General features: G+C 34.2%; 12 protein-coding genes and 1 long non-coding RNA gene across 28 annotated transcripts; 8 read left to right on the forward strand and 5 right to left on the reverse strand.

Annotated features, from left to right (window-relative positions):
- Window positions 1-3,953: 3,953 nt before the first annotated feature.
- LOC657933 (transposable element P transposase) lies at window positions 3,954-15,545 on the forward strand. Of its 9 annotated transcripts, none has more exons than XM_064356918.1 (16): window positions 3,954-3,972; window positions 5,007-5,197; window positions 5,254-5,427; window positions 5,497-6,909; window positions 6,959-7,101; window positions 7,259-7,351; window positions 7,408-7,461; window positions 7,524-8,754; window positions 8,810-8,956; window positions 9,006-9,176; window positions 9,303-9,489; window positions 9,542-10,305; window positions 10,365-13,674; window positions 14,604-14,794; window positions 14,851-15,063; window positions 15,133-15,545. In XM_064356918.1, the coding sequence occupies exons 4-11, from the start codon at window positions 6,835-6,837 to the stop codon at window positions 9,486-9,488; spliced, it is 2,100 nt and encodes a 699-aa protein (XP_064212988.1). In that variant the 5' UTR covers window positions 3,954-3,972; window positions 5,007-5,197; window positions 5,254-5,427; window positions 5,497-6,834; the 3' UTR covers window position 9,489; window positions 9,542-10,305; window positions 10,365-13,674; window positions 14,604-14,794; window positions 14,851-15,063; window positions 15,133-15,545. The 9 variants fall into 9 exon arrangements, 8 of the variants coding, with proteins under 8 accessions (XP_064212988.1, XP_064212987.1, XP_064212985.1 ...); XM_064356917.1 differs by lacking the exon at window positions 3,954-3,972 and adding an exon at window positions 4,062-4,344; XM_064356915.1 differs by lacking the exon at window positions 3,954-3,972 and adding an exon at window positions 4,320-4,344 and having other exon boundaries at window positions 4,992-5,197.
- Window positions 15,546-21,747: 6,202 nt separating this feature from the next.
- Window positions 21,748-27,824, forward strand: LOC657851 (pickpocket protein 28). Of its 2 annotated transcripts, XM_064356919.1 has the most exons (13): window positions 21,748-22,295; window positions 24,412-24,557; window positions 24,603-24,752; window positions 24,800-25,006; window positions 25,056-25,316; window positions 25,367-25,574; window positions 25,617-25,801; window positions 26,858-26,943; window positions 26,986-27,045; window positions 27,092-27,119; window positions 27,165-27,287; window positions 27,338-27,429; window positions 27,478-27,824. In XM_064356919.1, the coding sequence occupies exons 2-13, from the start codon at window positions 24,442-24,444 to the stop codon at window positions 27,654-27,656; spliced, it is 1,695 nt and encodes a 564-aa protein (XP_064212989.1). In that variant the 5' UTR covers window positions 21,748-22,295; window positions 24,412-24,441; the 3' UTR covers window positions 27,657-27,824. The 2 variants fall into 2 exon arrangements, with proteins under 2 accessions (XP_064212989.1, XP_015840404.1); XM_015984918.2 differs by lacking the exon at window positions 21,748-22,295 and having other exon boundaries at window positions 23,768-24,557.
- LOC657770 (E3 ubiquitin-protein ligase Godzilla) lies at window positions 27,755-32,410 on the reverse strand. The gene is made up of 4 exons (XM_964212.5): window positions 32,270-32,410; window positions 32,152-32,221; window positions 30,730-31,332; window positions 27,755-28,485 (listed from the first exon to the last, which is right to left on the reverse strand). The coding sequence occupies exons 1-4, from the start codon at window positions 32,342-32,344 to the stop codon at window positions 28,073-28,075; spliced, it is 1,161 nt and encodes a 386-aa protein (XP_969305.1). The 5' UTR covers window positions 32,345-32,410; the 3' UTR covers window positions 27,755-28,072.
- A 351-nt stretch (window positions 32,411-32,761) lies between these two features.
- Uxs (UDP-xylose synthase) lies at window positions 32,762-34,620 on the forward strand. Its single transcript, XM_964139.5, has 5 exons — window positions 32,762-32,902; window positions 32,955-33,175; window positions 33,226-33,625; window positions 33,674-33,994; window positions 34,348-34,620. The coding sequence occupies exons 1-5, from the start codon at window positions 32,842-32,844 to the stop codon at window positions 34,581-34,583; spliced, it is 1,239 nt and encodes a 412-aa protein (XP_969232.1). The 5' UTR covers window positions 32,762-32,841; the 3' UTR covers window positions 34,584-34,620.
- A 29-nt stretch (window positions 34,621-34,649) lies between these two features.
- P58IPK lies at window positions 34,650-36,782 on the forward strand. Its single transcript, XM_964068.5, has 5 exons — window positions 34,650-34,847; window positions 34,895-35,005; window positions 35,062-35,261; window positions 35,314-36,252; window positions 36,442-36,782. The coding sequence occupies exons 1-5, from the start codon at window positions 34,748-34,750 to the stop codon at window positions 36,586-36,588; spliced, it is 1,497 nt and encodes a 498-aa protein (XP_969161.2). The 5' UTR covers window positions 34,650-34,747; the 3' UTR covers window positions 36,589-36,782.
- Window positions 36,770-37,755, forward strand: RpL35A (Ribosomal protein L35A). 2 transcript variants are annotated; one of them, XM_963996.5, is made up of 3 exons: window positions 36,770-36,907; window positions 37,094-37,503; window positions 37,683-37,755. In XM_963996.5, the coding sequence occupies exons 2-3, from the start codon at window positions 37,096-37,098 to the stop codon at window positions 37,704-37,706; spliced, it is 432 nt and encodes a 143-aa protein (XP_969089.1). In that variant the 5' UTR covers window positions 36,770-36,907; window positions 37,094-37,095; the 3' UTR covers window positions 37,707-37,755. The 2 variants fall into 2 exon arrangements, with proteins under 2 accessions (XP_969089.1, XP_008195720.1); XM_008197498.3 differs by lacking the exon at window positions 36,770-36,907 and adding an exon at window positions 36,985-37,007.
- Window positions 37,756-38,809: 1,054 nt separating this feature from the next.
- Window positions 38,810-70,406, reverse strand: LOC107398017 (uncharacterized protein). Of its 3 annotated transcripts, none has more exons than XM_064356921.1 (3): window positions 70,177-70,406; window positions 53,313-53,670; window positions 38,810-40,195 (listed from the first exon to the last, which is right to left on the reverse strand). In XM_064356921.1, exons 2-3 carry the CDS (start codon window positions 53,557-53,559, stop codon window positions 39,012-39,014), a joined length of 1,431 nt encoding a protein of 476 aa, XP_064212991.1. In that variant the 5' UTR covers window positions 53,560-53,670; window positions 70,177-70,406; the 3' UTR covers window positions 38,810-39,011. The 3 variants fall into 3 exon arrangements, with proteins under 3 accessions (XP_064212991.1, XP_064212990.1, XP_064212992.1); XM_064356920.1 differs by lacking the exon at window positions 70,177-70,406 and adding an exon at window positions 56,408-56,567; XM_064356922.1 differs by lacking the exon at window positions 70,177-70,406 and adding an exon at window positions 56,313-56,525.
- Window positions 70,407-71,041: 635 nt separating this feature from the next.
- Dlish (Dachs ligand with SH3s) lies at window positions 71,042-74,437 on the reverse strand. Its single transcript, XM_965820.5, has 4 exons — window positions 74,267-74,437; window positions 73,083-73,288; window positions 72,640-73,030; window positions 71,042-71,536 (listed from the first exon to the last, which is right to left on the reverse strand). Exons 1-4 carry the CDS (start codon window positions 74,313-74,315, stop codon window positions 71,130-71,132), a joined length of 1,053 nt encoding a protein of 350 aa, XP_970913.2. The 5' UTR covers window positions 74,316-74,437; the 3' UTR covers window positions 71,042-71,129.
- WASp lies at window positions 73,732-76,957 on the forward strand. 3 transcript variants are annotated; one of them, XM_015980571.2, is made up of 11 exons: window positions 73,732-73,850; window positions 73,902-73,945; window positions 73,993-74,134; window positions 74,746-74,859; window positions 74,913-75,140; window positions 75,185-75,281; window positions 75,680-75,784; window positions 75,839-76,200; window positions 76,301-76,355; window positions 76,412-76,680; window positions 76,733-76,957. In XM_015980571.2, the coding sequence occupies exons 4-11, from the start codon at window positions 74,761-74,763 to the stop codon at window positions 76,886-76,888; spliced, it is 1,371 nt and encodes a 456-aa protein (XP_015836057.1). In that variant the 5' UTR covers window positions 73,732-73,850; window positions 73,902-73,945; window positions 73,993-74,134; window positions 74,746-74,760; the 3' UTR covers window positions 76,889-76,957. The 3 variants fall into 3 exon arrangements, with proteins under 3 accessions (XP_015836057.1, XP_008193942.1, XP_064212993.1); XM_008195720.3 differs by lacking the exon at window positions 73,993-74,134; XM_064356923.1 differs by lacking the exon at window positions 73,993-74,134 and having other exon boundaries at window positions 73,847-73,945.
- Window positions 76,958-78,581: 1,624 nt separating this feature from the next.
- On the forward strand, window positions 78,582-83,804 carry spz5 (spatzle 5). 2 transcript variants are annotated; one of them, XM_015980623.2, is made up of 5 exons: window positions 78,582-78,932; window positions 82,664-82,821; window positions 82,868-83,131; window positions 83,180-83,533; window positions 83,584-83,804. In XM_015980623.2, exons 1-5 carry the CDS (start codon window positions 78,900-78,902, stop codon window positions 83,750-83,752), a joined length of 978 nt encoding a protein of 325 aa, XP_015836109.1. In that variant the 5' UTR covers window positions 78,582-78,899; the 3' UTR covers window positions 83,753-83,804. The 2 variants fall into 2 exon arrangements, with proteins under 2 accessions (XP_015836109.1, XP_008193940.1); XM_008195718.3 differs by having other exon boundaries at window positions 78,583-78,932; window positions 82,868-83,533.
- A 2,081-nt stretch (window positions 83,805-85,885) lies between these two features.
- Window positions 85,886-93,070, reverse strand: LOC100141833 (uncharacterized protein). The gene is made up of 2 exons (XM_008195717.3): window positions 92,914-93,070; window positions 85,886-86,984 (listed from the first exon to the last, which is right to left on the reverse strand). The coding sequence occupies exons 1-2, from the start codon at window positions 92,938-92,940 to the stop codon at window positions 86,181-86,183; spliced, it is 831 nt and encodes a 276-aa protein (XP_008193939.1). The 5' UTR covers window positions 92,941-93,070; the 3' UTR covers window positions 85,886-86,180.
- A 141-nt stretch (window positions 93,071-93,211) lies between these two features.
- LOC135266318 (uncharacterized) lies at window positions 93,212-95,450 on the forward strand. The gene is made up of 2 exons (XR_010334273.1): window positions 93,212-94,875; window positions 94,930-95,450. It is a non-coding gene; the product is annotated as an uncharacterized LOC135266318 (long non-coding RNA).
- A 4,028-nt stretch (window positions 95,451-99,478) lies between these two features.
- Window positions 99,479-102,711, reverse strand: l(3)mbn (lethal (3) malignant blood neoplasm). Its single transcript, XM_965570.4, has 5 exons — window positions 102,588-102,711; window positions 102,208-102,532; window positions 100,615-100,735; window positions 100,437-100,568; window positions 99,479-100,388 (listed from the first exon to the last, which is right to left on the reverse strand). The coding sequence occupies exons 2-5, from the start codon at window positions 102,223-102,225 to the stop codon at window positions 99,526-99,528; spliced, it is 1,134 nt and encodes a 377-aa protein (XP_970663.1). The 5' UTR covers window positions 102,226-102,532; window positions 102,588-102,711; the 3' UTR covers window positions 99,479-99,525.
- Between the last annotated feature and the right edge of the window lie 274 nt (window positions 102,712-102,985).

Below are 102,985 nucleotides of genomic sequence, written 5' to 3' on the forward strand. Positions count from 1 at the left end.
TAAATGATAATGAAAATGCTGTATTAGGAATCGACAAGAAAACAAAATTCAACTTAACATTTAATCATCTATCAGATGATAACGAATCAATGCCGCATGTTGAAACTTTTAATGATAATAACGAAGCCTTTGCTTATGTTTGTGGTTATTTGGCAAAACAATATAAAAAAATCGAATGTGACGAATGTAAGCAATTCATTATTGGAAAAGGGGTCGAAAATTTTAATTCAATTATAAAAGAAAAAAGCAGAGGCTATTTAACATTTCCGGCAGAGTATTTATATTATTTTCTTCAAGAACTCGAAATTTTACTTAGTGACATCTTTAAAAACGAATTACGACAAAATACTCTTTACAAAATTACCGAAATTCTAAAAAATTATCAGTTCAGAAATAAACTTGGATGTTCGGTACATGCAGAAACTCTAATGAACGAGATTGTTCATAAGTTCATTGTTCTGAGACTAAATTTAACGTGTAAAAAAGAAGCCAAAAAACGATCCAGCGAAAGCAAATCTAAACACTTTGCAAAAATGGCCAAATTGTGTTAATTTCACTAATTACCCATATTTGTCATCACAAAAGAAGTTCACTTGAAAGTCTGGTTAGTTTTAAATTTCTACAATATTTCTTTATTTTACTGAATGTATTGTCTCATTTCAGTTAAAATTGAAACAAGGCTGATTCCTGTATGCAAATGAGCTTGCTTGCAAAGACGGTTACACTCGATGGATTGAAGCTTTTTCTACACACCTACAAGTAGTACATAGTTCAAAACCATTTTGACTATGGTGATAAGCGTTGCTGTATTCTAACACTTTCGAAAATCAAGTGCAACTACCGTTTGTACAGACTATTCAAGAGATTATTGTATTGAAACCATTTTACTGCTAAATAAATCAATTCCACTTTAAAGATCATACTTGTGATTCATTAACTAATATAATTCCTGGCACAGGTTCTTAGATAGTCGTAAACACCGTAAACAGCCTTAGACCACAGAATTTAATATGTTGTGTCAATATGACGTAAGTTTGAAAATTAGTCAAAAATTTGTAGAACAGCTCCATCTGCTGAACAATGTTGAAAAAAGTTCCCGACCTTGCCAGTTGCTAGCATTGCGTTCAGTTGACATTTTTATATGGGGAATTAAAGGGAGTTGTGACACCATATATCATACATCATCATACTGTGTACTAATTTTTTTGTCTCCCTTGTGTGCACTTCATTTTTGTGCTCAAGTGGCCCAATAGAAAAACAGGGCAAAAAGCGAATTTTAACTTTTAACAAAGGTACCTTGAAAAACGGGGTAGATCTGATAAAAAATGGTGTGTGCCGAACAAGCCCATATAGTTTTGCTTTTCTTAAACATACCTTTGAAAACAAGGTCAAAATGCTTAAAAGGTGTTGTGTGCTGAAGGGGCCTTTATAGTAGTATTTATACTTTGACAATTTGAAACGGACTTTATGTATAGCCAAACACTTCCTTGTTTTCTTATGTCTTACTTATAAACAAAAAATAAAGAGCTAAAAAATCTAACAAAGGAAAATAACTTGAAGACGACACGCCAATCGAATAAGGATTTAGTGAGAATAGATAAACAAGTAAAAATAAGAAAAAACTAAAAAAATATTAGTTACCATAGAAACAAAAAAAACAATGATACGACCAAAAACAAATTAAAGAGAAATTTTGAGAGCAAAGTAAAAGCTAGTCAAGAAAACAAGCTTTTCTACAAAGTAATAAAAAACAAAAAGAAAAAACAACAGTAACAAAAAACAAACAGATTTAGTAGGAAACTAGTCGATTAAACCAATTTTGTTTCTGTAACTAGACCCAAAAAAGTAACTTCGTCAAAAAAACACAGCAACACAAGTACATGTTTTACGAAAAAATGTAATAATGGCAATATTTTTTCTAAAACAAAAACTTCTTAAATACCTGCAGTAATTTTTAAAAGATATCTTAGAAAAGAAAAGAGAAATTTAAAAATCTAGTGCATGTTTGGTGACTTTACAAAGAACTTTTCAGGTATTTTGATTTAATTTTTGAAACTCCCTTGAATTTTTAGAGAACTTGAGCTAGAACTGGGTTGTACTTCATACAAATAAACTAAATAAAAACAAAGAATAGTTTAAAATTTCAGAGAAAATTGATAAAAAGAGTGAAATTAAAAGCAGACACATTTACTGATTTGTTTTTATCAGATTCCAAGGCTCGAAAATTAATAGAATTTTTCAGTTTACAATACAAAACTAAAGTATTTTTTAATAAAACATCTTTAGAAACTTTTATTGATCGTTTCTAATACTAGGTTTCTACTTCTTTATAAAAATGTATTACACAAAAACTGAGAATACTAGAAAAATAAGGTTTTAACCATTTTAAGAAGCAAAGTTCAAGTTGTAGGTAATAGTTATTTAGCCTTTTGCAATTTGAGTATCAAATCATGAATCACTAATCAGTAAGAAATACTCAACTGTTAATGTTTTTATTTTTTATAGAATGAAAAAATATACAAGTTTTATTAAGAGAATAATTCATATTTTAACTTTTCGAATGCAACTGCAACCGTTCTTCTTTCAAGCTGACCCTATTTGATTTTTCAATTATTTTTGAATTTAATGAAGAGAATTTTACAATAAATTTGCTTTTTCAAAAAAAAAAAACTGAGCAAGCTCTTCCAAAAAAAAAGCTGCAAAACGTCAGCATGTATATAGGTGATACACAAAATTTGTATCCATAAATTTTGTGCAAAATTATTTACATAAATATTTTAATGGTTCATCAAAAAACTTCAGAAAAACTTAGAGAAACTTGTAGTACTTATCTAATGCCCTAAAAACGTTAAAATTTTATGACATACAGTCCATCACGTCAGATCAATTATTAATAAGTATTTATAAAAATTCGAGTAAAAACGTAAAATTTTTACAGTAGATAGATGCACTCCTTTTACCAAAAAGGCACAGTACTTTAAACAACAGAAATTAAACAAATCTTTCAATTTACATGGATTAGTTCACGACGGCGTTTAATAATAATAATAATAATAATAATAATAATAATAAAAATTATAAATAAGTGTTTATTTTTTGTGTAGTCGAACCACAGATGCTTGCCTTTGATGAACTGAAGGTTGAATTACGACCTCTGAGAATACTCAAAATACCAAAAAAAAATTATGTATCTACTTAAATAAAAAAAATCCTTTAAATATTTAAATCCTTTGTGAGAATACACAGTAGTATGACTAGACATTTCTCCTTTCCAGACATCCTTTTTCCAGTCAGTGATTTAATTATTGTCACTAAATAACATAGGTACAGCATGTACTACCAAATTAGTGGTAAATTTAATACAAAACCATAGATTCTTTAACTTTAAATATTCTCTAAAGATCGACTGTACAGTAAAATAGCGATACAGGACTGTACTTTTTTTGTCATTTTATTTTCTATTTACAGAGATTTAAAACTATGTAAAAAACTAAAGAACAGAGCTGATATTTTTAATTTTTCACTAATATGTGGAGGTAGAAACTATGACACAAATGTGTACAATTTTATACCTAGTGTCTTTATTTCATTCCAAAGTTACCAACTTAATTTCAAACTAACTAAAAACATAATAATTTTTTCAAAGAGATTAAAAACTGGAGAAAATATAAACACTTACAAATTTTACTTTTTCTTTTTTATTAGTTTTTTATTACTTTTTCAAAATTTGTTATCGATTTTTTTCAAAACAAGTAAAGTTATAATTAAGGAGGTAAAGTAATAAAGACTGATTTGCTGGATAAGAAAAAAGAATAAAATAATTACAGGGTCAGTCAACTATTGACCATTTCTGAAATTTTGTTATATGTTAACTGCAGCTATATTGTCAACTTTGACTTGAGTTTTTTTCAAAAAATCCGACAACTATTTACATTTAATTTTATTACTGTGACGGGTAGGAATGTATTGTAGGTAAGTACATGGTGTTTGTTAAATGAGAGCAGACTTTATTTTTTACACTGGGAGAGCTTGTATGCAGTGCCACCCTCAAACAAGTCCATTTGTTCTCCAGCCACCAATTCGCCAAATTGCAGTCTCGATAGTAATAATTGTGCGATTCGGCATCGCGGTGTGGTTGCATATGCTCGTGGCCGCCCTGTCGGCCTCCGCCATGTGTCCCATTCTGGGCCCGTGCCCCCGACATGGAATCCGTTTCTAGATCAGACCCCCTAGGTGGACCCCCCAAATGCACATTTTGAAAGTAAAAAAATATCAAGCAAAACACCCCGATTTTCAAGGGTAAATAAAAAGCAGTGACCCCTTAACCACACAGCACTTTTTAAGGTAAAACACCCCGAATTTCAAGGGTAAACAGAAAAGCAGAAAAAATCGTGAAAACACCCCCGTTGAAAATGTGAGCCAGACGTAACAAAACTGAATCTGTGGTTTTTGTTGAAAAAAATGTAAAATGTGAGCCAGATTTTTTATGCCAAAAATATAGGAAACAACCCAGTATTCTTTTATTGTTATACATATACCCTGGGACCGTATTCTTTTTTATTTTTTATGATTTCTAAAAAAATGTGATATATGTAGCTATTAAAATTATTGACTCGATTGGTATGCAACCAATATTACACGCAATTTTATTTTTCATGTTGGCATTGGCAATTCTACGTACAATCTGATCTGTCAGTCTGTCACCATCAGCTGTTTTCTTTACTCATTTATCTAATTGTCTACTTGAAATCTGTGACTTGATACTAGACTTTTAAAATCGCTGTAGCCCGACAATTAAATTAAACCTGATCTTTCTTCCCCTACCACTTTGTTAATCACCCCCCCCCCACAACTGATGATTGTCAGTACTGCCAAATGTTTTTGGTTATGTTTTGATGGTGTTTTCATTATCAAGTAAGAAATGAACTGTAATTACCGAAAATAATTAATAACGTAAAGAAATAATTCAAAAACAATAATTGTAGTGTCAGTTGTTGTGTTGTAAGGTAAATAAACGCGTCTCCACGATCAGCTGATCGGCTTCTCGGATTATTGCCTGTGAAGGTGGCGCAATTGTTGGAAAGCAGTGAAAGCACGTGTATTTCATTTGTCGAGTGTGTCGAGCTACACGTCATTTTCAAAGGGGAAGTTTTAAGAAGTCTCTTGATCTAGGTTCACGAAAGCGAGAAAAATCATGGTAAATTTTTCAATTGTTTATGAATTATACCTACAAATAATATAATGCATTTTCAGCCAACAAGATTTGAAGACATTCTAAAGGACTTGAAATTAGACTCTAAGGATAGACAAATACTTGAATTGTGCCATAAGCATGAGTTGGAGTTGGAGTTACTAAAAAAAGGCAATGAGTTGGAGTTACTAAAAAAAGACCATGAGCACCAACTTGATAAGCTGAAAACAGAACTTGTAAGTTAACGTCATTTGGATTGTTTGGTATTGATTTAATTAAAGTAAATTTTCATTGCTACCTTTTAGTCAGCTGCCAACTGGGAAAACTTAAAACATTTGAAACTCGTGCAAGTAAGAAGTTTCATTGACTCGTTCGATAATGTCAAAAAGTTGGATCAAAATATTTCAAGAAAAGTTAGATTTACAAAATTTGCTAAGGAGAATGAAGACCGATTGAAGTCATGGAACTTATCAACTGAATCTTTTTGTCAAATCTTTCAACACTTGTACGTCAAATTGTGCGACTCCGCTCACCCTGTATTCACCACTGAAGACACACTGGAAATAGGGGGGTCGCACCTGGAAGATAAAGAAATTCGAATAATCGGATTTTTATGGGAAATGTACCCACTGCCGCCAGAAAAATTATTAATTAGAATAATGGATAAATCAGAAAGTGTTGAAGTTATGAAAATAAAAACCGAATTATAGAGATATAAGGTTTTTCATGTGATTCAAAAAATTATTCATTACCTATTTAGTAAAAAAAAAGGATTATTAATTTATTATAGTTTCCAATTGATTTATTATTAATAATTGACAACGAAAAGGATTAATATCCAAACGGTATTGTGTCAAAGTTTTTTAGAATAACTCTCTTATCATAAACAACACCAAATTCTTTTGTTTCTATTTTATTTAAAAGTTCTTTAGTTTTAGTATCTCTGGTAATTCGATTATACTGTGGGTGGTGTTAGAAAGTATGGTGCTCCAACTCCCTTCATTTGTTTTAAACTGGAACGAACTGACGAGGTCGGGAACCATTTCATACATTGGCCATTAGATAGCGCTTTTTGAATTTGATGTAAAGGTATCCTTATTACCGATCACAATTTTGAATTTCAAAAATGCTTCAAATTTGATTTCAGTGACAGTAGCATTTTGGCAGATAAGATTCAATTTACTGAAAAAAGGAAGATAGTGATACTATTATCGGTCTTTAATTGAGTGACGGGCACATCAAACTGATATTTTGTGATGATTTGTGTTTTCAGTGTAATTTTAATACACTTGTGTATGTAAAATTTTCACAAGAAGTGGCTCCCAAAGACAAGTTCACACACTTACATACGTAAGAGACTTACACCCAATTGTAATTAATTTCTTCCTGTAGTTTTGAATAAAAATATTAATAACTTTATTAATTACTATGATTTCTTATTTTATACGAAATTACTACGAAGAAATATAAAAATAAAACAACCCTGGCCTTTTGAAGTAAGTTATTAAAACAGATTTCATATTTATAGTAATTGCTATTAAAATATAATTATGTATAGAGTTGTCTGCTATCATTTGTAAGTGAAGTTGTGTAGAAGTCATAGTCAAAAGTTGCAGCAGAGAAGTTTATTAAAGGTTTGCAAAATGCCTAAAACATGCTGCATATGTTTATCTTCAAAAGGAGAAAGTAAAAACTCAACATTCTTCCCTATCCCGAGAGTATAAATTAGAAGGTGTTTATTATTTTGAAATGTTATGTCCTTTGTAGAGCAATGAAGACTTAAAAAAGTGGGAATATATTTTAAAACGAGAAATCCCCACAGTAGGATATATTTGTCATCAACACTTTGATGAAAATTATTTAATACGACAAGCACGGAGGATTATGCTTAATAAACAAAAAATTTATTCGTAAGTCAAAAGTATTAGAATTCCAAATAAAATTATTGATCATTCTTAAAAAAATACTGTAATTAAGCTCATCATTTAATCAATACATTTACTTGGAAGCTTATATATTTTCAATAAATCTTTATTACATTTTAAAACCTTTTATATCTCCTTAAAGTGTTGAATTAGAGTTTCAAAGTTATACACCAGTCGTCCGTGATGGTGATGAACACCATGGTGAACATGTTAAAAACACAACAGAGTATAATCAGTAAGTGCCACATACAATCCATGCAATTTCAACAACATTTCTTTTGCGAATTTCAGATTTTCCAATCCTCCTGCATTGTCTAACATTCAAGTGATAACAGATAGTAATTCGTAAGTGCCATCTAAAAAGAAATTTAAATTATAAATCTTTCTTCAATTTCAATCAATTTCAGAAATATTTGTGGTACAAATTCCAAATTACTTAATAATTTAATCACCAAAAATATGAATATTTTATCCCTTTTTGAAGGCATTTTGACCAACAAAATAATTATGCTTTTGCCACCTGAATGGGCGGTTCACAAAAACGAAAAGTATATAATATATTCTAAATTACTTGTTAAATGCCACAACTCATTACATCCTGAAATTGAAAAGTCCATAACCATAGATAGAGCCCTACGTCCACGAGTTTATATAAATAACATTAAAATTTTTTATCCAAAACATAAAGTGATTACAAGTCCTGAGTTACTACAAGAGTTGATAAACAAAGTTGCTGTTAAAAAATATCATGCAAAGAAATTGAAGACAAGTGCATATAAAAATAAATTTTTCTATATTAAGAAACAAAAATCAAAATTGAGAGATTTGGTGGCCACAAAAAGAAAGCAAGAAGTAAATATTTATAAATTAGAACACTTTATTGGAAATCTACCAGAACAACAAAAAGAATTAGTTTCAACCTGTTTAGAAACTTCCCAAAAAAATAAGCATGGGGTACGATACACACAAAATTGGGTATATACTTGTCTTCTAATGAGAATAAAAAGCCCCAAATTATATGAGCATATGAGAAGAGAAAAACTTATGCCATTACCTTGCCATAACACATTATTAAATTATATAAAAAAAATTGACGGCAATTTTGGTTTTAAAACAAAATTATTTGATGTTTTAAAAGAAAAAACTAAATTTATGAAAGAGTGGGAAAAACACGGATGTCTTTTATTGGATGAATGTAAAATTTCTCCATCAAAGCATTTTGACAAGACAAAAATGGAGTTACTGGGCTTTGTGAATTTAGGGGAATACACTCCCGAAAAAGACAGAGACAGTTTGGGAGATCATGCCCTAGTACTGATGTTTCAACCTTTTGCCGGAAAATCTATTCAAGCACTAGGATGTTTTTTGTCAAAGGGAAATGTTACGGGTGCTGTTCAAGCGAAATTAGTGCTTGAATGTATTCTCCATTGCGAAAATGCCGGGCTCTACATTGACGCGGTAACAAGCGATGGGGCTGCTTGGAATCGGTCTATGTGGAAAGAATTTGGAATAGAGGACCCATTGCGTCCGTGGTGTGTTCACCCAGTTGACAAAGGACGATTGCTTAGATTTGCTTCAGACTGGCCGCATTTGATCAAATGTTTACGCAATTTATTAATATCAAAAAAGGAGTTTATAGTAAGAATATTACATGTTTATCTTTCCATAATGCATTGCATTGCTCTTTTTTAAGACGCCTGAAGGAATTGTGAAACATTCTCATTTTGATATCTTATATAAACATGAATTAAAATATGAATTTAAAATTGGATTTAAACTATCGTATAAACACATTTGGCCAAAAAATTATGAAAAAATGTCCGCAAAATTAGCTTTCCAAGTAAAATTCGTACCTCTTGTGATATATTTCCGTTTACCGTTTATTTTAGCTTTTTAGCAATAGCGTAGCTCTAGCTTTAAGATCTTACGCCAATGAAGTACCAGGTTTATTTGATTCGGAACCAACTTCAAAATTCTGTGAACGTGTAAATAAAATTATAGATATTATGAACTCTTCTTTACCCAGTAAAGCTCTGAAATATGATTCAGAAGATTACAAGGTAAGTACAAATAAATAAACACAGTTAAAGAATAATACATATCACAGTTTTTAATAGTTTGTATTTTTAATGAATATGTAGGTATACACACATGTTAACTAGGTTTAATGAGCTTATTATTTTTAGGATTTGGAAGGATTTTTGATTTATTTAGATCTATGGGAGCAGTGTTCACCCAAACAAAATTTTATATCTAAATCTACATTTGATGGCATGAGAGCTACAATTTCGGCGACCTTAAATTTATTAAAATATTTACATGCTTTGGGATTTAAATACTTAATGACAACGAGACTTAATCAAGACTCTTGAAGTAATAACGCTTTTATTCACTTGAACAGAGTATAAAAAAAACAAAATTTTAGCACTTCTTTGGAATGATGCGCGCAGCTGGAGGATGCAATAATCATGCAGAATCTTTACAAATCGGCCAAATTTTTCGTTTAATGTCCCTATATTCACTTGTAAAACCTCCTCGGGGCAGTAACATATCAGGAGGGGAAATGTTAAAAACTTTAATAAGTGTAAATGATAATGAAAATGCTGTATTAGGAATCGACAAGAAAACAAAATTCAACTTAACATTTAATCATCTATCAGATGATAACGAATCAATGCCGCATGTTGAAACTTTTAATGATAATAACGAAGCCTTTGCTTATGTTTGTGGTTATTTGGCAAAACAATATAAAAAAATCGAATGTGACGAATGTAAGCAATTCATTATTGGAAAAGGGGTCGAAAATTTTAATTCAATTATAAAAGAAAAAAGCAGAGGCTATTTAACATTTCCGGCAGAGTATTTATATTATTTTCTTCAAGAACTCGAAATTTTACTTAGTGACATCTTTAAAAACGAATTACGACAAAATACTCTTTACAAAATTACCGAAATTCTAAAAAATTATCAGTTCAGAAATAAACTTGGATGTTCGGTACATGCAGAAACTCTAATGAACGAGATTGTTCATAAGTTCATTGTTCTGAGACTAAATTTAACGTGTAAAAAAGAAGCCAAAAAACGATCCAGCGAAAGCAAATCTAAACACTTTGCAAAAATGGCCAAATTGTGTTAATTTCACTAATTACCCATATTTGTCATCACAAAAGAAGTTCACTTGAAAGTCTGGTTAGTTTTAAATTTCTACAATATTTCTTTATTTTACTGAATGTATTGTCTCATTTCAGTTAAAATTGAAACAAGGCTGATTCCTGTATGCAAATGAGCTTGCTTGCAAAGACGGTTACACTCGATGGATTGAAGCTTTTTCTACACACCTACAAGTAGTACATAGTTCAAAACCATTTTGACTATGGTGATAAGCGTTGCTGTATTCTAACACTTTCGAAAATCAAGTGCAACTACCGTTTGTACAGACTATTCAAGAGATTATTGTATTGAAACCATTTTACTGCTAAATAAATCAATTCCACTTTAAAGATCATACTTGTGATTCATTAACTAATATAATTCCTGGCACAGGTTCGTAGATAGTCGTAAACACCGTAAACAGCCTTAGACCACAGAATTTAATATGTTGTGTCAATATGACGTAAGTTTGAAAATTAGTCAAAAATTTGTAGAACAGCTCCATCTGCTGAACAATGTTGAAAAAAGTTCCCGACCTTGCCAGTTGCTAGCATTGCGTTCAGTTGACATTTTTATATGGGGAATTAAAGGGAGTTGTGACACCATATATCATACATCATCATACTGTGTACTAATTTTTTTGTCTCCCTTGTGTGCACTTCATTTTTGTGCTCAAGTGGCCCAATAGAAAAACAGGGCAAAAAGCGAATTTTAACTTTTAACAAAGGTACCTTGAAAAACGGGGTAGATCTGATAAAAAATGGTGTGTGCCGAACAAGCCCATATAGTTTTGCTTTTCTTAAACATACCTTTGAAAACAAGGTCAAAATGCTTAAAAGGTGTTGTGTGCTGAAGGGGCCTTTATAGTAGTATTTATACTTTGACAATTTGAAACGGACTTTATGTATAGCCAAACACTTCCTTGTTTTCTTATGTCTTACTTATAAACAAAAAATAAAGAGCTAAAAAATCTAACAAAGGAAAATAACTTGAAGACGACACGCCAATCGAATAAGGATTTAGTGAGAATAGATAAACAAGTAAAAATAAGAAAAAACTAAAAAAATATTAGTTACCATAGAAACAAAAAAAACAATGATACGACCAAAAACAAATTAAAGAGAAATTTTGAGAGCAAAGTAAAAGCTAGTCAAGAAAACAAGCTTTTCTACAAAGTAATAAAAAACAAAAAGAAAAAACAACAGTAACAAAAAACAAACAGATTTAGTAGGAAACTAGTCGATTAAACCAATTTTGTTTCTGTAACTAGACCCAAAAAAGTAACTTCGTCAAAAAAACACAGCAACACAAGTACATGTTTTACGAAAAAATGTAATAATGGCAATATTTTTTCTAAAACAAAAACTTCTTAAATACCTGCAGTAATTTTTAAAAGATATCTTAGAAAAGAAAAGAGAAATTTAAAAATCTAGTGCATGTTTGGTGACTTTACAAAGAACTTTTCAGGTATTTTGATTTAATTTTTGAAACTCCCTTGAATTTTTAGAGAACTTGAGCTAGAACTGGGTTGTACTTCATACAAATAAACTAAATAAAAACAAAGAATAGTTTAAAATTTCAGAGAAAATTGATAAAAAGAGTGAAATTAAAAGCAGACACATTTACTGATTTGTTTTTATCAGATTCCAAGGCTCGAAAATTAATAGAATTTTTCAGTTTACAATACAAAACTAAAGTATTTTTTAATAAAACATCTTTAGAAACTTTTATTGATCGTTTCTAATACTAGGTTTCTACTTCTTTATAAAAATGTATTACACAAAAACTGAGAATACTAGAAAAATAAGGTTTTAACCATTTTAAGAAGCAAAGTTCAAGTTGTAGGTAATAGTTATTTAGCCTTTTGCAATTTGAGTATCAAATCATGAATCACTAATCAGTAAGAAATACTCAACTGTTAATGTTTTTATTTTTTATAGAATGAAAAAATATACAAGTTTTATTAAGAGAATAATTCATATTTTAACTTTTCGAATGCAACTGCAACCGTTCTTCTTTCAAGCTGACCCTATTTGATTTTTCAATTATTTTTGAATTTAATGAAGAGAATTTTACAATAAATTTGCTTTTTCAAAAAAAAAAAAACTGAGCAAGCTCTTCCAAAAAAAAAGCTGCAAAACGTCAGCATGTATATAGGTGATACACAAAATTTGTATCCATAAATTTTGTGCAAAATTATTTACATAAATATTTTAATGGTTCATCAAAAAACTTCAGAAAAACTTAGAGAAACTTGTAGTACTTATCTAATGCCCTAAAAACGTTAAAATTTTATGACATACAGTCCATCACGTCAGATCAATTATTAATAAGTATTTATAAAAATTCGAGTAAAAACGTAAAATTTTTACAGTAGATAGATGCACTCCTTTTACCAAAAAGGCACAGTACTTTAAACAACAGAAATTAAACAAATCTTTCAATTTACATGGATTAGTTCACGACGGCGTTTAATAATAATAATAATAATAATAATAATAATAATAAAAATTATAAATAAGTGTTTATTTTTTGTGTAGTCGAACCACAGATGCTTGCCTTTGATGAACTGAAGGTTGAATTACGACCTCTGAGAATACTCAAAATACCAAAAAAAAATTATGTATCTACTTAAATAAAAAAAATCCTTTAAATATTTAAATCCTTTGTGAGAATACACAGTAGTATGACTAGACATTTCTCCTTTCCAGACATCCTTTTTCCAGTCAGTGATTTAATTATTGTCACTAAATAACATAGGTACAGCATGTACTACCAAATTAGTGGTAAATTTAATACAAAACCATAGATTCTTTAACTTTAAATATTCTCTAAAGATCGACTGTACAGTAAAATAGCGATACAGGACTGTACTTTTTTTGTCATTTTATTTTCTATTTACAGAGATTTAAAACTATGTAAAAAACTAAAGAACAGAGCTGATATTTTTAATTTTTCACTAATATGTGGAGGTAGAAACTATGACACAAATGTGTACAATTTTATACCTAGTGTCTTTATTTCATTCCAAAGTTACCAACTTAATTTCAAACTAACTAAAAACATAATAATTTTTTCAAAGAGATTAAAAACTGGAGAAAATATAAACACTTACAAATTTTACTTTTTCTTTTTTATTAGTTTTTTATTACTTTTTCAAAATTTGTTATCGATTTTTTTCAAAACAAGTAAAGTTATAATTAAGGAGGTAAAGTAATAAAGACTGATTTGCTGGATAAGAAAAAAGAATAAAATAATTACAGGGTCAGTCAACTATTGACCATTTCTGAAATTTTGTTATATGTTAACTGCAGCTATATTGTCAACTTTGACTTGAGTTTTTTTCAAAAAATCCGACAACTATTTACATTTAATTTTATTACTGTGACGGGTAGGAATGTATTGTAGGTAAGTACATGGTGTTTGTTAAATGAGAGCAGACTTTATTTTTTACACTGGGAGAGCTTGTATGCAGTGCCACCCTCAAACAAGTCCATTTGTTCTCCAGCCACCAATTCGCCAAATTGCAGTCTCGATAGTAATAATTGTGCGATTCGGCATCGCGGTGTGGTTGCATATGCTCGTGGCCGCCCTGTCGGCCTCCGCCATGTGTCCCATTCTGGGCCCGTGCCCCCGACATGGAATCCGTTTCTAGATCAGACCCCCTAGGTGGACCCCCCAAATGCACATTTTGAAAGTAAAAAAATATCAAGCAAAACACCCCGATTTTCAAGGGTAAATAAAAAGCAGTGACCCCTTAACCACACAGCACTTTTTAAGGTAAAACACCCCGAATTTCAAGGGTAAACAGAAAAGCAGAAAAAATCGTGAAAACACCCCCGTTGAAAATGTGAGCCAGACGTAACAAAACTGAATCTGTGGTTTTTGTTGAAAAAAATGTAAAATGTGAGCCAGATTTTTTATGCCAAAAATATAGGAAACAACCCAGTATTCTTTTATTGTTATACATATACCCTGGGACCGTATTCTTTTTTATTTTTTATGATTTCTAAAAAAATGTGATATATGTAGCTATTAAAATTATTGACTCGATTGGTATGCAACCAATATTACACGCAATTTTATTTTTCATGTTGGCATTGGCAATTCTACGTACAATCTGATCTGTCAGTCTGTCACCATCAGCTGTTTTCTTTACTCATTTATCTAATTGTCTACACAACTGATGATTGTCAGTACTGCCAAATGTTTTTGGTTATGTTTTGATGGTGTTTTCATTATCAAGTAAGAAATGAACTGTAATTACCGAAAATAATTAATAACGTAAAGAAATAATTCAAAAACAATAATTGTAGTGTCAGTTGTTGTGTTGTAAGGTAAATAAACGCGTCTCCACGATCAGCTGATCGGCTTCTCGGATTATTGCCTGTGAAGGTGGCGCAATTGTTGGAAAGCAGTGAAAGCACGTGTATTTCATTTGTCGAGTGTGTCGAGCTACACGTCATTTTCAAAGGGGAAGTTTTAAGAAGTCTCTTGATCTAGGTTCACAAAAGCGAGAAAAATCATGGTAAATTTTTCAATTGTTTATGAATTATACCTACAAATAATATAATGCATTTTCAGCCAACAAGATTTGAAGACATTCTAAAGGACTTGAAATTAGACTCTAAGGATAGACAAATACTTGAATTGTGCCATAAGCATGAGTTGGAGTTGGAGTTACTAAAAAAAGGCAATGAGTTGGAGTTAGAGTTACTAAAAAAAGGCAATGAGTTGGAGTTAGAGTTACTAAAAAAAGACCATGAGCACCAACTTGATAAGCTGAAAACAGAACTTGTAAGTTAACGTCATTTGGATTGTTTGGTATTGATTTAATTAAAGTAAATTTTCATTGCTACCTTTTAGTCAGCTGCCAACTGGGAAAACTTAAAACATTTGAAACTCGTGCAAGTAAGAAGTTTCATTGACTCGTTCGATAATGTCAAAAAGTTGGATCAAAATATTTCAAGAAAAGTTAGATTTACAAAATTTGCTAAGGAGAATGAAGACCGATTGAAGTCATGGAACTTATCAACTGAATCTTTTTGTCAAATCTTTCAACACTTGTACGTCAAATTGTGCGACTCCGCTCACCCTGTATTCACCACTGAAGACACACTGGAAATAGGGGGGTCGCACCTGGAAGATAAAGAAATTCGAATAATCGGATTTTTATGGGAAATGTACCCACTGCCCCCAGAAAAATTATTAATTAGAATAATGGATAAATCAGAAAGTGTTGAAGTTATGAAAATAAAAACCGAATTATAGAGATATAAGGTTTTTCATGTGATTCAAAAAATTATTCATTACCTATTTAGTAAAAAAAAAGGATTATTAATTTATTATAGTTTCCAATTGATTTATTATTAATAATTGACAACGAAAAGGATTAATATCCAAACGGTATTGTGTCAAAGTTTTCTAGAATAACTCTCTTATCATAAACAACACCAAATTCTTTTGTTTCTATTTTATTTAAAAGTTCTTTAGTTTTAGTATCTCTGGCAATTCGATTATACTGTGTACTAATTTTTTTGTCTCCCTTGTGTGCACTTCATTTTTGTGCTCAAGTGGCCCAATAGAAAAACAGGGCAAAAAGCGAATTTTAACTTTTAACAAAGGTACCTTGAAAAACGGGGTAGATCTGATAAAAAATGGTGTGTGCCGAACAAGCCCATATAGTTTTGCTTTTCTTAAACATACCTTTGAAAACAAGGTCAAAATGCTTAAAAGGTGTTGTGTGCTGAAGGGGCCTTTATAGTAGTATTTATACTTTGACAATTTGAAACGGACTTTATGTATAGCCAAACACTTCCTTGTTTTCTTATGTCTTACTTATAAACAAAAAATAAAGAGCTAAAAAATCTAACAAAGGAAAATAACTTGAAGACGACACGCCAATCGAATAAGGATTTAGTGAGAATAGATAAACAAGTAAAAATAAGAAAAAACTAAAAAAATATTAGTTACCATAGAAACAAAAAAAACAATGATACGACCAAAAACAAATTAAAGAGAAATTTTGAGAGCAAAGTAAAAGCTAGTCAAGAAAACAAGCTTTTCTACAAAGTAATAAAAAACAAAAAGAAAAAACAACAGTAACAAAAAACAAACAGATTTAGTAGGAAACTAGTCGATTAAACCAATTTTGTTTCTGTAACTAGACCCAAAAAAGTAACTTCGTCAAAAAAACACAGCAACACAAGTACATGTTTTACGAAAAAATGTAATAATGGCAATATTTTTTCTAAAACAAAAACTTCTTAAATACCTGCAGTAATTTTTAAAAGATATCTTAGAAAAGAAAAGAGAAATTTAAAAATCTAGTGCATGTTTGGTGACTTTACAAAGAACTTTTCAGGTATTTTGATTTAATTTTTGAAACTCCCTTGAATTTTTAGAGAACTTGAGCTAGAACTGGGTTGTACTTCATACAAATAAACTAAATAAAAACAAAGAATAGTTTAAAATTTCAGAGAAAATTGATAAAAAGAGTGAAATTAAAAGCAGACACATTTACTGATTTGTTTTTATCAGATTCCAAGGCTCGAAAATTAATAGAATTTTTCAGTTTACAATACAAAACTAAAGTATTTTTTAATAAAACATCTTTAGAAACTTTTATTGATCGTTTCTAATACTAGGTTTCTACTTCTTTATAAAAATGTATTACACAAAAACTGAGAATACTAGAAAAATAAGGTTTTAACCATTTTAAGAAGCAAAGTTCAAGTTGTAGGTAATAGTTATTTAGCCTTTTGCAATTTGAGTATCAAATCATGAATCACTAATCAGTAAGAAATACTCAACTGTTAATGTTTTTATTTTTTATAGAATGAAAAAATATACAAGTTTTATTAAGAGAATAATTCATATTTTAACTTTTCGAATGCAACTGCAACCGTTCTTCTTTCAAGCTGACCCTATTTGATTTTTCAATTATTTTTGAATTTAATGAAGAGAATTTTACAATAAATTTGCTTTTTCAAAAAAAAAAACTGAGCAAGCTCTTCCAAAAAAAAAGCTGCAAAACGTCAGCATGTATATAGGTGATACACAAAATTTGTATCCATAAATTTTGTGCAAAATTATTTACATAAATATTTTAATGGTTCATCAAAAAACTTCAGAAAAACTTAGAGAAACTTGTAGTACTTATCTAATGCCCTAAAAACGTTAAAATTTTATGACATACAGTCCATCACGTCAGATCAATTATTAATAAGTATTTATAAAAATTCGAGTAAAAACGTAAAATTTTTACAGTAGATAGATGCACTCCTTTTACCAAAAAGGCACAGTACTTTAAACAACAGAAATTAAACAAATCTTTCAATTTACATGGATTAGTTCACGACGGCGTTTAATAATAATAATAATAATAATAATAATAATAATAAAAATTATAAATAAGTGTTTATTTTTTGTGTAGTCGAACCACAGATGCTTGCCTTTGATGAACTGAAGGTTGAATTACGACCTCTGAGAATACTCAAAATACCAAAAAAAAATTATGTATCTACTTAAATAAAAAAAATCCTTTAAATATTTAAATCCTTTGTGAGAATACACAGTAGTATGACTAGACATTTCTCCTTTCCAGACATCCTTTTTCCAGTCAGTGATTTAATTATTGTCACTAAATAACATAGGTACAGCATGTACTACCAAATTAGTGGTAAATTTAATACAAAACCATAGATTCTTTAACTTTAAATATTCTCTAAAGATCGACTGTACAGTAAAATAGCGATACAGGACTGTACTTTTTTTGTCATTTTATTTTCTATTTACAGAGATTTAAAACTATGTAAAAAACTAAAGAACAGAGCTGATATTTTTAATTTTTCACTAATATGTGGAGGTAGAAACTATGACACAAATGTGTACAATTTTATACCTAGTGTCTTTATTTCATTCCAAAGTTACCAACTTAATTTCAAACTAACTAAAAACATAATAATTTTTTCAAAGAGATTAAAAACTGGAGAAAATATAAACACTTACAAATTTTACTTTTTCTTTTTTATTAGTTTTTTATTACTTTTTCAAAATTTGTTATCGATTTTTTTCAAAACAAGTAAAGTTATAATTAAGGAGGTAAAGTAATAAAGACTGATTTGCTGGATAAGAAAAAAGAATAAAATAATTACAGGGTCAGTCAACTATTGACCATTTCTGAAATTTTGTTATATGTTAACTGCAGCTATATTGTCAACTTTGACTTGAGTTTTTTTCAAAAAATCCGACAACTATTTACATTTAATTTTATTACTGTGACGGGTAGGAATGTATTGTAGGTAAGTACATGGTGTTTGTTAAATGAGAGCAGACTTTATTTTTTACACTGGGAGAGCTTGTATGCAGTGCCACCCTCAAACAAGTCCATTTGTTCTCCAGCCACCAATTCGCCAAATTGCAGTCTCGATAGTAATAATTGTGCGATTCGGCATCGCGGTGTGGTTGCATATGCTCGTGGCCGCCCTGTCGGCCTCCGCCATGTGTCCCATTCTGGGCCCGTGCCCCCGACATGGAATCCGTTTCTAGATCAGACCCCCTAGGTGGACCCCCCAAATGCACATTTTGAAAGTTTCCTACAACTGCCCCTAATGTTTTGTTTAAGTGAAAAAGTTGCACGACCCCCCTTCACGACGACAAACGGACCCCCTACCACCCATCGTAGTTTTATTTCGCTCGTTGTTGTATTTGTGTGAAATATGTGCTCCGCAAAGTTATTTGCCGTGAAATTGTGTGTGCGAGATTTTAGAGAGATTTGTTAGAGCGATGGAGACGTCAAAAAGGATAATTATGGTCGACGAATGATTTGCACGACCAGTTTCTAAGAGCCAGTGCCCGGTCTGAGGGCCAAACCGACACTGTATGTGCTTTATTGCAATTTGCAACAGGGTTTGAACACAGGAAATTAAACGACGAACAAGAAAAATCACACTAAAGTTTATGGAAAATACATACAACGAAGTTATTTCGCATGAACCCCTAATTGGCCGTTAATGACCATGTAGAAGCTCTAAAAAAGATTTATGATTTATACCTTGACAATTTGAAACGGACTTTATGTACAGCCAAACACTTCCTTGTTTTCTTGTGTCTTACTTATAAACAAAAAATAAAAAGCTAAAAAATCTAACAAAGGAAAATAACTTGAAGACGACACGCCAATCGAATAAGGATTTAGTGAGAATAGATAAACAAGTAAAAATAAGAAAAAACTAAAAAAATATTAGTTATCATAGAAACAAACAAAAAACCATGATACGACCAAAAACAAATTAAAGAGAAATTTTTAGAGCAAAGTAAAAGCTAGTCAAGAAAACAAACTTTTCTACAAGGAAATAAAAAACAAAAACAGTTTTAGAAGAAAACTAGTCGACCAAACCAATTTTGTTTTTAATTCCTGTCTCTGTAACTAGACCCAAAAAAGTAACTTTGTCAAAAAAACACAGCAACACAAGTACATGTTTTACGAAAAAATGTAATAATGGCAATATTTTTTCTAAAACAAAAACTTCTTTAATTTGCAGTAATTTTTAAAAGATATCTTAGAAAAATTTAATTTTTGAAACTCCCTCGAATTTTTAGAGAACTTGAGCTAGAACTGGGTTGTATTTCATACAAATAAACTAAATAAAAACAAAGAATCGTTTAAAATTTTAGAGAAAATTAATAAAATGAATGAAATTAAAAGCAGACATATATTTACTGGTTTGTTTATATCAGATTCCAAGGCTCGAAAATTAATAGAATTTTTCAGTTTACAATACAAAACTAAAGTATTTTTTAATTAAACATGTTTAGAAACTTTTATTGGTCGTTTCTAATACTAGGTTTCTACTTCTTTATAAAAATGTATTACACAAAAACTGAGAATACTAGAAAAATAAGGTTTTAACCATTTTAAGAAGCAAAGTTCAAGTTGTAGGTAATAGTTATTTAGCCTTTTGCAATTTGAGTATCAAATCATTAATCACTAATCAGTAAGAAATACTTTACTGTTAATGTTTTTATTTTTTATAGAATGAAAAAATATACAAGTTTTATTAAGAGAATAATTCATATTTTAACTTTTCGAATGCAACTGCAACCGTTCTTCTTTCAAGCTGACCCTATTTGATTTTTCAATTATTTTTAAATTTAATGAAGAGAATTTTAAAATAAATTTGCTTTTTCAAAAAAAAAAAACTGAGCAAGCTCTACCAAAAAAAAAAGCTGCAAAACGTCAGCAAGTATATAGGTGATACACAGAGTTTGTATCCATAAATTTTGTGCAAAATTATTTACATTAATATTTTAATGGTTTAATACCTAATGGCCTAAAAACGTTAAAATGTTATGACTTACAGTCCATCACATCAGATCAATTATTAATAAGTATTTATAAAAATTCGAGTAAAGACGTGAAATTTTTACAATAGATAGATGCACTCCTTTTACCAAAAAAGCTCAGTATTTTAAATAACAAAAAATAAAATTAAACATCGAATAAAGATTTAGTAAAAATGAATAAAGAAATAGAAATAAGAAAAAACTGGAAAAATATTAGTTATCACAAAAACAAAAAAAAAAACAATGATACAAACAAGCTTAACAAGCTTAACAAGCTTATCTACAAAGTAATAAAAAACAAAAAGAAAAAAACAACAGTAATAAAAAACAAAAACAGATTTAGTAGGAAACTAGTCGACTAAATCAATTTTGGTTTTAATTCCTATCTCTGTAACTAGACCCAAAAAAGTACCTTCGTCAAAAAAACACAGCAACACAAGCACATGTTTTTTCTAAAACAAAAACTTCTTAAATACCTGCAGTAATTTTTAACAGGTATCTTAAAAAAGAAAAGAGAAATTTAAAAATCTAGTGCATTTTTGGTGACTTTACAAAGAACTTTTCTGGTATTTTGATTTAATTTTTGAAACTCTCTTGAATTTTTAGAGAACTTGAGCTAGAACTGGGTTGTATTTCATACAAATAAACTAAATAAAAACAAAGAATAGTTTAAAATTTTACAGAAAATTGATAAAATGATTGAAATTAAAAGCAGATACATATTTACTGACTTGTTTTTATCGGATTCCAAGACTCAAAAATTAATAGAATTAGTTTGAGGTCAAGTGCTACAAATTTCCAAAGTACGACAAAAAAATTCCTCCTGTAATAAAAATTGTCCTTTTTCGTTATTTTCTGAAGCAATAATAATAAGTAAATAATAAATTATACTTACATTTATTTATTTATTTATTTATACCTGATTTACTCGTAAAACTAGAAGCAAAAGCATTTAGGTACCTACTCAATATTCATATGGTCCAATGTTTAGGTATGAATTTTTTGGCTTAATTAGTTCTTGGTGCGGAAACGACTGCCGGCTTAGATTTGGCGATAAAAACGCTTATTAAATTCCTGTTGGAGCGTTGGTCCTCTGACAAAGTCGAGGCGGGAGCCGGCGTCCCGTGGGGCGTCGTGTTGAGCCTCCACCCCGCGGCGTATTGTCTTGTGTCACACGTGCTGGGCCCCCTTCTGCTTTCTGGAGTGTACTCCAGCGCCCGTGCGCTACCGGTTCCGCGATCGCTCTTCACCTGAGGGCCTTTATTGCCCAAATAATCGGGTCACGGAAAAATACCCGGACTGATTAAAATATTGATTGTTTTTTCCGGCGCGTGAATAATTGACATGTCGTCCATAATGGGAAAAAACAAACGACGAGGGATAATTAAGCGAATTAGTGGATCTAATGATTTACTCAGGATTTATTATTCAATTAGATCGACGCTGATGGAGGGACAATCAAATCACAAAGGGCGAGCTGGATAGACAACCAGCATTTATCCACGTTGAAAAATTATATGTTATTTACTAAAGAGTTGTAAGTGCCGGGTATAAACATGCAAATTAAACGGAACAACATGCAACTGAAGGACTGGATAAGCGGTGGAATATTTTTAATGCGGGTTTGGACGTGGCTTGTAAAGCCTGGAAATCATTATTATTATTAAACTAACATACTGGGGGTAAGTCCAGCACATTTGCAAAATTCTGTGATTTAGTTTTGATTTGCTGGCTTTTTGCGTGAGAAATGGGAATTAGAGTTAGACTCTGAATAGACACATTTCACCTTTCATTACTTTTATGAAAAAGTGGACGATTGTGATCGCTGAACATGCAAGGAAGTATTTAGGCTTTTTATTTTTCTCGGTAGAATTATTTATGAATATATTAAAGTTTACTGCTTGTTGATTAAATGACTGCACGTTTATAGTTTTTATGTGTTTGTGTGAAAGTTTGATCAAAATTTTGATCAAAATATTCGGTCAGTGTTTTACAATTAAATACAATTTGTTAAATACAGGTACAGGCTGTTCTGCCTAAACCCCACAATAGCAGTACTGAGAGTTCTAATAGTAATATTTATGTTCAAAATGCCCTTATTTCCGTTATACCGAAAGTTGGTATGTATCAACTTCCTTATTTTAAATGAAAAAAATCCATTTTTTGCTGCGTTTTTAAATTACACAAGTTATTTTAAGAAAGCTTTTATTATTTACATTATTATTTGCTAATAAAAATTCAGAAATCTTTTTTTAGTTCTGTCTGTACGTATTATTATAAGACAATCTTATAATAATTATGATACTTACCATTACCATTATCAAAATTAATCAAAAAAAAATAAGCAAACAAAAAAGTTTGATGAGATATACAGTGTGTATTTTTTTTTTATGCCTGAAGTTTTTTTCAGTTTTTTTCTACAAATGCTTATTTATAATAAAAATCAATTAATTAATAAATTAATAAGGTATAAGTAGCTGCAAAAACATTGTCATAGGTAGTACCTTATGTTATCTGAGGACAAGCAAATTTCGCAAAAAAATGTCGTTAGTCCCTAACAATAATAATAAAGTTATTTAACAAGCGGAGCAAAATCTTTTTAGAGCTTTGAACGCCAAAATGAGTTGATACACAGTGGCGTATAAAAATTACCAAAGGGTAACCTTGTAATTTTTAAAGATTCTTTTGGGCATTGGGCAGAGAAAGCTTAGATCTCTCTTTGGGTAGTTTAGAATTTCCAAAATAAGTTTTCAGACCCCAGTTAAGTTAAGGGTAAGTTTGCAAAAATTTAAAAACTCAGAACTCAAATTTTTCAAATAAAATGCCCCAGTTTTTTGTCACTAAAATGATAGAGAAAAGACTTCAATCCTGCACATATTTCTAATAGCATTATTTAAGTTTAAAAGTTTTCAAGTTATACAAACTTTTTATTTTTTTTTTAATTTTATCTTTTTTTTTCTAACGACAATACAAAAAAGGACTCCCCAACTATGTAACATGTTAAAGAGAAAAACCCTGTGATGTCATCTGAGCCATCTAATTGAATCAACCGTATTATTTAAATTTTTTAAAAAAATTTAAGTACCGAGAGACAATAAAAAAAACGCACCCCTTCAAATATTTATTATATTACAAAAAAAAAACTATTAAAGCTTGCTCTATTATAAAAATAAAGCTAATTTGTACCATTCAACAGAGTCAACAGCAACTTTTTTACATTATGCTTCATGTAAATTTTTCAAAAATTGTTAAATATTTCTCAAAGGGCATCAGTGCGGTATTTGATTTTAAGAATTGCGTATGAGAGCAATTTAGGGCGAATTGTATAAATTAAATGTGGTGTTCCCAAACTAGTGATATAGGCAACCAATTATACAACAGCCAAGCCTTGACCGTTTTGCCGATTAAAAATAGAAATAGTTCTTGATTAGGTACTGACAAAAACCTTTAAACTAAGTCACCAACACAATAAAGCCTTTATCTAGCCCACATAGGCCCATTAAAAACCAATTACGTCCCCATTCCTGGTAAAAATAAAGATTAATTGATGCAAAAACACGCGGCCTCATCTATTTACATTAAATTAAGCCCGTCCCGGCCGAAGAAAAATCAACCTAATAAGCACTCAATGTTAAAGCGATGGACGAGCCGATTAAAAGCACGCAACCACAATTAAAAGCCTCATATATCACCGTAATCTTGTCTGAAAATGTCACTCCACGTTATCATTTCATGCCGACCATGCCCATCATTGAAGATGTCACATATGGAAAGGTTCAAAGGAATTTTATCGTCCAGGTTTACCGGAAGAAAAAAAGCGGGCGCAGGATGTACTCAGAGGGGAATATAATCAGGCCAAGGAAAATCCAAGGCTGGACGCAACCGAACTTCTCATCGCCCGTTTTCCGGATCGAAGATGAGTTCGCGTTAGCGTTGCCGTTACGGTAAGTGAGTTAGCGCAAATTTCCAACTCCGGACGGGAATTTAAGGAGCGGCTCAAACCCGACAAGACGCAATCACACGGAAGTTGTGAAAAAGTTTCTCAAAGTTGTTTTACGCAACGTTGAGAATTATTGCGATAAAAGTACGCTGCATGGGTTGAAATATATTGGAGATACTTCACTTTCATTGGTTGAAAGGTACCCACGAGCTCACATTTTATTTAAATTTAACTGTAGTTTTTTAGAATTTTTTGGTTGCTCGCTTTTGTCTCAGCGTTCGTTTTTGCCTGCTATTACATCAGTAATATTTTCGATAAATGGAACAGTAACCCGGTCTTAGTGGCCTTTAACCCCACTGATGCCACTTTTAATCAAATTCCGTTCCCGTCAATTACCATTTGTAGCATGAATCAAATAAAGCGGGTCGAAGCCGAACGGATTTTAAGCGAACAGTAGCAGAAAAAAAAATGTATGTAACACTTGAGTAAAGCTACGTTTTAGAAACCCGGTCGAGCGCCAGTTATTGAACGACTATTGCAATTTTAATAATAACAGTCTGGAAACAGCAGTTCAGTCCCCGAATTGGGAAACAGTCCAGAATTTTTTAATCAGAGTTGGACAAACATGTTCCGACTCAATCAAGTCATGTATTTGGCAAAACGACAATATCAGTTGTGAGGAATATTTCAACAATGACTTAACAGACGAAGGACTTTGCTGCTCCTTTAACCGCCTCCCTGCTGAAAATATTTTCAAAAACCCGTAAGTCATTTTTTGGAAATTAAATTTTGGGTAACTAGTGATAAATCCAGTGATGATTACACTTACCTTAACCACACGTTCCCGAAACGAATTTACGACTGGAGCCCTGAAAAGGGCTTCAAAGATGACAATGACGGGGACATGGGGACCATCCCCATCAGGCCCAGCGGGTCAGGGACCCATCTGGGTCTGTCCATCGTGGTGGATGCCCAAACTGATAATTATTTCTGTTCCTCGACCAACAGTATCGGATTTAAGGTAAAAAATCTAGGTTTGTATTTTTTCTGTGAAAAATTGTAGATTGTGTTGTCTAATCCGATCGAGACGCCCAAAATCCAGGATTATGGTTTTTTGGTGAGTCCTGGAGTTGAGGCGCGGTATGTTATCCAGCCGGAAATCCGGGAAGCAACAAGGTCGTTAAGGTCCGTCGATGTGGGGAAAAGACAGTGTTTTTTTCAGGATGAACGTCCGTTGAGATATTTCAGGTATTGTGCAGTCAAATAGGCTTTCAAATCAAAATTTTGGAAGATGTACAAAAAGTTGTTATAATTTTCTAAAAATTGTCTAAGAAAAATTTAAAGAACCAAGAATAAAACAAATAACCTAAAAAAAATCTTGTAAAAGATTTAGAAAACACTTTACATGAAAACCTTAAAAAAGAGTCAGGAAAATATCCCAAAAAATAATTGGAAGAAGGTTTGCAAAGAAGTATATAGTGAAGGGTCTAAAAAAAATTTTTTAAAAACTAATAAAAGAAAAGTCTAAATACATTCCAGAAAAGATTCTGAACTAATAAAGAAAATCATTTAAAAAAAATTTAAAGAAGGGTATAAAAAATAATTGTAGAAAAAAATTAAAAAAGTGAAGATGAATCCAAAAAAAAACATTATAAAAAAACCTAAAAAATTCTAGAAAGGAAACAAGATAAGAATTAGAAATTATTTAAGGAAAGATTTAAAAAAGGAAAAGAATGATTTAAACAAAAATCTAAAAGAAAATTTTAGATAAAAGTGTAGAAAAAAATCTGTAGGACAATCCTAAAGAGCATTTTGAAGAAGATTCAAAAGAATTAACTTAATGATAAGAAAGACTTAAAAAAGAATCAGAAGAATATGTAAAAATTTTGGAAAAGAATAGACAGAAGAATACGAGTATATAAAAAAATTAAAGTTTAATCTATAAAAAAGTAATCAATTAAAAAAAATCTGGAGAAAAATCTAAAGGTTAGAAAAAAATCTGAAGAAAGATTTAAAAAAAAATCACAAACAGTGTAGAGAATAAATTAATGTCGAATCTACAGAAAAGTTTATAAAACAATTAAGAAAATCCAGAGAAAAATCTACGGAAAGGGTTTACAGAATATTTTTAACAATACGTAATCCAAATAAGAGTTTTAGAGAAGTGTCTGAAAAATATAAAGAATTATTTAGTGTAGGGTCTGGAAGAGTTAATTAAAAAAAAATCCAAAAATATTTTCAAACATCTCCCAAAATTATGATTTGAGAAGTGGATTTTTCCAACCTATTTCAATTTTTTTATAGGAGTTACACAAAACGTAACTGTCGCCTCGAATGCCAATCAAACCACACATTGAGGAAGTGTGGTTGCATCCCTTATTACTTACCAAGTGAGTTTCACAATTCGAATTTTTTTCTACTTGTGTTTTTAGAAAATAAAAAAGTTCTAGATTGTGGCAAACGGGACGAAAAGTGCGCAAGTCAGGCCAAAGGTAACTCTTAAAATACTAAAATACGTCGTTTGATTGCCTTTTGTAGAGGACATGGAACTCATCTACGGGAACGGGTATAAGAAACAAAGGCTAAGTCACATTTTTTTATTTATTTCCAGATCGAGTTGTAACTGTTTGGCAAGTTGTTACGAAATGAATTTCGAGACAAGCGCAACTTACAGTAAATTGTATCAAATGTCCAAAAATCAGCGTTTGGAGAACGTCACTAACGAATACTTCGTGTAATCGCAAACCAACATTTTCCACAATTTTCAGTGTAATTATTTTTCAGGAAAAACATGGCCGTGCTCCATTTCTTTTTCAAAGAGAACCGGTATCGGCGTCAGATTAAAAGCGAAATTTACGGCTTCACTGAAGTTTTATGTAATAATTTCCAAACACGTAACAATTTTTTCTGAAAGGGTTTTTCAGCGAACGTTGGCGGCCTCTTAGGCCTCTGCCTCGGTTTCAGCATTTTAAGCCTAATCGAGATTTGCTATTATCTGAGTCTGAAAATATTGTGCGGGTTCGTACAAACCCGGAAAAAGGGCCACAAGAGTAGGGGAAAAAACGAAAATCTCAACAACAGTGTTATCCCATTCATGAGCTAGCAAGGCCAAGCTAGTTGCAAAATATACAGGTGAGATTAAGAATTCCAGGGTGCACCCTGTACATCAGGGACGAGTTATTGTCAAGATTGAGAGACTCGTTACACTTACTTAGATTATTATTTGGCATAAGAATAAAACAATAAATATACAAATAAAATTTAAAACTTACGAGTGTTAGTAATTCAAATCACAACCGTAACAAAAAGTAATTTCGACCATCAAAAATATATTTCGTATAAGCTTACACAAGGCCGTGCCTCGCCTCAAATCAAAAAACAATAACCTAAAAATAAAAATACAAGTCAGAGAATAAATTTAATTCAACTGATAATAGCACCAGCTCTTAACCTTCTCGTCCGAGACTAGAAGTTAAAGCAACTAAACCTAAACAAATCGACAAGAGCCAAAGAAACAACTCATACGTGTACATCACCACTACTGTGACTGCCCTCGAGCTGTGTGTGAACGTGAACTTCATCTAAATTATCACAAACTCGTCCGCTTTCCTCAGATTCTGTCGTCGAAGAGTTACAACTTTGATAATCACCGTTGATGCTGTGATGATCAGAGGCTGTGACGAAATTAACAGCGCCTGATTGCTGAGAAATTGAGCGAACGGCCCGACGGAACGGATTCTCGCTCTGTTGCTGGAAGGTGCCCCCTTCGGTGCCCCGGTTATTCGAGTTGATAAGGGGGGTCGTGTCGTCGGCGTCCGAGTCGCTGTCAGAGTCGTGCTGGGGCTCGTCGTGGGCGAACACCTTGCGCTTGCAAATGGGGCACACGCGCCGGTTCTTCGTCAGCCACGGGTCGATGCATTTCGTGTGGTAAACTGACAAAAAACCACAAATACGCACGGTCAAGTCACTAATCTTAGGGTTTAAAAGAAAAAGTGTGTTTCAAAACCGACAGATGGCGCGGATCGTATTTTTCTGTTAACTTCTTAAATGGAAAAAAGCCTTATACATGGAATTTTAATAAAATTTGCGCCAACGTAGCACTTTTTTTGACTTATTTAAACAAAAAATCGTCATTAAAAATGATTTAAAAAATAACAGGAAAAAATAATAAAAAAATTGGGGTTGTAATTTGTACAGAGAATGATATTTGAAGTTCATCCTTTAAAAAAAAAGATGTCAGAGTGTTGTCATGTTGGTAAAAAAAAAACGGCACAATGTTCAGTTGCGTTTTTCCGTATCATAATATTCTCAATCATCTTTAGCTACCTCTTAATTTTTTGTTTTCGTATAAAATATGCATAAGCCTGTTGATAATTTCTCGCATTATTTTAAAAATTACTGACAAGCTCAAACGATTTTTTTTGGGTTTAAAAGTAATTTTTTTACGAAAGTAAATGTGTCAGGAAATTTTAACAAAGACAGACTTTATTAAAATAACAGCTTTTCCAAAAAGGACTTAAAACTTAGATTAAATTTTATAGATCAATAAAAATTAGGGATTCAAAAGACTGATTAACTAGGGTATCTAGGAGTCAATAATGGCTATGATAATGGTTTTATCTGTTTTTTATACATTTTTAAAGCTATATTTTTCTTTATACCTTCAGATTATACAGAGGTGTGGTTAATTTTTTTTCATTTTTTTCTGTGATGTAACACTTGCATAGCTTCTAATTTTGTTAGCTTTGGAAATTTTGTCTTTATCTAACGTTAGCTTTTCGCGCCTGCACTGTTACCAAAAAATAAGCAAAAGTTAACAGAAATGGTTAAAATAACACTTTTAACTAAAAAAAAACACATTTTCATAAAAAAATAATAGTTGTATTCATACTTATTAGTGACCCTGTTAAAAGTATTTTTTGCTAAACTGCTTTAATATTATCTGTATGCATGTGAATTTTTTCAGAGAACAATTCCACCGCTATAATATATTTCTTAATTCCTTATAATAAATATTAATAATCTAATAATGAATTAAAAATAATACTTATTAATAAAACTGATAATATGAGAATAAGTAACCGATATTAATCTTGATGTCATTTGCTCAATTGAGTTAGCTAACTGATGTTGATTTTTTTATATTTATTTTTTTCTTTTTTTTTCAAGGAATTCATTCTTATTTATTTTAGTTTTTAGTTCTTACGTAATATTTTATTTTTACGTAATTTATTTTTATTTGTCATAAATTTTTCATTATTATTTTAATTTTATTACTAACATATTTTCTATTAATTTTCCATCTTCAAGCTTCAAGTTAGACTTTCCTTCTCATTTTTTTATTATTGTTAATTTTATTTAATAAAAGCCCTTTATTATTATTATTATTTTCAAACAAGTGATGCTTAAATAATATTTTGTACAACAAATACGTGACATTCGTAAAAAATTATAATTATTTTAAATTAGTTTTAATGAATTAATTATTATTTTACGTTTTGTTTGCAAAAAACAACATTTAAACACCGTTTGTTTTATCGACTAGATTTCTAACCAGTGAATTTGAAATTACGTCAGTCAGTGTTTTTATGATTGCGAACAAATTTTTTCATTCAAAATTCTCGAAAAAAAATGGATCAATCAAAAAATTTTTTTAGAGTGCAGCGAATTAGTATTAATTAATTAATACTCGTACATACTTCTAATTATAGTATTATAAAAAATTGTAGAAAAAATTCGGAAAGAAATTTACAAATGAGTAGTACACAACAAAAGTTATTTTTTAATAATAAAGTGCAGAATTCTGTGATTTTTCAGTTTTGCTTGAGCTTTTTCTTGGAAGAGGGAGTATGTATTTAGACAAATTTTAATTTTTTTTTGTTAGAAAAATTATTCCGCTGGCGCAAATTCTAAACGTCTAATCAATTCTATTTTTCGAATTAAACAGATTACAAAAACCGTTAAAAACAGAATAATAATTTTGGTAATACTTGTCTTTGTCGCACATTTCGTTACTGTTGAGAGTATGAAAAATTTTAAACGCCAAAAAACAATATCAGCCAATGATTACGATAAAAGTAACACTTTGACAGTAATTTATTTGGCTACTGTTAAGTCAAGTCAATGTAAAAGACGACAAACAACAGACACTTTAATACAAAGTCAGAAAAAATTACCGTGATTGCATGGAAGAACTCTGAGCTTCTCGCCCTCGATGTAGTCATCAAGACAAATGGCGCACGTCTCGTACGGATCCCCCTTTTGGTATTTACAAATCGGAATTTTATTAAGCGTGGACGTGGGCAAGCGATGTCTCCTCTGCCTCCTCCTGTCTTTAATACACTTCACCACCAGAAAGATAATCATTACGATAAAACAAATCCCCACGACAATCGCAAACGGGATCAGGAGATGCGTCTGAATATTAAACGGTGATTCCCCGGTGATCACGATGAAATATTGCGGATTGGCGTAGATCGATTTCAGCGTCGAGCCGGAAGATTCGCTCACAAATACTGAAGGAATGTTAATTCCGGTGTCGTTTTTCGCCGACATTGGAACCAGCTGGTTCGAGTGGACATTGTGGACCACGACGGCGTCGTAACCAGCCCCCTGACCCATGCGGACCTTTTGCTCGAAAGAACAATTCAAAACGTCGTTATAGCGCGGCATCAGCACGATCCATCGCCCCGTCTCGTTCTCCACGTCTTTGGGGGGCGGCTTCAGGGCGCTGGTGCAGCCGTCAGGAGGGTCGGCGTTCACCAAGACGCCGCGAACCACTGAACACAAACGAACAAAAGACTGGCGTGAAAAAGTCGAAATTGGTACTCGGGCAGCTATCAAGTGACCCCAAAGCTGCGATTACGTTATTTACTCGCTATCGGAGATGAACCGAATTCGGCCAAACTGAGTTTTTCGAACGAAACAAACCGAACTAAGCGAAAATTACTTTTCGCCTTAGTCATAAAATAACAACCCTAAAAAAATTTTCTGCCCTTGGGCATTTTGAACCTGGGCTGTTTTCAGGACTCAGGTTGTCCAACACTGCTCTATCTTTGTGAAGTAGTTACCGTTGTAACTTTTAAAATTAATGTAGATAATTATTATAAGTATTTTTTATTGAATACTGCTATGAATAATTGGGAGCGAATTTTCTGTGTGTCTGAAATTTTCTATCGTTATTTTAGACGGCAATTTTTTCAAATTTCGTGCAACGATTATGTTGCGTTGTTAGATAATAAACGTATGTAATAAACAAACCAAGTAATTTTGTATTATTTTGATACATTTATCTATTATTGAGCAAAAAATTAAATATAGACATGATGACACCGTGGATTTACACTCCCACAAGGCAAAAAATAATCAAAGCTGTGACTAATAGAATTTTTCAACCGCTGCAAAGCATTCATTACGTATTGTCCAAATGGTAATAAATAAAGTAATGGGCCATAGAAATGCATAACGTGTTGCATAACCGCTTGTTTTTTCCAAAAATTGAACGGTTGTGTAAACACGCATTAAAGTTTACAGCGTTTAATTTACGCTTGTGATAAGATACGCAATCTTATGACCTAGTGCTGATTGATAGTGTTTACCTCCATCTGACAATTTCTTCCCAAAACTGGCAGGGACATCCTCGAATTCGTCAAAGTAGAACTGCGAGTCCTTAAAAGCGAAATGATGAGTTACTATTGGCTTTTTTGGAAGACTTACGAATCGTATAGCGTAGATTTCGGCCGAGGTGTACTGGAGCACGCACAGCAGGCAGATTAACTCCGGTTTCTTCATGTTATTTGTATAAAAATCCAACTATCACATAATTTATCACTAAGTAAAGTTTGATTTGGTCAAAACAGCCACCCCTAAACGGGCTCTTGGCTCGATTTTATCATAATAATGAGGGAATTTACGGAGATAATGAGCAATCCGATATTGTTATTGTAGGATGCTTAATTAATATGTCAAACAGTCAACCTTCAAATTACGTCTTTGTAAATAAAATAATTAACGCACTTTACTCGAGCGACATGCGGGGGCTTTGGGGTGGGCGCCGGGGGGCATCGGCCTCGGGGCGATTCGATCACTGTTAACCGGATTAGCGCCCGTAATCGGGAAAAAACTTCAAAAAATAAACAGCAGCACTTTTGAGAAACGATTTTTTGACATTTCTGGTGGCACAGCTGACACACAGGCGTGCCAATCACACGATGTGTCGTCAGTGATTGTCAATTTTAAACCCAATTAGGCGTTTTTAATGGATAAAAAATGCGATATCGTTGCGTAACATGATTCAGGTTACTTGGAAAATCAAACACTTGCTTGTACTACTAGCGTCCTTATCGATTTGTAAGGGAAATAAATTGTCGCTTGTTTTATAGGTTATGTTGGGTTGTTGCAGTGTTGTTGGTTTTTATTAAATACAGCCGGCAAAGGTCGGCCGAAAATGTGCACAATTTGCACCTGTATCAGGACGAGCTTGAGTACAACAAGCACCTTCTGCAAGAAGCGTCCGAGCGAATTCAAGACTTGGAAAATAAAATCCTAGCTCTTGAGGCAAGGGTGCCCAAGACGTACCCCGAAGTTAAGTTCCTAAACTACCTCTCGCGAAAACGTATTTTGGTACAAAGTGCCCCCCGGGACTGTCAATGAAGAGTAAAAACGTTTTGTAGATAACTGGCGGTGCCGGTTTCGTGGGGTCACACCTAGTTGATAGATTAATGCTGCAAGGTCATGAAGTCATCGTCGCTGATAATTTTTTCACGGGGCGGAAGCGCAACGTCGAGCACTGGATAGGTCACGAGAATTTCGAATTAATTCACCACGACATAGTCAATCCTTTATTTATTGAAGTCGACGAGATCTACCATCTCGCAAGCCCCGCTAGTCCCCCCCATTACATGTACAACCCGGTCAAAACCATCAAAACTAACACTTTAGGTACAATTAACATGCTAGGCCTTGCCAGAAGACTGAACGCCAAAATTCTAATCGCCAGCACTTCGGAAGTGTACGGAGACCCCGACATCCACCCCCAGCCCGAGACGTACTGGGGACATGTCAATCCCATAGGTTGGCGACGGTGTCGTTTTTCCCCTTTGTTACTTTTGCAGTTTGTAGGCCCTCGCGCGTGTTACGACGAAGGCAAACGAGTCTCAGAGACTTTAACTTATGCTTATGCCAAGCAGGAAAACATGCAGGTGCGGGTGGCCCGCATTTTCAACACTTACGGCCCCCGTATGCACATGAATGACGGCAGAGTCGTCTCTAATTTTATCCTCCAGGCGCTGCAAAACGACGTAATCACGATTTACGGCTCAGGGCAGCAAACACGCTCGTTCCAGTACATTTCCGACCTGGTCGATGGGCTGGTAGCGCTGATGAACAGCAACTATACGCTCCCGGTGAACTTGGGGAATCCCGTGGAGCATTCAATTAACGGTATTTTTTACCTAACATTTTACTTGTATCTTTAACCGTATTCGCAGCGTTTTAAAAAATACGAGACGAAGCGCAAATTTTGAATTAATAATTTGTTTGCTCATGTTTTTGTATGAAAATTTTATTCGGCAGTTTTTGTCAGTCTGTTAAAGGAGCAAAGCTCAACATTTCTGCTTTTTTTCCACGTAATCAGTGAATTGGTTGGAATTAAAACCATTTGACGCCGAGACAGTATAACGCCTGAAGCGCTCTCTACCGTATTATTTTTTGGGTTCAGAAAATCCTGCTATTTTGTATCTCGCTTCCCCTCCTAAGTTGTAGTCCTCCGTAGTGTCAGGGATGATTATTTCCAGAATTTGCCTCAATAATTAAAGACCTGGTGGGCGGCCGCAGCAAAATCAATCATTTGGCGGAAGTGGAGGACGATCCGCAGCGCCGCAGGCCGGACATCACCCGCGCGAAAAAATACCTAAACTGGGAGCCGAAGGTGGACCTCAACACCGGCCTCCAAAAGACTGTCGACTACTTCCGCCAGGAGCTGCACCGGTTTAAGCACTCACAGAGAAACAAGTTTTTACCGAAATTGTGATAATTGTGGTTTTGTTGTAAATAAATTTTAAAATTTTCGTGTTTTTCTCAATTGGTAAGCCTGCGATGTGCTGGACCAATCAGCGCAAACCACGAAACGTAAATTTGTTGTGTTCGTGTATGTCACAAAATGGAATAAAATCGTTCGTTAAGTGGGTGTAAATAATGTTAAAGACAGTACAAATGGTACAATTAATGGAAACGACACATAAAAACCTCTGGTTGAAGTTAACACCGTATTTAGCGCTATTTATCTTTATTGACCGTAAGTGGACATAACCTCAAAATGTTGCGATTAATTCGGTTTTCCAGTTTCGGAATGTATCAATCAGGCCGAAGTTGACCGGCATTTAGAGTTAGGGAAACAATACTTAGCTAGGGGCCAATTAGGGGACGCCTTGAGCCATTATCATTCGGCTGTTGGTAAATATTTACCCCGACTTCAATAACACCGTTCACAATCAATCTATTTTTTCCAGAGGGCGACCCTCACAATTATTTAACTTATTTCAAACGCGGCACGGTTTATCTCGCTTTAGGCAAGGCCAAGAATGCAATCAGCGACTTTGACTTGGTCCTGGAGATGAAACCAGACTTCACCGCTGCTAGGATTAGTCGAGGAAATATTCACTTAAAACAGGCCAATTATGACCTGGCCCAGTTAGATTTTTATAATGTGGTAAGTAACGACTCACATAATACAGTACTTAAGTACTACAACAAAAACTCAGTTAAAAACAGACCCTTACAACCAAGAGGCCAATGATTTGATTGCACGGATAGACCCAGCCAAGGAGCGAGTGCGTTTGGCTGAATATTATTACGCCCATGATGATTACGTAAACGCAATTCACTTAGTCACGGAGGCCCTAGAGACAAGCCCCTGGGCCCCCCAGTTGTACGAGCTGCGGTCCCAGATGCATATGCACAACGGTGACGAAATGGCAGCTGTCAGTGATATCAGATCGGCCACAAAGCTACAAAGCGATAACACCGAAGGTTACTTCAAGTTATCGCAATTATTATACAAACTGGGGCATGCTTCCGAGTCCCTTAAATTCATAAGGGAATGTCTCAAACTTGATCCCGAACACAAAGATTGCTTCCCATTTTATAAAAAAATCAAAAAAGTTGAGAAATTCCTAACTGAGGCTGAGGCAGCTCTTGAGAACAAGAATTATCAGGAGTGCATTGATGCTGCTCTCAAGGCTGAAAAAAACGAAAAGGAGGTTCAGAATGTTGTGTACAATGCCAAGCGGTTGTTGTGCGCTTGTTATTCGAATGATGAGCAGTCGGAGGAGGCGGTGACGGCCTGTACTCAAGCGCTTGAAATAAACGACGACCCAAATGTTTACTGTGATAGGGCAGAGGCGTATTTACAGTCAGAACTGTACGATGACGCTATTAGGGACTACAAGGCGGCGTTGGAAATGAATTCGCAGTTTGAAAGGGCGAGGGAAGGGCTCAGCAAGGCCGAAAATCGCCAAAAACAGTCAGAACGTCGCGACTATTATAAAATCCTAGGTGTTAAAAGGACAGCTTCCAAGCGGGAGATCACGAAAGCGTACCGAAAAATGGCACAAAAGTGGCACCCCGACAATTACCAGAACGACGAGAAGATGAAGAAAATTGCCGAGAAGAAGTTTATTGACATTGCTGCCGCTAAAGAGGTTTGTTTGATAAAAAATATTATAATCTGTTCATGACTGTTTTAAACACGCTGCAGATGTTTTAGATATTTTTTTAAATTAAATTAGTTTAAAACGGTTTTTGGGTTCAGAAAAGTCTGCGATTTTGTATCTCGTTTTGCCTCCTGAGTTATAGTCCTCCGTAGTTTTGTGCTAACACTCGTTTTTTAGGTTTTGACGGACGATGAGAAGCGAAGACAGTTTGATAACGGGGAAGACCCGCTTGACCCTGAGTCAGGTCGGGGAGGAATGCCCAACTTCCATCAGTTCCACACTTTCCACGGAAGTCCGTTCCAGTTCAAATTTCATTTCAATTAAATATTTTGTGTTGTGTGGCCAACTCAGGATAAGTGTGTGATAAAAATCCATCACGGAATTTGCCAGAACAAGCTTATCTAGTTATTTTGTGTAAAAAGGGACTGATATCATGTACATAAATTAAATGAGTAGTTTTTACCATTTGTCCTTACATTGTACATATTTATATGATAATAAAATATTTATATTACGAACTTGTCTTGTTATTTGAAAGTCGGGCCCCCAAACTTAGTGACTTTACCGTTACCGCGTTGGCAATAACATCGATCTCATTGGCCGACGTTACGACTGTCATTCTTTTTGACAGATTTTGCTTTCGGTAAGTTTGGGTTTGCAACTTTCCTTAAATTAATTAAATCTTGTAAAAATCGGCAAAAATAACCCAAAAGTTGGCCCTAAAACGGTTTAATGTGCCCCAAGTGCGTGTTTTCCCGGGCGGATTGTGTCACTTCGCCCCGATAAAGTCGGATTAACCTAACTTGTTTACATGTGTGTCATTTTGTAGCGATGGCAGACGCAGCAGCGAAGAAACCCAAGGCGGCCAAAAAGGCGAAAGAAGGCGCGGAGAATGTCGCCCCAAAAAAGCGGCCTCATAAGAGACATGGGAGGTTATACGCGAAAGCGATTTTCACGGGTTACAAGCGCGGCCTTCGCAACCAGCACGAAAACACGGCCCTTTTGAAAATCGAAGGCACGAATGCCAAGCCCGATAGCTGGTTCTATGTTGGAAAGAAGTGTGTTTACGTGTACAAAGCCAAGAACAAGACTTGTGTGCCTGGAAAACCCAAGTCGGTGAAGAGCAAGGTTAGGGCCATCTGGGGCAAAGTGACGAGACCGCATGGCACCAGTGGGGCCGTCAGGGCCAAGTTTAAGAGGAATTTGCCGGCGAAGGCTATGGGACATCGCATTCGCATTGTAAGTACTTATTTTTGAGTTGTAATTGGTTTGGGGTTATGTTAGCTATGATGTTTAAGACATTTGAAACCTGAATTCAGAATGAAAGACAAATTTAACTGAGCAAGTATTACGCAAATAAGTGATTTGCTGCTTTTTTCTGTCATGACACGTGGTGATTTTGTTTTATTTTGTTGCAGATGTTGTATCCCTCCAGGATCTAATCTTTTACATTGTAACATAAGTTATAAAAAATAAATCAATTTCTATTGATTTCCTACGTGTTTTCGTTAATGAATATTCATGCCCTGTTTTGATCTCATACTAACAATGACTGCAAAATACCAGTCTTACATTCACTTCGTTTGTGCCATTTCGTGTCTTCAAATGGTTTATTGAATAAAAACTACCTTGATTCCAGTTAATATTATGACTACAGAACAAGAACACACCTCAGTAGTTAATTAGTTCTTTTTACTCTATGTTTCCTTTACGAGTAAAATGCAACCACCAATACATATCACATTTTTAGTTTAATTATTAACTAATTTGCTCACAAGAATCACGTGGAGGTTTAAAGTATTCTTGTCAGGAAGTAAAGATAAAGTAAACAGTAATTATTAAAAAATGAAGGAAATAAAGAAATTATTGGTTTGTGAAATAACATACAGCAAAAAATCAAATTTTCTCACTTGACGATAAATAAGAAAAAATAAAATAAAATACACTTACCTTTATGGCATTTTCTACAGTTTCTAACAAGACATAAATAAATAAAATAAAGAAGAAATAAATTAAAATGAAAAGTCCCATCCCATCATTTTCCTAAACGGACTTACTGAAATAAAAAACCTTGAATTGGAGCATTGTGCCATTAAATTTGTTGAAAATATTACAGATTGAATGTAATTTTTTTAAAAGACAGTACATACTGCCTTTAATCCGCATTGTTTCTTCTTTTTTCCTTTTGGAAATCCATTCCTTTAGCACACACTAGCCAATGAATTTGAAACTTTTGAACCGCAAAATTCTCATTTCATTTATTAAGGCGTCTTTTTGTAACAACAGTATGTAACAAATGAAAAAACTTAAACGACAACAATAATTGTGTAAGAATATATGGACAAATTGTCACCAACAAAAATATAATCTGTAAGATTACGACTTTGATATTTTTTTGGGGTAATTACCTACCTGAAAAATATACAGGGAGGTGCTTTAAAGGACCAGTTGCTGAACTCATTTCTTGAGCAAATAATTTCAGACCAAATATTTCTTCAAATTATTCGTAACTTCGTTATTCTAAAAGATTAAGAATTAAACAAAATTTTCCTCAAATATTTATTTAATACACAATATCATTGTCAAATAACAATATAAATACTTTGTCTGAAGTGAGGTACAATAAGAAATGTGCACCCGATCTACACCACAAATGGTAACACATTACAACAAAACATCACATTCTATTCTGTGAAACTATATACAATATATACACTACAATAGTCACAACTCCCCCAACCCCACCCCTAAACTAGCACAATATTAGCGACCGAACTATTCACCTCCTCCTCCTCGTACCCGCTCTCGTCACTACACGCACTCTCATTCTCGCCCTCCTCCTCACACAACTCCCTCGTGTCCAAACTCCTCCGCTTGAACACCTTCAAGGAACTGAAATCGGCCTGGCTCTCCCCCACCGGCACCAGCGACACCTCCTCATTCCCCAGAATCTTCAAACCGCAATACGCGTTAACCCTCTCAAAGCTGCGAACGCGGGCCAGCACGCAGCCCCCAACTTTGAAGTCCAAATCAGTCTTTTTCGGCTCGTCCTCCTCGGAGATGGCCGGGAAAACGGGCTGGTCCAGGTCAGAGGTGACCGTGGACGCCGACTCACACCCGCTTGACAACGACCCCTCGTCACTATCAGGGGGCACCAGGTCGGGCTTCTCCCCCAAAGCGTTAAACCAGGCCCTTTCACACGACTCCAAAAGGTCGTTCCGGAGCGAATTCTGCACCAGCTCCTCCAAAATCATGTCGCTTTTCTCGTCAAGAGTCAGCTCTTTGTCGTCCTCACGGACGTCAGGTACTTGCAGCCTCCGGACGAAAGTTTTTCGCTTGTCGAGCAAAGCACTCGTGCTGTCATAATGCCGCAGAATCTTCTTGTACACGTTTTTGCTCGGTTCAGGAGTCTCTTCCTCCTCCTCGATAATTTCCTCGATGCTGGTTAACTTCGGGGCGGATTTCGACCGCTCCAAGGGCGGCTTGTAGTTGTGGGAGCCCGTACTTAGCAGGATTTTCCTCCTGGGGATGGTGGGGTTGTCGTAGACCGAGTTAACAAGGGAGAGTCGTGCGTTTTGCCGCGAGATTTTGTCGCGTTTGAACTCGGCCAAGGCCAGGGCGAGGGCTTGCTTGAGCTGGGTTTCGATGAGGCGGGCGATGGCGGCCGAGGGGCAGAGCACCGCGTGGCAGCGGAGTTCGTGCCGGAGGCGGCGGCCCTCGTGGCGGTACACCCAGCAGAAGAGGCGCGGGAATTGGGCGGGGGCGGAGCAGGTGGTGAGACGGTGGGCCCAGTATTCGGTGAGGCCGTGGTCTTTGGTGGTGGCTTTGAGGCCGCCGCTGCTCACAGTGAGCTGCATGCGGACGTCGGGACGGGACGATTGCGTGTAGTTACGCCATAAGGTCGCTAACGGCTTTTCCACACAGCCGTCACCTGGAAAACGGAACGAGTGAGAACGTGCCGAGGTAATTAGCGGAGAATGAGAGGAGGAATAAAAGCAACAAGTGGATTCTGTGAACGGGGGATTAGTCTCTATTTGTTACTTTTTCGCTGACGTTTCAACGGGAAAAAAGCGGGAGTGTAAGTTTAAATTAAGTTTTTGTCAAGAATTCGAAAACGCAACAATGAAATAAATTGTGGCGTAGATTTTCCAGCGACAGAATGGACTTCTCTAATATCCTCAAATCAGTATTAAAAACTTAGAATCACCTATTATGTGTCGTTTAGTGCATAAAACTCTTATCTACTTTCTATTACACAATATTTTAAGAAACATTCACAATTTCCTTCCGGTAACTGCACATATTCTGTTAGTTGATTATTATTAACGGTTTAAACTTAAGCACTTGAACATTTGAAAATTTAAAAATTTAAAGGAAACACTGAAATTTTGTGCTGTATTTTTTTTAATAAAGGTTTGCAACTGAAGCAACAAGTGGATTCTATGCACGGAGAGATAATTTTTTTTTACCAATTTTACAATTTTTTTTTGTAACTATCTCTAATGTAAAGCACCCAGTTTTCGTCATGAATTTGTAAACGCAACAATAATTGTTTTTTTAAATACCGTTCCATCCTCTACTTTGCCAAAAAGAACCAAATTTTCATTTCCTTAATCCACTAAAACCTTCAATTATTTTCGTTTAAAGCCGTTTTCAACGTGCTTATGGTCGTTTTTGTTTGTGTATTCGTAAATATTTTTTGTATTAGTGAATTTCTTTATGATTAATTTAAGGAATATTCACAATTTTCCTCCAATAACAACACATTTAAACAGGTTTATTCTACATTTTGACAATTGAAACCTTGTGAAAAAAAATATTTAAAGGAAAATCCGAGGGAATAAGTGAAATTTGATGCGGTACTAGTTTTATTGCGGAGTGCCATTGCCATTGACAGGTCCTGCCAGCGTATGTTTTTGACAGTGACAACAGATTTTGAAAATTTTTCTGTCAAATTTAATACATACAACTTATTCTAAAATGCCTAAAATACACACTTTTCGACAATACTGGTGGAATGACAAGGAATATTTTCAAGGTAAAAAGCTGCCGTCAGTGTCAATAACGTAACCGTTTTGCCAAAAATAATAAATTATACTTCAAAAGTGTCTTTTTTAATAATTATAATAAATAACAGTTCCTCATTAAACTTCGACTAATATAAAAATTATTGCTCAAAGAGCAAAAATTAAAACAGATTTAGAATCCTTGAATAATTTTGCATATTGATATGAATTCGTAGAATTGTAAGGGATGCTTGGGAGGTCCGAATGGTTAGTGTGTGTGAGGGCTTTTAGGGCGAGTGTGAAAGATGGGAAACATGTGTTAAAGATGAATGCCGAATGTCTGGATTTTTAGAAAATAAGTTAGTCTGTAACTGGCTTTTGTAGAGTAAAGTAAAATTAAAAGGTCCTGTTGAGAAGATCGTAGTTTATTTACCCTATAATCCTGACGTAATAAATTATAAACTATAACAATTTATCAGAAGTGGGATCGTGAAAAAAAAAAATTATTCGTGGAGACTTAGTTTGGTTTTATTAGTGTTAGTTTGTTAGTGGTCAAAGAAATAAAGGAAAATGACGGACGATAAGAATAAAGAAAGCCCGAAGGAAATCATCCCTCAATCAGGACAGGAATTTTTGAACTTAGAGACAATTTTACAATTAGTGAAGGCAGCGGTGAGCGAAGCGTTACAGGCTCAGACAGGGACAGTGGCGGCGGCGGCGGCGGCGGCGGCGGCGGTTGACCAGGAGGTAGCAGGGTCGCCAGACATACAGGAGTTGTCCAGAGATAAGGAGGCGTCGGGGACGCTGGGGTCGTCTGGAAACGGGGTGGTGTCGGAGACAAGTGGCCTGCAGAACAGTCTTCCGTTGGGCCGGGTGGAGGCGCCTGGGGCGTCGAGAAACATGGGGTATTGCGTAATGCCCGATTTAACGCAAAGTTTACGCGTATTCAATGGAAAAGGAGGTGCATCAGACGCATTACAGTGGTTACAGGACATCAAAACCATGGCGGGACGTCAATTTTGGGGTGATGCAATTTTGTTGGAGGTGGCGCGTCAACACCTCGTAGATAGCGCGTTGTTGTGGTATCGATATCACCAGGATACCTTAACAACGTGGGCAGCGTTTGAGATGCGATTCCGCGAAAATTATACGGATCGAAGAACGCTCGCCGAAAGGTTTAGAGAGATGTCGGAGAGAAAACAAAGAACCAGTGAAAGCGCGGAAGATTATTTTTACGCAAAAATGGCGATGTGTCGCGATTTAAAATTGTCGTTCGCGGAAACGAAAGAAATGCTGCTCACGGGGTTGAAGTCCAGGGAAGTTGCGAGATCTCTGCTGACTGTTCGACACGACGATGAGTGGCAGCTTCTTCGTGATTTGAGGAACAATGAACGGTTGGATTTAATTTCGGTTCCAGAGAGGCGTATTTTGCCAGAGAAGAGAAAGTGTTTTCGCTGTGGAGCAGAGGGCCACATTTCTAAAAACTGTAACACTCCGAGAGTGGAAAATAACACCAAATGTTTTCCGTGTTTTAAGTGCGGGAAAATGGGACACTTCGCGCGCGAGTGCCAAGTACCGGGTCGCGATTCGCGAGAAAGACAAGTAGTAGGGCGAAACGAAAATTCGCAACGGGGTGCTACTGCAAACGAAGTGGCGGCGCAAGTAAAGACAATAAATGCTCAGTCGGACAATCTAAAGTATTTTAAGGACGTGAAAATTAACGGGGTGGAAGTTAGGGGTTACGTGGACATGGGAGCGGAAGTTTGTGTCATCCGGGATGATTATGTACCCAAATTAAAACTTATGTGTGACTGGGACAAGAAGAAGGACGTTACGGGCTACGGCGGTGCAGTTACAAGTGTTTTAGGAGCCGCACAGGTGGATGTAGAAATCGACGGCATCAACGCCCAGATCGAACTCCTGGTGGTGCCGAGGGAAACCCAGGAGATTCCAGTGATAATCGGGCATCCATACACCGAACAGCCGCACATCGAAATTGTAAAAACACCTCACGAACTTATAATAAGAAAATGTGAAGAGAACGGTGCGAATAATGCTCCAAGAACGGTTTTGTGGGCGAGTGAGGCGTCTGTAATTCGAAATAACTCCTGGGGCACATCACAGTCAGGACACAGACACCAGGAAGTACCCTTTGTGTCGAAGGTGGACTACGCGAGTCGGGAGAGTGGGTACCACGATGTGTAATAAGCACAGACAGGAACGGTGACACGGTGTTACCCATTTTAAATATAAGTGGAAAGGACATAAAAATTGTTGAAAATCAAAGTGTTGCGCGAGGGGACGTGTGTCGAGAATATACACATCGGCGAGATGTTAACACGGAACCTATTGACGCGTGTGAAATCAACACTGATTTGGCCGGGAAAGACGCGGAAAAAGTGTTGGAACTTATAAATGATTATCGAGATTTAGTGGCCCGAAATGTTAAGCAAATTGGATGTACGAATCTAGTAGAAATGGACATTGAATTAACAGACGATAAACCAGTTGTCTATCGACCGTATCGTATGTCGTTTTCCGAAAAAGAACAAGTGCGAAATATAGTGCGCGAATTGAAAGAGGCCGATATAATTGAAGAAACTGATTCTCCATTTGCAAGTCCGGTAATTCTCGTAAAGAAAAAGTCCGGGGAAGTGAGGATGTGTGTCGATTATCGAGCGCTCAATAAGAAAACAGTGAAACAGCACTACCCCTTGCCGTTAATCGACGATCAGCTGGATCGACTTCGGGGCCAAATCTACTTTACCTCAGTGGATTTGTCCATGGGATACCACCAGGTACCAATGTCGAGGGACGCGCGAGGTAAGACGGCTTTCATTACCCCTGATGGGGTCTACTGTTTTAAGAGAATGAGTTTTGGGTTAGCGAATGCGCCCTCGCAGTTTCAAAGATTAATAAACATAGTTCTTGGGAATTTGCGATATGACACTGCGATGGCGTATTTGGACGATATTATTATTCCGTCCAAAACTGTAGAGGAAGGATTAGCTAAGTTAAAATTGTTATTTAATAGATTTAGATACGCGAACTTGACGTTAAACTTGCGAAAATGTTTTTTCTTTATGACAAAAATTGATTATTTGGGTTTTACAATTTCAAAAGAGGGTATTGAACCGGGAAGGGATAAACTTAGGGCAGTGGCTGAGTTTCCGGTACCTACAGACGTACACAAGGTCAGATCGTTTTTGGGGTTGGCTAGTTATTTCAGGCGTTTTGTCCGGAATTTTGCAATTATTGCCCGTCCTCTCAGTGACTTATTAAAAAAAGGAGGTAGTTTTAAATGGGGGGTAATACAGCAAAACGCGTTCGAGTCGTTAAAGAAAGCGTTAATGAACAAACCAATCCTTTGCGTTTTCGACACGGGCGCCTATACAGAACTTCATACAGACGCGAGTTCAACGGGGTTAGGTGCCGTGCTTCTGCAGAAACAGAATGACGGAACATTGCGACCGGTGTCATTTTACAGCCGAAAAACGACACCCGAGGAAGCGAAATACCACAGCTATGAACTAGAATGCTTAGCAATTGTAGCGGCACTAGAGAAATTTCGCGTTTATTTGTTAGGGATTCATTTTGTAATTCGTACTGATTGTAACAGTTTAAAATTGTTGGCAAATAAAAAAGATATGCATCCAAGAATAGGGCGTTGGTTTATTAGGTTGTCAGAGTTTGATTATACCGTTGAGTACCACCGGGGCGAAAACAATAAAGTAGCAGACGCCCTTAGCCGAAATGCGGTAGAGGCTGGTCGGGCCGTGCCAGTGGGTGGACTTCCAGATGTCATGGGGATAAAGATAAATACGGATTGGGTAGCGGCATTACAGCGTACCTGCAATGAAACTAAAAGCGTTTTACAGAAATTAGAAGAGGGCGATCAGGCAACGCACTCTAAATTTACGTTATGCAATGGTCGTGTTTATCGGGTAAAAGATGGAAAGTGGCGATTGTATGTACCTGTCGATTTAAGATTTGATATAATTAGTAACGCTCATAGAGAACTTATGCATTTGGGAATAGATAAAACGTTGGACAAAATAAAAGAGAGCTACTATTTTCCAAAAATGCGGGAAGAGGTAGGAAAATATATCAATCGATGCATTAACTGTTTGTATAGTAAGACACCGCGGGGGAGGCAACCGGGAATGCTGCACCCGTTAGACAAAGGCAGTACTCCGTTTCAGGTGGTGCATATCGACCATTTGGGCCCTTTTCCGTCAAGTAAAACAGGAAACAAATACGTATGCGCTATTATAGACGGCTTTAGTAAGTACACAGTATTAAAAGCGCTGCCGGATGTAGGAGCCGAGGGAACTCTTAGTTTTTTGAAAGAATTCGTTTCTAATTATGGAAAGCCCAATAAAATAATTAGCGACAGAGGTACAGCGTTCATTTCGAAGTTGTTCGAAAAATTTTGCGGTGATTGTGAAATCCAACACGTAAAAATTGCAACAGCAAGTCCTAGATCGAATGGACAAGTGGAGAAAGTAAACGACGTGATAATAACATGCTTAAGTACAAGTACGGATGACATAGAAGGTAGTGATTGGGACGAAAAATTAAGCGAAGTACAATGGGCTATTAATAATGCAACCCATTCGGTCACTAAAAGAACGCCTTTTAGTTTGGTCCGGACATACACGCGAGACGGGTTCACTAATAATCCGTTAGCAGCCGAAATACGCGATTTAAATACACGCTTAAATACGGAAGAAGAGCAAAATTTAGTTGCGGATCGGCTGAAAAGAAATGCGGATCGTATGTGCGCGAATTTTAATAAATCGCGGCGTCAGGCTAGGGTTTTCAAGCAAGGGGATTTGGTGTTGGTACGGGCTGAGGTACCGTCGACCGGCCAAAGTCGTAAATTGAGCCCTAAGTATCGAGGACCCTATGAGATTGTTAAATTTATAGGGAATGATAGATATTTAGTGCAAGATATAGAAGGCGAACAACAAAGTAGTCGCTTCTATAAAGGAATTATTTCTGTAGACAGATTAAAATTAGTTAGTAATTTAGAGGAGTAATAATTAAGATAAAGTAGGTTGTACAAGTGTTAAGGGTAATGTTAAATTTTTATCGGAATTTTATTATTAGAAAAATTTGGGGACATAAGTAGAGTGTTTAGTTTCGTTATTTTAAGTTATGGTAAGTGTCATTAGGGGAATGAGTGATTAGATGGTTGGGATGTGTTCTCGAGGACGAGAACATTGTCAGGAAAGGCCGAGTTGATATGAATTCGTAGAATTGTAAGGGATGCTTGGGAGGTCCGAATGGTTAGTGTGTGTGAGGGCTTTTAGGGCGAGTGTGAAAGATGGGAAACATGTGTTAAAGATGAATGCCGAATGTCTGGATTTTTAGAAAATAAGTTAGTCTGTAACTGGCTTTTGTAGAGTAAAGTAAAATTAAAAGGTCCTGTTGAGAAGATCGTAGTTTATTTACCCTATAATCCTGACGTAATAAATTATAAACTATAACAATATGAAATTAGGTACTACTTCAACTAATATTTATCTTGAGGAACTAAAGTTTGACCGATATCACAAAAACGGTTATCTCCAGGTAAAAAATAAAGACAGTTTCAGAATCCTAGGAACTTTTCCATAGGGAAAACTTATATTTGAGTTGGTTTGAAGTTAAAGTTGCTTACAAAAAAAAAGTCAACATGAAAATGAGCCATTTTTATTATATTTTTTCATAATTCCTCACACTTTAAATAGGTAATGTTTTAAAATCTACCGCTCGTAGACAAAACATGGAAAATAATTCTGAATCCCTGAATAATTATGCATATGAAATTGCTTAAACTAGAGTTTAAACTATTAAACAAAAAGTTCATATTACGTGTTTATCTTCAATCACAGATTACGTTCTGTAACTAATATTGCACTTTGAGGAACTAAACTTTGACTGACATCTCAAAAACTGTTGGTTGTGGATGAGAATTAAAGACAGATTTGAAATTTTTGGACAATTTTCCATTAGAAGAGCTAAAATTTCAGTTTTGGTTGTTGGTGGAAATTTAATAAAAATCCAAATATCCATTACTGTCACTATCAAAAGCAAATGTTGGCAGTTCTGTAGATTGTTTTCTTAAGTTTTTAGTTTCAGTGTAATCGGCGTTTCAATAGATTTTTTTGCACAATATTGCTATGAAATTGTATATGTTATATTAAATATTATCGAATTTTAAATATACTTATAAATTCTATGTAACATGTAATTGAAATAAAAAAGAAAACTAATACGATAACATCCAATAGATTTGAAACGGTCTAATATTCATTAGCCTCAAAAGTGCCAAAGCTGATAGTGTTTTTAACCAAATGACGTAAAAATGCAAATTTCGCCAAAAAATTGTCCCGAGGCGCGATGACCGTCACTTTTCGACGGGTTTCTAAATTGGGAACAAAATTTGAACCCAGAATGCATCCAGTGGTACCGTTTTCGGAGCCCCCATATAGTCAGAGCCATTATATGTCATGTAGAGGTTCTTTGACCCTTATTCTCGTCCATTTATACTTTCCCAGTGATCGGCGATGTTCTTTGGAAAGCTTTCCCCGCGCAATTCTTTTAAACATCACTTGGAACGTGACTCAGCTCTCCGAAAAATGTCAGAAACGCATTACCAAATTGAATTTTGATTTCTCCGAAGCCATTTCTTTGTCATCACAATTGATTTTTTCACGTAAAATTGAAAAGTTTTAAATTCAATTAGAGGCTTCCTGGTAGCGTGGCGCCCAAAACTTTCAAGAATTCCACAAAAAAAAGAAATGAAAAGACACTTTTTATTAGGGTTTTTGTGCAGCTTAGTTAGCACCACTGCTCCAAAAATAGCCCGAGTGACTTAATCCCGGTAATTGCGCAAATAAATTCGCAAATACTAATTAACGTTATGGAAAGTTTATCAAATTTCGCTTTGTTATTAGAGCAAACAAATTTAGGTTTGTCGATGCACCAGACCGATTGTCAGCAGTGTGCAAATTTTCCAATTTAATTTTCTGGAGTAACAGGATTTTTGATCGCGATCGCCTCTTTTCTCACATTGTGTGTTATCAGGTTTCCTCTATTTTTCGACTTCCTGTGCAAACCGCGCTTTTATAGTCAATAACCTTAGCGTAAAAGTAGGTATTTCATTATGAACTTTGTTTAGAAAGTGCACTCAAACGGTTACGAGTATTTGTATAATGCAAGGTCAGGGGTTCTTGAAAAACTTTTCAAAAATACAAATTAATTTCTCTTTGTACAATGCGATATTAAAGTTTTTCTCACAACCGCAACCGGTTCAACTGTTAATTAATTATGGTAAATATTCGCCGGAGGCGTTCTCAGTTTCCCTAGAATATTTTGCAAATGGTTTAACCTTGAATTTGGAGTTGCAAAGAAGGTCGAAAATTCAATTAAACATCAGGTTTTTTATTCTAATGACACTTCCGAGAACGGGTGCCGTATTTTTGGGACCATTTCGACCCATAAACCAGCTGAAAAACAACGCAAATCGAGTCTAATCACGCACTAAACATTCCTGCCGACGTCCAAACAATAACAATTTAATTTCATTGATTGGCGATAATCGGCCGCAATTTGGCACTCGATAACAGGCCACAACTCTATAGAATTAAAATTGGTTCCGCCTGACATAATTAATTCAAAATATTCGAGGTAAACAATCACTCAATGGGCTCGAAATAATGCAACTTCTGACAAGCTAGAGCTTTAATTCAATTTTTAACTTAATTTAATTATTTAAATTTAATTTAATTGTCTATACGATCCAATTCGACCATTTTGAGTTCAACTAAATGATTTTCAAAATGGCTGAACTTCCGGAACGATGAGAAATTGACGTCAGTTTTGAAATTTTAAATAGTGACCACCTGTTTATTTTTAAATTCGCCTTTTGGAACTGAGTTGTTAGTACTTATCTGTCATAGTTTTTGATTTTTGTCAATTTTTATTTACAGGAGTTCGGTCAAAATATCACTCATTACAAAGCGTTCAAGGGCTGTGATCGTTTAAATAAATAAAAATTTCAATAAAAAAATTGACATATGTCAAAAACTATGACAGGTAACTACCAAATTTTACTCAGTTGGCGCCAATTTCTCGGCCATTTTGAAAATGATTTAGTTGAACTCAAAATGGCCGATTTGGATCGTGTAGAATATTTTGAACAAGTTAAAAGTTTCTAAAGGAATCACCCCGTATAGCTGAAGATCCGGGATTGGTTTGAACCTGAACTTTGCGCAATTTTCTTTCGTCGAGGTCAGGAAAATGAAAAACATGCATTTTTTTCATTTCTTAATGGTTTTGTTTTGTCGGTTTTATTTGGCATCTCGCAAACATAATGATTATGTATAGTAAAATTGTTTTTTTGAACATAATTACAGCTATCTATTTAATTTACGCAAACCTGTTTAAATAATTACAGCCAAGGAGGAATGAAAGAGTGTTTTATTGCGTTGCGATAGGAAAAAGCTTTTTCGATTACATTGTAAGAGTAGGCTGCGACAAAGAAACGGACACGTGGCATGTAATTACTGGCTGTTGATGCGACATTGTTTTTGGTGACTTTCGAGACAGTTGGTAACGGCGGCGCCCATGCATATTTCCTTCGAAAGCCCATCAAGAGTGAATCCTGTTATTACTGAAGAAGTTTTTGTGGTCAGTGTTGCCACACGTGGGTCGCGAAAATCCCACTCGTGCAAAAACTCGCTTTGAATTGTAAAATATGAATTGTTGTTGTTGTTGCACCGACGGACGTTTTCATCCGGATTCAAGGCCGCCAAATATCTTCGCTTAATGGCCGGGTTTACCCAAGAAGTGTGAATATTATCGCGCTTAATTGGATTATAATTGTATAAATATTAGGGCGCATTGGTAAACAATGATTAACAGCACAAGCTGACAAATTTTACCGGGACAAAGAAAAAAATTCCTGCAGTTATTAAACCGCCTCGTTAGTTTTTAATTGTCTGGAAATAATTGTGCAATAAAAAACTTAATGAAGATAATCGAAAATGTGTAATAGCTCGTGTCAATTGCGAACCGATTTTCATTTCGGCTCTTGCTCTTTCAGTCCTTGTTTCACGAACTGAGCTGACTTTTTCAGCGGTTGCGTGCAAGAATTTGGGTCAAAGTTGAAGTGTTAACAAGTAGATTTTATTAAGCCAGATTACGAGATTTGAGACAACTGTCGAGAATTAAGTTAACACGAAAACATAAAAGTTTGACGAAATGCATTTAATTACGGTCTAGAAGCCGCACTAAGGTTGAGGACAGCGTAATTTTCTGCCGTTTGACCTTTTTGGGCCCTGTTATTCAAGAGGATGAACGAGTGCCGACTACTGTTTTCAGTCGGATCGTAAAAGAGAAAGTATATTCAGTCATTAGCATATTGGAGTGAAAAAACGAAATACAATTCAAACCACAAAACGGTTATTAATTTCAGACAGATAATTACGCCGCATATTTCTCTCACACTTTAGAACGGTTTTTTTCGCATGTGCGTTACGTCACACTGGTAGGAAAGCGGTTTGACCAAATTTGTCACTACAGTGAGTTCGAAAAAAGTCGCGTCACAACGGTGACGTTTCAGCGGAGGCGTCCTGTGACTAATTCCGCGTAAAAACTCGCTTCAATAATTATCCATCGAGGCAGAATAACCGAAAATCGCTAAAGAAGGAAAATGCATTTTCAGTGCAACGACCGCTGGTATGATGATGTTTCATCACAGGAAAAATAACGAAATGATGATGCTTTCACTGAGGATTTCACCGCCGGAACGTATCTGTTGTGAAGCAAGACTGTGTTTTATTTCTAATATTTTTCAATTATTTAGTAATTATTTATGAAGCGATTTATTGGGTTTCGCTAAGAACAAAGTCCAGCAAATGGGCCTTGACGACAAAATGGTGGACCGACAATCACTACTAGTCAGCGCCTTAACAATTTTTTTGTTTTCTTAAAATATTTCCACAATAGAAATTTTATTTTTTTAAGTGCCATCTTATGTAGAGATTTTTTTTTTAATTTTTTGCAAAATACAAAGCCTACTAGACGGGCTTTAGCCTGTAAAAAATTAATTAACCGGCGATCACTAGTTAGAGCCTTTACGAATTTTTTTGTACTCTCAAAAAATCCTCAACAAATTTAATTTTTTTAAGTGCCATCCTGTGTAGAGATTTTTCTGATTTTTTGCAGAATACAACGCTTGTTAAACGGGCTTTAGACTGTGAAAAACTTATAAACCGGCGATCATTAATTAGAGCCTTAACGAATTTTTTTTTCACTCAAAATATCTTCACAATAAAAAATTTTTTTAGTGCCATTCTTTGTAGAAATTTTTCTGATTTTTTGTAGATTACAAAGCTTGTTAAACGGACTTTAGACTGTAAAAAATTAATAAACCGGTGATCACTAGTTAGAGTCTTAACGAATTTTTTTCTCTCAAAATATCTTCACAATAAAAATTTTTTTTAGTGCCATTCTTTGTAGAAATTTTTCTGATTTTTTGTAGATTACAAAGCTTGTTAAACGGGCTTTAAACTGTGAAAAACTTATAAACTGGCGATCATTAATTAGAGCCTTAACGAATTTTTTTTTCACTCAAAATATCTTCACAATAAAAATTTTCTTTAGTTCCATTTTTTGTAGAAATTTTCTGATTTTTTGTAGATTACAAAGTTTGTAAACGGACTTTAGACTGTAAAAAATTAATAAACCGGCGATCACTAGTTAGAGTCTTAACGAATTTTTTTTCCTCTCAAAATATCTTCACAATAAAAATTTTTTTTAGTCCCATTCTGTGCAGAAATTTTTCTGTTTTTTTTGTAGATTACAAAGCTTGTTAAACGGACTTTAGACTGTAAAAAATTAGTAAACCGCCGATTACTAGTCAGAACTTTACGATTTTTTTTGTTCTCTCAAAATATCTTCACAATACAAATTTTATTTTTTTAAGTGCCTTCCTGTGTAGAGATTTTTCAGATTTTTTGTGAAAAACAAAGCTTGTTAAACGGGCTTTAAACTGTAAAAACTTAATAAATCGGCGATTACTAGTTAGAGCTTGGCGATTTTTTTTGTTCTCTCAAAATATCATCACAATATAAATTTTATTTTTTTAAGTGCCATCCTGTTTAAAGATTTTTCTGATTTTTTGCCGAATACAAAGCTTGTTAAACGGACTTCAGACTGTAAAAAATTAGTAAACCGGCGATTATTAGTCAGAACTTAACGATTTTTTTTGTTGTCTCAAAATATCTTTACAATACAAATTTTATTTTTTTAAGCACCACCCTGTGTAGAGATTTCTCAGATTTTTTTGCAAAAAACAAAACTTGTCAAACGGGCTGTAAAACTGTAAAAACTTAATAAACTGGCGATTACTAGTTTGAGCTTGACGATTTTTTTTTGTTCTCTTAAAATATCTTCACAATACAACTTTTATTTTTTTAAGTACCATCCTGAGTAGAGTTTTTTCTTATTTTTTGAAAAAATTAAGCCTGTTAAAAGGGCATTCGACTGTAAAAAATTAATAAAGCGGCAGTCACTATAGCACCTAAACGAATTTTTTTTTTGTTTTCTCAAAATATTTTTATACAGTACTATTTAAAAATTTTATTTGATTTTATCAAGTGCCATTCTGTAAAGAGATTTTTGTTTTTTTGCAAAAACAGGCTTATGAAAAGGGCTTTCGACTGCGAAAAAATCATAAATCGGCAGTCATTATTATGTAGGGTCTTGACAAATTTTTGTTAGGATAACTTTTATTTTACTTATAAGTGTCATTTTGTGTAGCGATTTTTCTTGTTTTTGCAGAAAATAAAGCTTATAATTTGGGGCTTAGGGTTAATATTTTTTTATTTTTGTCTGAAATAAATTTAGAAAAACGAAGTTTCCTAGTAAATTTTCAGGATTCTAGCTAAAACTGTTTTTAAATCTAAAACTAGCTAAGCAAGAGAGGGACAATGGGACCGTTTCCGTTGCTTTTATTCGTGTTGCATGTTAATGAAAGGGGAAACCTACCTTTGGCCCATCCTGTGACGACGTTGCCCAGGTAGGCGACCCTGTAGGTGGGGTCCGGAAGCGAGATGGTCACACTGGCCGACTTCCTCAGCCGTAGCCGATTCAGCAGTGTTTTGAGCATCTTGCGCCCCCTCTCCTTCTGTAAATTTTTTCCGGGCATTTCGCTGTTGAGGGCCTCGATCGAGGGCACTTTTTTCACCGTTTTGGTCACAAACACCGAATCCACAATATCCTCTTCCTGTTCCATTTCTCCGCAATCACTGGTTATGTGAAAAAATGACTAGGTTTCAATCGAGAGGAAATGGTGAAAGATACGAACTTCCGTCCAGTGGCGGCGTTACGTCATTTTGAGGGCCCCCTGGAACAGGCAATTTTCGGTTTAAGAACTGGTTTTTCGGCAGACAAGTGTTATTTCGTGCCGTAAAATCATATCATTTCGTAAAGAAGAAGAAGAATTTCATCGCACACGCATAACCAAGGTCCACTACATTCACAACCGTTGCAAAACCGTTCCGATGATTCGTACCTGGAAGATAGCGCATTTCTTTTGTTTAAGAGCAGAGAACTAGTTTAGAGGTCGATCAGCTGTTTTTATTTTAATAATGATAATGCGGCTGTCTGGGTTTAAGGCAAAAATTCTGGTAATGGTTGAAGGTCGCCGGATTTGCATGGACCATCACTTTGCTCGGTTTTATCGCAACAAGTGCCCCAGGCACACACAGAGTGGGCGAGTTTTCGGCCCACCGATGAAGTGTTTGCCAACGTTTGAATTTTGAATAAATTATGATTTGACAAATAAACAAACCCAATTACACAACGGAGCGAAGGCTCGATTTTTGGGAACTAATTACGACCACGCTTTTTCCGAATTTCTTGTAATTTTTTCAGTAAAAAAAATAAACCAATAAAAAAATCTGCCACTTTTATGCAAATTTTCAGCGATTAAAGCTGTGGGATTGACTTTGAATTTTATTCACCTTCTGTTATTCAATTGAAATGTGTTGCTACCACAAGTAGGATAAATTATAGGGTCATCTTAGATTTTTTTAATATTAGCTACGTCATTATATTAGTACAGGGTCTGAGAATTTTTTTTATTTTTTGACGTTTTGTTAAACGCTATCGTTCATAAATTAAAAATGAATACAAAACAATTCAAGAAAAAAGAATGCTCTCAAACGTATGGTCTTAATAACTCAAATAAAAAATCCAAATAGAATAAATAAATAATTTTTGTAAGTAGTATCTACAATTATTTTAATTTATTGCCCAATGATGTCGAAGCCAAAACCGTTTTTTAATTGCATTTATACATAATTGTTTTCCTAAAAAATACCTTATAGTAACCTATACTAAAAAAGAAGTACAGAATGTCTTATATCTTACATATTAGTTTTTAAACTAAAAAGTTCTCCAAGTTTATCGATATTTGCTTATTTTTCAAGTATGTGTCTGAAAAATAGAGGGATATCTATTGAGAAATATTAAAATAAAAATTGACAATTTTGTTTTATTTCAAGAATATTAGTTTTTGACTAGGTTTTTGAATTTATTTTGAATAAACATCGCTCCTGAATCAGTCTGTATTGTATTATAATTGTTTCAAATATTGTGAAAAATGTACAGTCACGATAAAAAAGAATGAGGCCTATCAACCGAGCTATATGAAAATCATTTTAACACACCTTGTATTAAATACTTTACATTTTTCTGTAAACATGACATTTTTTTCTGAAGTTTTCTACAATTCTTTATAATAAATATTCGTTAATTAACCGAAATTTTATTATTTCAAAAATACGTAAATAATTATTGTCGCATTACCCATGCTTTTTAATTTTTTTATTTCTATTTCATTCAATTCTAGAGTCAATTTTGTATTTTTTTTACAAAACAACATTTACCAACACTCCAAATGACATAATAAATGAAATAATAATTTTTATTATTTAGAAAAAGAAACTTCATAAATTTTTGAAGTCGAATGCTTATTTTTGAGTACATTATTTTTTGATGTGCATAGAGATGAAACATACTTTTAATAAACTCACTCTGTATATTTAATCCATTCCTTTAAAAAACTGATTACACCGTTTTTTGTAAAAATTAAAAAAAATAACAAAAATACGTAAGTGACAAAAAATTAAGTTGGCAAAATTGAATAATATACATTATAAAATAAGCCAAAAACCTGAAATTTCAAGTAGGCAACATCACAATTGCCGACTTAATTTCAAAGTCACAGCTTACTTTGATCGTAAATTTCGTTTAACTTGTACAATTTTTTGAAACACGAAAAATGAAGACTAAAATGGTAAAGCAACTTTGGAGTTAGAAAACTTTCTCCATTTCTGTGCTGGAATTTGGTCAAAATTCAGTTCTAATGTTAATCAATCCCATCAATCATAACATTGGATGAAAACCAAATTAATTAATTAATTGCGAGCTAAATGTCGGCGCTACACTTAGCCTTTTTAGGCATTAACTCATTTATAAACTGCCTGTCGAAGGCATAATTGATGAGAAACGTTCACGCGACGATAAAATTTGACAGATTTTTGACGTTTTGTGTAACAATCGAAGACTTGCGAAACTTTCCCATTCTTTTAATTGTGGGAATTGCGAAACAATTGAAGATGCGACAAGTGACCCATTGAACAAACAGGTGGCCAGGATATGGGCGTCACGGTGTACTTGATTTCGAATTTTCCAAATTTTTGGTCAAATGTCAACCAAGTTATGTAATATACATACGAGATTTTTTCCAGTTTTTTCACTCACTTTCTCGCCAGATTCGAGTCACAAATTAGAATAAATCATTTTTAATTGCCACCATCGTAGTTGTTGGTATTTAATTGTGAAATAGAGCGCACATAATTTGCACGATATTCCGATATAAATTTGCGATTTTGAAAAAAATCTTTTTTAATGAAACTTTTCTCAATTAATCATTCGCGATTTTTTCGACCGCGACCAAGACCAATGGTACGGCTTCCATACCAGCATGGTACTAATTACCCATCCGAGTAATAACATCTAAATCGACGTCGGCCGTGCACAACAACAAAAACGCATCACTCTCGCAGCCTACTCACAATTTCGCAAAAATCCAAGGCCCGTTCACATAATCCGTAAAAGTTCAACTCGTTTGACAGCGCGACCACTTGCCAGCAACGCTTTGAAACAACTGCCGGCCGGTGCACAAACAAGTGAATATCATCGGCATCGCCATCAAGGTAGCAAAGCTCCACGGCCTACCGAGTCGCCGATAAAAACAACAACGCGGGCGGTTCGTCTTTCTCGAAACGACCTGTATATGGCGTCAAGGTGATTTTTTCAATTGTTTTTGGATCTTCACCGTAAAAAACCTGTTTTTTGATAATTCCTGTGTGTAATTGATAAGTCAAGGCTGCGCAAATTGTTGCGAGATTAGCGTAACAAGAAATATTACTTTGTGTTTTTTTGGGGCCCCATTATGAAAGGTGCTTAATTGTCGTGGGTGGCAAATGCTCAATTGATCATGATATTCATGATTCAGAGGTGATTCTTTGAGGCCTTGAGCCGGCCTGGTGTGGACTATTTCAGGTCGTGATCGGTCCGTTTACCCAGAAATCTCCACGAGGAATGAAATACATATTTAAAAGCGACTGCTTTTGAGCCGACCTGAATACATAATTGCAATTGATTCGATTTCGAGGCCTTCTTTGGCATCGATTATGCCGTATCAGGGGAAAGAATTTCGGTTAATATGGGCAGAAATGCGGTACCTTTACGAAATATGGCTTAAAAACACACACTTTGAATTATTTCGAAAGCAAACACTTGCGGTTATAAAACACCAAAATGTGGGATTTTCAAACAAAGTCGGGCTTCGGGTGAAAGTAAACACTTTGGGGAATAAGAAGGATAAATAGGAAACGCCAAAGATAAACCACCCAAAGCGTGGAACAATAATTAAGAACTCCAACTTTTGGCGTCTTCAAAATTAAGTTTTTGGAAAAAAAATTGTAGAAAAATTCATGTATGCTATTATTTGGTCTATTTTGTAAATTGCTTACTTGTACAGTACCTACTGTATACGTGTAGTGTATGAAAACATTTTTTTAGGAAAATTTTTTTCTTTTTAATTAACATTTCTATTTACTCATGAATTCTTTATTAAAATCGTAAAATAAGCGCTTTAAAAGGCCGTGATCGCCGTAAATTTTCTTTGGTGTTTTTAGAATTTTTCGTCCTTTTGTGAAGTAGATAAGCAGATAAATAGGTATGTAATTATAATTCCCGAAATAACAAACTAAAAACCCTTGCAGATAGATTTTTTCACATTCTATAAATTTAGTTAAATATTAGAAACTGAAAATTAATACTAAACTCCCTTCAGGACTAAGTAGGTAATAATAATTTTTTTTCTTATACAAAATGAATAATTATTAATTTTAAATTATTTTTTGTATTATTATTATTATTTAAATATTATTTGGGATATTCCAATATTTTTAGAGGGTGATTTCTTAAGTCAAAATATTCGTACACGAAGGCCTTTTTTTAGTTTTTCTTAGTAACAAATTATACAGGGTGTCTACTATATTTTTTACTGTATATCCCAAAAAACTAAAGTAATCGCACAGAATTTAGTGTTTGCTATTAAATTCTTTATGTTTTTTCTATCCTTTTTAAATTTTTTTCAGATTTTTTTTTACAATTCCTTATAATTAAAATTAATTAATTAAACTACAAGGTAGCTGCAATAAAAATGTTATTTCGTGTCATCTGAGAACAAGCGATGCTTAAATACCGTTTTGAAAAAAATCTGAAAAAAATGTCGCTAGCCCCAAAAAATAATTAATTAAGCAAAAATTTAAAAAAAAATTGTGGTAACAAATTGTTTTAATTATGAGGAAGGGTAGAAAAATTCTGAAAAAAATCACAAACGTAGAGAAAAACTTTAAGCATTTAATAGCAAACGCCGAATTTGGCGCGACTATTAGTTTTTGAGATACCTAGATATAGTGAAAGATCGTTTTAGGAGACTCACCCTGTACAACATATTTAGGGTGTCTCAATGTTTCCAGAGGGTGGTTTCGTATTAAAAGGTATGTTTTTCAGTTATAATAAATTTATTAGTGCTATAAAAATGTATCTTGATTTGAGGGACACCCTGTATAAATAAATGGTATTCCTTTGCGTCATGCCTAATAAGCAACATTTTTAATGTAATTCGCACGAACGATATAAAATTACTTAGTTTAGAACATCAGTAATGTCGTAATTGTGGACGTTCTAATTTTATAATTATACAGACACCTAAATAAATTATTGCATTTATCACTGACAGAAAACTGTCATTAGCTATATGTTATTAGATCACTCTGGAATATTTGAAATAAACACAGCCGAAGGTCAGGTGCGACTCTCGAATTTCGCCAAATAAAAGGCAATTAGAAAACCCGGCGATATTTTTAGCTCTCATTGTTTTCAAACAGTGTATTTTATTTTTCGATTAATATTGACTCATTAGAGCGGCAGTAAAAGCTCGAGCAGGGAAAATATTTGATTTTTGGGTTTTGTGGCGCAGGGCCGGTTTAAGCGCAAATGCCGATTTGCATTAACCTTAGTTTCGCAAAGGTCGAGCCAATATCCAAACCCGGAATAATGAAATTATTGATTACAGTCCGTTCCTGCAATTCTCGTTCTTATAAGCCGCATTTACATAAAGTAATTGATTTTAAGGCCGAATTATGCAACCGTTGAAATTGAGACTAGCGCGCAAAAATCGAACTTTGCGTGGGTTTGACGGAGTTGAAGGACCTCTCAGGTTCACGTCCGCAGGAAAACCGCGCCGAGAAAAAATCGCCGAAAGTAAAAGCGTCCGAAATTCGATCAATTAAGTGATGATAACCGAATTATCGCGACTTTCGCGCTCCAGTCGGACGGACTTTTCAGTTTCGCAATTAGCGCGTCGGAATTCGAGTGATGTTATGCAGCGGTTTTCCTTTTTGGAATTGGAAACATGCAAACATGCTTAGTACAGATATATACAGTCGGTGTGCGATTTTTCTATAATTCTCATTAAACACATCGCAACGATGATTAATGGGAGATGTGAATTCCGTTCGGGAAAAATGATGCTATTAACAACTTCTGTCAGGGATAATGATTGTTCACTTTTATTAACAACAAACGTTTACGGCGAGAACAATGAGAAACTTATGGCTTTGGCAGGCCTTGACTCGGTACAAATTTCAAAAATAAATACGAGGAAAAGGCAAGAATCGGAGATAATTTGACGCAAACACGTAAACAATAATTACTTTGGCAAAAAATTAAGATGAGCTGCGTTACACAATCTCCAAAATTTGAGGAGGTAGTTTGAAGCAAATTGTTTAAAAATTGCCAATTTAACTTGTTCATTTAATCCAAAATTCGCTGCTTTATGTCTGAAAAAAGTCATTTCACTCATTTATGCGCAGTTTAATTCGTTTAATTGTGTAAGATTTAAACAAGGAACTCAGTTAGTTCACAAATGTTTTTTTCACAAACAAACTAGAAATCGACGTAGATCTAGATAACGATATTTCAACAAATTTCAAGCTACGTCGTTTTTGAGCGAGAAAATTTCATATCCTGCTGGAAGCATCCTGAAAATGGTTGTTTCAGGACTGACTAACGCTGATTCAGTCAATTTCAGGCGATTTGGATTGTTTTTGAGTCAAAAACACACTTAAGATTTTGCTGAAACGAGCCAAGAAATCGTCGTTTTTGTGCTGAAAACACTGTTTTACTTTCAGTCACAAATCACGTAATTTAAAAAACTTTGTCTAAACAACCTGAAAATCGTAGTTTCTTTGCTTGAATAACGCTATATCAGATATCATTTCCTCATGATTTAACATATTTTTCAATTGACTGATTCAGTCAATTTCAGGCGATTTGGTTAGTTTTTCAGTCAACAACACACGTGCGATTTTGCTGAAACGCACCAAAAATCGTCGTTTTAGTGCTGAAAAGACTATTTCAGTCACTTAACTTGTTGGGCAGTTGAGCTGAAGCCAAAATCAAAAGATCGTAGTTTCAGGGCCACTTTTAATTTTTTAATGTACCACTTTTTTCAGGGGAAAACAAGGCAAGACGTTAACATTGTAAGCTATTTTAGCCAGTTTTAGCAAATTTGAAGTAATTTAGTTCGTTTTTCAACACAGATTTTACTGAAACAAGCCCGTATACAGCTTTTTTTGAGCCTGAAACGCACTTTTTTCCTTAGTTTTTGTTGAAATAAGCCCAAAAAATGATGCAATTTCAGTTAATTCCGAGGTGTTTGGCGCGTTTGTGAGCCAACTTTACAAACCTAATGATAATGAATTAATAATAAAACTTGTTAGTTATTCATCACGTGTCAATTATTAGCAAAATCAAAATGACATTTTTTGTCTGTCTCAGTCCCGATTATTTCTCTCTCGTGTTTTCAGTATCTATTTTATTTATTTTTATATTTTGGTTCAAAATTCAAAAGTGTTTCTCCATAATTAAAGCATTTCAGCGTTGATTAAATCGAGACATTTTTTGTGAAATTTCAGACGTCTTGCCCAACCTTGAAGTGATATTAAGACCAAGACTGCGCTAATTTATTTATATTTTTGGCTTCCTCATGACACTTTTGGTAGCAATTTATTTAAAAATATGGAAAAAATAGTAAAGTTGTTTTGTGTTTGTCGGTATTGCGTTAAAATTTCCGGCATTTATTCCTGCTCTGTAAAAAGGCGGATGCATTTTTGTTGATCGCATAACTTTGCGGTAATATTTTCTCTGATCGTCACTGTATGTTTAATGAACATAAATTTCCAAGTTTACAGTGTGCTTGCGCTATTAATAATCCTCTCGTCTATTACCGGCATTACGGTCCCGTTTTATTAGTCCTTACTCTCTCGAATAAGAAAAGCCGCAATTACAAATAAAATTTACGACTTATTAACTCCTCGATAATTAAATATTGAAATCCAATCACCGAAAAGTCGACTTCCCGATCAATTTCCCAAGCGATTAATTAAAACTGCAACATTTAGAAACGGGGAAGTACCCATAAACGAGATTATTAATTAGTTCTTGAACCAATTTATCTCGCAGATTCGTAACCCGTACGATTTTATAGCGCTGTTAAACATTTAATAAGATTAAGGCCGACGTGCATTGTTGCCTTAACCGCATTTGGCGACAATCTCAAAATTATTTGACGGTTTTTTCCAGACTCTGAGTAAACAATACTTAATTGTAATAACGGGTTTGCATATCGCAATATCATCGCAAAACGCGCAATTAGAAGGCCCAAAATTATGGCCACCAGAGCGTGGCAAATGGGTCTGCGTGTGTCTCGTTCCGGGTCGAGTTTTCTCGGAAAAATCAAAATTTATTCATAATTAACTCCAAAACTACGTGAAAAAAATTGTTGAAAAATTAGGTGATAACCTCGGTTTCGGGTTCTTGAATGAAGCAGCAGGAACAGTTAGTGAAAACCGCATTAAAACAAGAATTTACGCCTGCTTATGGTCGCTTTTCAGCGACGCGAAATTACGGGACGTTAACGACTAAACAAAACATTAAGCGGTTGGGAAAAGACGTTACTTCGCCACACGGTCGTAAAAGAAGATGTCGAGAAAGCAGTTGCTAAAAATTGAAATGTTTCGTTGATTTTTTTAACTCTTTCTCAAATAGTTGCGTCAAATAGGGTTTTAATCATTTTTCCAGGACCTGCGTTAGAAAGTTTTTAACTTCTAATACAGTGTGTAGGGAAAATTAAAATTTAAGCAAAATTTATGTAAACCAAAAATGCATAGTTTTCCAAAAAAAAGTCCCAAATTTTGAGAACCGCTGAACTAGAATTATAAAAATTAGCGTAAATATTAATATAATTTACAAAACAGCAGAGGTGAATTAACTTCTTAGTTCACTAAGTTATTCTTCTTTTTTAATTTGTTTTGTTATTAAATTTTAAGAAAAAAATTTTTTGCCAGTACCGGGATTCGAACCTCCTACACAAACGAACCTGTTAGCCACAATTTTGAAAAACTCTCAAAACGCCCACGCGCCACCATCTCAATTTTGTTTAATGAAAAAATTAACTGCTAATAAATTACCATAAGTCACACAGTGGCTCTCAACAGGTGGGTTTAAAAAAATCTCTGAAGCACTTTTTGTTTTTTTTGTCAAATTTAATATCTAAAGCATTTTTTCCGAGTTTTCAAAAGAAATGACTATAGAAAATTGAAAAAAGTCTCAGTCTGTTAAACCGTTCTGAAAATATTATAGCTGTATCCGTACTTTTAGCGACCTAGGTAAAAAAATATAAAAAATGCCGCTTGGAACGTTGCGATTTCCAGCTGAATGAAGCGCTCTCGCACTTTGGCACGGACCGCTTTTCCGTTTTGTTCGCGTTTGAACGAACGAACAAATAACAAAAAGCGTCCACATGTCGTCAACTTTCTATCATTAACACGCAGTGAAAGTGAAATAATTTCGAAATTGTGCAAGTTCAATGCACGCCGATTCCCAGACATTGAGCGTTGTTATTGTGTGCAGAAAACTGAATAATTCTGTGTTTATATTTCGCGGGGCACTTCCTAATTTGGCGTCCCGAAATAACCCAATCATCCTATTACTTTCTATTAGCAACATTCTGCGTTGTATTATTTATTCTAAAAATAAATTGCGTTATCCAATTAGAGTCGATTACGGTGGCGGTTTCAGCTAAGTGCGTACCTGGCTATCAAATTGCGAAAAAATGAGCGACAGTTCAAGGCCCCCGATTGTCTTAATAACCCGTATTAGACGCTTCTAACTAACAACCGAATTGGACATTTAAAGTGCAATTAATTTTTAATTTGGTGGCTATTTAGATCACTTGTAATAACACATCCTCAATCATCGGCCACACTGCGTGTCATTTTTTTAATTGTTGACTAATTAGGAGAGACGGACACGTAATACTTGACGGATCGATAAATTTACATTTTGATGAGTCAGGGCCGGACCACTGGTGGAAAAAATTCTGATGGGGAATCAAAGGTGCGTTGCAAGTACGGCACTGTAATTACTAATTATCCTCCCCAGCTCGGTGTAATTTCATTATCCATATCTGATCGTGGCTCATTTTATGCTGGATGGAGACGACAGTTCCTCATTTTTAGGGGCAATCAAGCAAACAAAAATTCAAAGCCTGGTTTTTAATTAGCTTTTCCAAGTCTAATTACAACTAATAAATCGCTATCTTACGCAAAATTCAAATCCGCAATTGTTTTTTATCTAGGGCAAATAGTTTTCGTGATCTGTGCCGATTTCTAGGCGATTGTATTGTCATACAGGGTGACCCAGCGGTGTGTAATCGGTCTATAACTTTTTTGCTATTTGAAATATTGCCATGACGTTTTTATTATCCGATAGATCGACTTAAAATCCACAAACAAAAAATATTTTTATTATGCACAGGGTGTTGTATACAGGCTGGTGAACTAAAGTTATATTTTTTTAAATGGAACACCCTATATATTTTTGCATAATTGGATTCTAGACAAAAAAATACTATAACTTTATATAAACTATTATGGGTCTATCTCTTTTCGTTTCGAAATTATTCAATTTTTCGTTATAAAAAAGACCAATTTTTGAAAAATCATTGCAAAGTCGCTTATGAATATTTTCCGATAAATTTGCAACAGAAAAATTCAGAATACCTTGTAGTTTTAGTAAATCGACAACTTTTAGTTAAAGCACGCAGATAATATACAGGGTGTGCCAAAACGCAAAAAGTTAAATAACTCATTTTTTTCAAATGGAACATCCTGTATTTTATTAAATGTATCGAAAGCATTTTTGATAAGCCTTCTAACGGTATAGGGTTTGCATAGCAAATTTAAAACATTTTTCGAAATTGTTCAAAAAAATATATTTTATTACAAGAAAATTTGTTAGCCTATAAATCTGATAGTCACATAGTAATGAATTTTTTGACATGTACTAATATGACTAATTACACAAGTAATATAATTATTACCTGATACATAAATGAATTTCACTCATCAAGAATTATAAATAAAATAAATAAAAAATTTATTTTTTATTTTTTTGAACACTAAGAAATATTGTAAATTTGCTATAAAAACCGCATATTAATAGAAAGCTAATGAAAAATGCAATCGACACATGTAAAGAAATACATGGTGTTCCATTAAAAAAAAAATTAGTTATTCAACTTTTTGCGTTTTGGCACACCCTGTACATTATTTCCGTATTTCAAGTAAAAGTCGACTATTTCCTAAAACTACAGGGTATTTTGAGTTTTTCTGTTGCAAATTTGCCGGAAAATATTCATAAGCGACTTCTCAGAGATTTTTCAAAAATTGGTCTTTTCTACAACGAAAAGTTGAATAATTCCGAAACGAAAAGAAATAGACCCATAACAGTTTATATAAACTTACATTATTTTCTTGCATAGAATCAAATTATGCAAAAATATATAGAGTGTCCCATTTAAAAAAATATAACTTTAGTCCACAACCCTGTATACAACACCCTGTGTACAATAAAAACATTTTAAGTTTGTGAACTTTAAGTCGCTCTATCGGATAATGAAAACAGAATCGCAATATTTCAAATAATAAAAAAGTTATAGACCGATTACGCACCCCTGGGTCACCTTGTATAATCATAAGGGACAAATATCTTTTAAATAAAATTCAACCGTCCAATCGTTTTAAAGTTAACTTTATTTTGCGCAAAATTACCCAACGATTTTAAATCTGCGATTAGTTTTTACCTCAGACAAATAATTCTCGATTTATTTGGCAAATTGTGGGCAAGTGCCTTTTTCTGCATTGATCTAAACGGTAAACTATTTTGAAATTAACTTTTTCCTACGTGAAATTGTCCGAGGACTCCACTTCCGTAATTATTTTTTACGTAGGACAAACAGTTTTCAAGAATTTTACCCCTGGTACGGCCCTGCTTTGGCAGAGTTTATGAAAGTGAAAATGTGTAAAGTCAACTTTTAAAACACAAAAAACCACAAAAAGTTGTTTTTAGCTTGGAGCAAATAGGTGCCGGCAAACAATATTTTATTAATTATGACTGTCGTCATGTTTAATTTTTGGTTTGGCATTAATTAGCATTTTAATGAAAAGTGCGTCTATTTGTGCGCTGGGATAAAAATTAGGTGGCTAATTAAGTATTAAAAATTGTCTTTTTTGCACCGCCAAGGCCCCCTTGAAAATATGTATCGAGTTCAATGCGAATTTTTATGTCTCGTAAAAAAGCAGCCAAAGTGCAATTTTTATAATTTTTATTGCCAATAAATCATTTCATAATGTTTAGAGATGACCTATTGATATGGCACTTAATCCTGCATTGAAATTCCTTTTCTGCTCTTTCCACGTGTCATAGTCTCACCAGCGAATGCCCCCTTTAATTCAATTTCTTCAACGACATTGTTTGCGGCCACATTCTTATGAAATTTGCATAAAATAGCAGCCGGCAAATTCTCGACATTGCCGGGCGGCAAAGGGGGACAAATACAGTTCGAATCGCCAAATAAATAATCATTAGAATCAATTCCCACTCTTGTGCGGCTTTGTTTCTCAACAAACGGCTATGTGGAGGCTCTGTAAACTCTTTCCTTGGCTGGGGTTTAACAATATAAACGTGGGACAATGTCGTGCTTTTTCTTTTTAATCGCGCTCATTTAAAAAGATACGAAAATTCTTGCATACGCTTAGAAAGTCAAGGCTAGCCAATGTTAAGGTCGACACGGACAATCGGGACGCGAATTTCGTGTTTTGATGCGGAGATGCGTAATAATGAGCTGACACAATACACAAAAACAACTCTTTCAAAAAAGGATTAGTTCAGCTAACCCACACATTTCGCCAATGGCTCAATATTTACGATTATTTTAATCAAAATAGATAGCTCTCGCCTTTTATCTTCTTATCTCTGTTAATACAGTAACGCTCAGAGCCAAAAATTAAAAAACGACATTGACGAAAAATGAATTTTTACGTAGGTCTCAAAAACAGTTTGCTCTACAAACTATGGAAAAAGCTTGATACAAGCCCCTTAAGTAGTCAAAAAATTAAGTCTTTGCAGACCTGGCCTGTCTTTTCCTCTGACATAAAGCCCATTGACCATGTTTTTAATAATAAATGCTTAAAGTTCGAGTAAAATTTTCAAGGTGGGTCAGACCATCAAATGACTTGAAATTTGGCTTCTTTGACGTAAATCCACAATCAACTTTTTCACAGGACTGAATTTTGCCAGTTGTGTTTTTTCTGTTTTTTTTTTCCCGACTGTTGAAAATATCGGGGAAAATAGAACGTGAGCAATTTTGTTCCTCCTATTAGGCACCTGATTTTTTCGTGATGGAACAATCCGGCCGATATAATGATAATAATAATGAGATAATTCCATTCCCTTAGTATAAATAGAATCAATTTGCATGAACAATAAACAACATGCAATAACTCCTCCATTAAGCAATTGAAACAATTTCCTGGCTCTAAGATGGCCGCGAAAATGGCGGCCACCCCAAAAGGCGCAAGTAGAGCGCGACGGTTTGATAAAATCACGAATTCGTAATAAATCGCATGACAATACAATCACTGAACTAAATTATTTTTTCTGCGGAAATTTTGCATTCCGAACGCGTGGTGCGGGTCATGGTCTCGATGCAGCGCAACTTTCAAGTTTCGAATTTTTCAACGTCACAAGACATTAAATTTTTTTATAATGGGATTTGCGTCAGCGACAAAGTCACCTCAGCTGTGTTGTTGTGTATTATGTGTGTTTGGAATGTCGAAAAGACGCACGCCCTGAACAAAATGGCGCTAGACGAAAGTAACAGTCATCTTGGAGGCTTGATTTCTTCATGAAATAATTAGTTCGGTTAAAGCATTTCGTTCATACATTCGGCCTTCGATTGCATGACTGTGTAGTTTACATTTATGTATTATAATAGTAATTACATTATTACAAGTTGTTTAATCAAGTAGCCTGATGATAATTACCGAAGCCAACTTCACTCTGATTTAATCGCTAATCGGGTTATTAATTTACTGCACTTAACTAAAATTCGAAATTATTGCTCCAATTACACAACATGTGGCCATACATTTCCAGACGCAAAAAACCCTTTCGCTGCAGATATTTCATAGAAAAGCGAGCTCGAGTCGAGGAAAAAATTAAAAGAATTTAGACGAAAGCTGCCAACCATAAAGTAGAAAGTACAACAAAAGGTGGCCATTATTCTGCAAAGTGGTCATGTATGTAACATTTGACATACAATTACGTTTCTGATCAAGGGGCTTGTGACCGAAATTAGGTTGGCAATGTCGTCAGTTCACTCCAAACAGAGGCCACTCTGATCAGAAATTTATTTGGACGCACAGTAGGTAGGTACTAATTTCCAAAAGCATCGATAAATATTTAAAGGTCCACGGAAAATTAATTAGACACAACCAAAAGCCGATTTCTAGCGTCAATGGTTTTTGAGTAATAACGTCATTTTTAATTTTTTAAATGACACATTAAGGTACACATTTTTATTTTTCTTTTAAGTACAAAAAAATTCAACATAATAAAGACAAAAGATCCCAAAAAAAAACAGAAAATAAAATAAAAAAGTTATTTAAGTTCTTGCAAGTAATAGATGCACAAAGAGCATTATTTTTTCGTTCTTGTTTTATTTCAAAAGGGGTGATGCTTTTTTGTTTACTTTTTTGTGATCAGGCGTCATATTAACAATAATAATAATAATAATAATAATTGTGTACAATACAAGAGATAAAGAAAAATACAAAACGATACAAAAAATATAAAGAAAAAAGGAAATTGTAAAAATTAAATACTAATTTTAGAAAAAGAACAAAAAGATAAAGCCCACTATGCTTAATTGTCAATTTTTTTATTGTATTAAATATATTTTTTTAATTTTTAAAATCTTTTTAATCTTTGTCATTACCAGAGAGACAAAGATGTGTATAATCTAAATGTCAGTTGTCATTTAAAAAAACTAAGAATGACGTCACAACTTAAAAACGATTGACATTATAAATGTCACTATGATTTCCAAAAAATAGACCTGTTCAAGTTTTTTTTTAAATTACTAATAACAAAGTTATGAATTTTGTGCATTACTTTTGGTTCACACTGTAGAATGAATTCGGCATACTGTTCTAGATAAAAAAATAATTAAAGAAGTGGAATTCTCGGACAAATTTACGTAAGAAAAGTTAATTATACGAACATTTAGCGACTCAGTTATCTGTATTTCCAATGACAAATCGAGAAATGTTAGTCGTAAGTGAAAACTAATTACTTTGAAATGGTTAGATAATTTTATTAGGATAGTGCTTAAAATGTTTGGGTTAAATTTGTCTTGAAAAAAATACCACTCCTTTATCAAAATGTCGAAAGTCTAGAATTCGGCATAAATTTCAAAAACCGTTTGTCTGAAATTTTTTAATGTAGAAAAAAAAATTAAAAGAACCCCTTACAACATAGTCAAAGAAAAGCTTAACGTAATAATTGTCTGCAGTTCAAATGAGAAATCGAGAAATGTTTGTCTTTGGAGAAAACCAATTACAAATTTGAAATCGTTAGATAATTTTACGCAATATCGTGTTGACTTTAAATCGACTGGACATTTGAATTTGTCTGGAAAAAATAAAATCACATTGTCCAAGGTTGAATGTTATACAAACGTCTAGAATTCGACATAGATCTGAGAACTGTCCTAGATTAAAAAAAATACAGAATTGAAATCCTCGGACAATTTTAGGTAAGAAATTAACGATTACGTCCAAATAAAATAAATTGAGAACAAACGCCAAACAATATGCCATAGTTCAAAAAAATGTCACGTATTATTACCTACTGTGATAATTCTGATTTAAACACACAGTTGGGAGTCACCATAAATCCTTTAAAATATTACTTGTGCAGCTCTATCGGCACAAAAACTAAAACATTCATTGTGTCACGTTTTTATCACCGTGTAATGAATTCTCCCGGTTTTGTTATTACTTATTAGCAAATGTATGGAGCATCACAGTTTGCTAAACATAGTATCTGGTAGCTGCAACAAATGGCACTTCCGCGTTGATCCTTTTCATTGTCCGGAGTTAATGTTAACAGATGGAGGTGTTCGTTTAATGAGCTGTTACATTCTCACGCATTACTCTCAGTCATCCGGCGATTCTCCTCCCAATTACAAAAATCAAACTGTTTTTAATTGAACGAGAGAAGAGTCTCGTGTTATTCACCGCCAATAAGGAATTCCAAACTCGAGTAATCTAACGCGATAATAACTGATTCATTTCGCTGAAATAAACATTATATGCATTTCTAGAACAATGGCTGTACTTTCAAGGCTTTAATTAATGGAATTACCGAGTGGGATGCGACCTCTTGACATGTAAGGAGCCACATGTGACCCCAAACGGAGTGCACCTAGAAATTTGTCACCACAGCAAAAATTTTGTTCAGTGTAAATTTAAGTAAACGACGGCCTCATATCTTTTGGTGATAATTCTAACTACCTGTCCGGGCCAAGTTTTTTTTTTAATTAATGCCGGAATTTGGTCGCCTCCACTTATTTGTTGGTTCATTAAACTTTCCCATTATTTTGAAAAGCGCCTCAAGTTCATTGTCGCCTGTCTTCATTCATGGGGCACTCCGGACGTTCCGGAATGCATTTTTGCCCAAGACGAACAACAGTTACAATAAAGTAGGCCTTAGCCACATAAAAATAAAATTATGATGGTGACTACCGTACTCACACATCCGTTATCCGGATTCGGGCAATTACCCAAAAATTACCACTGACCTGATTCCGGGCGCGGGCCTCCGTTGATTTTTCACAAAACTCGAGTCATTTTCGTGCAAAACACCAGATTTCATTCATTTCGTCCGACGATTGACACAAACACACCTAAGATGTTGAAATTACTGGCACGAAAGAGATAAGACGCGGCTAAGAAATACGTGGAGGAATACCTCCGGAGTGCCGCAAGTAAACAAAATGTGGCGAAGGAGGTGCGGCGTACGGCTTAGATTGGCTCGGACGAAGAAGGAAAGGTAACACGTATTCCGACAGGTATTTCGAATTCTTCTTTTGCGTCCGGAGTAGTCAACCTTCAATTCATGTTGTGAGATTTTCGTGGATTTGATAATTAAACGAGGAAATCGGCAACTTCCTCGTTTTTTTTTCGCTAAGGACATCCATCACTTTTCTGGTTTTTTGCATAATTAATGCGGGACAAAGTATCGGAAATTTTAATTCCTTGTTAGTTGCTATTATTTGTTTAATAGACGCGCTTTGTATGGTAATTGAAATTGTTTATTGTTTTAAAATTGCTAGCTTGGGAAGAATTAGTCAATTAATGCTGTTAAGTAAATTCGGAGATCCGGCCAATAAAACATTAGACGTCTATTTGTTGAGGAAATTTAGATTGTAATCAAACATTGGCTCGAAAATTTCCAATCAGGACCTGAACAGGTGCACCTGATGGAAATTCATTCAAGTGTTAGGCAACCCGCTGCGTTACCTGTATGGTGGGTTGCCTCTTATTTCATAATTAACATAGTTTTTGCGATAATTTTTAAGTGCAAGAAACTATGCTTAGTTTGATTTGACGATTTTTGATTTATATTTATTTGTTTGTTTAAATTAAATTAAAGGAACACACACATCTTATGTAAAAGTTTATTAACAATAAATGTCTGGCAATAAAAATGTATAAAAATATAAAATGTCTTATTAAAAATCCATTCACACAATCAAAGACTCGTCATAGCAGGCGGCCTTGCGTAAGCCTTGGGTATGAACCCATATTTCCTCGTCTTGGGCGCATACGCCCACAACCACCCATCCACAGTTTGATTATTCAAGTCGGCATAAATCCAATCACCTCTTCTTACAGTTAAATCATCAGGAGCTTGCGCTTTATAATCGTACAACATCACCAATTCCGTTCCGTGATAACGCAAATCGTCAACACTTGACGATGTCAATAGATGCGAATTGTTCTGGTTTGGCAAACTGCCACCCAGATTCTGATTCGTGACTCGATTCAAATGGCCCTGAATCACGTTATCGGCCGGGTAGACAAACCCTGACGGGATAAAACCCTCCTGCCCGTCGCTGCGCACGATCCAGTACCAATCCGGGTCCTCCTTGTTCAAAACTGGAAAGATATTCATCACAAGGGGAAGCCTTGAGCCGATTTGCTCAAAGTTAAAACCACCACCGTTAAAACCAAAATTCTTGAAAAACACACGTCAACACGTTTAATTTTGTTCACTAAAAAATTGTCATTTTTGAAGAATAAACCTCCAAAATCGTTAAAATGCAAAACAGCACAACTGTGTTTAAACGTCTGAAATATTGTTCCATTTTGCGACGTTTTGTACGAAGCAAAATTTTGATAAACAATCAAATAAATTGGAACAAGAATAATAAACAAAAAATGCAAAAAGAAATACGCCTTTAGAACACTTTTTTGTAAAACCGTCGCGAAACCTGAGAATTCTTTTTCTCACTCAGATTAGGTCGTTGGAAGTCAGCGGACGCCGTACTTCGTAAATATCTCGTATACAAGGTGTGTTATGTAAAAAAATTGTGCCGCTCTACTCAACTGAATCCGCTGTGAATAGATGTCAAAACAATTTCTAAAAAATAATTTTCCAGTTTATCAAATTCGCTGTGACATTCGATGAATTATTTTTGTTATTTCTAAAAACCAATAATTTTGTTGTATTTCATTCACGTGGTTCACTCTTAGCCAATCCAATCACTGTTACAGTGGGATTTTTTTATTAAACATACACTCGTTCTCATATTAATTGTGCATCGAAGTGGTCATTGAAAGGGATTATTTTAAGGTGGTAACAATGTAAAACCTCAAGCTTCCCCCCTACCACATTGTTTTTTTTTGAGTCATTGATTTTTTAATTTGACGACACTAGCTTGCATACTAAAATAAGAACGATGTAAAAATAATTTTCAGTTTATTAGTTTACTAAAATTTTTCTACGAAATTTAATAATTTCAATAAGTTGGCGGTGTTATTCTATAAATGTCAGAAAAAAAAAACACCGTAAACTGCCAACTTCACACGTTTTCGATGTCTCACATAATTTTTTATTAAAAGTTTATGTGAAGTCAGAAAGGCTTTTGTTGTTTTTTGCTTTTTTGAATATTTCTTGAATTAAACATTTTATGGAAAATGGTCTTAGATAAATTATTTTTAAAGAAAAACACAAGTAGTTTACAAACTTTTTGCCTTACCAGTAACAAACTCGCCACGCTCGACCGACACATCATTCTCATCCCTGGCTATAAACGTGTACAAAACAATATATCTCCCGGACGGATCCTTCGAAAATGGCAACATATCCGGTTCGGACCGGATACTAATAGGACTCCCAGCCCCTCGAACTTTATTTTTCCCCAACGAGTCGCAGTCACTCGTATCCAAACCCCCTTCACATTCATGGTTCGTGTCCGAGCTCTCCCCCGATGGGAGTTGCGTCTCCCTTGGGAGTTTCTTCTTGATGGCCAGTTCGGCCAAATGGCTGTTGTATGGCGAACAGTACGAATAAGGGATGAAACCCTCCTGTCTGGTGTCTAAACCGATCACATAAACCCAGTCGTTCTCCCGGTAGAGGATGTTGACGATCTTAAATTAAAATAGCAAATTGGGGGAAAGTTTCATGATTTGGGGGAAGTACCTGTCCACGTTTCACTTCGAGTTCGTCGTCCACGCAAGGGGTGAAGTCGTGGAGAACCACCATTTTCGAATCGGGGGAAAGCCCGTGCTCTTTTTCGATTCCGACACGGACGAGGGTCTCGATGCTGGCCGAGCCGGTGATTCGGCCCATGCCGGGGGCCCCATTGATGGGCCGGTTGAGGTCTTTGTCGAGGTCGGAGATTGTAGCTAAAAAATGCTCTTTCTTCAAAAAAATTATTGTTTCTTCCTTATCTTTTGTCTACACAACCGGTCAAAATAAACCGATTTTTTTTTCTTTTAGAACTTGTTCCAAAAGAGAAACAGTTCAAAAACCGTATAACTTTCTTATCTTAGTTGTTTACTCTCATTTTATGGGTTTTCCTTAACTTAAGTTCCTTTTATCTCAAGATATGTATTCAATATTTACCCCTTTTTATCTAATTTATACAGGGTGATCAATTATTTATGATTTCCGCATTTTATTTTTAAAAGAAACCTATAATTCTAAATTTCTGTTACTGCTCAATGACACTGTATGATCAATTGATCACTAATCAGTGTCACCTGATAATGAATTTAAATTATCTAATCAGTAATCAGGGACAGTAAAGAGGATTCTTCTTGATCATTCAGTCATAATCATGTTATTTATACAGTGCATGCGAGAGTGCATGTAATGCAAACAGTAATCAAATCACTTTCCGCTAGAATGTAAAGGAAGTTGGGGTAAACCGGCGAGATAAAGCCTAAAAAACGCATATCCAAATAGGTCTTGTTACAGTTGTATAATTTAATCGAAGTAAAACATACTAGTTTTTAGTTGGTTGGAGTTTTCCCACGGTCGTGTGAGGCTACAAGCACAAGGTGGGTGGGTAAAATAACAGATACGAGATTATTTACGCTTGTAAAAGTGCGTTTTTCGTGATTATTAGGCGCAATATTGTTTGTTGAAAGCTTGAGATTTGGAGGACCAAGTGTTGGGTAAATGAGGACACGTTCTTTCAGGGGCCAAACCGATCTGTTACCCAACATTAAACCGCAAAAATGTACCAGGTAGCAATGAATTAAAACCGTTCAATTGACCATTTACACGAAGTGAATGTTTAAAAATTAAAGCCTAAGTAGTAGTTTTTACCCAGTGGCCAATTTTGATTTTTTTGGGTGACTGGGGTAAGGTGTACTCACATTTTTTCTTCTTGCCGCGTCTGATACGAACAGGGCAAAGAAATGCCATTTTTCATTTATCGTTTATCTCATTTTCAAACAATTCACTTAATATTCCAATAATTACAACTGTACTTCTGTCAAACACAATGATCTTTTTGATCAAATCACAACGCAGAGGGCGATCAAAGTTGGCACGACTCCAGCCAACAGGTGGCGGTAATCGAACAACACTTAAAATTAATCCAGCTTTTTTGCAAAAATGTTTAAATATTAATCCCAGTCTAGGATTAGTTGTTTCAAACAATTTAGAAAAGTAGTTAAAGTATAAATGGTTTTTTCCCGGTTTTTGTCACGTGTGTCTCTCTGTGTGTGGTTAGATGGCACCACACATTTTGTCAAAAATGTGTCATCTGCTAACGTCAAAGTGTCAATGACTTTTTGGGGATCCACTTGATTTTTTTTCGAAAGTTTTGGTTTTAGAGTAGTGTTTGTTCCAGTCAAAGTCGTGAATAATGAAAATGCCGCCGCCTGGCATCGATAACAAAAACTCGCGACTGCTCAATTACGAGGAGAACCTGCAAATTTTCAGGTTACTGGGAAATCGGTGTCAGGTAGGTGACTAACAGCCCCCTCAATACCTTTGGACATTTGGGCGTATTTCCAGTCATTATGCACAACAGTAGCCCAACTATTTTGTACGGAACCCCCTATTCACAGCCAATGGATCAAAAAGGACGTGGGTGTGCTCTGTTTTGTTAAAGACAACAGCAGGAAGAATTATTTCTTTCGGCTGTTTTGCCTCAAACGCAATATGATGGTGTGGGAGCAGGAAATGTACAAGAATATGGAATACAATGATAGCACTTTATTTTTGCATATTTTTGAAGGAGAGGTTTGTTTTTAGCTTAACTGTGGCCTTTTGTAAGGGGATTTTAGGACATGATGGTCGCTTTTAATTTTGCAAGCACTGATGAAGCAAAAGAGTTTAAGGCGGTCGTTGACGAGAAACTTATGGTTCGCAGAAAGCGAGAAGGTAAATACTTTGTTTAGTTGGCATTTGAGCAAAAATTCATCTAATTCATGTTTGTGATAAGCTGAACGAAACGGAATCACTTATCAGAAAAAAAAATGCAATATTTATGGCGTGACATAATAAATTTTTGGTGAGTCAACAATGTGGTAAAGCACATTTGTATTGTTGCCATTCAATCACCGGAAGGGGAAACGCCTTATTGAGCATTAAAAATACCCTTTTAGAAAAAAAAAAACAATATTACAAACATAACTTTCTTATATTGGGTTTTAAAAAATCATGTTGCGCTTTCTTATTTTATTCATTTATTCTGTAATTCCCCTTTTTCCCTGTTCAGTTAAAAATTCTCCAAAAATGGGGAAATTTAGTCAGTGTTGCCACAAAATAATTTATTTTAGAACGGCGCCAGAAACAAATGAGAACCCCCACGTCCCAGCAAAACAACATCGTTAACTCCAACACCCTCCGCGCCCCCCACGATTATAGAAAAGTATCAGATCCAGGTAAATCCCCGCTTTAAAAATACAAATTAATTTAGGTAATTTTCCAAAATTCAGTGGTAAAACAAGCAAAACGCAAACGAAACATTACAAAGGCCGACATCGGTGTTCCTCTCGATTTTAAACATATTTCACACGTGGGCTGGAACCCAGACTCCGGCTTCGATATCGACAGTCAAGACGAACAATTGAAATGTTTTTTCGAAAAAGCCGGAATTTCCGAAAAACAGTTACAAGATCGCGACACAAAAGAATTCATTTACGATTTTATCAACAAACATGGGGGCCGTGAAGCTATCGAAGAATCAACGAGCAGACACTCGGCACGAAAAGCCCCAGCTCTGCCCCCATTCACACAGGCGCCGCCTGTGCCTCCGGTGCCCCCCAGAGGCCCCCTGAGGTCGCACGCCTCAAGCCACGTACGTAAATTATGATTTCATCCAATATATTTTTTGGTATTTGCACTTTTGGTGGTGCTAAAAATATACAGGGTGCCATTTAAAAAAATGTTTTTTTTAGAGAGTGGCGCCGCCGCCGCCGCCAGCGCCCGCTAGTATCACAAATTCGGTCGAAAGTGAGTTTTGTTGATTAAATTAGAGTTTTTTTATTTGTGTGTGTGTGTATATGTAGATGAGAAGGTAATACCGCCGCCGCCGCCGCCACTGGCCGATCTCGAGGCGGTGCCGCCGCCTCCGGTGCCGGCGTTCGACTTGTCGCAGGGTGACGGTCCGATACCGCCGCCCCCGGCCATGGGGTCGGCACTTTTGGATAGTATTAAGACAGGGACGACTTTGAGACCTGTCGAGGAACGAAAAATGCCCACGACGCCAGTGGTTGAAGATTCGCGTGGTCAGCTAATGAAGGAGATACAGAAAGGGTTGAAGTTGAAGCCGGTTTGTGTAAGTTGAGGTAGGGGTTGTGTTGGGGTTTGTTTTGATTTTGTGGCGTTAGGAGAGAGATGTCAAGCCGGTGAATAATGTGGTGGAGACGAGGAGTGGCGATTTGGCGGAAGCGTTAGCTAGGGCTTTGGCCGAGAGGAGTAAAGCCATACATTCAGAGGATGATGACGATGAAGAGGATTCCAATGATGACGAATGGGAGGATTAAGGGGGTTTTGGGGTGGAATATATGAGAGAAAGATTTAAAAAAATATTAATAAAGAATTTATCTTAGTAAGACAGTGTTTTATTTCGCCAGATGTCCCTGATAATAGTTGCTGGCATATTTATTTCTGGTGGTTTTATTTTTTTTATTTTATTGAAAGAAAAACTGCAGAGGAAAACATACAAAACAAAGTCCCTATACCCGTAAAAAGTTTGAAAATTTGGAAACGAAAACTAAAAACTGAAGTCAAAAATAAAATAGATAATAATAATGAATATTAGATGTTCGAAAAAGAATGAATTTAATAAAGTACCATATATTTGTTGCCATTCTTCTTTATAATACGAGCACTTGTTGACGTTTTATTCATTTTTTTTCTACATAAATTAACAGAGTGTAGCTAATTATATTTTTTTCCAGACCTGTGTCAGTAAAATAAAATCCACAATTTATCTAGATAGTTTGATGAAATTTTTAAACAAATTGAATAATATTTATTTCATACACCCTTTTAAAACATTGCAATATTTTTAGTTAGTAATTAACTGAGTAAAATTTTATACGTTTTTGTATATTTGGTTGCATACATTAGGCGCAAGTCTTTAAGATACACGAATTATTAGTTTTTATAGCAAGAAACTTATGTGTGTCCATAAATAAATACTTTAACGGCCGTTTTTAATTTTAAATAAATAATAAATGGAAATTTAGTTTTGAATTATTTTAATCCCCGATTAAAATTTAATGTGGCTTTTATAAATCAACCCAAAGTAACGTTAAAACAAATTATTTATAGCGGTTTAAATATTTTTTTATCTGTTTTTTTCTGCCTTTCTTTGTTTCTTTCCTTTTATTTTTTTAAATAAAAATTATGCAAAAACTCAATAGTTAATCGAAGTTTTATTAACTTTGAATACCTCAATAAATAGATCATCTTGGTCGGCTTTGAGAAAGTGGTAAATTAGAATAATTTTTGAAATTTTTTTGAATGATAAATCAACTACACGGGCTTGTATTATACAGGTCTCGAAAATTTTTGTAATTTAAACTTAAGTGAAAATACGTACGCATTCTAAAATTTATTTTTTTATAATTATATTTTAACGAAATCGAAACGAAAATAACGAAAGACACTAAGGCATTTTTTGAGTTTTTGATTAACTGACTGACTTACGGATTTGTGAAAAAATTTCAAATCATTGCTTGTGTTAGCTAAATGGAACGTTCGATGGAACCAAAAGAATGGTGAATAATAAGAATAATACAGAGACAAAAACCAAAGGCATTTTATCAAACATTTTAAACATGTTGAAAAACTTGTAGATTTATTTTTATTTTTATTTTTACCAGATGAAAAAAAAATGAAATATGGGTCGATTTTTTGTTTGATATTTTGAATTTTTTTGTGTAATTTGCTATTGGAACAATAATTATTGAGGAAATTGAAGAAAAATGGAGTAACTTTGTTGAATAAAAAATTATTTACCCTTAGATGCATAGGGCAAGACTAAGATTATTTGCTTAAAATTAAAATTCATAATATTTTGTTCCTCATTTAATTAGTTTCTATTTAGATGCCAATTAAAATGTAAACCTTGCCCCTCGCTTTAAATAACAAACTGACCCATTGCCAAACATTAATTACACCTCTCTGCTATCGCAAATCTAAAATTTTCTCCTCTCCATCTCCACCCATTCTCGCTTTACCATTATAATTTTAGCACCTCTTCCAAACGCCTCTTGTGCGTCCAAAACAATCAAGAACTTACATAATTTAAATTCTACTGCTGGTATCTCAATTCCGTCTGTCTGGGTAGAAAACCTAATGATTACCCATTCACCTGTCACTGTCAGTAGGTCGCCCCATTGTCCCCACCTATTACTCTAATAAGTAGGTTCTTGTATATGTGAGATACTTGTTGGTAGCGCACATGTCGATGAATATTGACCCTTCAAATGTTCGCAAACTCGCCTGGTAGTTAATACATCTCAAGTGTCTCAAACCGCAACTGTGATGAGTGAAACAAAGGCCCAAATCTCCTGTTTTGTAAGTACATTTTTTGAAAGTGTTCGATTTTTAGACCGGAATTACGCTCGACGGTGGACCAAAATTTTCAAGTCATGGGCTTTTAATTGTTACCAAACAATTAAGATTTTGATGGATTATTATTTATTACAGAAACTTTCTAATCGTGAAAACTGAAATTGTATAAAATATAGGGCGCGCTCGTGCAAAAATTATTTAGTTGCGTTTTTCGGAAACAATGAATTTGTGATTGGGGGATATTCCAGCAGTGTCGACAACCTAACAATGCTTACGTCAGTGAGCTTTTTTTGGTTCCGCAACCATGGGAATATTTTTTCTCCGTCTTTTTGAAAAAACCGGGATTAGCGCTCCATATCTGCTCACATCTTAATCCGCTCATTAGCATGCGAACAATAAATTGCAGAATGAGGAAGTTTCGCAAACTGCGTATCTGAATTATTCCTGTCCGTGACTGTACCGGCTTGAAAATGTAACAATCGATTCTTAATTAATAACCTTAACCTTGTCTCAAACGGCGATTTAATTGTGCCATTACATAATTGCCGTGCGTGTGGAATGTTAATTATCCGGAAAAATTAAAAATTCCACGATTTGGAAGAAAGTCGATTAATTCAATTGTTTTTCTAGTGGGTGTTTGCCTTTTCTGAAATTCATCGGCAAGCTTTCACTTTGCTTTCTTTTATGAATTTTTTCAATCGCGCGCGAATTTTTATTGCTCATCAATGGACGCGGGATTTCCAAAATTGCCGCAAAACGCTTTCTAAAGGGAGACTTTGCGCAATTATTAAGCAAAAACACCCACGACTCTTGGTCAACAGGCGCGAAAAAATCGGCCTGAAACGGCAGCAAATGCAATAAAACGTTGCTTTGTTTCACGCCCACGGTCCAAAGAGCAAAATATAGTTATCAAAGTCATGATTTGCATTTTTCAGCGGTGATGAAACAGCCAGATTTCGTTTTGCATTTTTACATATTGTGTTGTTATTTCTCTCCCATATTACATTTATTAAAAAAACACGGAACTTGTTTATTCGATTTTATCGAGTCAAGTGATAAATAATCGGCTGCAAACAGCTGTCAACATTTTTTTAAAGACGCTAATAATTTTTTTGTGATATTGTAAAAAAATTATAGCCTACGGGAGAGTTTAAAAAAATTTATTAGGCCCTAACGATTTTTTTATTTATTTCTCAAATACAGTTAAAGTTGTTACCAAAAAAATGACACTGGCATTGACACTGCAAGGACATAGAGCTTATTAAAGCAGTTTTAAAAGTTGAAATAAGATATAAGTAAATAATATAATAATTATTAGTCGTAGTCAATAAGTGGTTTATTTTCCAATCTTCATTAGTGTTAATGACATGCGAGAGTAGCTGATAAAAATGTTTTTTGAATTTTCATTTTGAGTATTTGAGAGACCACCTACTCGTATTATGTTAATAAAAATAAAATTTACTGCAAAATAGTGGTTTTTCAGTTTGATGTAACATTTAGATCTGAAGATGAAGATTACTACGTGTTTTAATTTGACAAAAACTTTCACTCATGCCTGAGCTCATAATTTTATTCTAGAATGTGAGTTGGAAGAATTGTAATTATATTATCTGCTTATTTTATTTCACAGATCAAAAATGATAGCCACAACTGCGAAACATACAACATAAAAAATGGCTGTGATTTTATCGGTCCGGCTTTAGTTGCCAAATAATAAGATTTATTCTCAGACTGATAAATCTGTTACCAACTTTTTTTATTAGCTAAACATTAGAACTTTAACTACTACTCTCACATAAGTACCAACATTACTTATAAACCTTCAACTGAAACATTAACTGAACAAGACATTTAGTTTTACAAAAAGTTACTATTTACTTTTCCATAAAATAAAAAAAGTAATATATTCATTTATTCTGCTATTATGCTGATAATTAAACGAATTAATTGTTGCTACTTCAATTTATTAGGTCACAATTTATAAATACACCTAGTTATGAGTATTTGTTTAGTTTTTTGTAACGAAGTTAAAACTTATTATAGAAAATAATTAAGTCATGATTGAGAGAATATGTTTCGACCTAACTCAGAGGTCATCATCAGCCATAAGGCATTACATACATGTTAAAAATTGCAAAATTTAAAAAAAAAGTAAAGAGCTACAGTAAAAAGTAACAGCATCAGCAAAAGTGTCATCTTAACATAATTTTCAACAATAAAACTGTATATTTATTAGGATTTATTTAACGAGTTGTTAAAGTACCTACTGTGTACGTTATTGACCATCAATATTCGTTTAAATAAATTACACAAAATTAAAAGATATCTATTAACCTTCTGCTTTGCCTAAAAATATTTTCGATCATAAAGAGTGTTTCAGAAATGCATTTTTCAACTTAGCTTTTAATACTGCTAAACTTTTATTGCTAACTTAATTAATTAAAAAAGTGTATTACACAAAAACTAAGATTAAGTTAATTAGAATAGTTATTAAAAAAAATTGGGATGAGTGATTATTTTTAATTGCTTCATTTTGACCTGATAAGAAAAGAAATAAAATAAAAAAAATATTTAATAAAATAATAAAATGACAATTAGACATAATGGACTTTATTTTTTTGTTCTTGACTTATTTTATGAGCGGGAATTGTTTCTTTTATTTTTTTGTATAATTAGCATGAAAACACTTAATATGACACCTAAACATAAAAAAATTAAACATAAAAAAAACAATCACCCTTTATATAATAAAGCAGGAACGAAGAGATAAGACTTAAAATAACTTTTATACCGTTTTTATTTTATTTTCTTCCTTTTTGTTTTATTTTCTTGAATTTTTTTATACTTACCAGAGAGATAAAAATGTGTATTCTTTATAACACTAATCATATAGGTATTTCAGTTGTCACTTAAAAAAATTAAAAATGGCTTAAGAAAGAATGACGTCAGACATGTCATTATAGTGACAAAATGTAGCAATTAAAAAAATTTAATCCACTTGTTCGGAGATTTTTTATGAAATTTTTTTTTATTTAATTTGACGGAAACTAGAAACCAAACTTTATCAAGGGTAAATTGAGCTAATAATAATTATTAACATAACACGAGCAATTAGCTCAATATGTAGTAAATATGGTTTCATTGTATTGACTTATTTAATGCATAAGTCATGTCTGGGTGTAGCCTTCGAAAGGATTAATTAAACCAAAGTTTAAATTTACATTACAACAGTATTTGAGAACTGACCTACCAGGATACCTGTGTAACTATGTTATGAAATCTTGTGTATTTTTTGAATTTTTAAATGAAGTTGTAAGTTTTTATTTTAGCTACTCTAGAAGTTAGAGCCAAATTGATGAAAATTTGGACTTAATTTTAAAAATTTGTTCACTTCTTTGTTGAAAATTCGTCCGACTTTCGCTGCAACAATTTCCGATCGAAAATAATCTTTCGTAACCACGTACAGTCATCCAATTGCCATTTAGTGAAATTGCCATTTGCCCGCCCCATCCCAATTCGTGGAACACCTCAACTTTCATTAACCTTCCATACTCGCCCTTGTTCATAAATAGGATGAACGCTGTAAATAGGAAATTGGTTCTGCACCATCGAAGGATTTCTGCTAATAATGACTTGCGACAAAAAATCAAACAATTAGACCCGATGACAACCTTAAATTGATCGATTTAACCAAGTGAATGCTTTTGTTAATCTCCAATGACGATTATTTCCAGCTCTTTGCTGCTTTGCTCCTAACCACCGAAAGTCACACTTACTGCACCAGCTCCTACGGGGTGGAAACGTGCAGCTTTCTGCCCGCAGCCCCCGGAAAAACGCCCCCGTGCGCCCTCCCGGGACTCACCTACTGCGAGCACCCCGAACACTACCCCGGGTATAAACCTCCCCCAAATAAACAAAAAAATAACTAGTTTTTGCAGCGAAAGGATTCAATATTTGATCCAAAAATGGAGATTCGATCATTCGACTATTTTAATAAATGAGTCCAAAGAAGACTTCACCTCGTATTACTACCCTCCCCCTAAGCCCAAATACGGGCCCCCTAACACCCTCCCCGCCTACTACCCCGAACCCATCCACATCCCTAAGCCCAACTACGTGTACCAACAGAACAGGGCGGGAAACACCTACATACCGCCCCCTTACAACTCCACTCAAACTTTTGGCGGATTCCCCCAAGGCCAGTATGTGAAATACAAATACTCGAATAATATACCACCAAGTGTTCCAAGGGAGGCTTACGGCCCTCCTAGCTACTTATCACCCTTGGCCCTTCCCCAAATCAACCCTTACGCCAATAAAGTATGGAACAGGAAAGACGACAAGTACGGAAAAGCCCTTCTAATACGAAAAAAACGCTCCAGTCATTTAAGAAAACTGAAATCTCTGGTTTTGCCCTCAAATGGTACCACCCTTGAGCGCACCAAGCGCCAAAACGCCCTCACAGGGCAAACCCTTTGCACTTCACGATCTCAGTACATCATGCCTAGGGCGGCTCTGAACAACAAGGGCAACTGGATGTACGTTGTGAACATGCCAGAGCTGGACAATAGGTTCAGCCAGCTTGTCAAAAGTGAAACTTGCGCGTAAGCACTCGGCTTCGCCTCGTAACACAGTTTGAAATATTTTTTCGCAGATCGCAGACGTGCAGCGGGCTTTGTGGCCTCCCTGTGGGCTATACGTCCAGATGCGAGCAGAAGTACGTGCAGAAGAGGCTAGTGGCCTTGGAGGGTGCTGGGAATGAACTCTACACCGATGTGTTCTGGTTTCCTAGTTGTTGTGTTTGTACCATTTCGAACGGATGATTTTTGTATCTTGAACGTGTAGTAGCGTTTTTTAATTATAGTCAAAGAAATGGTTTGTGTTTTTTTAACCTTCTCCTATTGGTTGCATAATGATGAAACATTGACAATAATTTTGCATTACAATTATCCGTAATGGGGCAATGCTGATTAACACGTCTCTTTCATTGTTTGTTGAGAAATCGTCCAAGATAAGGTTTGTAGGTTGTGTTTTTTGCCGATTGCTGAAGGTGGCTCATTATGGAAATTAGTGTTTATCTAATTTTTACATAACGTAAACACGCTTTCAAAAGGGCGTGATTTTTGCGGACACCTAGCCGAGTAATTCAGTTTCTTTCAGAAAGAGATACGCCACCAATTCGTAACAATACTTTTTAAAAGTCAGTCGTCAATTAATAAAAACCGTGTTTTGACACAGATTTGTTTTCACTTTTTACATAATCGTAGTTATCGTTAAATTAGAAGATGATTTGTAATTATAATTACTGCGAGAAGCAGAGAATTACAGACTACTTTTTTTTCGGAACTTCTACGAATTTTATGAAAACATGATTATCATTACATTAGAAATTTATTTGCAGTAAATGATTCATTAAAGAAAAAAACTTTTGTGATTTTATCTGGTTTCTTACTTTTACTTTTCTTTTTGACTTCAGTCGATGGTCTTAATGGTATGAGGTGAATGGTAATGTTTGCGTATTTTTTGTATAATCATGAAAACAAAACTATTAAATAAATAATTAATTATTAATGTTTTAACTACAAAGGTGACAATAAAAAATACAGTACACATCTTAACTACATCCTAATACAATTTTTGTGGTTTTGGAGTTATTTTTTTGATAAAAACAAATTATTTATTACTTTATTAAAAGTAAATTAAGGAGATAAGTTGTTTAATTTGTTTACAAACCTTTATATCTTAGGACCCCTACCTACATAATGCATTTAAGATTGATTTTATTAACATGACCATTTTATTAGATAGCAAATATGACTTTTTGTGATAGTATTGTAAAGATTATAATATTATAATTTATAATACTTAACTAAATAAGATTAAAATTAAAAAATAAATAACACTAATTTCAATTTTGTTGTTATGACACCCGTATTACACATACGTGTTTAACAGGTTGCATATCTTGTTGTTTTAAAGATTTTACAGGTTGTTTCTCGGCTTTTTAACTTTTATTAAGCTTTTATTAGAAATTTGATTACACTAAAAGAAAGTTCTAAGTTTTTTCTTTCAAATGACTAAATACAACTTTAAAATATATATAAAAATGACAATGTTGTAGATTTTTGAAGGGAATTATGTATTTAAAAAAAAACAATAATGAGGTGTAAATATCCTGAAAGCGGCTTAGCATAGGTAAGTATAAGGTAAGCTGATAAAAAAAATTCAGAATAATTTGGGTAATCCAAAAACAGAGTAAAAAACATGCCCAGCTTTCTACTTAAAGTGATAAACATTTTGAAAATATTTTTTGTACAGGACCTGCAGAATTATGGCTCTTTAAAAATTTTTAGACAAAGATTGTTATTAGAAATTGGGACTCGAAAATTTGAATTGTTTAATTTTGCTTGTCACGAATAAAAATAAGAGACTAATAACACTTAAATTTTTTTTTAAATGCGCTAAATAATTTGTACACAACCAACATTCTTTATTCTTCTTAGGTATGTGGCTTTCAAAAACGAGAACTTATGTAGTCAACATAAACACTGCCAAACAATGTTTATTTATTTTTTGTAGGATAAAAGTGGAATATGTTTAGACTAGGTTGTACTTATAAGTAGATACTAATTTTTATGAATAACACCCAGTGAGTGATATTATTATTCTATAATAATTATTAGTTAACACATGTAACAGTGTTGGTCACTGAAATTTAAAAAAATAATATCAAATATCTAAAAAATGCTATTAAAAAAATTGTCAATTTACATTTATTTATTTTGATTTTAAATTGTTACAAAAGGAATTTGGTCATAAAACGTAAGTTGCTTATGCTGTAGTGACTAACGCCCACATTGTTAGTACAAATCATTATTAAATCACTTATTATTTATTCATTTCATTACTTAACGAGCGATAAAACCGAACAATGCGTCCGGCAAATAAAACGCATGTAATTTTTATCCATTTATTTACAAAACATTATCATAAATTACCTAACATAACAAGAGAGAGTATTGAAAAAATCAGGTCCCCGAACTAGAGTCCATAATCGATTATTGTCGTTATTTACATTATTTTGATTATAAACTGTGATTCCCGGGACCCCCTCACTCACAATCAATTTTAGTTCAATAAATAACCCTAACTATGAATCAGTGATTGGAGAAATCCATCATCACCTCGCAAAAATTTGTCACAAGCACGTGTTTAGTATGTTAAATCGTTCATGTTGGCGTTTGTAATGATTTAATAAGGCCTTGGATCGTAAGGCGTCGCATCGAAGCCCACATATCTGTTATTTTTCCGGTGCTGGAAGCCCGTCCCAGGCCCGGCATTATAATAAATGACCCTGCGGATCCCAAATGGGTCGATATACCCAAAACTCCCCGCCTTCTTCTCCCCCTGATTTTGCTCCTCGTGGTACGCCCTGGGTATGTAGTACCGGAACCCATCGTTGGTCACCGACACCCCATCGTAGTAGTCGTACTGGGGGTCGTACCCATTGCCCAGATTATTCCCCGTGTAGGTCTGCCCCCGGCTGTCGATGGGGTACGTGGGCCCGTTTTCGAAGCTCTTGGGCGCGCTGGTGTAGTACCATGGGTTGATGGTAAAGGGCGCTGGGGTGCTGGACGGTAGATACGTTGGTCTGGGGGTTGAGGAAATGGAGTTTTGGTTGATTTCCACGTTAAGTGGGGCCACGGTGGTGCCCTTGACTAAAGTACCAGCGGATGGTGGTACTTTTTTCGCCGACTTGATGGCTTGGGCAATGGGAGTGTCTCGCCCAACGTAGAGGTTTTTCGTTTTGAGGATTCTGTAGCCGGCGTTGTCGGCGATGTAATCGCGCTGGCGGAGGAACCCATCGGCGTCGATCCAGGCGTAGGTACCAACGACGGTACCATCGTCGAGTCGTTTTTCCTTGCGGTATTGGCCGCTGGTCGTCTGGTAGCGGAAGTATCGTTCGGGGCCCTCGTCGGTTTGGATATGGTACTGGGCACTTGCTGGGTTGTTCCAGTCACTGCTCGATTCGATCGGAGCAACGGCAAGTATCACCTGGAAGGAAAGAAAGTCGTTACGCAATTTTAATGAATGAAATTTGACCGGAAACTGTTGGAGAGATTAAATAATAAAGTGTTGGGTAACTGCGTTTTTGGTTGGTAGTCTTGGACTAGTTGGGTCAAGAGCACCCAATAAATCAGTAAAATGGGTTAGTTTTGTTTTGGTTGGTGTGGTAAGGCCCATGACCTTAGCTCGTGAATTGATTAAAGTAGACAACATTGATTAATAAAATCGATTTTTGGGCCAAGTTGAGGCATTGACCCATTAAATGTGCGACGAATTGCGAATTGTCATCATCACATAATTTGAGAGATGATGGAAAAGCATGAAAGTGGTGATAAAAAATCAAAACAATGAACAATTGTTGCAGTTAACATTTACATATTCACAAGGAAAGTATTTTTAAGATTACGACTGGAAAAATTATAATTAAATGTTGGAATGAAAGTCGCTGATAATTCGGAGCCAAGGCTAGATTTATCACGAATTGGATCTTAAATTGATGCGAATGATTGAGTCCGGGTCTTTCAGTATGTAATTAAATGCGGAAAGAAAGGCAATATTTTTTAATTTATTGATACTGTATTTTTTCCTTCAAGTTTTGTTAAATTTAACGAAAATATGTAGTTTAACTTTTTTCTCTTAGTTTTGGTTAATTAACAACTAATTAAAATTAAAAAAGCTTTTACGGAAGTAAGGTCTATAACAATGTCTGTTATACAATAACTGATTATATTTTTGGGTTCACTTATAATAATAAATGACACTGTGACAATAATTTTTTACAAATAATAATTTTTTTTAAGAAACTAGTTCATAACAAAATTTTATCAAAGGGTTGGGTAATTGTGTTTTCTAACTCTTCTGAGAGAAATTATGTTTCTGGATATTTTGAGAAAATGTGAAATGGGTTGGAGGTATAGGGTGGATGAATGTTAGGGTTTTAGGGTTTAAAAATTCCAACTTAAATTTTAACTTAATTCTAATAATTGTTTTGTTAAAACCAGGTCACTGGCAACTGTTGGTATAGTTTTTTTTATACTTTAACATTTCTTTCTAAAAAACTACTCATTGTAGTACATTTTAATCTTTACATCTCACAGTGTAGCGAAACAAAGATGTTCCGGGCATGGCTGACTGAGACAATAAGTGATAACTTCGAAATTAATAAAAACAATTTGTTTAATTATTATGTACTACACTTTTTAAGCTACCTATAAAATTAAGAAAGTAATAAGAATACTAATAACGTAATAATAATAAATAATAAAATAAAAAAAAATAAAAAAAAGAAATCCTTAATTAACACTGCTCATTACAAACTATAATTCAACAAGAAAACCTAAATACACTTTGTAAGTTAATCAGACGATTTATTTGAATAAAAAACAGTAAAACTTCTAGTTTTTTTTAATGATTTAATTCTCAATATTTTTATAATTGTTCGTCAGCAAGTGCCTGATGATGTCGGTATTATAATAAACGAAACAATGCGTAAATATTGTTATTTTATTACAAGTTATCTTCTCAATCTTGCATACTATTATTACTATTATTATTATTATTATTATTATTATTATTATTATTATTATTATTATTATTATTGAAAAAACAGAACAGTGAAACTCTGATTATGAACGGTTTTTACTGATTTTATTATCGATGACTTTATTGTTCTTTTATGTTATAGAAGAGGAAGTTGATCATCACAAGAATTAAAATAATTTAATAACAATAATAATAATAATAATAACAGAATAATGAAATAATAAACAAAAGACAAACAGTAAAGTTAAACAATACAATGACAACGGATAGAGTAAGAAGGAATAAGAAAACTCAGAAATGATGGTAGGTTTAGTTGACTCCTGACTGAATTAAAAAAAAAGTTAACGTGTTTAATTCTCGTCTGATTTTAAGTGAGTTAAAATTGAAATTTAGAAAATTTTGTAAATGATCAAATTTTTGAGGAGGAAAAAACTAAAAACATTTAACAAATAAAAATTTTAATAACTTTCTTTGAACATTGTTAACATTTTGAACATAAAAAATATGAAGACGGGAGACCAACGCAAGAGCAGTCTAAACCTGCCCAAAAAAACAGAGCGTCTTTAGAGAAATTTCGTTACAGTTTTTTCAGTTTTCGATTTTTGACGAAATTTTGGTCAAGACTAATAGGTACTTTTTCGGAAAAATGACTTTTTTACAATTTGTAATCGAAACATAATTCAAATGGTTACAAAGTATCTAGTTTGGTAGAATGCCAATCGGTGAAATAAAAAATCAGACCACCTCGTTGGGCGCAATTAAGTCCCCCAGTTGCATTCTAACTCCTTCTGGCGTCTAGTAACCTCATTACGTCACATTCCTCAGGTCAATGTAGTGAAAAACATAATTTGCAATCCGACGAATTTTCCATTTTCTTATCCCGAGATGGCACCATTTTCGCGTCGACCACGTGCGACCTCGTACCACCATTTAGGGCCCAAATTCTCGTGGCGTGTGATACGAATGCAAAAAAAAACGCAACGAAATTCAACAATAGCGGAGACATATCCACGTAATGGTATTACACATAAGTTGCGTAGGTCGCCCATGGAGCCGATCCATTTATGGTACGGTCGATTGTGCAGGCTATCGGAAAAGTTATGAAAAAAAATTCGAGCGATTTAACTGTCCTGTGGCGAATCCGAATTGCATCAGCGAAGATTTTTAAATGTTAGTAGAATGAAATGTCAACGGGTGTCGATTCAGGGTGACCACGGTATGGGCTTGCATTGCTCGAGGGTGAATAAAAAATAAGTAATTAAAAATATAAAAAATAAAAAAAATACAGTGAAGAGTAACCGGATATTGGTTGTACATACCACGTGAGTTTGCCAAAGGTATTTGGCTATTATTGGTAGTTTTATTAGGTAATGCATTGAGTCATTTCACATTTATGATAAATGTTTGTCCAGTTATAAATTGTTTGCATTTTTTCAAATTCCAACTGGAGTATGGATACGGAAATAGAAGTAATCGAGAGTGTGTGCCCTAAAGGCGCACTTTCCCTACTTGCACATTTCACTATTTTTTTTTGGTCAGGATCGAGTTTCAAACAAATTTACTGGATCGCTTACATTGTGGTCAGCGACATTGAAATTTAATTAAATTAGTCTTGTCCACAATTTGTACAATTCGGCCTCGCCATTTCAGTCCAAAAATTACGTTATCGTAAAAATTTTCGTTTTTTTTCCAAGGTTCCGTCTGGTCCGAAGACAGCGAAAGTCCGCCAGTTACGTATTCATTAATTTATTCGTTTTCACGGTTTTTAGACAATCAGTATTTCCAACAATAGGCCTGTTATGCAACGAAAATTCATCCAAACGGATTTACATTTCTTCGAAAAAAATTAGGCGTGTCCCTTTTACCTCACGATTCGACTTCGTCATTGCGACTTTCAGTTTTGTAATTAAATCTAACGCAACTATTCTTTTGCGGAGCAAAATTGCGACTTTCGAAACCCTAACGAGGCAATTAGGGACGTGTCTTCTTCCCTACACATATGGTCGCAGCTTTTCCCGGAGAAAGTCCGGTTATGGACCACAGATTTCGCGTGGGATTAATGGTGAAGTCCCGGCCAGTGCCCTGAGAGCCAGCGACATAAAAGGTGTCGATGATAATTAAAACAGGTTTCAAAGAACGAAATTAAAGGCACGACAGGACATCTTTAGGAGGATAATCAACCGAAAGAACCAAGGAATTGCTTATTCATGGAAGAAATCGTAGGCGAAAAGTAGATTAAACACCTACAATGTTTCTACAGTTTGAAGGACGACATTTTTTCCAAAAGCTGTGTTTGTTTTTGTTTCAGGATGTGGCAAAACCCACTCAGATTAAACTGTAGCGAGTTTACACAAAATCGATTCATAATTTAACAATAAATCGTTGCAAAACCAATAATTAGTTTCGAGTTTAATTTGTGCGAACTAACCCAGTTTTGGATGCAATTATTCGGAGCTGGTTTTCCTCGCAGGAAGCCGATTTTATTGAAAACAAATTGCGAAATTTTTAATTATTTTATTTGTTTCGTTTCACAAATGTCAAAGTGTAGATCCAGTTTGTTATTTAACCAAAAAAAATAAAAATAATTAGTGTTTCTATAAAAACCTTAAGTTGATATTTAAAAACATTTGAAAATGGAGCCAAAAACTATTTAAAAAAATTGGTCTGACTCACAACATATTAATATTTCTTGTTTTTTTTTGCTATTTAATTCAGCGTATGTAGTTAAATTTTCAATATTTAGATAATATTAAGAGATATAAGGTATAATTTGTTTCAGCAAAATTGAAAAAAAATCTGTGACACTTCAAGTTTACTTAATAAATTAAATTACAAAATTTAGTTTTTTAGTCTTAGTAAATTTGCTTACTCAAGAAACTAAAAGAAACAATTTTGTACTTACAAATAATTTGATAAAATTGCCTCAGATTTGTCCAATATTTTGTAAACTGTCCTTAGAAAGAAAAATCAATTACAGATTTGCAGTTTTACGTAAGTAGGTAAGTACTAATTAATTTTCAATAACTATACAAAAAATAATGTTTATGAGAAATAAAAATTCAAGAAAGTTTTTTTGAAAATTTTGGAAATTACTAGTACCGTGTGTGTGGAATATGAATACTTTTCAATAAAATTACAGTGGAACTTCAATATTCCGAATTTCCAATAATCAGAGCCACAATATAAAAACGTGACCGAAAAAAGTTACGGATATATGATATTTTAATACATTTATCTGTACTGGAAACTATAAAAAAAGCTTCATAGAAAAATACAAATAATATTATTTTTAGTGCTTCTGCACATTTTCTTTAAAATTAAAAAATATTACTAAATACTTTACTTAATAGTAGTTTATAATAATTTTTATTAATTTATTTAAAATATAAAATAAAGCTCTGTGATGGTTTATTTAATTGTTATTTATGTTTTTTAGAACCTTAGTAGAAATAATTTAAACAATTGTTTACAGACTTGGCATTAAAAAATAATTTTGAACTATAAAAAATTGTCAAAAAATTTTGAAAAATTTACTTAGAAAGAAAAAAAATCTCGGAAAAAAATTATTTCACAGCAAGCGCTCATATCTTGAATATTTTTTAAACGTAAAGTATTCAAAAAAAGTTTTGCATTATGTCAGGTTGAAATTTAAAATTACAATTTCCCCAATCAAGAAACGTTTTTGTTTATCAACCCCAAGACAAATGAAAAAAAATGTTATGTAAATTTTTTATTAATATATACTTCAAAAAATATTTAGAAGCCTTTTTGTCATAGATTCGGATTATATTTATAACAATATTTTTTTATTTATTATATTAAAAACACTTCCTCAAAAAATTTTTCCCAGTCAAAAAACTTTTTTGTTTATCAACTCATAGACAAAAGTAAAAAAAATTAATGGAAAATTTTTCGATAAAGTTGGAATACTCGTGCCTTTCAAAAAATACCTAGATGACTTTTTGTCATAGATTCTTTTAATTTGCAATTTTTGTAATAGTTATTGTGACAGCATGTTTTTATTTCATATATCACATTTATCACAAACATTTTTCTTAAAAGAAATCTCCCAATAAAGAAACTTTTTTGTTATTTTCTAGACAAAAGTATAAAAATATTGTAAATTTTTCGTAAAAGTATACTCGTTTTTCAAAAAATACTTAATCGATTTTTTGTCACAATCTTTTTATTTTTATTTTATTTGTTTATCACACTAAACGAGCAAGGAATTAAAACCAAAAATTTTCTTTAATTTTTTTCTTAAATAAACCGTATTTGTCGCAATACAAACACGTTTTGTTTGCCATTACTTAGCCGGACGCCACCTTCACCTCCACATTTTTTTTGAATTTGCCACAGTTAGTATTTTACGAACCATTAAAACAGCACCATAATGCACCATGATTCCGTTCACCCAGCATTCGTGCTGCACTGCCACAGTTGCACTAACTAAACTATCGCACTGACCAGCTCGCGAATAATCCGGGGCTCCGGAGTTAGAGATGTGGGCGTGCCTCGTCACAAGTCAGAGGTCGCGTGGAGGCAAGGTTGTGCGTGTGTATTACACTTTTTTCAAGCACTGGGTATTGTTCCAGCTGACATGAATTCCTAATGCTGCTCCCAAAGGTCGGATTCCGACAAATTTGCTAATTATCGCTAACATCGCATGCAACTGTTTAGTCAAAATATCCTCCGGAAATTTGAATCATGGAGCGATTTTTGGAGAAAAGCCACACCGAGTGACTAATTGAAATGACGTATTTAAATTCTCATTATGCAATAATTTAAAAGAACACATTGTTTGTTCAGGTTTTAACGGAACAATAGTGAAAACTGTTAACTCTGATAATTAAAAGTGAAGTAAAAGTTACTTTAGGACTTATTTGGGTACAATCGATGCTTGGACTGGTTTCTAAGTGAGTTTTACTTCGAACTAAAAGTCGATGAAATAGTAAATTAAATTGTGACGACATTTTTTATGGACAGAAGCAAGGAAAACGACAAAACAACTTTTTATGCTTTTTCTGTTTACATTAAATCTACTGAAGCAGATCGCGTGTCGGAGGATCGGAAAACCGCATTAGAACTAGTTTAGTTCAAATAGAACAATTATTTTTTATCTGAAAAATTTCAAACTAATAAAGAGCAATTTGCAATTATTTGATAATAAAAATTTTTTGTTTAATTTTAATAACAATAATTCTGAACTAGATTTTTAAACAACCTTGGGCATTATTATTTATCCACTTCGTTAATCTATTTTTGTCCAATAAACAATGTTTGGTTAAAAAATAAAAGAAAAAAAAATGACGAAACGGGGATCGAACCTGGGTTTTTCGAGTTCGTCGTATTTGCTGATACTTGTGGTTTTACAGAGAATCATAAATTATAATATTTATTGATATTGCAGGCTTAATTAATAATAATAACTTTTATTAACAACTAACAAGTGCCTTTTTTTTAAAAAAAGCGAAGATATCAGGGATCGAACCTCAGATTTTGAGTTCGTATCAAATTTTTCGTGGTAGAAACAATTCATATTTGCATTATTATTGAGGGTTTAATTGATAATAATAATTATAATCTTTAATTTTTTTTTACAAAATCTTCTGACAAAGTAAATTAGAAGAGTAATCAGAAAACTAATCTATAAAAAAATTCGTTTAATTTTTTTACCAGAAAATTTGAATGTTTGTGACCGTGCCTGAAGTAATTGATTAAAATAGGTATAATTTGCAGTTTGAACAAAACTAATTACAGATAATTCTCTCTGGGAAAAAATTGATTTCAATGCTAAACGACAATGTTAGCAGTGGGAAACTTAAAATCGGAAAATTAATTTTATGAAGTGGCCACAAATGAGTTTTTATTGCACATAAAGTTTCATAATTAGCGAATAATGAAACGTTTTGTCTTAAACAATTACCCTAATGACGACCTTAATTGCACTTTAAAAATATTTCGTGGTCAAACACGGATGTCTAACACTTTCGTTTAATCGCACATAAAAATTCAGCTCGTCTCTGACCTGACATAATTAATTGAAAACATTGCCATTAGGAGGTGACAAGCTCTTAAAAGGCGTAATTTTTAAACTTTCAAGCGGGCCACTTGCTTTTACCCGTGGGATTATTTTCGAACTAACGGGCACAAGCCCACTGATGGCAATTTTTGCGGAAGATACGCCCTAGCCCAGTGGGCGTTTTAAACAGTTGCTAAACTGTACCACAAATTTTGGAAAAATTGCGCGTTTTAGTGAAAGTTTTAAGCCATAAAAGTGCAATAAATAATAAAGGAAAGTCGCTTTTAGCACATGGGAAACTGCGATTTTGTAACTGTGCGTGCGTAATTAACCTTGAACTGGGCCAAAATTTCAACAATGCGTCTGTAGGTTTGTGAGGATGGTGATGAATGTCTCCAACAATGGAACTGTTATGAAATTGATCTTGAAATTTGGGATTCTGGTCGAGTGGTAGGTGCGGTCGGTAGTTAAAAAAATTTGCACTCTGTTTATGGTAGCTTGACCCTGTGGGAAGAGATTTATCGGTCGAAAACTGTCTCAAAAAATCAGACTTTGCGATAAAATCAACGACGGCGGAATGGGTTGGGTATTGGCGTTCAAGGTGAGGAAAATGATCGATTCCTCTTATTATTTTTCTTGGTAAGGTATTTGCGTTGTGTGATAATTTTTAATGGAAAGACTTGTTCGAGGTATTAAAATACAGTTGGCCTTGGCTCGTTTTTTTGGAAAATAAGTTGGTACTGCCCACAATGATCGGTTTTGGGTGGTGAACAGTTAATTTGGCCTGAAAATGGCGAAAATAGCGATAGTGAGTGGGATTTTAAGAGACTGACTCATAAGGAAAAATTTGTGTACTAACTGTATTTTTACAAATAAATTTCTTAAGTTTTTGTGGATATTATTTATTAATTCATTACCACTAACAATACCTAGTTCATTTGTGATTGAAGTGATAAATATTGGCGCCATCTAGGCCACAAAACACCGATTAGGATTAGTTATCCTCACTAGGATAATTACAGTTTTACAGTACTTTACACTCTGTACAGTCAAGCCGGGAAAATCATATTTACTTAATTAGCATTGAGTGTGATACAATTATTAAACAAGTCAAAGAAATTTACTAATTCGGTTTATTCAATTCAGTTTATTCAGATTGGTGTTTATCATTATTTTTATTAGAATTTTTGCATTGTTGTTGTAGGCAACTCAAATTACACAATGATGTTTTATTGTTAGCCACACATTTACTTCAACCGTGTCCCAAATCCTTTGAGCCGAGCAAACATAAATATTTATTGTGTCACGCATTTAAATTTTTGAAAATTTAGGGGTTATTTCTTATTTTCAAAAAATTATTTAAAAAAAAAATGAAAAAATGGTGGATGCGCCGAAATAAAAAAATTCATAACTAAAAAACCAATAGTCTTAGAGCACTGCGGTTTGTTCCATTGAATTCAGCGGCTCATTTTCTGTATTATACCAACTTTCAACAAGATCCAACATTTTAAAATTTTTTGCTAAAAATTAAGATAGGCAATATCTATGGTGGATAATTTTATTCAACAAAAAAATTCATAACTCAAAAATTAAAAGTCGCAGAGCAATGCGGTCTGTTCTATTGAATTCAGTGGCACATTTTCTGTATTATACGAACTTTTCATGAGATTTAAAAATTTGATTTTTTTGCTAAAATTTCCTGAGTAATAACACTTACCATCAAGAAAGTGAAAAAATTAATTCTTTTTAAAATGCGTTCTATCATACTTTTTCGTATTTATAATATGCCTTTACAACTCTCTAGAGTTGTTAAAAGTCCATATGTTCGATTTTTTGATGTTTGATTTTTTCAATTTTCGTCGCAATTTTTGTCGATTTTGGGTACCCGGAACATTTGTTCAGCAATAGCTCCGGAACTATCAGAGATAACCTTATGAAGTTTATTATCGTTGGAAAGCTCTTTGAATTATCTATTTTTTTCAAAAAAAAATATTGTTCTCCGACCAATAGTTTTTGAGCAAATTGCAGAAAAATGCAAAAATTGGTAAAATTTTAAAAAATTCATAACTAAAAAACTATTGGGAATTTGGCAGTTTTTTCGATACCAATCGATTCCCCGGATCATTTTGCATAGGTGAGGATCAAAACAGTTCCACTTTTTCGAATAGTTTAGTCGTAATTAGGAAAATAAAAAAAATTAAAAAAAAGTTAACACCCCCCCCTACAAAATGGTTAATTTTAAAAGTGTCTCAGAATCGAATAAAACTTATCCTATCTTATAGATTTTGATGTGCTCTTTACGATGGAAAAAAGAGTTTTCTCCTAGCTCTTTTAGTTTGGCCGTAATTGGCGATTGAAAATTGAAAAATTTTATACGTGATATCGCCTTGAGTTCTATGCCATTTTGTAGAGTTTTTTATTCCGGTTGTCCTCGATTTTTCCGTTTCTCGATAACTCTAATAGTTTCGCCGTAATTGGCGGTTGAAAATTGAAAAAAAGTGAAAATGGAAGCCTTTTTGTGCGTTTTTCTCAGAAACTGTAAGACTTAGAGCAACGAACAAAAAACCATCTGATAGCGCTTAATTTTCTCTATTTTTTCGATTAAACCCGGAGCCGCTCCGGACAACGGTTCCGGCTACAGAGGCGATCAAAGTTTTTCACAAAAAAAATTCATAAAAAAAAAACTAAAAGTCGTAGAGCATTGCGGTTTGTTCCATTGAATTCTACGACTCATTTTACATAGTATACAAATTTTTCATAAGAATTAAAAAGATAAAATTTTTTGCCTAAATTTAGGGTAGCCATTTGTCATAGTGGAAAATTTTATCCAAAAAAAAATTCATAACTCAAAAACTAAAAGTCGTAGAGCAATGCGGTTTGTTCTATTGAATTCAGCGGCTCATTTTCTGTGTTATGCCAAATTTTAACGATATTTAAAATTTTAAAGTTTTTTGCTAAAAATTAAGATAAGCATTTTCTATAGTGGAAAATTTTATTCGACAAAAAAATTCATAACTTAAAAACTAAAAGTCGTAGAGCAATGCGGTTTGTTCCATTGAATTCAGCGGCTCATTTTCTGTATTATACGAACTTTTCACGAGATTTAAAAATTTGATTTTTTTTGCTAAAATTTCCTGAGTAAAAAACACTTACCTTCAATAAAGTGAAAAAATTAGTTTTTTTAAAAATTCGTTCTATCATACTTTTTCGTATTTATATATGCCTTTACAACTCTCTAGAGTTGTTAAAAGTCCAAAAAAAGACCATACGTTCGATTTTTTGATGTTTGATTTCTCCAAGTTTTGTCGCGATTTTGGTCGATTTTGGGTACCCGGAACATTTGTTGAGCAATAGCTCCGGAACTATCAGAGAAAATCCCATGAAGTTTATTATCGTTGGAAAGCTCTTTAAATTATCTATTTTATTCAAAAAAAATTATTGTTCTCTGACTAATAGTTTTTGAGCAAATTGCAGATAAATGCTAAAATTGGTAAAATTTTAAAAAATTCATAACTAAAAACTATCGGGAATTTGGCAATTTTTTCGAGGCCAATCGATTCTCCGGATCATTCTGCATAGGTGAGAATCAAAGCAGTTTCATTTTTTCAAATAGTTTAGTCGTAATTGGGAAAATAAAAAAAATTAAAAAAAAGTTAACACCCCCCCCTACAAAATGGTCAATTTTAAAAGTGTCTCAGAATCGAATAAAACTTATCCTATCTTATAGATTTTGATGTGCTCTTTACGATGGAAAAAAGAGTTTTCTCCTAGCTCTTTTAGTTTGGCCGTAATCGGCGATTGAAAATTGAAAAATTTTATGTGAGATATCGCCTTGAGTTCTATGCCATTTTGTAGAGTTTTTTATTCCGGTTGTCCTCGATTTTTCCGTTTCTCGATAACTCTAATAGTTTCGCCGTAATTGGCGGTTGAAAATTGAACAAAAGTGAAAATGGAAGCCTTTTTGTGCGTTTTTCTCGGAAACTGTAAGACTTAGAGCAACGAACAAAAAACCATCTGATAGCGCTTAATTTTCTCTATTTTTTCGATTAAACCCGGAGCCGCTCCGGGCAACGGTTCCGGCTACAGAGGCGATCAAAGTTTTTCACTAAAAAAATTCATAAAGAAAAAACTAAAAGTCGTAGAGCATTGCGGTTTGTTCGATTGAATTCTACGGCTCATTTTACATATTATATCAATTTTTCACAAGAATTAAAAATTTAAAATTTTTTGCTGAAATTTAGGGTTGCCATTTGTCATAGTGGAAAATTTTATCCAACAAAAAAATTCACAACTCAAAAACTAAAAGTCGTAGAGCAATGCGGTTTGTTCCATTGAATTCAGCGGCTCATTTTCTGTATTATACGAACTTTTTGTGAGTTATAAAAATTTTTAAATTTTTTTGAGTAATTACACTTACCTTCAAAAATGTGAAAAAATTATTTTTTTTTAAATTCGTTCTATCATACTTTTTCGCATTCATATATGCCTTTACAACTCTCTAGAGTTGTTAAAAGTCCAAAAAAAGTCCATATGTTCGATTTTTTGATGTTTGATTTTTCTAATTTTTGTTGTGATTTTGGTCGATTTCGGGTGTCCGGAACATTTATCAAGCAATAACTACGGAATTATTAGAGATAACTCTATGAAGTGTTTGATTGTTGAAGTGTTTTTTAGATATCTATATTTTTTTTAAAAAAGATCATTGTTTAGGAACTAATACTTTTCAAAAAAACTGCAAACACAAGGAAAAACAGGTGAAATAACTAAAAAAACTTTTGGGAATTTGGCGAGTTACTTGACGGCAATAAATTCCTCAGAATATTTTATATACACTATATGAAAATAGTTCCTCATTTTCGAATAAGTTAGCCGTAATAAAAAAAATTTTTTTTGACTAATAAAGTAATAAAAAAATCAATTTTTCCGTTAAAAAAACTTATTTATTTTAATACCTAATATTACAATTTAACTAATCGGATACCAAACAAACTCGAAATTCTTCAATCCGAACGTTTTCTCCGTTCCTTCTTTCGGCACCTCATCAGAATTCAAATCCAATCTAACAAACTTCACTTTCGGTCTAAATCCATTCTCATCGGCCACATACGTGACAATTCTGCTAATTCCATCTCTTCCGGTAACAAAATACCCACCAACCTTAGCACCATTCTTCAGTCCTTTCTCGTAATGCCCGTGAAATCCAACGGTATAATTAAACTTATACAACAAATCGGTGATATCTTTCTCTGAAATGCCATCCGGCAAACCATCAACCATCCCCGGAAACTTATCCCGGATCGGAATATCCGGATTTCCGGGCACGTGAATGGCACCGTCCGACACCGTCACCTGCGAAAGCGGCCTCCGGGGACGCTCCACTTCGTTAAATCCGGGCGAAACCGGACCCGGAATTGGGGCATTTATCAACGGATTTGGGCTCGGATTTGGCAAATTCGCACCAGGATTGGGATAATTCGAGCCCGAATTGGGGGAATTTAAACCTGGGTTGGGGGAATTTAGACCTGGGTTTGGGGAATTTAAACCTGGGTTGGGTGCGTTCAAATCTTGGCTAGGCTTCTGGAAGGCGGGCGTCTGGAACGGGAACCGTTCCCCAGGTCTAGGTTTAGGCGTCGTGACGTAACCGCAGCCACCACACGCCGGCTTGATTGTGGGTTGAGTGGTGAAGACGTAGGTTGTCTTGGGCCTGGACGTGGTCTGGACAGGTTGTGGTTGTTTCTGGACTTGTGTTCCAGGTTGTGGGTTTTGGTTGCCCAGGCCCGGACTGCTCTCGATTTTGGCCCCCGGGGGTAGCGGGGACCCATCAAGTGCTAAAATCGCAATTATTTCCAATTTTCAAATTTTTTGGATTTTCTTACGGGCACTAATCCGCACGTTTCTCATGCTCAAAATTTTGAAATTGCCATTTTCGTCGGTGGCGTACACGGTTACGTGATAAATACCGTCGGCTGTGATAAAGCCGAATTCGCCTTGGATGATTCCATTAACATCTACAAAATTAATTTGATTTATTGTTATTAGTTCTGTTTTCCGCACCTTTTTTCTCATGTCTGTGCTGTTCTCCGTCGATGGTAAACCCGAACTCGTAAGGCCTGCTTTCATCATCGGTTTTTTGACACGAGACGACCCAAAAGGTCACAATTACAAAGTTAAAAACCTGAAACAGGAAAATTAACGAATTTGAGAAAGGTGAAGGACAGATTCACTCCTCCAACGGTTTTAATCGAAAAATTCAAATTAGTTTCAATTAAAATGATTTATGAAACCAAAACATCGCTGTTTCGGAAAAAGGGATCTCGTCGGTGAGATGAATCGGCTGTTTATAATTAGAATTGATTTGTTATTTATCGTGCCCTTGAATGAAACGGATAGAAAGGCGCTATGGATCGATTTATTATCAAATGGAAATGAAGGGATGATTTAATAGCCATTTGTACGAGAATTTTGACCCAATTTGCTACAAAAAAACACGATAAAATCAACGAACAGCTAATTTATTAATCGACCATAATCACGAAACAGGTGTTTATGGTTTTCACTACGATCATAAAATTTAATTCATTGACACATTCTCTACTCGTAGCTTCAAGTACAAGAATATTATTTTTATTGTCAATATCTTAATAACGTATTTATTTGATAAATATCAAAGCGGTCACGTTTGTACGGCAATTTCGCAAGTAAAAATTATTTGACGAAGGCTAGACACACAAACGCTCTGAGTTAGCGAAACCTTAAACAAACCTAAACCCGAATTCATTTCAAAATTTCTACTTGAGATTTTATGACTATTAAATGTTCCAAGTCATTATTTTTCAATCTACAATCTTAATAATTATTATAATCTTATTGTCTAGATTTTAAGTAAGTTTGACTTTGATTTAAAAATTAATGAAAAATTAATTAAAATGTAACATTTTTTTAAGTAAAAAAATAAGGAAAATGGAACCGATTAAACAGCATTTTAGGTTTTTTTGTTATTGTTATTTTTAAATAATTGTAGTTTTTTAATCGGTATATGCTTTTATTGTTCACTTAAAACTAAAGTGAATTTGTGTTATTAAATGGTAACTTTGTTTTTAAAAATTAACATAGTCCTAAAGTCCAAGAATTATTATTTGGCAAAAACATCATTTGAATTGAATTAAAAAAGAATCTTGAGTTTAGTGTTGCCTTAAAATTGCCAAAAATGTTGGTTTACTTAAGGAGTAAATTACAATTAGATCATTTAATTATGAATTAGACAATGCTGGTGTAATTTAACAGTCTGAAGGATAGAGTTAGAGGCTTCGTTAAAGTGCGACAAAGCTAGGGCTACAATGTGATGGTATTTAGAATAATTGTCCTTTTGTATGATGTCATTGAAGGTTAAGTATTGGCACGTAATTACTAAATAGAAATGTAAACATTTTTTGCCAACTTTCATCACTTTATGTTTGAATAAAGAATTGATAAAAAATTAGATTAGCACATGACATACTTTTGAAAAAAATTAATGGAAAAATATTTTTTTACTTTTAATTAAGTTTATTAATAGACATACAAACTAATTGGCAGCACCCGGTAATTAAGCAATTAAATTTCGCTCCAGCGGCCGTGTAAGGCAATCTAATTAAAAGTTCATCTTACCTTAATGACCAGCTTCATTGCGAATCACCACTGCAACCGTAATTAAATTTTTACAACTCGTAGTAATCTCAGTAATTCATAACAGACGCCAAAACCATTATAGTACCTTGCGGCATCCTTCTAATATCTTTTACCAATCTCCCCGCCACTTGGAGGATCACTCAAAGGCGTTAATAATAGCTTTTATGTAAATCTCAACACATACATTTCGAAGGGTACCAAACAATTTCCTCCAATTTCTCGTAAATCTAACCTTACGTTTAGCCCAAACACACCCACATCACGGCCCTGACATGACTTTACTCGCAATCATCAATTATTTGTTCTACAAGAAGAAGAGTCAAGTTTCTTCCGGAACTACTTGATTTGAATAATTTTACGCAAAACAGAAGCTTGTCGACGATCGAATGTGACAAAAATCAAGGTTTTTGCAATATTTATGGCCAGAGAAGAGGTAAATAAATTGGTTTGCGAAGCCTCGAGTAATTTCGGGAATTGCTAAATTATTATGTAAAGCGGTTTGAGCACAGATTGGTGGCCTTTTAAATTAGTTTTGTGTACATTGTTTGCTAACACGCACCTGTCAGAGTGCAATTTTTCAATCATAGATGAAAGTGAGAGTGGATTTATCTCAAATCGTAGGCAACACGTTAAACGGCTTAATCCGGCTGAATCGTCGCATTTGATTTTTTTTTCAAAAAAATTATTTAAAATTTTTGCTTTGTTTCATATTTTTCAAGAAGATGCGAAGACTTAAAGTTAGAGGAAAAATATTAAG

Source organism: Tribolium castaneum, chromosome 5 (genome assembly GCF_031307605.1).
Source record: "Tribolium castaneum strain GA2 chromosome 5, icTriCast1.1, whole genome shotgun sequence".
NCBI lineage: Eukaryota > Metazoa > Arthropoda > Insecta > Coleoptera > Tenebrionidae > Tribolium > Tribolium castaneum.

Excerpts from the sequence above, each read along its gene's own strand:
- LOC657933 (XM_064356918.1), top strand. The coding sequence starts at position 6,835 with ATGCCTAAAACATGCTGCATATGTTTATCTTCAAAAGGAGAAAGTAAA. Across the intron at positions 7,462-7,523 it reads GTGATAACAGATAGTAATTC|AAATATTTGTGGTACAAATT; the intron begins GTAAGTGCCATC and ends AATCAATTTCAG. Across the intron at positions 9,177-9,302 it reads ATGATTCAGAAGATTACAAG|GATTTGGAAGGATTTTTGAT; the intron begins GTAAGTACAAAT and ends TATTATTTTTAG.
- LOC657851 (XM_015984918.2), top strand. The coding sequence starts at position 24,253 with ATGGACGAGCCGATTAAAAGCACGCAACCACAATTAAAAGCCTCATAT. Across the intron at positions 25,575-25,616 it reads CCAACAGTATCGGATTTAAG|ATTGTGTTGTCTAATCCGAT; the intron begins GTAAAAAATCTA and ends GAAAAATTGTAG. Across the intron at positions 26,944-26,985 it reads CATCCCTTATTACTTACCAA|AAAATAAAAAAGTTCTAGAT; the intron begins GTGAGTTTCACA and ends TTGTGTTTTTAG.
- LOC657770 (XM_964212.5), bottom strand. The coding sequence starts at position 32,344 with ATGAAGAAACCGGAGTTAATCTGCCTGCTGTGCGTGCTCCAGTACACC. Across the intron at positions 32,222-32,269 it reads AAATCTACGCTATACGATTC|GACTCGCAGTTCTACTTTGA; the intron begins GTAAGTCTTCCA and ends TTCGCTTTTAAG. Across the intron at positions 28,486-30,729 it reads AGTTCTTCCATGCAATCACG|TTTACCACACGAAATGCATC; the intron begins GTAATTTTTTCT and ends GTTTTTTGTCAG.
- Uxs (XM_964139.5), top strand. The coding sequence starts at position 32,842 with ATGATTCAGGTTACTTGGAAAATCAAACACTTGCTTGTACTACTAGCG. Across the intron at positions 33,176-33,225 it reads TCTCGCGAAAACGTATTTTG|ATAACTGGCGGTGCCGGTTT; the intron begins GTACAAAGTGCC and ends AACGTTTTGTAG. Across the intron at positions 33,995-34,347 it reads CGTGGAGCATTCAATTAACG|AATTTGCCTCAATAATTAAA; the intron begins GTATTTTTTACC and ends GATTATTTCCAG.
- P58IPK (XM_964068.5), top strand. The coding sequence starts at position 34,748 with ATGTTAAAGACAGTACAAATGGTACAATTAATGGAAACGACACATAAA. Across the intron at positions 34,848-34,894 it reads GCTATTTATCTTTATTGACC|TTTCGGAATGTATCAATCAG; the intron begins GTAAGTGGACAT and ends TCGGTTTTCCAG. Across the intron at positions 35,262-35,313 it reads AGTTAGATTTTTATAATGTG|TTAAAAACAGACCCTTACAA; the intron begins GTAAGTAACGAC and ends ACAAAAACTCAG.
- RpL35A (XM_963996.5), top strand. The coding sequence starts at position 37,096 with ATGGCAGACGCAGCAGCGAAGAAACCCAAGGCGGCCAAAAAGGCGAAA. Across the intron at positions 37,504-37,682 it reads TGGGACATCGCATTCGCATT|ATGTTGTATCCCTCCAGGAT; the intron begins GTAAGTACTTAT and ends ATTTTGTTGCAG.
- LOC107398017 (XM_064356921.1), bottom strand. The coding sequence starts at position 53,559 with ATGGAACAGGAAGAGGATATTGTGGATTCGGTGTTTGTGACCAAAACG. Across the intron at positions 40,196-53,312 it reads CGTCACAGGATGGGCCAAAG|GTGACGGCTGTGTGGAAAAG; the intron begins GTAGGTTTCCCC and ends TCCGTTTTCCAG.
- Dlish (XM_965820.5), bottom strand. The coding sequence starts at position 74,315 with ATGGCATTTCTTTGCCCTGTTCGTATCAGACGCGGCAAGAAGAAAAAA. Across the intron at positions 73,289-74,266 it reads ACGCGGCAAGAAGAAAAAAT|CTACAATCTCCGACCTCGAC; the intron begins GTGAGTACACCT and ends AGCATTTTTTAG. Across the intron at positions 71,537-72,639 it reads GCGTGGCGAGTTTGTTACTG|TTTTGAACAAGGAGGACCCG; the intron begins GTAAGGCAAAAA and ends ATATCTTTCCAG.
- WASp (XM_015980571.2), top strand. The coding sequence starts at position 74,761 with ATGAAAATGCCGCCGCCTGGCATCGATAACAAAAACTCGCGACTGCTC. Across the intron at positions 75,282-75,679 it reads GGTTCGCAGAAAGCGAGAAG|AACGGCGCCAGAAACAAATG; the intron begins GTAAATACTTTG and ends AATTTATTTTAG. Across the intron at positions 76,201-76,300 it reads GGTCGCACGCCTCAAGCCAC|AGAGTGGCGCCGCCGCCGCC; the intron begins GTACGTAAATTA and ends TGTTTTTTTTAG.
- spz5 (XM_008195718.3), top strand. The coding sequence starts at position 78,900 with ATGAGTGAAACAAAGGCCCAAATCTCCTGTTTT. Across the intron at positions 78,933-82,663 it reads AGGCCCAAATCTCCTGTTTT|CTCTTTGCTGCTTTGCTCCT; the intron begins GTAAGTACATTT and ends GATTATTTCCAG. Across the intron at positions 83,534-83,583 it reads GTCAAAAGTGAAACTTGCGC|ATCGCAGACGTGCAGCGGGC; the intron begins GTAAGCACTCGG and ends ATTTTTTCGCAG.
- LOC100141833 (XM_008195717.3), bottom strand. The coding sequence starts at position 92,940 with ATGGTGCATTATGGTGCTGTTTTAATG. Across the intron at positions 86,985-92,913 it reads ATTATGGTGCTGTTTTAATG|GTGATACTTGCCGTTGCTCC; the intron begins GTTCGTAAAATA and ends CTTTCCTTCCAG.